Below are 144,179 nucleotides of genomic sequence, written 5' to 3' on the forward strand. Positions count from 1 at the left end.
GGGTCTTAGGAGCGTAAGAGTTCGCTCTAAATCATCGCTAGTCGCGGGCGTCTCTTGACTTCGCCTCCTTGGGTTTAGTTCCCGGCGAATCCTTGCTCTCTTTTTGGGGCGGGAGGAGGAGAAGAAAAGCAAAAGGATGTCTTTGGAAACCTGGCAAGCCGCTGGGGGCTAGATTTAGCTGTACAGATGGCACCTGGCAAGCCACCAAGAGGCTCTCTCCTCTCGCTCATTCTTTGGCGCGTCTGGCGATCGCAATATCCAGGGGCCGCTCGGAGATGGAGAGACCGAGCGTTCACAGCTCGCAGGAGGCCGTCAGGTCCAAGACGTCAGAGCCGCACTACGCACGGCGGAGTCAGCGGCTGTGAGGAAACGAGCTGAATTAATATCCAGAGGAGGGGAGGGGTGGCATTGCAACGCCAAACATCGAACAGCCGGAAGAGCTGCCAGGGTGGAGGGGGGGGGATTATCGCCTCTTGGAGGGAAGGCACGACGGAAAAGGGGGCGAGCGTGGGGCCGGGGAAGGAAGCGAGGCGGGGTGTCTGGTAGGGTGGAGGATTCCGGAGATGACGATGGGAAAATCAGCGATTCCCTTCAACTTTGCTAGTAATGTCCGAAGATGCTGACCCGGCTCTCGCGGCCGCGCTGCTCGAGAGGGCAGAGCTCCTTTGTGCTCGGGTTTCAAAGATTTTCCTTTGTTTTTGTGCGCCTGTTCGGGCGGACCCAGCGGGAAGGTGTGTATTCGTTCGTCCGTTCGTCCGTCCGTTCCACGGTCATCGTCTCGGGGCCGAAAGGTGTGTGGACCGTTTTGCAGTGCGATCTTAGGACGGTTTGGATGACAAAAGGTCAATTTGTCTGTGTCTGTGTGTGTGTGTGTCCGTGGGGTTGTGTGACTCCAGTACCGAGCTCTTTTGAAGGAAGTTGAGTGCCTTTGTATTATCCTCCGTGGGTTTGGAATCTTTTCAGTTGCTGTTTAAAGTATGCCTTGAGACGGAGACGCCCCCCCCCGCTTTAGGGGAACCCCAGAAGAGTCCCTTTTAAGGGAAAGATTAACTTTGCAGCGATGAGTCCGATAGCTTGAAAGTAAAAGCCGAAAAGGATAATACAGAAGACCAAATTGCAAGGGATTTTTCCCGGTCTTTTGGGCGTTGAGCGGGGGGACTCCTCAGCTTTCATCCGGTGATCGGTCCCTTGAGCCGTCAGGCATGTCAGAAGGAGCGAGCGGGTGGTTGGGGCAACTCGGCGCGGTCACGCTTTGACCCTTATTGTTCAGCTGAGGAACGGCCAGCAAAACAAAGCCCGTCTTGGAACGCATTTAAAATTGGCGCATGAAGTTGACACTCTCCAAAAGGGTCCTCTTTTCCAAACGGGGGTTAACGGCTCTTATCGACAGAGTGAGATTTCAAATGGGCAGAGAAAACTGCTAACTAATTTGGAAGTGGACATTAACACTGTACACATTTTGGCTAATCTGCTCCATTCTCTCTCCCCCCCCCCACTCTCCCTCTCTCTGTCCTTCAACTCTGGGGCATTTGTGGTCAAGGAAGGCTTTGAGCGGGACAGTCTGTGGGAACTCACAGCTGTTTTTCAGAAGGGCATGGGTTCTCCGCCCTTTTCTGTTGGGTGGCCTTGGGCAAGTCACTTAACTTCCCTGTGCCTCAGTTCCCTCATCTGTAAAATGGGGATTAAGACTGTAGAGCCCCTTGTAGGCCATGGACTGTGTCCAACCTAATTTGATCGTATCCACTCCAACACTAAGTTCGTTGTCTGGCATATAGTAAGTGCTTAATAAATATCATTATTATTATTATTATTACTGTTTTAAGTACGTACATTTTAAACCATTGAATTTGTTCGAGGTGAGATCCTCACCTGAAGTTAGCAGAAAAATGTGTCCGCTTATTGTTATATGGTCCTCTCCCAAGCACTTAAAACAGTGCTTTGCACACAGTAAGCACTCAATAAATACAATGGAATGAATGAACGAATAGGAAATTATCCCCCCACAACCTTCCCTGGCAGAATCTTGATGGTTCATCGCAATATGGTAAGAAAGCATTTGCATATCCTCAGCATGCCTCACTCACTGACCAAATTTGAGCCTCAATCTAATCCTGTTAATTTTCTTGCTCCTCAACTGTAAATGAAAACAGCTGAAGCTCAACTCACACCTTTCTGCCTGTTATCTCTTCTCATTTCATTCAGCACCTCACTCTACTTCTGTTTAAGCGAAGGATGGAGAGCCCAGGTTTTGGACTAGTTGGGGTCACTTAAATCTGTCCAAAACCCTTGCCAGTGTGGTTTTTGAATTTTTATTTGGTTTGTAGACCGAAAGAAACAGAGAGCCTGTGATTTTTTTTTTTCTCGTCTTTTCTAGCCCTCAGAGTTCATTTGCATGGTTTTATGCAATGGCCCAGCAGCAGTATAAGGAAAGAAATAAAGCCAAATATGGACACGATTGTAATGTAGCGCAAGGGTTGGAATCGGAAATGGTGGTTTTTGGTTAATCACATATATTGTGAGAGAGAAAATCAACGGTCGATTTCTTTTTTTCTTCAGAAACCTGCATCACACTTTTGGCCATCATTTCAGGTACAGATTCAGGCTATTCAATTTTTCCCTTGATTAGTTAACTACCCAACAAGAGCACATTTCCTCTGACCCTCGTGAAGGGAGGATCTAATCATTTCACAAGGGACCGGGGAATCAAGTTGATTGGATTTGCCTTTTTTATCTGCAAAAATCAGCCCTTTGGGACCGACTCTTTGCCTGGCGTAAGATTGATCATGAGAGGTTTTGGAATGAAAAGTCAGCAGATGATCAAATGCAGCAGTGTTGTCTGAGCCTGCCAATCAAATAGATTTACTCCACCGCCCTCTCTTTATTTTGGGTTCTTATTGTGTAACTTTTCGTTCAACAACAGGTTTTTGCCAGTAGTACGCCTTGAGTGCTTCTGACTTGCGAGTCTAAAGTAAAGCACAGTCTCCCTGGGAATAAGTGGGAAGGAGATGGATTCTCTAAGCAGTCACCTCAGCTGGCAGGGAAATGGGAGCCTCCAGGTCCTTTACTAAAGCGTTATAAGGAGCGCGGCTGGTGGGAAGACTCTGGCCTGGGAAGCGGAAGACCTGGGTTCTAATCCCAGCTCTGCCTCCCATCTGCTCTGTGACCTCGGGCAGGCTGCTTCACTTCTGTGCCTCAGTTACCTCACCTGTAAAATGGGGATGAAGACTAGGAGCCCCATTTGACACATGGGTCTAATCTGATTAGTCGGGACAACTTGATCACCTTGTATCCCCCCTCCAGCGCTTAGAACAGTGCTCTGCACATAGCGCTGAACAAATGCTATTATTATTATTATCATTATTATCCCAGTGCCTTGCACAGTATGTGGCACATAGTAAGCATTTAACAGATACCTAAAAAAAAAAAATCTCGCCTCCAGAGCAGGACTGTGGCTGTAAGAGAGCCCTGCTTTTCCTGGTTCCAACTTGTGTTGATTCCAGCCGGCATTACCCCTTCCCGTTTTTGAGCAGGGAATTTGCTTAAATCCCGGGCATTTTTCGAAGTGCACGTGAAAGTGACAGAACACCCCGCAGGGTCATTGTGCCTGAGCGCTGAATTCGGTTTCCGTTCCGTATGCACGTCGAGAAGTTCGTTTCCGCCGTCGGGGAACAGATGGGAATTCTGCAGTGAGTGGCATCGTCTTGGGGTTTCTGCTTTTTACCCTTTGGTCACCCGGCTGGAAGGAGAGAGCCATGCTCTGAGGTGGTTTTAGAAAAAAATTGATCCCTGTCCACCTCGATTCTTTGGTTAAACTGGCGAGGGGGCGGAGGGGTGCCCGGAAGGATGTGGAAAAGCCCAACTGGAAGAAAGAGAGTCCTGGGAAATCGAATTGCTTTCAGCGTACTGGGAATTTTGAAGTACAGAATGTGTCAGACTGTTCAAGTGAGGATGCACCAGTTTGTCAGAAGCACTAAACAGCCCCCCCCCTCCACAAGTCTGCATATTAAATTGCAAAATCATTGCTAATAAGGCACTTAAAGGATAGACAAGATCATTTATATTAGGAGCAGACAAGGAGAGTGTCTCATGTTAATGAAGAATTTAATATTTAAACTGTAGTAAAGGAAATGACCCAATCTCTCTCTCTCTTTCTCCTTTTTTTTTTTTAAGATGACTAGGCGTTGATAATTTTCCTTTCACATGTTAGGGCTAATTCAAATAGGAAGATCTGACCAAAGGAACAGTTTATCCCATCTGCCCCTAAAAAAGACCAGTAATTACTAGTCTTACTATGTAATAGAAATGGCCGGCAGAGAACGGAGCAGGAAGAAAGCGGGTCATTTTCATCAGGACCGGTGAGAGGAAACTTGCCTTTGTGATGAGTTAAGATTTAGCTTCTCCAATCAATCAGTGGTATTTATTGATCGCTTGCCGCGTGCAGAGCACTGTCCTAAATGCTTAGGAGAGTAATAATAATAATTGTGGTACTTTTTAAGCGCTTACTATGTGCCTAGCACCGTTCTCTACACTGGGGGAGATACAAGAAAATTGGGTTGGACAGAGTCCCTGCATGGGGCTCCCAGCCTTAATCCCCAATTTACAGAGGAGGTAACTGAGGCCCAGAGAAGTGAAGTGACATGCGCAAGGTCACACACAGCAGACAAGTGGCAGAGTCGGGATGAGAATCCAGGTCTTTCTGACTCCCAAGCCCGGGCTCTGTCTGCTAGGTCACACTGTTTCTCCAGAGTACAACAAAACAGAGTTGGTAGACACGACCAGTGCCCCCCAACCCCCCGAGCCGGGTGAATGGGCCTTGCATATCGTTCAGTATACGTGCCGTCTGAACCTAGCGTGGCATGCTGACTTGGAAAAACCCCAGTGCCAATACAGGTGAAACAATAGTACAATCCACTGAGGACCGATTCGAGCCGTACTGGGGGCAGCTGGAAGATGTGAAGGCCTCAGGGGTCAGTGAGGGGCAGGGGGCCAGCTGCCCTGGCCTTTTCCCCCAAACTGGGGGCAAATTCCCGTAGCCAAAGGCAGCCAAGAGAAGGTGGGCCCAAAATGACGACTGATTTTTGGAAAGCAGGGGCAGCTGGCAAGTTTGACCACTTAGCACAATGCTCTGCACACAGTAAGCGCTCAGTAAATACGATTGAATGAATAAATGTGTAGCGGTCTCTTGAAATCCCAAAGTCATTTGTACTGCCTGTGCTCTGATGGGAACTTCTGATCTCATCAAGCCAGCCCTACTCTTTTCCAGAATGTTAAGCTGCCAAATCATAGCTGGAATTCCTGCAGTTTGTTGTTCCTCCCCTCCTCTGCACCCCCCCACAAAAAATCTTAAAAATGGAAATGGCAAGAGAGTAAAGAACTTAAAGGATATCCTTTTGGCTGATTTCTTGTCAGTCCAGGTATGGCTAACAGTGTTTCCAAAGCGTTAGTGCTCCGATTGCATCACCTGAATAATTAGTTTCTGGCCTAAGCTTTGCAGCGGATTTAAGAATTCTTAGATCATGTGATGGGTACTGAATTAAATTGGAAACTTTAGGCTTGTTCTCCCCCAAACTTTAGTTCCCAGAGCACGCAATAGTCATTTTTGGTACTTTGGGTATTTTTAAAAAAGGGTAAAAATGGTACTGACATTGTATTGGGTGGGAACTATTTCTCCATTGGCTCTCAGCCCCCCAAAGTGGGGCAGAGTCTTGGCATTAGCATGTTTTTTTTTTTCTTTCTTTCCCCGCTTTGTCAGGCTTAGCCCATGGGGAGGAAGATTGAGGGGGAGACATTCAATTGATCATTCTATTCAGTCAATCATTCATTCAATCGTATTTGAATGCTTACTGTGTGCAGAGAACTGTACTAAGCACTTGTTAGAGCACGATATAACAGTAAAGACACATTCCGTGCCCATTCATTCAGTCGTATTTATTGAGCGCTTACTGTGTGCAGAGCACTATACAGTGAGCTTACAGCCCCAGCGGGGGAGAGAGACATTTTCTCGTCCCAACCTTGGCTCGTAAAAACTGAATTGGCTCTGGGAAGCAGCGTAGCCTAGTGGATAGAGCTCGGGTCTGGGAGTGGAAGGACCTGAGTTCTAATCCCAGCTCCACCACTTGGCCTGCTGTGTAACCTTGGGGAAGGAGCAGATTTTGGCCTTTGCTTCCCCCCCACCCCGGCTCCTGGTTTGTAGAGTACCTTTGTCACTGCTTGCCCCCCTTGCCTTCTCCAGGGTCATCATGTCGTTGTCCCCCGGGCCCCGTTCGGCGGAGCCCAGATAGACCAGGGACGGGAGTTAAGGGAGGAGCAGAGCCCTTAGGGATTCGAGCCCAAGATCCGGGGGCTGGGAAGGGGACAGGCACAGTAGCCCGGCCTGCCCCTTACTCCCTCCTGTCCCCGGTACTTGCATTCCAGGGCCACCGGTTATCCTATTAAGGAGAAGTGTGGTGTTTAACATGGGAGACCTTTGTCCCTAGGCTTCTGCAAGGAAATCATTCATTTCGTTCAATCGTATTTATCGAGCGCTTACTGTGTGCAGAGCACTGTACTAAGCGCTTGGGAAATACAAGTCGGCAACATATAGAGACGGTCCCTACCCAACAACGGGCTCACGGTCTAGAATGGGGAGACGGACAACAAAACAAAGCAAGTGGACAGGTGAATAATGGAATAATGGGAATGAAGTGCTCCTCAGCCTTTCAGAAGGTTTCATTTCCCAAACATGGGTTCCTTATCTATTGTTCAGTTCCATCTAGCCCCATAAAACGCTAATGCATCACCTGCTGTGAATCATTTTTATCCATCTTTAATTGAGTCCTGAATTTCCGGGATGACTCTTTAGTTTGTTTCCCACAGTCTTGGTAGCCTCTTTTTTTTTTTTTTAAGTGATTTCTCAAAGGCTCTGCCAACAATCAGAGTTATGGTCAACCAAAAATCCAGTTTTCTTTCAATCATATTTGAGCGCTTACTGTGTGCAGGGCACTGTACCAAGAGCACAGTATAACAATTAACAGACACGTTCCCTGCCCACAGCAAGCTTACAGTCTAGAGGGGGAGACAGACGTTTTCTCTTTCAACATTAGCTGTGACAACTTAATTGTCACTGGGAAGCAGCATGGCCCAGTGGATACAGCCCGGGCCTGGGAGTTGGAAGGACCAGAGTTCTAATCCCAGCTCCACCAGTTGCCCGCTTTGCAACCTTGGGGATGTCACTTTACTTCTGTGTCTGTTACCTCATCTCTAAAAAAGGAAATAATACTGAGCCCCATGCGGGACGTGGACTGCGATGGGCTTTTATCTACCCCAGTTCCTGGTCCATAGTAAGGGCTTAACAAATACCATTAAAAAAATAAAGCAGAAAAACTGGGCTTGTGTGAATGAACTCCCAACGGGGGAAAGCTTCACTGTTCACATGGAGGCGATCTCTGGACCTTTGGGGCCTGTGACCCTTTTTGCTGTTGCCACAGTAGACAGTAAGTTACTTGGGAGAGGGGGCTTCCTTCAGACCCAGGAGCCCACCGCTTCAGGCTGAGCTGGGACTGAATTGCCTCGGGGTTGACCTAACCACCCCCACTCCCGGACTGTCCTCTGTGTTGTAGGGCGGCATTCCCAACTGCACCACTACCAGCCGTGGTAAGGGCAGGGTGGAGAAATTACACCGCCTTGGGCGGTGCCGATGTCACAGGGAACGTGGGCCGCCTGTATCCCTCCTATATCGGTATGTCTGGTCTCCCCAAACCTCCAACTTTTGAGTAATAATAATAATACTAATGGTGTTAAGTCCTTACTGTGTGTCAAGCACTGTTCTAAGGTCTGGGGTAGGTACAAGATCATCAGCTTGGACAGTCCCTGTCCCACCTGGGGCTCACAGTCTTCATCCCCATTTTCCAGACGAGGTGACTAAGGCACAGAGAAGCTGAGTGACTTGCCCAGGGTCACACAGCAGACAGGTGGCGGAGCCGGGATTAGGACCCAGGTCCTTCTGACTCTGAGGCCTGGGCTCTCCTCGCTAGGCCATGTTGTTTCCCTAATGGATCGCCCTCCCATCGCCGCCCTCAGCCACACATCGAGCTGTGCCGGCCTCCGTGCCCTGCCCTCATTCAGAATTAATTTAATAATAATAATAATAATAATAATGGCATTTGTTAAGTGCTTGCTATGTGCAAAACACTGTTCTAAGCATTGGGGGGTTACAGGGTGATCAGGTTGCCCCACGTGGGGCTCACGGTCTTCATCCCCGTTTTACAGATGAGGTCATTGAGGCTCAGAGAAGTTAAGTGACTTGCCCAAGGTCACACAGCAGACGTGGTGGAGCCGGGATTAGAACCCATGGCTTCTGACTCCCAAGCCCGTGCTCTTTCCACTAAGCCACGCTGCTTCTCTTAGAGGGATTAGTCACCTTCAAGATGTCCCCAGGCCCAACTCTCTCCTTCCCTCTTACCCCTCCAGTCAGGGGCATAGCAAAATCATTGTACTTCCCAAGCGCTTAGTCCAGTGCTCTGCACACAGTAAGCGCTCAATAAATACGATTGAATGAATGAATGAATATCAAACAGAGAAGTGGTGTGGCCCGGTGGGTAAAACACAGGCCCAGGAGTCAGAAGGACCTGGGTTCTAATCCTGGCTGTGCTGCTTGTCAGCGGTGTGACCTTGGGCAAGTCACTTCACTTCTCTGGGCGTCAGTTGCCCCATCCACGAAATGGGGATGAAGACAGTGAGTCCACCAGCTCTTTTGGAATCCGTTCAAGTTTTAGCCTTCTGGCTGTCCGGAATCTGAGCCCTGTGTCCAGCTGCCTTCTCCACTTCAGCCTTTGTGTGTCCCCCTCGTCCAGGCCTCTCAGAGCACACTTGATGAGCAACCATTTGTCCGTGGTGTGGCCTTGGGCAAGTCACTTCACTTCTCTGGGCCTCAGTTACCTCATATGGAAAATGGGGATGGAGATTGTGAGCCCTACATGGGACAGGGACTGTGTCCAACCCAATTTGCTTATATATACCCCAGTGCTTGGTACAGTATCTGGCACAAAGTAAGCATTTAATAGATACCACAATTATTATCATTATTACTTGAGGACAACAGTTAAGTCCACCTCAGGCTGCTCTTCTCCAAGTTAAAAACCCCACGTTGCTTTGCTTGTTTTTTGGGACCTTATTTCCAGCCATTAAATGATTCTTGTAGCTCTTCTCTTGGTCCATTTGAGTGCCACGTACATCTTTTTGAAAGTACCATGATCAGAACCAGACCCATTAAATGAGGACCTGACCAAAACAGTGTGTAGTGAAGCTATCACTTCCTAATACTTGCCTAAGTCTTCAGTTATTTTCTTAGTACTGTGTTGATTTTTTTAAATTGCTTTATTACTGAGCCGTCTTGTGACCGTCTATGAGTTCCAGGTCTTTTATTAAACCCAGTTTGTGCTCAATCAGTGTTTCCCCATCCTGTATTTGTGATGTCAGAGCTTGTTTTGTCCCTAGATGTTTTGTGTGGCACTTGACCTCTATGGAACCTCTTCCTCTGGCCTTGAACACCCTCCCTCTTCAGATCCGACAGACGATCACGCTCCCCACCTTCAAAGCCTTATGAAGGCACATCTCCTCCCATCGACCTTCCCCGACAGTGCGCTCATTTCCTCTTCTCTCACTCCCTTCCGTCTCACCCTTACATTCGGATTTGCACGCTTTATTCACTCCTCCCTTAGCTCCGCAGCAATTAGGTACAGATCCGTAATTTCTTCATTCATTCATTCAGCCGTATTTATTGAGCGCTTACTGTGCGCAGAGCACTATCCTAAGCGCGTGGGAAGTACAAGTCGGCAACATATAGAGACGGTCCCTACCCAGTAACAGGATCACAGTCTAGAAGGGGGAGACAGACAACAAAACAAAACACGTGGACAGGTGTCAAAATCGTCAGAACAAATAGAACTCAAGCTATATGCACATCATTAACAAAATAAATAGAATAGTAAATATGTACAAGTAAAACAGAGTAATAAATCTGTACAAATATATACAAGTGCTGTGGGGAGGGGAAGGAGGTAGGGCGGTGGGGATGGGAAGGAGGAGAGGAAAAAAGGGGCTCAGTCTGGGAAGGCCTCCTGGAGGAGGTGAGCTCTCAGTAGGGCTTTGAAGGGAGGAAGAGAGCTAGCTCGGCGCATGTGCGGAGGGAGGGCATCCCGGGCCGGGGGAGGACGTGGGCCGGGGGTCGATGGTGGGACAGGCGAGAACGAGGCACAGTGAGGAGGTGAGCGGCAGAGGAGCGGAGGGTGCGGGCTGGGCTGGAGAAGGAGAGAAGGGAGGTGAGGTAGGAGGGGGCGAGGTGATGGACAGCCTTGAAGCTGAGGGTGAGGAGTTTTTGCTTGATGCGTAGGTTGACAGGCAGCCACTGGAGATTTATATTAATGGCCCTGTCCCCATCTAAATTGTAAGCTCATTGTGGGCAGGGAACGTGTCTACCAACTCTGTTTCACCATAGTCCCCCAGGCACTTAATTCAGCACTCCACCCACAGTAAACGCTCAATAAATGCAATTGATTGAATTTATTGAGCGCCCTGCTGTGGGCAGAGCACTTAACCAAGCACTTGGAAGAGTGCACTAACTGGGCGTAGAATGATTTATAAACAGTGGGAGCAGGATGGAAGAAAAGAATATAGCAGTGAGTCACAGGAACCTGTCAGGATGAGGTGGCTGAATAAGAATAAGTCCACGTAAGTGCTGAAGATGGCTAAAAACGCAAAAGAGATTTTGAAGAGCCATTTTTCCCCAGTTCATTTTGATATCTGTCTTCCAGAATCTTAGCCATCCTGCGAGGCTTTGAAGGGGAAGGGTATTGGGGATGGGGACGAAGTGGGGGGAGGGTGGAGGGGGGAAGAGAGAGAGAAGATAATATAAATAAGGAAAGGGTAGTTGCCGTGGTTCCCTTTGGCCCGTGGCAGAGGCTGTAGCTCAGTGCGGGTGGGCGGTCCTGGGGAGGAGGAGTGGAGGAGGGCAAACTGAGGCAACCCGGGCCTTTGGCAGGCACAGGGGCTGGGCAGATGTGGGCCTCCCGGGGGAGGAGGAGCAGTGGTCAGTGCGCTGAAGCTGTCTGAGTGTCGCTGGGCCGGGCCGGGCTGGGGTGGGCAGCCCATGGGAGAAGGAGCCGAGGACGACACGCCTCGGGCTGAAGAGCAGCAGTTTCCCTGCCCACCGCTGCAGATTCCCACTGGGAGGAGCCCCCCTTTCCGCCCCTCGGGGGACCCCCTCCCAGCAGTGCGGCACAACAGAGGCTTTCGTCAAGAGTCTCCCCTTCCCCTCTGCCCCCTTCCCCGGGTGCGGGACCTTCCCCAGCCCGTGAGCCAGGCAGACAGGCGACTGCCGTTGCTGAGATGTAGAAAAGTGGCAGCATCTTCTGCTTCCTCCTCCTCCTCCCCCAGGTAAGAGTCCCTTCCCCTTCTCGGGGGGTCCTGGGCTCAACTAGCCCGCCTTGCCAGCGCTACTATCTGGTGGCCGAGGGCTGAGGGAATGGAAACCCTGCCCCCGGGAGAGCCGTGAGGGGGACGGCTCACTTCCAGCATCCCCTGGGCCCGAATGTGGGGAGTAGTGGCGTCATCTTGGCACCTCTGGCGCCTTCCCCACCTGAGGGGCAGGAGGGGCTAGCCCGAGGCACAGGCATCAACCCCTCCGTGCCGGGTCCGATGGGGCGTGACCCCTACGGAGCGGGCCGTTCCCGGCAATCCGGCGGTGGTATTTACGGAGCACGTGCGTTAGCAGAGCACTGTGCTAAGAACTTGCAACCGCAGGGGCCCAGGACAGTGCAGCGAGGCTTTAAAGCAGTTTCTTTGGCTGCACGGATTTTGACCAGGAAAGCAGCCGTGGCTGAATTGGGATTGGGACTCCTAATAATAATAATAATAATAATAAATCATCCAGCTGTGTGACTTTGGGCAAGTCACTTCACTTCTCTGGGCCTCAGTTCCCCCATCTGTAAAATGGGGATGAAGACTGTGAGCCCCCCATGGGACAACCTGATCACTTTGTAACCTCCCCAGTGCTTAGAACAGTGCTTTGCACATAGTAAGCGCTTAATAAATGCCATTATTATTATTATTATCCTCCCTCCATCCTCATCCTCCTTCCATCCTCACCCTCCCTTCCTCATCATGGTATTTGTCAAGCATTCATTATGTGCCAAGCCCTGTCCTAAGCACTGGGGTAGTTACCCGATAATCAGGAGAATGGCCCATACTGTGCCTGTCCACCCTCACCGGTTCCTGCCACTTTCCCAACAACCTCCTTCTCTGACTGATGCCCATCTCCAATGTGAAGAAAGCGATCCCCGTGAGCGTTTATGGAAAGCGGGGAAGAAGCTTGGCCTGGTGGAAAGAACTCGGGCCTGGGAGTTAGCGGGACTTGGCTCCTAATCCCGGCTGTGCCACTTGACTGCTGTGCGTGACCTTGGGCGAGAAACTCCACTTCTCTGGCCCTCACTCTCCTCATCTGTGAAGTGGGGATTAAGACTTGGGAACCCCACATTACATGGACTGTGTCCAATCTGATTAACTCGTATCTACTCGGGAGCTTAGTAGAGAGCCCGGTACGTAGTAAGCACTTAACAAATAGCCTAAAAATAAAGTGGGGCACCTTGTGACCCTACACTCTGCAAGTGCCCCAGAAATTACCGTGAGTTCTTCAGGCCACCGTAACAAGCCCTTGAAATGGAGGTCTAAAAGAACACCACCTTTGAAGCCGTAAAACCACCCATTTTTGAAGGTCGTTTCTGAGGGTAGGGAGAGTTTAGGTGATGCTGCAGCGGATTAGGACATCGCTGTATCGGTTTACAGATATAAGCATTTCCGAGATCCGGCCCCTTGACGGGCCTGAGACCCAGACGATTTCATAGTCGGTTTCCAGAGTCAGTTGAGCTTAGAACGCCGTCGTCTGAGAACACCGTCCTCCTTAATGAGAGTCTGCTTGGCCCGGGTTCAAATCGAACGTTTGCCTTACCCGCGCCAGTCCTTGCCGTCTTACCCTCGCCCGGTACATTTCCAGCCAGCCTTGCATCCGGAGAGTGTAGGCTTGCCTATTACGGGGCCAGAAGGAACTTGGCAGCGGGAGGTATTGCAGCAGTAACTTCCCCTGCATCAAAGGTTCGCTCCGCTTGGCGTACTCCCTTCCTTGGCCTAGTTCTCTAAGGCCTGGGATGCAGGGAAATGGTTGATGGGAAGGAGATGCCCACCTTGATACGGGAAAAAAAACCCAAAGAGGATGTCGAGTTTCAGAATTTTCTCCCGTCCCCTAAACGGCCCCAAATCTCTCTCTCTCTCTCTCTGCATCGGCCGTTGTCAGTGGTGCAGCTGGGTGGGTCCCCGGAGTGAAGCATGCGGGCTGTCAGGCGTCCAGGCCTCCAGGGAGGCGTCCTTGAATAGCTGCAGTCACTGAATCGGGCCCGGCTGAGATGCCCTCTGGAAAGGGAACCACCTCACAAAGAGCGTGAGGGTCAAAAAGGCCGCCACCCCGGGCCAAAACGGAGAGGTTACCGAGCCCTTCGGGAGCAGTCAAGCGAAAAAGAGTGTCCCGTCCCGTGTCGTCTCCCCCACCCCCAGGCGATGCAGTGTTGGGGTGCAGGGCCTTTTCCAGAGCCCTCCTGACTTGGCACAGGGTAGACTTGGTTACCTGAAGACAAATGTCTGCACTCACGTGGCTCCCTCCCCCTGCCTTTCGGCAGCCCCGGGGCCACCAGCCTCCAGTCGATTAGCCCCCGAGCCTGGACACGTCTGCCGGGGTCGGACCGAGAGTCATCTTGGGGGAGCGAGAGATGGGAAGAGATGGTGTTTATTAAGTGCTCACTCTCCTAAGCCTAAATCAGACCAGACACAGTTCTTGCTCTCTAAGGGACTTTCCATAAAGAATCAGGAGCCAGGCCCAGAGGGGTGAAGCGACTTGGCCGAGGTCACACAGCAGGCTGATGACAGAGCTGGGTGTAACACTTGGCTCTCTGGACTCTGCAACTGGCCACTGCGGCTCCTGGGCCAGTGCTGTTGTATTTTCCGAGTGCTTAATACAGTTCTCGATAGATACGATTGAGATGAATGAATGAATGAATGGAGGAAACGACTAAACAGAAGAGGATAGGCGTTCCCCCCCCAACCCCTTTTTATGGTAATTGTTAAACAGTCTTACTCCTCATTTTACAGATGAGGTAACTGAGTCCCAGAGAAGTGAAGTGACTTGCCCAAAGTCACTCAGCTGACAAGTGGTGGAGATTAGAACCTGGTTTCTGAGTTCCAGGCCCGTGCACTGTCCACCAGGCCATGTTTCTTCCCTTAAGGTGGGCCTAGAGAGAAAAGAAGGAACCCTAAAATCTAATCTGGGCAAGGAATGTGTCTCTTTATTGTTGGATGGTACTCTTCCAAGTGCTTAGTACAGTAACCGCCCAGTAAATATGATCTGGTGAATGAATTATCTGGCAGTGTTCTGGAGGCCCCATGATAGTCACAGCAGAGTTTTGAGGGTGGGTGTAGTTAGGCTGGGAAAATGGCGCTTTCCCACTCTTTGGCTCTCCGAGATGAACTTAAGTCGATGCGGAGGTCCACTCACCCTCCTAGTTCAGAGAAGCAGAAAATCTCTAGGGATGCAGCCAAGAAGGGTTGTTTCTTCCACGTCTTTAGAGGGTGAAAGGGTGAATCAGGCAGTCCCGAGGCAGTAGCTTATCGTGGGCGAGAATGTACCCGTCATTTCTGTCATCTTTGCGCATTTGATCCTCAAATCCGCCAAACTAGCACATTTCCCCCGTCGAAGCCCTTCTGAAAACTCACCTCCTCCAGGAGGCCTTCCAGATTGATTCCACCTTCCCCTCCCCATTGCCCCAACTTGCTCCCTTTGATCTACCCCATCTCACCCCATAGCACTTGTGTATATATATGTGTATTTGTAATTATAATTCTGTTTATTTGTATTAATGATGTGTCTATGTCTATAATTCTGTTTACTTATAATGATGCTACTGATGCCTGTTCACTTGTTTTGACGTCTGTCTCCCCACTTCTAGACTGTGAGCCCTTTGTGGGCGGGGATTGTCTCTGTTGCTGAAAATTGTACTTAGTGCAGTGCTCTGCCCATAGTAAGCGCTCAGTAAATACGATTGAATGAATGAATGAATGTACTTCCCAAGTGCTTAGTACAGTGCTCTGCACACAGTAAGTGCTCCATAAATACGATTGAATGAATAATTATTCTCCCCAACCCCATGGCACATTATTTACATATCTTTAAATGGCGTATTCTCAATTGTTAATATTAATGTCTGCCTCCCCTTTAGACTGTAGGCTTGTTACGGGCATGGAACATGTCCGCAAATTCTGTTTAACTCCCCCAAGGTGACAGTACAGTGGTCTGTACACAGTAAGCATTCAGTAAACACCATTGATTATATTGTCTTCTCCTGAGCATTTAGTACAGTGCTCTGCACACAGTAGGCACTCAATAAATACAATTGGTAGATCAGCCAGGGAACTGGACCTTAAAGGTGGTATGCCTTGGTTGCCGAGAGCATTGTAAGCATCCTCATTTTTGGAAAGCCCTAGTCTTTTTTCATTGACGGTACAAATGACCCGTATCCTAATCAGTCAATCAATCAATCGTATTTATTGAGCGCTTACTATGTGCAGAGCACTGTACTAAGCACTTGGGAAGTACAAATTGGCAACATAGAGACAGTCCCTACCCAACAGTGGGCTCACAGTCTAAAAGGGGGAAACTAAAAGGGGGAAAGGGGGACAGTCAGTCAGTCATAGTTACTGAGCGCTTACTGTGTGCGGAGCACTGTACTGAGAGCTTGGGAGAGTACAGTATAACGAAAAGCAGGCACATTGATTCATTCAGTCATTTATGGAGGGTTTACTACTGTGTGCCAAACACTGTGCTTAGCTCTCGGGAGAGTACACTATAAAAGACATTGATTCATTCAGCTGTATTTATTGAGCGCGTACTGTGTGCGGAGCAATGTACTGAGAACTTGGAAAAGTAGAGTTTAACGGTAAGCAGGCACATTCATTCGGTCATACTGAGTGTTCACCGTGTGAAGAGCACTGTACTCAGCTCTCAGGAGACTACAATATAGAAGTCGTTCATTCAGTCGTATTTACGGAGTGCTTACTGTGTGCGGAGCACTGTACTAAGCGCTTGGGAGAGGACCGTACAACAGTAAACGGTCGTATTCCGTGCCCACGGCGAGCTTACAGTCTCAAGGGGGAACGCGGATGTCACTGTTGGTTTTTGTTCGGTTTTCTTCTGTTCAGCACGCCATCCCGCGGGGCCAAGGGAGGGACAGAGCACATCAAAATGAGCATCCCCGGGGCGAGCGGTGGCCCGGAGAGATCCCGGGACCGGCGGAGGTCCAGCGACCGGTCCCGGGACTCGTCCCACGAGAGAGCCGAGTCCCAGCTAACGCCCTGCATCAGGAACGTGACCTCGCCCACCAGGCAACACCACCACCACCACCACCACCACCACCACGTCGGTACGTTCCCTCGGTCGGACTTATTGAGCGCTTATTGCGTGCCAGGCACTGAACGGAGCGCTTGAGAAAGGACAGTGGCATGGCACGGCCGACGGTCGATGGTGTTTATTGAGCGCTTGCTGCGTGCAAAGCACTGTACTAAGAGCCTGGAAGAGGACAAGATAATCAAGATAATGGTACAGCCAGCGTGGCTCAGTGGAAAGCGCACGGGCTTTGGAGTCAGAGGTCATGGGTTCAAGTCCCGGCTCCGCCAATTGTCAGCTGTGTGACTTTGGGCAAGTCACTTTCATTCATTCATTCATTCAATCGTATTTATTGAGCGCTTACTGTGTGCAGAGCACTGTACTAAGCGCTTGGGAAGTACAAGCTGGCAACATATAGAGACGGTCCCTACCCAACAGTGCGCTCACAGTCTAGAAGGGGGAGACAGAGAACAAAACAAATCATATTAACAAAATAAAATAAGTAGAATAAATATGTACAAGTAAAATAAATAAATAGAGTAATAAATACGTACAAACATATATACATATATGCAGGTGTTGTGGGGAAGGGAAGGAGGTAAGGCTGGGGGGATGGAGGGGGCAGCAGGGGAAGAGGAAGGAAGGGGCTCAGTCTGGGAAGGCCTCCAGGCCTTCTCTGGGCCTCAGTTCCCTCATCTGTAAAATGGGGATTAAGACTGTGAGCCCCCGCGGGACAACCTGATCACCTAGTAACCTCCCCAGCGCTTAGAACAGTGCTTTGCACATAGTAAGCGCTTAATAAATGCCATCATTATTATTATCCAATGCCTTCCGAGAAAGTCAGTTGTATTTATCGAACGCTTACTGTGTGCAGAGCACTGTACTAAGCGCGTGGGAGAGGACCATGCAACAACAAGCGGACACATCCCCTTTCTGCATCGGGCTTACAGTCTATACACAGGCAGTAATGATGGTTGTGGCATTTCATTCAGCGCTTACTATGTGCCCAACACTGAACTGAATGCTGGGGAAGGAACAAGGTTATCAGGTCCCACGTAGGAGGGAGAACAGGTAGTGACCCTCCCTCCCCCCCCCCCCCCCCATTTTGCAGATGAGGGAACTGAGGCACCGAGACGTGAAGTGACTTTCCCAGGGTCACACAGTGATGGCAAGTGGCGGAGCTCAGATTAGAACCGGGTTCCTTGTGACTCCCAGCCCTGAGTTCTTTCCACCAGGCCAAGCTGCTTCCTCTTCCCAGAGTAGGGCTTTTCATTTTAACTGCCGCCAATAGCGTGTGGCCCGCTGAATTTTCACAGCGTCTAGCTTTGTAGAGTGAAATCCTGATTCACTCCCGGGGTCCTCAGTATCAGTTTGGGCTTGGCTTGCTGCTTCTTGCTGGCAAAGAACAGCTTAGAAGGCACCCAGAGCGGGCTCTTTCGGCCTCTACTGGAGTCTGAAGCTGGCTTTAAAAGAGATTAGTCTGCCTTACCTTTCAAGGCAGAAGAGAAAGATTATTTTATTCCCAGATACTGAACACTACTTTGTAAAAAAAAAACCCAAAAAACTCAAAACACATAATGGAATGTGTTTTGGAGTGCAACTCAACAGCACAGCTGAGTAGATAGCAGCCTGGCTGAGTGGAAGGATCCCGGGCCTGGGACTCAGAAAGACCTGGGTTCTAACCCTGGTTCCTCCCCTTGTCCGCTGTGTGACCTCGGGCAAGTCACTTCACTTCTCCGGTCCTCGGTTCCCTCCTCTTTAAAATGAGGATTAAAGCTGTGAGCCCCATGTAGGACCTGGTCTGGTCCCACCTGATGAGCTGGTATCTTCCCCCAGCGCTTAGCACAAGCGTGTTTTTTGAGTACTTCGTGCAGAGCATTTACCAAGCACTTGGAAGAATACAGTGCGATGTAACATCCACAGTCCCTGTCCACAGCCTGTGGACGGGCCTGTAGCTCATAGTATGCGCTTCACAAGTACCATAATGATGATTATTGTGCGTCAGCAGAGACAAGGCTGTGTGGAAGGGCTGGCCATTCGAAGGAGAGATCCCAAACTCCACCAAATGGAGCCAGCCTGAGGTTCCCTGTCCAGATGTAACGTAAAGTCTGGATGTCCTCCATCCCTCCGGGGCCAACATTCATTCCTTCATTCAGATCTTGGGTAGGGATTGTCTCTATCTGTTGCCAAATTGTACTTTCCAAGCGCTTAGTACAGTGCTCTGCCCACGACCAGCGCTCAATAAATATGATTGAATGAATGAATGGATTGAGCGCTTACCATGTGCAGAGCACTGTACAAAGCGCTCGGGAGAGTACAGTACAACAATAAACAGATAGATTCCCTGCCCACAATGAGTTTACAGTGTAGAGGGGAAGACAGACATTCATTTACATTGGCTCAGATCTGTCAGTCAGTCAGTTGTATTTATTGAGTGCTTACAGTGTGCAGAGCACTGTACTATTATTATTATTATTATTGCATTAAGCACTTACTATGTGCAAAGCACTGTTCTAAGCGCTGGGGAGGTTCCAAGGTGATCAGATTGTCCCACGTAGGGCTCACAGTCTTCATCCCCATTTTACACATGAGGGAACTGAGGCACAGAGAAGTTAAGTGACTTGCCCCAAGTCACACAGCTGACAATCGACGGAGCCGGGATTTGAACCCATGACCTCTGACTCCAGAGCCCGGGCTGTTTTCCACTGAGCCACGCTGCTTCTTTAGTGTTAAAAAAAAAAAGTTTACTTCATCCCGCATCACAGTCGATATTGTTTGAGGACATAGAACATTCTCGTAAGAATTTAAGCGGAGTACAATAGAACAATCAATCAATCGTATTTATTGAGTGCTTACTGTGTGCAGAGCACTGTACTAAACGCTTGGGAAGTACAAGTTGGCAACATATAGAGACGGTCCCTACCCAACAGTGGGCTCACAGTCTAGAAGTGGGGGGACAGAGAACAAAACAGAACATATTAACAAAATAAAATGAATAGATATGTACAAGTAAAACAAATAAATAGAGTAATAAATATGTACAAATATATATACATATATACAGGTGCTGTGGGGAAACACATTCCCTGCCCACAAAGAGAACAAAACAAAACATATTAACAAAATAAATAGAATAGATACGTACAAGTAAAACAAATAGAGTAATAAATATGTACGAATATATATACATATATACAGGTGCTGTGGGGAAACACATTCCCTGCCCACAAAGAAGGAACAGGAACAAAGGTCCCCTCTGAGCTCGTAGAATGAGATGAATGAATCTGGGTAACCTCAAAGTTGGGTCATGGGGGGTGGGATCCAACGGGGACCCTGCTCTATTTAAGCAGCTCCGAAATTCACGCCGAACAGAGCATCCTTCCTAGTTTGTCCTCAGCCAAAATTGACAGATCCTGCTAAAAGTAGGAAACCGTGAAGAAGAATGGTACTTGTTAAGCGCTTTGTGCCAAGCCCTGTTCTAAGCACTGGGGTAGATACAAGCTAATCAGGCTGGGCACAGTCCCTGTTCTACCCGGGGCTTGCGTTCTTAATTCCCCTTTTTCAGATGAGGTAATTGAGTCCCAGAGAAGTGAAGTGACTTGCCCAGGGTCCCGCAGCAGACGAGTGGTGGAGTCGGGATTAGAACCCAGATCCTTCTGACACCCAAGCCCACGTTCTATCCAAAAAGCCCTGCCGCTTCTCGGGTCCCCCTTAGAATGTGCCATTTTTGTCCGAGAAGGTCTCCCGTCATTAGGCATCTTGCCACCCCCGCGTCCAGTCCCTTTAAAACATCCAAATTATCGAACCGAAAATTTTTCAACTCGGCTGACTCTTCTAGCTTCCGAAACAGCAAGCTGCAGCACGCGAATCGCTCCCCTCCCTCTTCCCAAGCCCCCCCTTTTTTGTTATGTTTTCCACGCACATGCTCTCCGTTAGTGTGGCGAATCAGGAGTGGACTCTGGATCAAAGTCCGCATGCCCAGGTGCCTGGAATTTGCCGGGGTGGAAATCCGGTTGAAAACACCAGCGGGATGTGATCGGAAACCCTTATGAGGTGGCCAGATTCCCGGACTCCAGACCCCTCCCGGTTTCAATCGATCAGTGGTATTTATTAAGCGCTTCCCGTTTGCAAAGCCCTGTACTAAGCACTTTGGAGAGTATAGTACAGTGAAGTGGATAGCCTGGGTCAGAAGGACCCGAGTTCTAATCCTGCCTCCGCCACTTCAGTCTATCGTATTTATTGAGCGCTGTGCACAGAGCACTGTACTAAATGCCTGGGAGAGTGCAACATAGCAGACGCATTCGCTGCCCACAACGAGCTGACAGTTTAGAGGGGGAGACAGACATAGTAAGCGCTTAGTATTAATGGCTGTCTCCCTCTGTAGACTGTGAGCTCGTTGTGGGCAGGAAATGTCTGTTAAAATTGTTAATATTAATGTCCGTCTCCCCCTGCCACTTGCCTGCTGTTCGACCTCGGGCAGCATGGCACAGTGGAAAGAGCCCGGGCTTTGGAGTCAGAGGTCACGGGTTCAAATCCTGGCTCCGCCAGTGGGGCAAGTCACTTCACTTCTCTGTGCCTCAGTTACCTCATCTGTAAAATGGGGGTTAAGACTGTGAGCCCCATGTGGGACAACCTGATCACCTTGTAACCTCCCCAGCACTTAGAACAGTGCCTTGCGCAGAGTAAGCGCTTAATGAATGCTATTAAAAAAAAAAGTCACTTCTCTGTGCCTCAGTTACCTCATCTGGAAAATGGGGATTAAGACCGCCATGGACTGGACTGTCTACCCTAGTGCTTAGAACAGTGCCTGGCACTTAGTAAGCACATAACAAACACCACTGAAAAAAGAAAGTACAACCGAATGAGCGGCCACATTTCCTGCCCGCAGCCAGCTTGCAGTCTGGAGGGGGGGGATGTCGCCGACATTTGTTACGGTTCAGCGAGCGTGGTGCGTCTTTCTGCGGCAGAGCGGGAGAAGGATCACAGCTCGTCCCGGCCCAGCAGCCCTCGGCCTCAGAAGGCGTCCCCGAGCGGTTCCAGTAGCAGCGCGGGGCTCAGCAGCCGCAACAGCAGCCAGTCGAGTTCGGACGGGGGCTGCAAGACGGCCGGGGAGCTGGTGTTCGTCTACGAGAACGCCAAGGAGGGGCCGCGCAGCGTCCGGACCTCCGAGCGCGTCACGCTCATCGTGGACAACACCAGATTCGTCGTCGACCCGTCCATCTTCACCGCGCAGCCGAACACCATGTTGGGCAGGTAGGGAAGCTTCCGGACTCCCCCGCGGGCCTGGGCCGGCCTCGGTGGGGGGCAGCGAGGCCTAGTGGATAGAGCACGGTCCGGCCCGGGAGTCAGGGGGACGTCGGCTCTAATCCCGGCTCCGCCACTTGGCTGCTGTGTGAAGCCAGTAATGATAACGGTACTTGTTTGGTTCTTCCTCCCTTCAAGGCCCTGCTGAGAGCTCACCTCCTCCAGGAGGCCTTCCCAGACTGAGCCCCTTCCTTCCTCTCCCCCTCGTCCCCCTCTCCATTCCCCCATCTTACCTCCTTCCCTTCCCCACAGCACCTATTATCACTCTATTTATTTATTTATTTATTTTACTTGTACGTATCTATTCTATTTATTTTATTTTGTTAGTATGTTTGGTTTTGTTCTCTGTCTCCCCCTTTTAGACTGTGAGCCCACTGTTGGGTAGGGACTGTCTCTAGATGTTGCCAGTTTGTACTTCCCAAGCGCTTAGTACAGTGCTCTGCACATAGTAAGCGCTCAATAAATACGATTGATTGATTGATTTGGATTTTAGATTTAGATGATGGCATTTGTTAAGCGCTTACTATGTGCAAAGCTCTGTTCTAAGAGCTGGGGAGTTTACAAGGTGATCAGGTTGTCCCATGGGGGGCTCACAGTCTTAATCCCCATTTTACAGATGAGGGAACTGAGGCCCAGAGAAGTGGAGTGACTTGCCCAGAGTCACACAGCTGACGTGTGGCGGAGCCCAGACTGAGCCCCCTCCTTCCTCTTCCCCTCCTCCCCCTTCCCATCCCCCCAGCCTTACCTCCTTCCCCTCCCCACAGCACCTGTATATAAGTATATATTCATTCATTCATTCATTCAGTCGTATTTATTGAGGGCTTAGTGTGTGCAGAGCACTGTACTAAGCGCTTGGGAAGTACAAGTGGGCAACATATAGAGACGGTCCCTACCCAACAATGGGCTCACAGTCTAGAAGAATAATGATGGTACTTGTTAAGCACTTACTATGTGCCAAGGACTGTTCTAAGCACTAGGGGAGATACTGGGTCATCAGGTTGTCCCATGTGGGGCTCACACATTTCGTCCCCATTTTCCAGTTGAGTATATATGTTTGTGCATATTTATTACTCTATTTTATTTGTACATATTTATCCTATTCATTTTATTTTGTTAAGATGTTTTGTTTTCTTGTCTTTGTTACTATGTTTTGTTGTCTGTCTCCCCCTTCTAGACTGTGAGCCCGCTGTTGGGTAGGGACCGTCTCTATATGTTGCCAACTTGGACTTCCCAAGCGCTTAGTACAGTGCTCTGCACACAGTAAGCGCTCAATAAATACGATTGAATGAATGAATGAATAAACCCTTGACATCTGACTCTCAAGCCCGTGTTCTTTCCAGTGAACCATGCTGCTTCTCCAGCATGTTTTTAAGCACTTTATGTGCCAAGCACTGGGGTAGATCCAAGTTAATCAGGTTGAACGTAGTTCCTGTCCCTCAGGGACTCAGACTCTTAATGTCCATTTTACCGGCGAGATCACTGAGGCCCAGAGAAGTGAAGTGACTCGGCCAAGGTCACACAGCTGACAGGCAGAGCCGAGATTAGAGCCGTGGCCCTTCTGACGCACAGGCCCGTGCTCTATCCACTAAGCCACGCTGCTTCTCTGAGCCTCAGTTCCCTGGTCTGGAAAATGGGGCTTAAGACTGTGAGCCCTGTGTGGGACATGGACTGTGTCCAATCCGATTAGCTTGTATCTACCCCAGCGCTTAGTATAGTGCCTAGCATATAGTCAGCACTTAACAAATGCCATTTCAAAAAATAAAAAAGGGAATCCAAACTCATCATTGGTTTTAACCTTTTGGAACTAGTCTAGAATTGGCTGGAGTTGTGGAACTGTAATTGTAGAATTATTGTGGAAGTACAGCTTCCTTGTCCTGGCAATGTTTCCTATGCCACTTCCGTTTTGGAAGCTCTGTTCATCCTCTCTGTCATCTTTAATGAAGCAAAGGTATTTATTGAGTGCTTACTCTGTGCAGAGCGCTGTACTAAACGCCTGGGAGAGTACAATACAGCAGAGCTAGCAGATACGTTCCTTGCCTATATCAAGCTCACAGACTTGTAAGGTGTTCGTTCCTGGAGCTGGGTCTCCCAACTCGGTTATAGTGTACTCTCCCAAGTGCTTAGTCCAGTGTTTTGCACACAGTAAGCGCTCAACTAACACCCGTTGAGCGATGGCTTGATCAATCCGTTCCCCGTTAGAAGGCGGCCCTTCTTCGCACCTGTATGGCGGTTTCTCTCACGGGGTGGTGGTGATGGTGGTGACTCAGGATGACTGATCACTAGAGAGGCTAGGCTGACTGGATCCCAAATATATTTAAAACCCCCCCTCAGGTATGCTGTAAAACCAGCATCTCTAACCTCACTTCCCCAGATGAAGAGGGTGGAGAATTGAGCTGAAAGGACTGTGATAGAGCCCGGGGGGATGGTGCGTGTCTGTGGATTTCCCCGGAGCGGAAACCAGCTGGGTAAGGTCGTTGCTATCGAAATCCGTCCCGGAAGGCAGGCAGTCATTAGATTTGAGAAACGTCTAGCGGAGCGATGAGTTTTGTGCTTCCTCTCCCCCTCCCTCCAACCGTTTTGCATTGAATTGGAAGCATCTGCCAACTTTTTCCTAATGGGGTAATTTTCGCATAGCTGCGGGTCTGCCCTTACCGTAGGAAAGTGGAGATGGAATAATTTCAGACCTCACATTCTGCCCCATGGCGGGGTGAGCTGTGATAGTTACCCTTTCCTCTATGCAGAAGCAGCATAGCCTACTGGAAAGAGCACGGACCTGGGATTCAGAGGATCTGGATTCTAATGCTGGCTCTGCCAATTGCTTGTTGGCATGTGACAAGTCACTTAACTTCTCTGTGCCTCAGTTTCCTCAACTGTAAGGTGGAGATTAAATACCTGTTCTCCCTCCTTCTTAGACTGTGAGCCCCTTGTGGGACAGGGATTGAGTCCAACCTGATTGCTTGTATCTGCCCCAGAACTTGATCCATAACTAACTAATGGCACGTAACTACCATTAAAAAAAAGTAAAATTGGACCCTAAAGAAAAATTCTGCAAATATTCAGTCTGGGCTTCAAAATTGATCCAAATCCCCACACTGTTTCAAGTCTAGTGGCTTGTCCTAATGTCACTGATTCACGAATTAGAAAGGAATTGCAGAGGACTTATCTCTCCACAAGCCCCCCCCCCCCCCCCCCGCTTTTTTTTTTCAAAAAAAGATAGCAAGTTACAATTGTCCCAGGAACCGTCAAAGGACTCGGGTGGGTTTTGGAAACTGTTGAGTAAGAGCCCTTTTTTTGAGTTAATCACGGGGTTACAGTACAAGAAGAAAGCCTCTTTTCATATGTGGGGGGCAATGTGTCCGCTGAGCTCCCCCAGTATTCAACTTCCAGTAGTAGAGGAGGGTTCCAATTTGGTAGAGGGGGAACACATCTTTTCCTGTTTTCATTTCCATGAAAACTTGGCCAGTTGCTTCCTGTCCCAAAATAAGGGGAGGGATCTCAGCTGGAGGAAAGGCAACGGGCAAAAATGCAATCGTTTGTGGCGTTTCTGGGGATGAAGTCGAAGCTGGACCATTCCAGTTTTGGTAGCAGAGTTCTCCAGGCCTCAGTTGGCCCCTACTAACTCCTTGGGGCGAGGTTGGAGGCTCAGCCGGCCGGTGAGGATGTGGCTACGCACATTTCCGAATGATTGTGGCTGTGAAAAAGACCTCATTTGGGCTTCCGGAAAATGTCCCGCTTAGTGATCCTCCTTCTCCAGAACAGATACGTTTCCTTGAGACGAGCCGGGGGTGGGCGGGGGTCGCTGCGAGGTAACTTCTCGGGGCCTCAGTTCCCTCGTCTGTAAAATGGGGATGAAGACTGTGAACCCCATGTGGGATATGGACTGTGTCTGACCTGATTAGCTCGTGTGTATCCCCGCCCTCAGTACAGTGCAGACTGTAATCTTGTTGTGGACAGGGAATGTGTCTGTTTATTGTTGGACTGTACACTCCCGAGACAGTACAGTGCTCTGCACACAGTAAGCACTCAGTACATACAATCGACTGACGTAGTAAGCGCTTAGCAGATACCACAGTAGGATTCGGCTGTTCTTTTTTTTCCATTTGCCGCATATGTCTGACTTGAAATACCCCCCACCTGGCAACCGGAAGAGGCGTTCGTTCATTCATTCAGTCCTATTTATTGAGCGCTTACTGTGTGCAGAGCACTGTACTAAGCACTTGGGAAGTACAAGTTGGCAACGTTGTCCGCCGGCAATGAAGATGGGATTCGTCAATTTCGAAATTGGGAAATGATTGTGCTGCTGAGAACAGACTAGGAAAATAGCTGAAACCTGGAAACACTTCAGAGGGAATCCAGTTGTTGGGGTCCGGCACCCTCCCCCAACCCTGTTCGAACCCTCGTGCTTTTTCTGCTTTTCGTCTCTAGCTTTTTCTCTCCCGTTTGTGGCTGAAACTCTTTGGATTCTGCCAGCAGAGGGGTTGGGAAGAGGATCTGTTTCTTGGCTGGTTCCCTCCTACCAGAGTCTTCTTTCTTGACTTTTCCAGATTCTTTCCCCCTCCCTCCCTAATCCAGTGTTTCTGGAAGCCCCCTGCCTGTGTTTAATGTTTTGCTCATTCATTCGGCGGTATTTATTGAGCACTTACCATGTACAGTGCTTGGGAGAGTACGCTAAAACAATAAACACATTCACTTGTCTGCTGAGTGACTTTGGGGAAGTCATTTAACTTCTCTGTGCCTGTTACCTCGTCTGTAAAATAGGGATTGAGACTGTGAGCCCACAGGGGCAAGGGACTTTGTCCAACCTGTTTTGCTTGTATCTGCTGTAGCGCTTAGGACAGTGCCTGGCTCATAGTAAGTGGTTAGCAAATATCATAATTATTATTACTGGCCAGAATGAGTGGTGGTAAAGAAATATACTGCCAATTCAGTGTGGCCATGTCAGCTTGTTACACTTGAGCCACAACGATTTTCTCTTAATTTGTAAATCGAAAACTAATTTCCCTGATAGAGATGGAAGCGTCTTTGTCATTTTATTTTTTTGGCGGAGGTGGTTAATATTTATTTATTTGTTTGTTCCTCCTCTCCCGACCCCTTCCAGGATGTTTGGATCTGGCCGGGAACACAACTTCACGCGTCCCAACGAGAAGGGGGAGTTTGAGGTGGCCGAGGGGATCAGCTCCACGGTTTTTCGGGCCATTCTGGTGAGTGGCCGCGGAAACACCCCCTGACCCCCGTCCCCATCCCCAGTGACACTCTGTTAATTCAGGACGTGGGAAGAAAGGAGATCGAGGCGAAGCCTCCGGGAGCTTCTTCTGGCAGCCTTTGCTTTCATATTGGAGACTCAAGTGGGAAAGAGTAGAAGATCCATCGACCAAGTAAGAGTATGGGCCTATCAGTCAGGAGGACCCAGGTTCTAATCCCGCCTCCGCCACTTTTCTGCTTGTGGGACCTTGGGCAAGTCACTTTGCTTCTCTGGGCCTCATCTGTAAAATGGGGATAAGACCTGTGAGCTGCACGTGGGACAGGGACTGTGTCCTACCCGATTATCTTGTATCTACCCCAGCGCTTAGTACAGTGCCTGGCAATTAGCATTCAGCAAATACTATTTAAAAAAAGAAAAATCCTGACTCACGAAGGCTGTCAAGCTACTGCTTTAGTCTTCCGTCTCATTTACCGGAAGAGCAGTTGTAAGGTTACGAGGGCCAACTCCTCTCCCCAGCAGAGGTGAAGTTCGATTTTAAGGACGTGTCCCGGACACCGTCCTCTCCCAGCCCTGCGGGAGAGCCGGCAAGCACACCCTGGGAAAATAGGGGAAATAGGCCGCGATCGAGGCAGGGAAAGATTTTAGTTGGCAGAAGCTTCACCGTCAGGATGAGGCTACTCTGCGAGGCCACGAAGTTTCACCCCTGATCATCTGCGAGGACGAGGGAAAAATGAGCCAAGACCTCCCTGCTCGGGAGGGAACGATCTCCCGCCAGTCCCGTTTGGAAAGGGCGGTTAGCCCGGCCCCCACGGGCACTCGACCTGCCGGGACAAGGTGAGCCTGGCCAGGAGCGGAGCATGGCTGAGCCCGGGTGGGGGGCTGACATGTCCGCCCCTCCCCGGCCTCCTCCGATCGTCCCCCACTTCCCTTCCCCCACGGCCCCTACTAGGCCCGTGAAGACTGAGGGAGGCGGCTGGGACGCAGCCGGGCAGAACCGGGAGGAGGCCTTCGTCCCCGGGCCCTTCTTTATCTGGAGGACGAGCTGCCGCTCGCTCTCGCCGAGGTTTCCGGCGCGACGTGGCACTCCTCTCGGCTCCCCAACCCCCCGTCTCTTGCAGGACTACTACAAGTCTGGAATAATCCGCTGCCCCGATGGGATATCTATTCCGGAGCTGAGAGAGGCGTGCGACTACCTCTGTATCTCCTTTGAATACAGTACCATTAAATGCAGAGATCTCAGTAAGTACGACCCTTTCCGAGAAGGAAAGCCTAGTGGTAATGGGGCTGTGGAGTTTGGTGGAGAGTGGGAGGAAAGTCTTTAAACAACCAAAACCAAACAAAGAACCATGTAAAATATCCTGATTTTTATGTGAAGGGGTCATTTAAAAATTCACGAAACAGTACTGTAGTCTTAGACGGAAGCCCTAGAATCGCCTGCGGTACTAAAAGAGAATTCCTCTGACAATCAGTCGAATTTGAGCACTTCCCGTGTGCAGAGCCCCAAACTAAGCTTTTGGGAGAGTACAACAGAATCAGATAAGTTCCCTGCCCGTGTCGAGCTTCCAGATAATGGCACCTTACCAGTGACTGACTTGGAAAGGCTCGGTTTAGAAAGTCGTTCAACCTCTGGGTTGGCTTAGCCTTTCACAGGTTCCACGTGGGGTTTAAACCTGAACTTCGAATGGAGGCAGATACCTTAAGCAAAACGGGCTTCTAATGACTGAGGCGGTGGGGTCTTTTAAGAGCAAATCGAGTGGGGCGGGCTACAGATCATTGCTAGAGAAAAATCAGCCCCGGGGCATCTTAGCAAGGAGCTTGAACAGGGCAGCCAAGATGGTCGAGGTGAGAGGGAGAGGTTTGTTGGGGGGCCTTCAGTCTGGAAAGAGCAAGACAGAGGGGCGGACGAGCTGCTGCTCCTGACTTTTCCCCGGCGCGTTCCCCAAGGCCCCTGATGGCGTGGGGCCGGCGTAAGGTGGTTGCCGATCAGAGACCGTACTACCGTTCATTCATTCAGTCGTATTTATTGAGCGCTTACTGCATGCAGAGCACTGTACTAAGCGCTTGGGAAGTACAAGTTGGCAACATATAGAGACGGTCCCTGCCCAACAACGGGCTTACAGTCTAGAAGACTGTGAAGGCTGCACTCCCAGCCTACAGGGCACCCACTGAAAGCTCAAGGTGGGGAGTTGAGAGTGGGCAGTCCAGGCATTTGGTCTCTTAGAGGACGGGGTCTTGCAGCGTATTGAGTCCAGCTCCCTGCTGGGAGTGTGCGGGTGGAGAAGCGCAGGAAAGTCTAAAAAGGTAGTAATAATGATGGTATTTGTTAAGCGCTTATTATGTGCCAAGCACTGTTTAAGCTCTGGGGTAGGTACAAGGTAATCAGGTTGTCCCACATGGGGCTCACAGTCTTAATCCCCATTTTACAGATGAGGTAACTGAGGTCCAGAGAAGTTAAGTGGCTTGCCCAAGGTCACACAGCAGACAGGTGGCTGAGCCGGGGTCAGAACCTACGTCCTCTAACACCCAAGCTCGTGAGCCACGGTGGTTAGGATCCATTCCTGGACCAGAGGGGAAAAGTCAACACTGTTGGCTCGTCCGTCCCCCGGCACCCTCCCGGGGTCCATCCTGGGGCAGATCCGGGTGGCGGTGTTTATAGGGGTCTTCCTCGCTCGATTCTTGTCCAGACCACCGTAAGGTGAAGCTTTATGGGCTCCTCTTTTTGGTGCCGCTTTGGTTTCTTTGTCCTAAACCGGCGTGGTCCTGCTGGATTTTGAGGCCCTCGCCCGGGCCCCGGTGAAATCCCCTTTTCCTAGTAAACTCTGTGGCAGGTGGGCCGTCCGCGTGGGCAGAGGTGCAGAGTGACTGAGGGAGTGTGGGGGTGTCTCTGGGGGTGGCTGGATGTGTAGATGTGTCTGAGTGTGTAGCGGGGGGCCGGCGGTGGGGGACCCTCTAGTCCCGGGATGGGTGTTGGCCATTGTCAGGGCGGTCCAGTTCTCTCCCCGGGGCTTCCTGCGGGAATCTCCCAGGAGTCTAAAGTTCAGGTGCACTCCCTTCCCGGCAGTGTGCACTTCCTGCCCCGGGAGCCGCCCCTGCCGTTCGGACGTGGGCGGGCTCGGGTGCGGCGGGGGCAGGGGGGCTTCCCGAGGTGGCTGCGGGCGCCCAGGGAGGGGGGCTCATCCTGGGCCGGTGGCCCCCCAGTGCCCTCCACCCAACCGTGGGCGCGGTCCGCGTTTCAGGCGCCCTGATGCATGAGCTGTCCAACGACGGGGCTCGCCGGCAGTTCGAGTTCTACCTGGAGGAGATGATTCTCCCCCTGATGGTGGCCAGCGCCCAGAGCGGCGAGAGGGAGTGCCACATCGTGGTGCTGACCGACGACGACGTGGTCGACTGGGACGAGGAATACCCCCCGCAGATGGGCGAGGAGTACTCACAGAGTAAGTACATCTCGTGGCTTCTGGGATCATGATTTGAAGTGGTTGCATTGGGAGCTTAGTGAACTCCCACAGAGTCTGCTCTAGCCCTTTGATGAGCTCCGTACATAACTGAAAGATGTCCCACTTTTACATCACCTAGAGCAATCAATTATATTTACTGAGCACTTACTATGTGCAGAGTGGTATATTACGCACTTGGGAGAGTACATTACAACGGAGTTGGTAGATATGTTCTCTGCCCACAGCCAGCTTACAGGCTACCAACTCATTTATTTATTTATTTATTTATTTTACTTGTACATAGCTATTCTATTTATTTTATTTTGTTAGTATGTTTGGTTTTGTTCTCTGTCTCCCCCTTTTAGACTGTGAGCCCACTGTTGGGTAGGGACTGTCTCTATATGTTGCCAATTTGTACTTCCCAAGCGCTTAGTACAGTGCTCTGCACATAGTAAGCGCTCAATAAATACGATTGATGATGATCTCTTTTAGACTGTGAGCCCACTGTTGGGCAGGGACTGTCTCTATATGTTGCCAATTTGTACCTCCCAAGCGCTTAGTACAGTGCTCTGCACACAGTAAGCGCTCAATAAATACGATTGATGATCTCCACCCCGCCCAGGGGCTCACTCTCTGTCTCCCTCTGCTCCTGTGGGCACACGCACGTGCGTGTCAGACTTTCCCATCTCTGCGTCTCTCTATTTCTGTGTCTGTCTATGACTGTTTCTCTGTGTGTCTCTCTGGTCTCTCTCTCTGTGTTTTTGTCTCTGTCTCTGTCTCTCTATGTCTTTGTGTCTGTCTCTGTGTCTGTTTCTCTATGTCTCCGCCTTGGTACCCAATATGCCTCTCACTAATGCTGTTAATTGTGTTTCTTGATCCCCCGGGATGCCACTTTCTGCTCGGGTCTAGTCCTCTGACAAAATACGGGTCACTTCTGGCCACCCCACCTCCCACCGCTTGCCTCACCGAGGAGCCGGGAAGGGGATTTTTGGAAAGCTCGCGAGGGAACGAGCGGCTCATTCTCGACTGGGCTTCAGGTTTTCCTCTTTTTCAAAAAGACACAGTGGGACTTCCCAAGGTCCAAAAGCAGACAGAGTGGCCTGGCTTGGAAGAGAGCTTGGCGGTCTGTCTGGCCGAGAGGTTTGCGCTTCGCTTTCCAAGGGGTCGGTCCGCCCAGGGAGGAAGAGGAGCAGGAGGGTGTATGTGCGGGAGAGTGGTCTGCCTCTCTCCTTCCACGCAGCCCCTAGCCCAGGGGAAAGCTGACCATTGTTGGCAGTGGGCTGGGTGACCAGCGCGACAGGATGGGCTCTAATTTACTTAAACTTTGTGGGAAATGAGGCTGAGGCCTCAAACCCCACCCACCCATGCCCAAGTCAGCCCCCCTAGAGGCCCCTCGCCCCTAAAGACTCCCTGCTGGCAATGGGGCGGGATGCGCTGTGTGCTGGCCCGTTCCGAAGGCGAACAGGGTCAGGTTCATCCCGGCAATCTGTCATGTTCCCAAGGAGCGGCATGATCCTCTGAAGGGCAGGGCCGCCCCCCTGCCCCAGATAGACAAACGCCCGCTCGCTCGCCCCGGCTGTTCTCGTGGCATCGGTCGGTCGCCCATCCCCTCGGCTCTGCCGGCGGGGGCGGAGGGATGGGTGGAGGGGGGATCCTGCTGGAGAAACCAGCTGGTCCATTCTCTTCCCTCTTCCCCAGTTATCTACAGCACCAAGCTCTACAGGTTCTTCAAGTACATCGAAAATCGGGATGTGGCCAAGTCTGTCCTGAAGGAGCGCGGCCTTAAGAAGATCCGGCTGGGGATAGAAGGTAAGGAGCACACGAACAAGCGTCCGGTTGAACGTAGTGGACCGCTGGCCTCCGGTGGGACCCTGTGGCCAGCCACAGCGGCCGAGGCTCGGGGCCGCCACCGGCTCCGACACCTCCTGCCCCCCAACCACCCCCGCGTGGAGAAGGTCGCGGGCTGAGCCCAGTTTAGAGAAGCAGGATGGCACAGTGGATAGAGTACGGGAGTCAGAAGATCACGGGTTCTAATCCCAGCTCCGCCACTTGTCTGCCGTGTGACGTTGGCACGGCTCTTCACTTCTCGGCCTCGGTTCCGTCATCTGGAAAAGGGGGATTGAGACCGTGAGCCCCATGTGGGGCAGGGACTGTGTCCAACCCGATTGGCTTGTGTCCATCGCAGTGCGTAGTACGGTGCCTGACACTTAACAAATACCATCATCATCATCAATCGTATTTATTGAGCGCTTACTATGTGCAGAGCACTGTATTAAGCGCTTGGGAAGTACAAATTGGCAACATCTAGAGACAGTCCCTACCCAACAGTGGGCTCACAGTCTAAAAGGGGGAGACAGAGAACAAAACCAAAGATACTAACAAAATAAAATAAATAGAATAGATATGTACAAATAAATTAAATAAATAAATATAGTAAAAAAATGTACAAACATATATACATATATACATTATATATATATACATTATATATATACATTATATATATTATATATATATTATATAATATATATATTATATATACATATATACATATACCATTATTAGTTATTATCAGTATTAGTGTTAAGCACTTACTACTTGCGCTGTACCGACTTTATTGGGATGGACACAGTCGCCGTCCCTCATGGGGCTCTCAGTCTAATCCCCATTTTCCAGTTGAGGTCACTGAGGCCCAGGGAAGTGAAGTGACTGACCCCAGGTCGCAAAGCGGACAAGTGGCGGAGCTCTGAGCCTCAGAATGGGCGAGGGGGTGGCCGGAAACCCGGACCGACGGCTCTGTCTTTGCCCCGGTGCCCTCTTGGGGTGGCATTTCCTCTCGCTGCGCCTCCGGCTTGGGTTTCACCACCCACACGTCAGGTCAGCGACTGGCGACCCCTCTAATGGACATAGGCGCCCCCCGACCGGCCGGCCCGGGGGCGGGACGGGCCCCGCCTGACGATGCCCGCTCCTCCCGGCCTCCGCAGGCTACCCGACCTACAAAGAGAAGGTGAAGAAGCGGCCGGGGGGGCCGTCCGGAGGTGATCTACAACTACGTGCAGCGCCCCTTCATCCGCATGTCCTGGGAGAAGGAGGAGGGCAAGAGCCGCCACGTGGACTTCCAGTGCGTCAAGAGCAAGTCCATCACCAACCTGGCGGCCGCCGCGGCCGACATTCCCCAGGATCAGCTGGTGGCCCTGCACCCCGCGCCCCAGGTGGACGAGCTGGACAGCCTCCCCCCGCACCCCGCGGGCGGCCACGATGGGGAGCCCGACGGCCCGGGGCCCGCGCTCTGACCGGCCGGCCCGCCCGGCGGAAACCCCGTCTGCTGCTCGGCTCGGAGGGGGTAGCGACGGGGGAGGGTGCGGCCGTGTGGCTGGGGGCTTGGCGCCGGCTCCGTAAACGTGTCTGTCTACCGTAGGTTTGTGAAACCGGTCCCTCGTTTGCCCGGCTGTCCTCCCCGTCACACAGCCGGCTCCCTCCGGACACGGCGGGGGGCCCGGCAGCCGGCCAGCCTCCGTCCCTCGCAATCCCCGGGGGGATGGCCTCCTCCCTCTCGTAGAAAACGCCGTCACCAAGTGGCTTGGACGCGGGCCGGCGCTTTCCCCGCGGGGACGCGGCCGGTTCCGGGAGACGGTTAAAGCCATCTCTCGGAGTCGCGAGGTCCAAGGCGACGTGGGCGTCTGCGGGAGCCTCCTTCGGCTCACGTGCAAAACCGGGTTGGCGCCGGTCCGATCGGCTCCAGGCCCTTTAAGGATTTCCCGCCCCTTCCCTCCACCCTCCTCCATCCCGCCCCATCCCCACCCCTCGCCGATGAGCACAAAATGAGCATTTCCCCGTGGGCTCGCCGAACAACTACAGTTGGGTTGCGGCCTCCTCCCGCCGTCCGGGTGTCCGAGGCGAGCGCGGCGTTTGTCGGGAAACGCGGAACGGGCCGGGGCCCCTCCGCGGCATTTGAGGGGTGGGAGTGGGGAGGGTCAAACCCCGCCCTACGCTGGGGTCTGTTCAGTTATTTATTGACTCATTTTTCATAAGTGTCGCAGGCTAGGAAAATGAAGTGTTTGCTCTCCGTTTACTAAATGAATGTCAACTCGAGTTTTTCATTGAAATAAAATTCCATTATTTTAAGGTGTGCGGTCAGCTTCCTGCCCTCTTCTGCCGCCCCGTCTTTTTCCGGGGGGGGGTGGGGGTGCCGGAGGCGTCTGTGGGGCCCGCTTAGGTGGTGGGTTGTGTCCCTGTCAGATCTCTGCGTGTATCAGCATGGATAGAGTGGATAGAGTACGGAGCTGGGAGTCAGGAGGTCGTGGGTCCTAATCCAGAATCCTCCGCTTGTCTGCTGTGTGGCCTTGGGCAAGTCGTTTCACTTTTCTGTGCCTCAGTCCCCTCATCTCTAAAATGGGGATTGAGACTGTGAGCCTCGTGTGGGACCAGGGACTGTGTCCAACCCTTTTTGCTTGTTTCCACCCCAGTGCTTCGTACAGTGTCTGGCGTTTCACATATAGTACAATTGTTGCTATTATGAGAGTACACAGAACGTGTGGCAGAAGGCTTGTGCCCAGAGCAGTTTGCTCCTCTACTAATGACTCTTTTTCTTTTCTTTTTTCTTCTCTCCTCTCCTCTCCTCTCCCCTCCCTTCCCTTTTTTCTTTTCCTTTCCTTTCCTTTCCTTTCTTTCCTTTCCTTTCCTTTCCTTTCCTTTCCTTTCCTTTCCTTTCCTTTCCTTTCCTTTCCTTTCCTCCTTTCTTTTCTCCTTTCTTTTCTTTTTTTTTTCTTTCTTCCTACTGTGTGCAGAGCACGATACTAAGCACTTGGGAAAGAACAATTCAGCAATAGAGACAATCGCTGCCCACGATGAGCTCACAGCCTGGGTAGGGGGAGACAGGCAATACAAATAAAGATATATATGTAAGTGCTGTGGGGCTGGAAGACGGGGGGTGGGGAGAGCAAAGGGAGCAAGTCAGGGGGACGCAGAAGGGATTGGGAGATGAGGAAAAGTGGGACGTAGCCTGGGAAGGCCTCGAAGTGGGGGAGAACAATTGTCTGACGGATTTGAGGTGGGAGGGCGTTCCAGGCCAGAGGCAGGACGTGGGCCGGGGTCGGCGGCGAGACAGGCGAGATGAAGGCACAGCGAGAAGTTTAGCAACAGAGGAGTGAAGTGTGCGGGCTTCATTGTAGGAGGGGGCAAGGTGGTGGACTGCTTTAAAGCCAATGGTGAGGAGATTTTGTTGGATACGGAGGTGGATGGGCAATCATTGGAGATTTTTGAGGAGGTGGGGGTGATGTGTCCTGAACGTTTTTGTAGAAAGATGATCCGGACAGCAGCGTGAGGTATCGAATAGAGTAGAGAGAGACAGGAGGCTGGGAGGTCAGCAAGGAGGCTAATGCAGTAATCCAGGTGGGATAGGATGAGTGTATTAACACGGTAGCAGTTTGGATGGAGAGGAAAGAGCGGATTTTAGCGCTGTTGTGAAGGTGGGACTGACAGGATTTGGTGTATGGATTAAGTATGTGGGTTGAGTGAGAGAGAGGAGTCAAGGATAACACCAAGGTAATGGGCTTGTGAGACGGGAAGGATGGTGGTGCCGTCTATGGTGATGGGAAAGTCAGGGAGCGGACAGGGTTTGCACAAGAAGATAAGGAGCTCTGTTCTGGACATGTTAGGTTTGAGGTGACGGGGGGGGCATCCAAGTAGAGATGTCTTGAAGGCAGGAGGAGATGCTAGCCCGGAGATCAGGGGAGATGGAAATTTGGATAGCAGCTGCATAGAGATGGTAGTTGAAGCCCTGGGAGCAAATGAATTCTCCAAGGGAATGAGTGTAGACGGAGAATAGAAAGGGACCAAGAACTGAACCTTGAGGGATCCCCACAGTTAGGGGTTGGGAGGCAGAGGAAAAGCCCGCGAGGGAGACAGAATGAATGGCCAGAGAGATGAGGAGAACCAGGAGAGAAAAGTTAGGGAAGGCAAGGTTGGATAACGTTTCCAGGAGAAGGGGGTGGTCTACAGTGTCGAAGGCAGCTGAGAAGTCGAGGAGGATTAGGATGGAGTAGAAGCTCTTGGATTTGGCAAGAAGGAGATCACTGCTGATCTATTACTCTATTTTATTTGTACATATTTATTCTAATTATTTTATTTTGTTTATGTGTTTGGTTTGGTTTTGTTCTCTGTCTACCCCTTCTAGACTATGAGCCCCCTGTTGGGTAGGGACTGTCTCTATATGTTGCCAACTTGTACTGCCCAAGTGCTTAGTACAGTGCTCTGCACACAGTAAGTGCTCAATAAATACGATTGAATGAATGAATGAATGCATGAACGCTGACCTTTGAGAGGGCGGTTTCAATGAAGTGAAGGGCCCGGAAGCCCGATTGGAAGGGTCCAGGAGAGAATTGGCCCAGAGGAATTTGAGACAGCGGGTGTAGACGACTCGTTCAAGGAGTTTGAAGAGGAATGGTAGGAGAGAGATGGGGCGATAACTGGAGGGAGTCAGGGGAGAGTTTTTTTAGGATGGAGAGATGGGGCTATGCTTGAAGGCAGTGAGGAAGAAGCCACTGGAGAGTGAACAGTTGAAGATGGCTGTTAGGGAGGGAAGGAGAGAAGAGCAAGACTAGTTATAAGGTGCGAAGGAATGGAAGGGGTGGCATTTGGGCGGAGGCAGGCCGCCTCCTCTAGAGATACTTTCTGTGGCCAAGGCAGGTGGCAGTGGCTCTCCCCTCTCCCCCGGCCATAGTAAGTACCCGGCAGAGGAAAGCGTTTTCATTTTGGACTCCACCCCTAGCCAGAAGCGGGACCGTGACGGGAGAGCCTCGAGGCAGCAATGTGGCCTAGTGGATAAACCACGGGCTTGGGAGACAGAAGGACCTGGGTTCTAATGCCAGCTCCGCCTCGTGTCTGCAGTGTGACCTTGGACGAGTCACTTCTGAGCCTGTTACCTCATCTGTAAAATGGGAATTAAGACTGCCAGCCCCACGTGGGACAGGGACTGGGTCCAAACTGATTACCTCGTATCACAACAGTGCTCAGCACAGAGTAAGCACTTAACCAGTACCGTTATTATTACCGTGCCTCAAACGGGTTGGTGCAGGTTGTCCTCGACCCACCCTTCATCGGGAGGCCCCCTTGGGAAGAAGGGTCCTTTGGGAGCGGGAGACAAGGGGGGCCCTTGGGGTTCGGTGAGGTCCCTGCTGGTGGAGTCCGGCACCCAGCCTGTCGCAGGGCTTCGTTTGGGGGCCCGGGACTCGGGAGACGTGCCTGCAGGGTGACCCTTGGCAAATCGAAGACCCCACCCTGGCTCTCCATTTCTCCACCTTTAAAATGGAGGGAGCGACACCCGATTTTTTAGCAGTGGTCCGGTGGAAGGCGATGGGCCCGAGACACCTGCAGAATAGCCGCCGCGAGGTGCCCGCACCGAGCCCACGTAAGTCCAGGTCATCTCTGGAATCGCTCACGCGGAAGATTCCCGCGGCCCGACGTGGACACCGGGACTTCTCGAGGTAAGGGTTTCCACGTCCCCTCTTCGAAAGGCGGAGGGCGGGCTGGCGTCGAAACGTGGGGGGCTCGGCCTTAGAAGAACTTCCTTGGAGAAAGTGTTCCCGCAAACGGATCCTCTGAAGAAGGGGAGGAATCTGCTCATTTTGCAGGACTCTGGTGGACCCCCAACTACAGGGAGGAGTCTGGGAAGTGCTTGGGAATTTGGATTTCTGTGGGGCAGGCAGCATGGCCTAGTGGATAGAGCCTGGGCCCAAGAGTCAGAAGGCCCCGGGTTCTAATCCCGCTCCGCTGCCTGTCTGCTGTGGGACCCTGGGCAAGTCACCTCACTTCAATCCTCCTTAGTTCCCTCATCTGTAAAATGGGGTTGAAGCCTGTGAGCCCCCTGTGGGACATCATCATCATCATCAATCGTATTTATTGAGCGCTTACTATGTGCAGAGCACTGTACTAAGCGCTTGGGAAGTACAAACTGGCAACAGATAGAGACAGTCCCTACCAAACCGTGGGCTCACAGTCTAAAAGGGGGAGACAGAGAACAAAACCAAACGTACTAACAAAATAAAATAGACATGGCCTGTGTCCCACCTGATTAGCTTGTATCTATCCCAGCTCTCAAACAGTGCCCAGCCTATAATGAGCACATAATAAATACTCTCCTCAGTACTTGGTACAGTGCTCTGCACAAAGTAAATTGTCGATAAACACAAAGGGAATCCACAGGGAGAATCTGGTGTGGAGTGCGGGGTCCTTCATTCATATTTATCAAGCACTTACTGTGTGCAGAGCACTACTAAACGCTTGAGAGAGTACGATACAACAACAGACACATTCCCTGCCCATAGCGAGCTCACAGTCTGTCCCCTCTCTCCTGTGAGGACACTTTGGCTAGAGGCAAAGCCTCCCCCCGCCCCCAGTAACCCCCCAGCTCACCAGCCCCTCTGACAAAAGAGGCCAGGCCTGCTGCTGCTGCGTTTATACAACAAGGGCGACGTTTATTTTAAAAATATTCAACTGTCTAATACATTACACTTTTACCATATTTATAGGAAAGGGCTCTTACCGGAAAGAATAGATCGCTTTATGATACAGTCGGTAAAAGAAATAGCCATCCACCCGGGGACCTCTGTAGTGTAAAAACACCGGACGTCGGAAATGACCGCTGGCATAGAAAGGCGACCGTCGCCGGGGCGCGGACGGCCGAGCTCCCCGCGGACGGGATCCCTAAGGTCCAGAGGGTGGCCGCCCCTGGCCCCGCAGGACTCGGGCGGGCCGGCCCGGGGGGCCGTGGCTTCGAGATATGGCTTTTATGACGTGGGAACATAAAAGCGGTTCGCTCGCGATCCACTAAAAGCTTCACGGATGGGAAAAGTCCACCCACCGCTGAGGCGCTCGTGGCCGGCGGTGGCCGGGGTGGGGGCCGCTCACAGGGGCCAAGGGAGGTCACTGAAGTCCACGGGGCCCCCGAGGCCGGCGTCGGCCTCCAGGAGGCTCATGATGACGGCCATGGCCGCCTCGTCGTTGCTGGGGCTGCTGGAGCCCTGCTCGTGGTCGATCATGTCTAGGCCTATGTGGTTCTCACCTGGGCCGGGTGACAGAGCGGGGCCGTCAGGGAGAGCCTGCCCCTTCCCACCTCTCCATCCCTCTCCACCCCATCCTTCCCCCTCTGCGGGCTGGGGCGGACTTGGGGGCAGTCGCGTGACCTCTCCTCCCGGGGCGGCCGGAAGGCCTTTCGGCCATCTCCCCATCCCTGGATCCACGCCAAGCGGGCTCCGAGAGCCGGCAATTCCCACCCCACCTCGATCCCGCCGGGACGTGCCCCCTTCGTGGCTCACCGAGAATGGAAGAGCTGTCCGAGTAGGGGTAGCCGGAGTTGTCTGGGACCTGGCCGGCCAGGAGCCCGGCCGGGGGGATGTCCGGGGTGCCGCCGTTGAGAATCTGGAAGCGCAAGGGGCAGGCGTGATGGCTGATCTGTTCCCTGGAGCGGTGGTTTCCCCCTTCTCCCCCACAGTGCCGCCTCAGGGAGGAGGCTACCACTGGTGGCCTGTCTGCTGGACCCCTCTTCTCCTCCCAGTCCCCCGCTCCCCTTCCGCTCGGGGTCGCCGGCCCCGTACCCGCTCCCCTAGCCGGGTCTGAGGCTGCCGTGGCACCCCCGCCTCCACTGCGGTGTGGGCCCTTATCACGCTCCCCGGGGGCTCCCCCAGTTGCCCCCACTCCCGGGGCCCCCACCTCCAGACCCCTAGTCCCAGCTGCTGGCTCCAAGCTGCGGATGAGGGTTTATGGACCAGTCTGACGGTGGAGTCGATGGGGAGAGGGGTGTGAATCCCCCCCCTCCAGCCTGGCTCCAAGAAATCTGTCCTTCCTTTACTCCCTCCTCTCTCTCCCCTTCCTCATCTTTCTTTCTCCTCTCTCCCTCCATCCCCAGCTCTCCTCAACCTTCCCAATCTCTCCCCCACCCCTTCCCCACCTCTCCCTCTCTCTCTCTTTCCCCATTTCTCTCTCTCGGTCCCACCTCGCCCCAACCCGAGCATTTTCTTCTGCCCTAACCCTTGCTTTAGTTCCCTGTGAGCAGTCGGAAGCAACCCTGGCCCGAAAGCAGAGCCGGGAGCGGCCCCGGCCGTCCTACCTTCTTGGCTCCGGGAGAAGCGGCGTCGGGGGGCGGGGTGCTAGTGATGTTCAGCGGGCTGGACCCGCAGCTGGACGGCGAGGGCCCTCTTATCCTGCCCGTGGCGACACACGGCCGTTAGAGGGGCGAGGGGGAGGGATCCCGCCGGCCCTCTCGTTTCCCTCCACCCCAACCCGTTGGAGGGCCTGGCCCCCCAGGCCGCTCTGGAGAGCCCAGTGCCTTGGGTGAGCATTTCTGGAGCTCCATCCTGCTGTGCCCCACCCCAAGAGAGGCCCCGTGGGAGGGATGGAGGGATGGAGGGGAAAGGAAGTTGGCCGCTTAGGGTGGCAGCAGCCCGGCCCGGAGCAAATGCCTGCTTCCCGGCTCCTGCGCCGGCTGTTGAGCCGGAGGGCACAGAAGGGCCGGTTTTCACACGGTCCATTCCGGTGTCCCCGGCCAGCCCCGAGCAGGGCAGCGGATGGGGTAACGAGTGCCACCCGCGCCTCGGCGGCCTGGGAGGGACGGGTCAGCCGGGGCTGGCACTCAGAGGGCGGGGCCGGGCCCAGGGTGGGGGGCCGCCACTCACCGGTGAATCTCCATGACCTCCTCGGCTATCATCCGGCCGATCTTGCCCGCCCCGGCTCGCGTCCCGCCGGGGATGCCGGGGACCGTGGGGTGGGGCCTCTTGGGGCCACCTGGGAAGAAAGAGCGGCGTGTTTTTGGGGTAGGGGGGGACCAGAGTGCGTGTGACAGGGAGCGGAATGCCCAACCAGCCCGAGGCGCACGCATGTTTAACTTTTTGGAGGGAGCACCCCGCCACCAAGAAACTCCTGCCCACTGGCTGTAAGTCACTCCAGCGGTTCTCGCCCTCTTCGTTCATGGTATTTATTCATTCATTCAATCGTATTTATTGAGCGCTTACTGTGTGCAGAGCACTGTACTAAGCGCTTGGGAAGTACCAGTTGGCAACAACTTGTTGTTTTTATTTATTGAGCACTCACTGTGCAGAGCACTATACTAAGTGCTCGGGGCAGTATGATAGAGTTGGCAGACACGTTCCCTGCCCACAATGAGACCCTCTTCCTCAGCGGCTCTCCTCTCCCACCCCATCCCAGCTCACGCTCTCCATCCCGCTCGACGTAACTTTCTCCCTACCTCATTCCCAACTGGGGTCTTCAGCACGTCCTTCCTCCCGCTCAGAGCCCCTCCCACTTCCCATCCACCAGCCCACAGCTCTCCCCTTCTTCCAAGCCCCCCGTGTAATCCCACCAGTTTTCTTAAATCACACCCTCCCAACTTCCACCTCAGTGCTTGAGCATTTTAGCACGTTTGTACGGCATGGCAGAGTGGAGAGAACACAGGCCTTCAAGTCAGAAGGTCATGGGTGCTAATTCCGGCTCCACCATTTGTCTGCTGTGTGACCTTGGACAGGTCACTTCACTTCCCTCATCTGTAAAATGGGGATGGAGACTGTGAGCCCCACGTGGGACAGGGACGCTGTGTCCAACCCGATTTGCTTGTATCCACCCCGTGCTTAGTACAGTGCCCGGCCTATAGTTAGCGCATAACCAATGCCATAATTATTATTATCGCTACCACACGGGCACTTATTTTTTCCCTGATCCATCCCTTCATCTCCTTTTGCCTCCTCTCTGGAAACGAGTTTGTGTCTGTCTTCCCTGTTACACTAGAAGCTCCCTGAGGGCAAGGATAATGTCTACTAACTCAGCTGTGCTCTCCCAAACGCCCTCTAGACTGTAAGTTTGCGGTGGACAGGGAATGTGTCCACCAACTCTTTTATTTTGTACTCTCCCAAGTGTTTTGTACAGTGCTCCGCACACAGTAAGCGCTTGATTAAAAGCGACTGATTGATTGACAGCGCTCTCCCTCACAGCCCAATAGCTAGAGAAGCAGCACGGCCTAGTGGATAGAGCACGGGCCTGGGAAGTCCGCCGAACCTGGGTTCTAATCTTGTCTGCTGTGTGATCTTGGGTAAGTCATTTCACTTCTCTGTGCCTCATTGACCTCATCTGTATAATGGGGATGGAGACCGTGAGCCCCACCTGGGACAGGGACCGTGTCCAACTTGATTTTAGACTGTGAGCCCACTATTGGGTAGGGACTGTCTCTATATGTTGCCAACTTGTACTTCCCAAGCGCTTAGTACAGTGCTCTGCACACAGTAAGCGCTCAATAAATACGATTGATGATGATGATGATGATTTGCTTGTATCCACCCTAGTGCTTAGTAGGGCGCCTGGCACGTAGTAAGTGCTTCACAAATAGCACAATGATTACGATTGATTGGGGCCCACCCCAGAGGCTGTGACAGACGGCGTCCTCGGCTCCAAGGGGTCGGAGGGCTAACCTTGAGCCCTCGCCCGCTTCCCCAGAGGAAGGCAGAGAGAGGTGGAGGTGCCAATGCCAGTCTCCTCGGCCTGGCCCACAGGACCATCACGTCTGCAACCCACAGGGTCCACCAGAGCCACCGGGGACTCAAGACCCGCAAGCGTATTCGTCAGAGCGAGAGGAGAGATGACCGGCCGGGCCACCTGCCTCCGGGAGGCCTTGGAGAAAAAGGGTGGCCCGGCCCGGCGGGCACTTACCTTCCCCAGCTGGCAGCGCGTTGTCCATGCTGTGAGGGGAGGCGGCGTGCTGGGCGAAGGCCGGGTCTCCGCTCTCGGCGACGGTGGCCCTGCCGACGACAGGGAAAGGAGAATCGGGACTGTGCCTCGGGCGGGCAGCGTGGGGAGCGGAAGGGACCCGGGCCGGGCCGGGAGCTGGAGGGTTGGGTGGGATCGGGCCATCCCTGCCCATGAGCTCTGCCAGCGGTGGTCACCCCCCATCATTAAGGGGCACTGACCTCGGTGACCGCAGACAACAAGGAAAGATAGCCCAGGCCCAGCCCGGCCAAGGCCAACCACCACAAGGCCCAGACCCTAAAGGGTGGTCCATCCGCCATCCCCAACCTAACCCTAACTGCGGCCCTGAGCCCACCCAGACTACCTTCCTCGCCGCGGCCACGGTGCCGCAACTCCCGCCCCAGAACCACAACGAGGGCAACGCTGGGGACTAGCAGTCAGAGGATCTGGGTTCTATCGGGTGACCGTGGGCAAGTCACTTCTCTGGGCCTCAGTTCCCTCATCTATAAAATGGAGACTAGGACCGTGAGCCCCATGTGGGACGTGGACCGTGTCCAACGTGACTTATTTGTATCCACCCTACTGTTTAGTACAGTGCCTGGCACATAACGAATTCCACGGTTCTTCTTCTTATTACTTAGCAGCTGCACACCCCTGGGCAAGTCACTTCACTTCTCTGGGTCTCAGTTCCCTCATCTGTAAACCAGAGATTAGGAGCCCTATGTGGGATGGGGACTGTGTCCAAACTGATGATCTGGTATCTACCCCAGCGCTTAGTAGAGTGCCTGACACATAGTAAGCACTTAACAGGTATCTTTTTAAACAAAAAAAAGCCGGGTGCCTCACACTCACCGGTCCACCTCACGGAAACCGAGCCGCTCCCTGTCGTTCTACCCGCTGTGGTGGAGCGATGCCTAACTCCCTTCCCCAGCCGGTCACTGGGATTCCCAGAAGAATTCCAGAGTCGGGAGGGGAAGCTGGATCCATGCCCCAGGGCCCCCCCTCCACCCGGGCACCCGAAATTCCAAGAGCACGGAGCCGGCGGGGGACACTTACGACACCACCGTGTTGGTGGAGACGATGTATTCCACGTCTTTGGTCCAGGGGTTCATGAAACTGAACCAGCGACTCCGCAGGGTGATGAAAGAACCGTCTTTGACTTTAAACTTGTAGCAGTCGGTCGTGATTTTTTCCCTCGTCTGGAGAACTGGACGAGCAAAAGGGACAGTGAGCGCGGACGGTTCTCTCGGCCCCGCGGGGCGGCTTGCGGCGGAACGGGTACGGGAGAGGGGACCCCGGCAGGCGGCTTAAATGACCCATTTTAACCTTATTTGAGGTCTACACTGTGCAAGTGGACGCTGGGAGTTAGGGGACCTGAGTTCTAACGGTGGCTCCGCCGCTGGTCCGCTGTAGGACCCTGGGCAAGTCACTTCACTTCTCTGAGCCTCAGTTCCCTCGCCTGTAAAATGGGGATTAAGACTGTGAGCCTCGTGGCACAGGGACTGTGTCCAACCTGATCCGCCTGCTTCGACCCCAGCGCTCAGTACAGTGCCTGGCACAGAGTACGCACTTAACAAATACCAAGAAAAAAAAACAGTCACAACCTGTCCCTCTCTCCCTTAAGACTGTGAGCCTCGAGTGGGACAGGGACCGTGTCCAACCTGATTATCTTGTATTTGTCTACCCCAGCTCTTAGCACACAGTTGGGCGCAAAGTCCGTGCTTAACAAATACCACAATTATTGCGATGATTATATACACTTTGGGAGCAGAACTCAAAGTCAGACATTTAGATAAAACAGCATAAGGCTACAGAAAACTGAACACTACCAAGACTTCCAAATAAGAGAAACTGTTTTCAAAGTGTCCATAGTCCCCTGCTCCACTTCTAAACCTATGGGCCCAAAGACTCACAATAAGCCCATACACGTGGTTGGCCTAGTGGAAAGAGCCCGGGCCTGGGAGTTGGGGCATCTGGTCCAGCTCTAACGCTTGCCCGCTGTGTGACCTTGGACAAGCCACTTAACATCTCTGGGCCTCAGCTTCCCCATCTGTTCCCCCCCTTGGACTGAGAGCCCCATGTGGGACAGGGACTTTGTCGATCGGATTATCTCGTATCCGTCTGCCACTCTCGTCCTCTGGATTGTGAAGTTGGCCCGGAATGCATCTGCCCCATTTGTTATATTATTAAAAAAAATAATAATAAAATAATAATGGCATTTATTAAGCGCTTACTATGTGCAGAGCACTGTTCTAAGCACTGGGGAAGTTACAAGGTGATTAGGTTGTCCCACGGGGGCTCACAGTCTTAATCCCCATTTTACAGACGAGGTAACTGAGGCCCAGAGACGTTAAGTGCCTTGCCCAGAGTCACACAGCTGAAAATTGGTGGAGCTGGGATTTGAACCCATGACCTCTGACTCCAAAGCCCGGGCTCTTTACCACTGAGCCACGCTGCTTCTTCTCAGCGCTTAGTACAGTGCTCTGCGCACAGTAAGCGCTCGATAAATGCCAGTGATTGATTGCCTTAGTTGTTGGCTACCTGTCCGACCCTGGAGAAGCATTTCCATCAGAGAGCACGCCACAGGTCCAGTGGGGCAATGGGGGAGGAAGTCGGGGATGTTGGGTAGGGACTGTCTCTATATGTTGCCAATTTGTACTTCCCAAGCGCTTAGTACAGTGCTCTGCACATAGTAAGCGCTCAATAAATATGATTGATGATGATGATGATGATACTGGCTAGGCAGGGCGGAGCTGGTGGCCTAGCCGGTTGTCTAGTTCGTGGCACAGCTGGTGGCCTAGCTAGTGGCTTAGCTAGCCTGTGTCCTAGCTGGAGTCCTATCTCGTGTCCTAGCTGGTGGTCTCGCTCATAGCCGGTGGCTAGCTGGTGGCCTAGCTGGTGGCCTGGCCGACGGCCTCCGCAGCGCAGATTTGACTCAGGTTGGGCCAACATCCCACAGTCCCAGGCCAGAGGCCCTGATCTTTATGCTCAACAGGGCACTAGACTCTGGCCCATGATGGGGTCAAAGGGATCAGCCTGTAATCAATCATATTTATTGAGCGCTTACTGTGTGCAGAGCACTGTACTAAGCGCTTGGGAAGTACAAGTTGGCAACATATAGAGACGGTTCCTACCCAACAATGGGCTCACAGTCCACCTCCTGGCTGGCCTCCCAGCCTCCTTTCCATACTTCACTCTGCTGCCCCGATGATTTTTCTACAGAAATGTTCAGGTCATGTTCCCCCACTCCTCAAGAACTTCCAGTGGTTGTTCATCCACTTCCACATCGAACAAACACTCGTCATTGGCTTTAAAGCAGTCAATCGCCCTGCCCACTCCTTCCTCACCTTGCTACTCTCCTCTTATAACCCTTCTCTCCTCTAATGCCAACCTTCTCACTGTACCTTGAGCTCATCTCACCCCCAACCTCTCGCCCACATCCTGGAACGCCCTCCCTCCACATATCCGATAGGCAATTACTCTCCCCACCTTCAGAGCTTTACTGAAGGCCCATCTCCTCCAAGAGGCCTTCCCTGATTAGGCCCTCATTTCTTCTTCTCACACGTGGATTTGCACCCTTTATTCACCCCCTTCCTCAGCATATCCATATTAATCTACGTTCACATCTGTCTGTCTGCCCTTCTAGACTGTAAGCCCGTTGCCAGTAAGGAATGTGTCTACCAACTCCGTTGTATGGTACTCTCCCCGGCGCTTAGTACAGTGCTCTGCACGCAGTAAGCACTCAATAAATACCACTGATCGATTGACTGACCGATAGGACAGTCCCACGGCACCAGATCATTGCCGGGATTTCAGTAATCCCGGACCAGATCTCCAGACCCTTCACCCAGGGTCCTTAGCTGTCGACAGGGGCTGGGCTTGTTTTGAAATTATCGGCCGTGATCTCCCTAAAATCTCCCCTACTCCTCTCCAACCCCTTCCCACTCCTGCTCCCTCTTCTACTCTCCCATCTTTCCCACCAGTATCCCAACAGATCTCCTGCCTTCTCTCAAAATCCAGCCCACATTGCCCATCCATCTCCTCCTCAAACAGAAACTTTTTTACCGTCGGCTTTAAGGCAATCACCTTGCCCACTCTTCCCTCACCTCACTCCTCACTCACTACAATCCCGCCCGAGCAATTCACTCCTCTAATGCCACTGGATTGGGGAGGGACAGGAGGCAGGGAGGTCAGCAAGGAGGCTGATACAGTAATCAGGGTGGGATAGGGGAGACACGAGCGTGTTTGAAAGCAATGGGGAAGAAGCCTTTGAAGAGTGAACAGTTGAGGATCGCAGTCAGGGAGGAAAGAAGGGAGAGGGAAAGAGTTCTGATAAGGTGACGAGATGGGGTCGGATGAGAAGTTGGAGGGGGTGGTCCTCTAATGCCAACCTACTCACTGTACCTCAGTCTCCTCTATCTTGCCACCGACCCCTCGCCCACCTCCAGCCTCTGGCCTTGAACGCCCTCCCTCTTTCTAATCCTACAGATGATCGCTCTCTCCCCCTTCAAAGCCTTATTGAAGGCACATCTCCTCCAAGAGGCCTTCCCTGAATAAGCCCTCCTCTCCTCTTCTCCCATTCCCTTCTGCTCTTGCGCTTGGATTTGCCCCCTTTATTCACTCCTCCCTCAGCCCCCCGGCACTCATTCATTCATTCATTCATTCAATCGCATTTATTGAGCGCTTACTGTGTGCAGAGCACTGTACTAAGCGCTTGGGAAGTACAAGTTGGCAACATAGAGAGACGGTCCCTACCCAACAGTGGGCTCACAGTCTAGAAGGGGGAGACAGAGAACAAAACAAAACATATTAACAAAATAAAGTAGACTAAATATGTACAAATAGAGTAATAAACATGTACAAACATATATACATATATACAGGTGCTGTGGGGAGGGGAAGGAGGTAAGGCGGGGGGGTGGTGTCCGTATCTGTAATTTGTTCATTTAAATTAATGTCCATCTCCCCTTCTAGGCTGTATGCTTATTGTGGGCAGGAAATGTGTCTAAGAACTCTCATATACTGTACTCTGCGAAGCACTTAGTACAGTGCTCCGCACACAGTAGGCGCTCAATAAATATGACCGATGGGTCGATTTCAATCGTGATGGTCAAGGAACGTGGCTGCTGATTCTGTTGTAGTATACTCTCCCAAGCGCTCAGTAAAGTGCTCTGCACATAGTTGATGGATTGATGCCATCTTACCTTGCCTGTGGCATTCTGCAAGGTGGCTTATGTCATCCTGGTGAAAATATTCATAACACGAAGTGCCTAGGAGCTCTTGGGGTAAATACGCCAGGATGGCCGTTGCCCTAGAAGGAGAACGTTTTCAAAAGACAAAAGGACAGACAGGTTACGGGATTAAACCTCCCTCCCCACTGCAGAGCGGACGGCCCTAGGGTAAACGAAGTTACCCCAGGTAACCGGTGGTGCGTCTTCTCAGACGGCTCGGCGTGAGGCATCTGGAGTTTGAAATCGCGATTTTTTAACTTTATGGTATTTGCTAAGTGCTTATTGTGTTCCAGGCAGGGGTAGAGACAAGCTAATCAGGTGGGACACAGTCTGTGTCCCACAGAGGGCTCACAGTCTTAATCCTCGTTTTTCAGGTGAGGAAACTGAGGCACGGAGAAGTGAAGCGACTCGCCCAGGGTCAGAACCCAGGTCCTTATGAATCCCAGGCCCCTGCTCTATCCACTAGGCCATGCTGCTTCTCAGGATGGTCAGTGGGGAAGCGGTGTTTTAGCAGAGGCTGAGGCCCGGCTCGGGTCCTTCCACTGCACCGCCGCCTCCCCTCAAAGGTCCGGCCCGATCCTGGGGGGCGGTCACTGATGGCGCGGGTTCCCCCCGCCTCACCTCTGATCTACGAACACGAACTTCCCGTCGATGGCGTGGCGGGACACGTACTCCGTGGGCTTGACCCTGATGTCCCCGTTGGCGGGCTGAGGGACGACGTGGGGGTGGAGCCGTCCGATGGCCACCAGGCAGCTCAGGTTGCAGCCTTCGTTGTCTGGCTCGTTGTCCTCGTCCAGCCCCATCTTGGTGGGCGGCCAGCTCTTCAGGTAGCCCGTGCTGTGGATTGTGCAGAAGCTCTTGCGGTCCGCTGGGGAGGGGAGGGAGCCACGGGTCAGAGGTCGGGGCCGCCGAAGGGCGGGGGGCACGCTCGGGACGGGTGGGGGACAGCGGGGGCGGCGGATTGGGTCCGAAGCCCCCCTCCCTCGGTCCCGGCCTGTCCCAGCAGCCAAACGAGGGTCCAGCTGAGGGAAATGACGCCGGAGACAGCAAGCTTCTCTCCTAATAATAACAACAATAATTACGGTACCTATTAAACGCTTACTATACGCCAGAAGCTGTACTGAGCGCTAGGGTGGATACGAGCAAATCGGGTTGGACAGTCTCGGGCCCCATTTTCCAGACAAGGTAACCGAGACCCAGAGAAGAGAAGTGTGACCTGTCCAGGGTCAAAGAGCAGACAAGCGGCGGAGCCGGGGTTCACTCATTCAATCGTATCTATTGAGTGTGCAGAGCACTGTACTAAGCGCTTGGGAAGTCCAAGTTGGCAACATAGCGAGACGGTCCCTACCCAACAGTGGGCTCACAGCCTAGAAGGGGGAGACAGAGAACAAAACGTATTAACAGAATAAAATAAATAGAATAAATATGTAGAAGAAAAATAAATAAATCAAACCCACGTCCCTTTGACTCCGAGGTTCGTGCTCTATCCGCTCTGCCAGGCTGAGGATGGCCCGAGCCCGTTTAAAGGGGGGCAGAAAAGAGGCCTTGCGTGTCCAGGCCGAGTTTTCTTCCCCGAGTAAACCCGGAGAAACTCGTCCCCTGAAACTAGCGGCTTTCGGGGGGAAAGGGGTCCCCCGGGACCACCCCAGGGCAGCAGCGGCGGGCAAACAGTTACCTTTTTTCTTTGAACATGTGGAGGGGAAGTCTTTGTCTTCCACCTTGACGGCGGGGCGATTGCACTTCATCCTGCAGAAGAAGGACCGCCTCGCCCCGGAACATAACCGCGAGGGCCCGGGAGTGATGTCTGTCTTGACGGGGAGTCCAGCTGCACGCAAACACATGCAAATTCGTAAGCCAAAGTCGGGCAATCTAGGGGAAAGAGTGCAGGAGTCAGAGACCCTGGAATCCCCATTCCAGGTAAGGTCACCTGGTGACCTTGGGTTGGTCATTTCACCCTGGGGCTGGGGGAAGGGGCCTTCGTTTTCTCATATAATAATAATAATAATTGTAGCACGTGCTTACTATGTGTCCGGCACTGTACTAAGCCCTGAGGTAGACACAAGCAAATCAGAATGGACATGGTCCCTGTCCCACATGGGGCTCACTGTCTCGATCCCCATTTTCCAGGTGAGGTAACTGAGGCCCAGAGAAGTGAAGCGATTTGCCCAAGATCACACAGCAGACAAGGGGCGGAGTTGGGATTAGAACCCGGCTCCTCTGTCTCCCAGGCCCCTGCTCTATCCTCTAGGCCACGCTGCTTCCTATACCATTATTAAATTGTTTAATTATTACATACAAATAATAATAATAATGATAATAACGATGGCATTTGTTAAGCGCTTACTATGTGCAAAGCACTGTTCTAAGCGATGGGGAGGATACAAGGTGATCAGCTTGTCCCACGGGGGGCTCACAGTCTTCATCCCCATTTTACAGATGGGGTAACTGAGGCACAGAGAAGTTAGGTGACTTGCCCAAGGTCACACAGCTGACAATCGGCGAAGCCGGAATTTGAACCCGTGACCTCTGACTCCCAAGCCCGGGCTCTTTCCATTGAGCCACGCTGCTTGTCATCATTGCCATTATAGTATTAAATAGCATCGACACTCACTTTTTGCGTCGATGAGTCTCTCCCGTGGAGCGGTGTCAGACGAGGAGAGCTGTTCCTTCACTTTGGCGATATCCTTGGGATGCAGATAGTCGAAGAGACTCTGGCCGATTAGATCGTTCTGGGCATGGGAAGGCAAAAGGGAACAGAGCGGGAATCTTCTCCATCGTCGTCAAACAGATCGCCCGCGCTATACAGTGGCTCTGGCTGGCAGTCCCCGGAGACAGCCCGGCTGTCCGGCTTTCTGTGGCCACCCCTTTGGGCCGCAGCGTCAATCAATCAATCAATCAATCGTATTTATTGAGCGCTTCCTGTGTGCAGAGCACTGTACTAAGCGCTTGGGAAGTACAAGTTGGCAACATATAGAGACGATCCCTACCCAACAGTGGGCTCCTCTCTGCCTCCTGGCCTCCGGCTCCTCGGCCAGGTGGGTGGCTCCCATCAATCAGTCGTATTTATTGAGTGCTTACTGTGTGCAGAGCACTGTACTAAGCGCTTGGGAAGTACAAGTTGGCAACATCTAGAGATGGCCCCTACCCAACAGTGGGCTCACAGTCTAGAAGGGGGAGACAGACAACAAAACCGAACATATTAACAAAATAAAATAGATAGAATAGATACGTACAAGTAAAATAAATAGAGTAATAAATCCGTACAAACATATATACGTCTATACAGGTGCTGTGGGGAAGGGAAGGAGGTAAGGCGGGAGGGATGGAGAGGGGAAGGAGAGGGGAGAGGAAAGAGGGGGCTCAGTTTGGGAAGGCCTCCTGGAGGAGGTGAGCTCTCAGTAGGGCCTTGAATCAATCAATCAATCGTATTTATTGAGCGCTTACTGTGTGCAGAGCACTGTACTAAGCGCTTGGGAAGTACAAGTTGGCAACATATAGAGACAGTCCCTACCCAACAGTGGGCTCACAGTCTAAAAGGGGGAGACAGAGAACAAGACCAAACATACTAACAAAATAAAATAAATAGAATAGATATGTACAAGTAAAATAAATAAATAAATAAATAAATAGAGTAATAAATATGTACAAACATATATACATATATACAGGTGCTGTGGGGAAGGGAAGGAGGTAAGATGGGGGGGATGGAGAGGGGGACGAGGGGGAGAGGAGGGAAGGGGCTCAGTCTGGGAAGGCCTCCTGGAGGAGGTGAGCTCCCAGTAGGGCCTTGAAGGGAGGAAGAGAGCTAGCTTGGCGGATGGGCAGAGGGAGGGCATTCCAGGCCCGGGGGATGACGTGGGCCGGGGGTCGATGGCGGGACAGGTGAGAACGAGGTACGGTGAGGAGATTAGCGGCAGAGGAGCAGAGGGTGCGGGCTGGGCTTTAGTCTTGAAGTCCTGGCTCCGTCGCTGCTGGTAGCTCCGGGCTGGGAGGTAGCACGGGGGGGTAGGAGGAGGGCACTGGGGCTTCAAAGGGCTGCCCAGGCCTGGCACTGTGGGTCTGGAGTCATTCCCCTTTCCCGCAGCCTCGTGGCATCCTCCAGCGCTCTTCCTTGCCGGGCCTCCGGCCAGACCCGGTGAGGCTGACCACATCCCGCTGGGCCCGGCCATTTAGCTCAACGTCCAGTTCCTCTCCTCCCCAAGGGGCACAGTGGGCTTGCCACGGCCACGGGAAAACCCTACCCTACCCACAAGAGTGGTGGGGGCGGGGAGGTGAAGCCACCCGTCTTGACCCCTCGGTGCCAACCACATCATGGGAGAAAGCCCTGCCCCCTCAGGGTCCCGTTTCCCCTTCCCCAGCACGGACGTGAGCCGACACTATGGAGGGAAATGAAATTCAACGGTCTTGGGTGGAAAAAGTGTAAGCAGCATTTTGCACCGTTTCCAAAAATGTAACATTTATGATCTCGAACATGACCCCCCCCGCCCCCCCAAAAAAAATAGAGAAGGAGAGACAGACGTGTTTTGTGTGACACTATTCATTCATTCATTCAATCGTATTTATTGAGCGCTTACTGTGTGCAAAGCACTGTACTAAGCGCTTGGGAAGTACAAGTCGGCAACATACAGAGACGGTCCCTACCCGACAACGGGCTCACAGTCTAGAAGTGGGAGACGGACAACAAAACAAAACGCGGAGACATGAGGGACAGACCTCGACCTTTGCCCGGCGGAATCGTCCTCTGAATAAAAACTGTGGTATTTGTAAAGTGCTCTTACTATGTGCCAAACGCTGTGCTATACACTGGGGTAGAGATGATACACTCAGAACAGAGACAGTCCCAGTCCCACATAAGGCTCACAGTCTAAGGGAGAGGGGAAATGGGAGAATTTGATCCCTTGATCCCCATTTTACAGCTGAGAAAGCTGAGGTGCTGAGAAGCGAACACTAAGAACACTAAGAATCGGTAGCGGCCAAAGGTGGCCGAAGGTTATTGGGCAAATCCTTCTGGCCGGGGACAAAAATGCTGCCGAACGGGGCCGTGAGACTGAGCCCCCTTTTTCCTCTCCTCCTCCCCATCCCCCCCACCCTACCTCCTTCCCCTCCCCACAGCACTTGTATATAAATTTGTACAGATTTATTACTCTATTTTACTTGTACATATTTACTATTCTATTTAGTTTGTTAATGATGTACATATAGCTTTAATTCTATTTGTTCTGACGATTCTGACACCTGTCTACATGTTTTGCTTTGTTGTCTGTCTCCCCCTTCTAGACTGCGAGCCCGTTATTGGGTAGGGACCGTCTCTCTATGTTGCCGACTTGTACTTCCCAAGCGCTTAGTCCAGTGCTCTGCACACAGTAAGCACTCAATAAATACGATCGAATGAACGAGTGAATGAATGAAAGCACAAGACTTACCTGGCTGTAGTTGAGGATTTTGAAGACCGATTCCGAAACGAACAGTATCTTCCCTCTGTCGCATCCTACGACAAACAGGAACCCATCTGCCGCCTAATTAGGAAAACGGATCATCTTATTACCATTTCTCATCCATTCAGGGAGGTGGAGAAAGGAGTCGGTTAATGGGTCGAAGATTCCTAGCCTCACCACCCTCCATAGGGACCCCTGGGCCTGAGGGTGGATGTTTCCGACCTGGAAACATCAAACCCCATATCCCCCAGATGGGATTTTTTCCAGACACGTTATTATTATCCAGGAACAAAGATCTCCAGTATAACTTGCAAGTTCGGCCGTTATTCCTCAATTCTGCGGCTTTTCGTCTGTAATACGCCGGGACGCCATGCCCCCAGAGCGGGCCGTCTTCAGAACAGCCGGGTGGTAAGAATAAGGCCTCAGAAAGAGCCCGGGGTCCGGGGAGACCTACCAGACAGTGAGGACGGGGCACAATTCAGGCCGCTGAGGAGATCTCTCGAGGTGTGGGAGAAGGGGCCCATGTTCTCAGCCCAAATTCCCAACTTACAGCGTTCCGCCCTACTGTGCCAATCTGCACCGCGAAGACCGACATACGCTCCCGCTCGCCCCGGTCCTGGGCACATCAGCCTCGCCCGTCAGCCCCAGGGGCACCGGGAGGCCCGTCTGGGCTCTGCCAGCCTCGTCATCGGCGCCTGGCACCCTGCCCCTCCCTCATGATGTTCTCCGGGATGGATACGGCCTCACGGAGTCGTCGCGGGTAAGGAGGAGATCTCTCGCCGCGAGGCCGTGACACCCACGTACCCTGAGAATGAGATGCTTGAGTTCGTCGTCCGACAGGAAGGCGGGCTTGTAATTGGCTTCTGTGTAAGGGTTGGTGGCGCCTTGGGGAGAAAAACAATTTAGACGCTTTAAATCGCGGGGGAGTAAACACTCTTCCAAGCGCCTAGTACAGTGCGCCGCACACAGTAAGCGCTCAACGTATACAATCGACTGACATTCAGAAAAGCTCTTCATTAGAGGCTCGGCCCCCAAACACTAAAGTCTCGTCGATCCTTGTGGATTCCCTAAATTCTCCTCCAGTCAGGTTCTAAACCCAAGGACCTTCGACATTAACTGGGACCAAATTTGGCTTGGAAAGACATCCCTGAATGAAATGATTTTGATTTGAGTTGCTTATGGTATCTGTTAAGCGCTTACTCTGTGTCAGACACCCTTCTGGGGGATGGGGAAGGTACAAGTTAATCAGGTCGGACACAGTCCCTGCCCTGTGTGGGGCTCACAGTCCGAACAGGAGGAAGAACCGGTAACCCCATTTTACAGTTAAGGAAACCGAGGCCTAGAGAAGTGAAGTGGCTCGTCCAAGGTCACACAGCAAGCAATGGGCAGAGCCGGGATTAGAACCCAGGTCCTTCCGACTCCCGGGCCCGGGCTCTCTCCACTAGGTCACGCCGCTTCTCGCAGATCTGGTATCTTCTGGGAAATCTCGCACAAAACTGCTCTTTTCACGAAGGGCAAATTTAAGCCCCAAGTACGACATGTTGGGCGTTTTCCATGTTTAAGTCATTAATTCATTTAATTCCAGAAGCAAGAATTGTCGGCTTTAAAGTCTGCTGACAGAGGGCATCTCGGTGGCCTAGATAGAAGGATCGATTCGTCTCTGATTCCATCAAAAAGCTTCTCCAGTGGGCAGTGCCACCTTTGCTGGCCAAGTCACCCGACTGCTCTGGGCCGAACAGGCCGGGAGGCAGATAACCCCTCTCACCCATCTCTGGGACCAAAAGGGCAGAAGGGTAGAGGCCTAGGATAATACAATGCTCCTATCTGGGCTGTGGGCCCTTTGATTTCCAGATTCGTTCATTCAATTATTCATTCAATCGTATTTATTGAGCGCTTACTGTGTGCAGAGCACTGTACTAAGCACTTGGGCAGTACAAGTTGGCAACATAAGCTGGCATCTTAGTACATTTAAGGGAGAAAAACGCCAGCAGCGGACAGACTGGTATCAGGGCCCCGGAAAGCGAAATCAATATAGGAAACAAGAAAAAGTTAGCCATTCCCAAGCCCTAAAGGGAAGGCGATAAACGGAATTCAGTTCATGGCTCGTGTATCGATTCCTGCAGAACATAATAGTGATCCGAGTCTTGGCGGTTCAAAGTAATATGACGTTTTCCCACCTCAATACAGTTCCCATTCCATTTACTCGAAATTCATCCCAAATCAGTCCTCCCGCATCTTTTCTGATTATACCCTCGGCCTGCCGTCCCTTTTAAAGTCCGCTCTTTTAAGTACGCGGTGTGGGGTGTGTTATTTCTGTTTTGCTGACTACGGGAGGCGGTGAACACGTATTTGTTCCCGATGGCTAATCTCTGGCTGCGTGGTGATACCCAGCTTCCACCTGTTCCCAGGTGGACGTCTGCTCTCTGATGCTGCCCCCTCCTCTCCCCTCCCGCCCGACCCCAGTTGCGTCAGAGAACCAGCATCTGTCCAATTTTTCCATAACTACCCTCATACTCACACCCGCCCAGGCAGTCCAGGGCTGACTCTCCTGGGGTCTGGAGGTCACTCCCGTCTCTCTGCCTTTCTTCTCCTTCGTCCGCCTCACGGTTAGTCGACAGAGGAACGCCCCCGTGCCCCTCCTTCTCCCTATCCCCCCTCCGTGACATCCGGGAAAGGGGACTCGGGTGGAAAATTCCCGAAATATGAAAAGCCATCAAGTGCTCCCGGTTGATGTGAAAATTCAGCACGCCCAGGAGGATGACTCACTCTCTTTCAAGGCTCACGATGAAATTTCCTCCTAAAAATGGAAGCTGGCTCTAGTGAGGGTGGAGTCACCACATCCGCAAGACTCGTTCAGTGGGTGCTCACGGACAGATCCCGTAATCCCATCTCTGGGACACGTTGGCAAAGGCCCCCTCTTACTAAAGGCCACGCTATCCACGCACCCTTGATTTTGGAGGTGCCTATTTGCTCTGAAAGAAACTGATTCAATATCAGCACATACTGGCTGATCAGGCAGATGGTTATCCCACAGACAGATTTACATTGTACAGGTTTATTACTCTATTTATTTTACTTGTACATATTTACTATTCTATTTATTTTGTTAATGATGTGCCTTTAGCTTTAATTCTATTTGTTCTGACAACCTGACACCTGTCCACATGTTTTGTTGTCTGTCTCCCCCTTCTAGACTGTGAGCCCGTTGTTGGGTAGGGACCAGTCTCTATATGTTGCCAACTTGTACTTCCCAAGCGCTTAGTACGGTGCTCTGCACACAGTAAGTGCTCAATAAATACGATTGAATGAATAGACAATGACTCTCCCCACTCTCAAAGGCTTATTGAAAGCACATTTCCTCCAAAAGGCCTTCCCTGACTACGCCCTTCTTTCCTCTTCTCCCATTACTCCCTTCTGCATCCCTCTGACTTGCCCCCTTTATTCACTCCCTCCCCGGCCCCACAGCGCTTATGTCCAGATCTGTCATTTATAAGTCAGTCTCCCCATCTTGACCGTAAGCTCGCTGTAGGTAGGGAACGTCTCCATTATATTGTTCTATTATCCTCTCCCCACCGCTTAGTACAGTGCCCTGCACATAAGCACTCCATCAAGTGCCTAGTACAGTGCTCTGCACAGAGTAAGCACTCAATAAACACGACTGAATGAACGAATGAATGAATAAATACGATCGACAAAGACCGATATGTGGGATGGCGGTTACCGAAAGTTACGACCCAACGGCCCTGCCGGGAAGCTGACCCCAGCGATCACATTCGTCCAGTCCTTTTCTTCGGCGGGGTGGACGTTCTCGCAAAATCCCATCCGCAGGCTGGGAGCAGGCCAACTGCTCCCATGCCGTCGGATGAGCATCCCCAAATACGACTGAACGAATCTCCTAGCCAAAATGCCATCCACACCCCGGAAGAACTGGGTGAGATTCCTGCCCCTCCCTGGGAACGGCTAGGAGGCGAACGGGCAGCAAACCCCACCCGGCCTTGGAGTGGCAGATACTCACCCCTCAATGTCTTCATGTGCTGCACAGCCATCCGTAACACCGTGAGCTTATCCAACTTCCTGGACATGGCATTGCAGGTGGGCACCAGGGACGCTAATTCGTCGATGAAGCTGTTCATCTTATCCCGTCGCCTTTTCTCGATCTGACTGTGAGCCTCCCTGAAGGACCACAGGACAAAGATTACAACGGCCTGCCGCAGTGGGCTCCCACAATCTCACGTCTGGGGTGCTCTGGCGGTGGAAAATTCCAGATTGGATTCAGGACTGTATTTATTAGCGTTAGAATTCCGGCTCCGGCCACTGGGAGATTCTAGCTCGGTGCCATTTTCGGGAGACGGCTACTAAAAAACTACCTCTGATGTCGCTCCCTTGCCCTAGCGAGACTATATGCCCCAAATTTCCTTTCCCCATTGTACCTCATTTTTTCAATACCTGTCTCACTCCCTTTTCACAGTCAACAGAAGCTCTCTGGTCCCAAATCCCCAAGAGAACCAAGCCAAGGGACTGGTCCAGTTTGAAGGCACTCTTTTAGGGCTAAAAGGCTGCTTGCAAGATGGTGAGAAAGGGAAGAGAGAGAGGAGAGAAAGAGAGGAAAGAAAAGGAGAAAGAGAAGAGGGGAGAGAAAGAGGAGAGAGGAGAAAGAGGAGAGAAAGAGAGGAAAGAGGAGAGAGATGAAAGAGAGAGAATGGAGAGAGGATGAAGAGAGGAAAGGAGAGAGAGAAGAGAGGAGACAGAGGAGAAAGAGAAAAGAGAGAAGAGAAAGAGGAAAGAGGAGAGATGACAGAGAGAGAAAGGAGGAGAAGGGTGAGAGAGAGGAGAGACAAAGAAGAAAGAGGAGAGAGAGAGACAGGAGAAAGAGGTTGGGAGAGAGGAAGAGGAGATGAGAGAAAGAGAGAAAGAGGACAGAAGAAGGACTGTAAGCCCACTGTTCTAGACTGTGAGCCTGTTGTTGGGTTAGGGACCGGCTATGTTGCCAATTTGTACTTCCCAAGCACTTAGTACAGTGCCCTGCACTCATTAAGCGCTCAGTAAATATGACTGAATGAAAGAGGAGAGAAAGAGAAAGAGGAGGGGGAGAGAGAGAGAGAGAGAGAGAGAGAGAGAGAGAGAGAGAGAGAGAGAGAGAGAGAGAGAGAGAAATAGGGAGAAATAGGGAGAAATAGGACAGAGTTTTCTGGACAGGGCCAGCATAAGAGAGCTACTATTTTCATTCATTCATTCAATCGTATTTATTGAGCGCTTACTGTGTGCAGAGCACTGTACTAAGCGCTTGGGAAGTACAAGTTGGCAACATATAGAGACGGTCCCTACCCAACAACGGGCTCGCAGTCTATAAGGGGAGGACAGACAACAAAAGAAAATATAGTAACAAAATGAAATAAATAGAATAGTAAATATGTACAAGTAAAATAGAGTAATAAATCTGTACAAACATATATAAAGGTGCTGTGGGGAGGGGAAGGAGGGGACTCAGTCTGGGAAGGCCTCCTGGAGGAGGTGAGCTCTCAGTAGGGCTTTGAAGGGAGGAAGAGAGCTAGCTTGGCGGATGGGCAGAGGGAGGGCATTCCAGGCCAGGGGAGGACATGGGCCGGGGGTTGATGGCGGGACAGGCGAGAACGAGGCACAGTGAGGAGGTGAGGAGGATGCAGGTTGGGCTGTAGAATGAGAGAAGGGAGGTGAGGTAGGAGGGGGCGAGGTGATGGACAGAATTGAGCCTAGAGTGAGGAGTTTTTGCCCGATGCATAGGTTGACTGGCAGCCACTGGAGATTTTTGAGGAGGGGAGTAACATGCCCAGAGCGTTTCTGCACAAAGATGATCTGGGCAGCGGCGTGAAGTATAGATTGAAGTGGGGAGAGACAGGAGGATGGGAGATCAGAGAGGAGGCTGATGCAGTAATCCAGTCGGGATAGGATGAGAGATTGAACCAGCAGGGTAGCGGTTTGGATGGAGAGGAAAGGGCGGATCTTGGCGATGTTGCAGAGGTGAGACAGGCAGGTTTTGGTGACGGATTGGATGTGTGGGGTGAATGAGAGAGCGGAGTCGAGGACGACACCAAGGTTGCGGGCTTGTGAGACGGGAAGGATGGTAGTGCCGTCAACAGTGATGGGAAAGTCAGGGAGAGGGCAGGGTTTGGGAGGGAAGATAAGGAGTTCAGTCTTGGACATATTGAGTTTTACATGGCGGGCAGACATCCAGATGGAGATGTCTTGAAATGTACTATTTCCATTTCACCCTCCCACGCGCCCCCAGGAATCATCCCAGTGTCTTTGAAGTGTACAAAAGTCAAATGCTTCTGCCCCAAGGTGAACACTGACAAAGTTACCATCCTTCCTTTCGGGGGGGCTGCCCGGTGACCCCTCCAGGCCCACCGGAGAGCCAAATGGGGGACAGCCAAGGCTTCCCTGGAGTTGCCCAGGAAGAGATGCCACCTTCACCGTTAAAGAGTCTCTTTGCCCCGGGAGGTTCGGGGTCCTCGTTTGCCAGACTTTTTTCCACAAAGCCAACACTGAATGCTTGGCTTTTCTCAAGAAATATATCCGGTAGGACAGCGGTGAGCAGGGCGCCGTTTGCCCCCCGGCCTGCAAGAGGGTTGCTTCAAGAAAGGGGAGGGAGGGGGCAAGAGCCCGCCCGGGGGTGCCCAGAAGTGCTAAGCTCTGAATCGGCTGCTACTGTAGTTGACAGGAGCCGGCCAACTCCTTTCTCCCCAAATCCACAGCAGGATTTTTTTTCCTTGCTATTGGGGAAATGGCAGTTTCCCTGACCGAGCGGCGGCCGGGAATGTGTCTGTTATATTGTTCTACTGTACTCCCCCAAGCACTCAGTACAGTACTCTGCACACAGTAAGCTCTCGATAACTATGATCGACTGACCGGCCTTCTCCGATAAGAGAAGCAAAGACTTTACCTTGCATTTTTGATTCGGCCTTGCTGGTCTGTGTATTCCAACCTGGAAGGGGAAAGCAGTCAGTCTTGAGAGGCATTTCCTTTGTATTTTATCACTCAACAACAATAAATAGGAGAAGAGAAGCAACGTGGCCTAGTGGATAGACCCCGGGCCCGGGAGTCAGAAGGACCAGGGTTCTAATCCTGGCCCTGCCACTTATCTGCTGTGGGACCTCGGGCAAGTCACTTTACCTCTCTGGGCCTCAGTTCCCTCATCTGTAAAATGGGGATTAAGACTGTGAGCCCCTTGTGGGACAGGGATGTGTCCAACCTGATCAGTTTGCATCTACCCCTGCATTTAGTATAGTGCCTGGCACATGGTAAGCGCTTAACAAATAGCATCTGGGAGGACCTTTTCCTGCTATGCTGTTCCTCAATCCCAAATAATTTTCCAGAGTGGACAACAGCTGGCTGTACAGTCCCAGGTCACCGGAGCCTCTCAGTTTCTGTCAACCATCACACTTCAAGCCCTGTGCTGGCTGCTTCGACTCCAAGCTGCTGTCCGATCTGCCAGCAGCCCTTAATTCCTGGTTTGCTACCTGTTAAGTCACTGGCATCTTTGCTGCATCTGTAGTTTCCTGCTGTGCGGAATTCATTCTTATTGCTGAATGCATCTGTCTTCCCCTTCTGAGCCTCTTGTGTTTCACGGCCTGTGGGTTTTATTTTTATAGTATCTGTTAAGCACTCACTATCCTCTAGACCGTAAGCTCTTTCTGGGCAGCTCGTTGTGGGTAGGAGATGGGTCTGTTTATTGTTATTTTGTACAATCCCAAGCGCTCGGTACTGAGCTTTGCACACAGTAAGCGCTCAATAAAGACTGAATAAATGAATGTGCGTTTAGTGTTGCATTGTACTCTTCTAAGCGCTTAGTACAGTATTTTGCACACAGTAAGAGCTCAATAAATATGACTGAATGAATGGTTCTGTTTATTGTTGTACTGCAATCTCCCAAGTGCTTAGTACAGTGATCTGCACAGAGTAAATGCTCAATAAATATGACAAAGAATGAATGTGCCAGGTACTGTTCTAAGCCCTGGAGTAGAGAGAAGATTATCAGGTTGGACAGGGTCCATGTCCCACATGGGGCTCCCAGTCTTCATCCCCATTTTACAGATGTGGGAACTGAGGCCCAGAGAAATGAAGTGACTTGCCCAAGGACATACAGCAGACAAGTGGCAGAGCCGGGATTAGAACCTGTGTCTGATCTGATTCTCTTATATGGACTGACCTCCAGTGCTTAGCGTGGAGAAAAGCCTCAACAAATAACATTACTGGGGTTTTCTCCTACAAGGCATCAAGACAGCTTTGCCTAGTGGATACAGCCTGGGCGTCACAGGACCTAGGTTCTAATCCCGGCTCCATGGCTTGGCCACTGTGTGACCTTGGTCAAGTCACTTGGCTTCTCTGAGCCTCAGTTATGTCAAGTCACTTCGCTTCTCTGAGCCTCAGTTACCTCAAGTGGTGATAAGAGTGTGAGCCCCATGTGGGACAGGGACTGTATCCAACCTGATTATCTCGTATCTATTCCAGAGCTTAGTACAGTGCCCGGCACATTGTAAGCGCTCAACATACACAGTAAAAAAAGGTGTTAAATTGGCAGAAGGAATTGCAGTGCTGAGGATAAAGCTGCTTTTTGAAGTTATTTGTGAGGCCTGGATGACAACTCCAAAGGATGGGGGAAGGTTGGTCAAACCAAGAAAGAGCGTCTGCATTTTCATTCATTTAACCCTATTTTTTTAACGCTTACTCCATGCAAACTCCTGTACTAAGTGCTTGGGAGAGTTAGATATAACAATAAGCAGACACCTCCGCTGCCCACAACGAGCTTACAGCCTGAAAAGTGGTCAATAGCATTCATCAGCTATTTTGGCACCCGCTATCACTACTACTACTAATTGTGGCATGAGCCTGGAAATCAGAGAACCTGGGTTCTAATCCCGGCTCCCTCACTTGTCTGCTGTGTGACTCTGGGCAGATCACTTAATCTCTCTGCGCCTCAGTTACCTCATCCGTAAAAGGAGGATTAAATACCATGATACATGTCCTTGCCCACAAGGAGCTTACACTCTGGAAAGTCACTCTGGTAAGTGATACCAATCAATCAATCAATTAATGGTATTTACTGAGTGCTTCCAGTGTGCAGAGTACTGTACTAAGCGCTTGGGAGAGAAAAACACAACAGGACTGGTAGACACGTTCTTTACTCACCTCCCATGCTGGTCATCTTTGTCAGTATCCATACTTTCCCTTTGCAAAAACAAGACAAAGTATTTAAATGAACATCTTGTTTACGAAGAACTTTTTGAGACCTGTCGGACACAAACAATAATATCTGAAAAAGGACCAAGGAGGAAATGGGTTTTCTTCTGAGAGAAAGAGCAGCCCCATAAAGGGAAGCCCTGAATGGAAAGAACGTGGCCCTGGGTTCTAAATCTCCGTTCTGCCACTTGTCCACTGTGTGGGCGAGTCACTTCACTTCTCTGTGCCTCAGTTTCCTCACCTGTAAAAAGAGGATTAAATCCTCCTCCAAGTTCAACTGTGAGCCCCATGTGCGACAGGGAATGTGTCCAATCTAATGATCTTGTATCTACCCCTGCGCTTAGTACAGTGTCTGGTACATAGTAAGCGCTTACCAAGAACCATAAAACAATGAAACAGACACTGCAGGGAGTCCTTGCTGTAGTCAGAGGCACTGCTATGCCATTTTGCAGCTTTTACCACCCGTTTCCACAGGCCCATCTGCAACAACTGCCCCCATTTCAATATATAATTATAATAATTATTAATTATAATAATAATAAACGCGGTCTTTGTTGAGTGTTTACGGTGTATCAGGCACTGTACTAAGGGCTGGGGGTGGATGCAAGCATAGCGGGTAGGACACAGTCCCTGTCCCATGTGGGGCTCACACTTTTAATCCCCGTTTTCCAGATGAGGTAACTGAGGCCCGGAGAAGTAAGGTGACTTGCCCAAGGTCACACAGCAGACAAGTGGGGGGAGCCGGGATTAGAACCCAGGTCCTTTCGACTCCCTGGTTGGTGCTCTATCCACTGGGCCAGGCTTCTATCCACAGCCAGCTCCCGTTCCTCTGGGTTCGTCCCTGGAAACCCTCCTCCGGGCTAGGAGGATTTCACCCACTTCCTCGGAGCAGAGAATGGGGGCCGGAATTGGCTCCCGTGTGCCCGGGAACCGCCAGACAGGGAAAGCCGGGCCAGGCTTACTCTCTCTCTCTCTCTCCTAAAAGCCTAGGTCTAACCTCCCCCTGGGCTGTGTATTCTTTCCCAGCGCTTAACGCGGTGCTCCGCACACAGTAGGCACTCAATAAATACTACCACTTCAGGCCCTGGGAGGGAAAGATTAGAGACGTCAGAGGCCGGGTCTCCACAGCCCCTAGAGCACCGAGCTTGAAGATCTTGGGGAGGTGCAGTCGTGGCCCTCTGACTCTCCCCAGCCTCTCCTTGGTCACTTCCCTCTTCCAGTCAGCAAGTTATCCTGTTTTAGCCACAATTCCGGAGCAGGTGACATGCTTTAATAATAATAATAATAATAATAATAATAATGATGTTGGTATTTGTTAAGCGCTTACTATGTGCAAAGCACTGTTCTAAGCGATGGGGTAGATACAAGGTAATCAGGTTGTCCCACGAGGAGCTCACAGTCTTCACCCCCATTTTACAGATGAGGGAACCGAGGCCCAGAGAAGTGAAGTGACTTGCCCAACGTGTCACAGCTGACAAGTGGCGGAGCTGGGATTTGAACCCACAACCTCTGACTCCAAAGCCCGGGCTCTTTCCACTGAGCCACGCTGCTTCCCACTAAATGGCTTTAGTGGCCACTTCCCCCCACCCTCCCTTTGCAAGAGGCGTTAAACTAATCATTTTTTTTAATGGTATTTATTAAGCGCTTACTATACACCAGGAACTGTACTAAGCAATGGAGTTGATACAAGCTAATCAGGTCGGACACAGTCCACGTCCCCCACGGGGCTCACCATCTTAATCCCCATTTCACAGATGAGGCAACTGAATAATAATAATAATGATGGTATTTGTTAAGCGCTTACTGTGTGCCAGGCACTGTACTAAGCGCTGGAGTGGATACAAGCAAATCCGGTTGGACGCAGTCCCTGTCCCACCTGGGGCTCACTGTCTCGATCCCCGTTTTCCAGATGAGGTGACCGAGGCCCAGAGAAGTGAGGTGACTTGCCCAAGGTCACACAGCAGGCAAGCGGTGGAGCCGGGATTAGAACCCGGGTCCTTCTGGCTCCCAGGTCTGTGCTCTACCCATTAGGCTGCACAAAAGCGGTTTCCCCACTGCAAGCCCACCAATACAGCCAGTAATTTCAGCATCACCTATCTCCGGCTCCTGGCTTCCCTGAGCTCATATGCGGCTCTGGGAGGTCTGAGTGGTCACAAAAAGTGTGAATGAGTTTACTTACTCAAAAGAAAAGCCGTCCAGCCTGAAAAGAAAGCAAAACAGTATTACCCCAGCGTACCGATGCAATCCGGAGTCTTTTGAGGCCAGGATGAGTGACATTTCTAGAGCTTTATTGAGGAAGGATGTGAGGGGCATCATTAATGCCCTCAGGGGAAGTACAGTAAGTAGTGCCACGCTGATTTGGATAGAGATTGGGACAAGAATATCAACTGGGAAGAACAAAAATGCTTTTTCCCTGCAAGCTCGTTACGGGCAGGGAACGTGTCTGCTAATTCTGTTGTATTGTACCCTCCCAAGCTCTCAGTACAGTGATCTGCATACGGCAGGCGCTCAATAAATACCATTGATTGATTCGGCAAAGAGGCACCCGAGGCCAAAAAAATCCTTCCAGGCTGCTGGGATGGGCCCGAGGGCCAAGAACTAGTCGTATTCCTCGGTTCTACCTATTTCTCCCTCGGGACGGGGTCCCAACAGATTGAAGAGAAAAACTGATCCGACTCTTCGGAATCGCTTTCCGGCGTGCAGGGGAAGGGTGGAGTCCATAAGCGTCAGCTAGGCCTCGGGGACCCAAATCGGCTGCCCTCGCTAATAATAATAATTGCGGCATTCGTTAAACGCTGAGATAGGTACAAGGGAATCAGGTCGGATACAACCCTGTCCCACACGGGGCTCACAGCCTTAACTCCCATTTTACAGATGAGGTGACTGAGGACCAGAGACGTGAAGTGAGTCGCCCAAGGTCCCACAGCAGACAGGTGGCAGAGCCGGGATTAGAGACGAGTCCTTCAGACTCCCGGGCTCTATCCACCGGGGCCACGCTGCTTCTCTCCCTCGCTCCCTCAATCCTTTCGGAAGAGGAGAAGCAGCCGATATTCAACGAGCGAGAGAAAGCGGGGCCCTGGGAACCACCCACGGGGTCACTTCAGGCCAGATGGTAAGGCGAGGGAGGGCCTATGGACTCCCCTGGCATGGCGGATAGAGCTCGGGCCTGAGTCCTGAGTTCGAATCCCAGCTCTGCCACTGCATGCCCTCGGGAAAGTCACGTCTCTACTCTGTGCCTCACTGACTTCATCTGTCAATGATGAGACTGTGAGCCCCACCTGGGACAGGGACTGTGTCCAACCCGATTTGCTTGTAGCCACAGCCCGGTGCTCACAGTACGCGCTTGACAAATACCACAACTATTACTATTATTATCATTCCAGGGTCTGTGTCCAATCCAATTTGCTTGTATCCAGCCCAGTGTTTAAAACAGTCCTGGCCCATAGTACGTACTTAACAGATACCGTAATTATTATTATTATTATTACTGCCAGGCCGGGAGTTGAGAGGCCACAGAAAGGCCAGATCCGCCAACGCTTACTGATAGTCCGTCGAGCTGCCTTTCCGTTTCCGACTGCAGTCCATCCCTGTCGCGCTGAGGGAGCTGGAGATGAGGTCGGTGGGCCCGGGGGACATGAAGTCGCTTATTGTAGACGAAATGTCCATCCTCTGGTCGGCCATTGGATCGTCCGAAACTGCCAAGAAGAGGAGGGGGGATTGATCGGCCAAAACGTTCCCGTCTTAAGGAGAACTGCCAGAGAGCGTCTATATACACAGAGGAGTCTAGTGACAACTGACCACTCTGCTCATTCAGATCATTCTAGGCCTCCCTTCATCATCATCATCATCAATCGTATTTATTGAGCGCTTACTGTGTGCAGAGCACTGTACTAAGCGCTTGGGAAGTACAAATTGGCAACATATAGAGACAGTCCCTACCCAACTGTGGGCTCACAGTCTAAAAGGGGGAGACAAAACCAAACATACTAACAAAATAAAATAACTTCAAGGCCCTACTGAGAGCTCACCTCCTCCAGGAGGCCTTCCCAGACTGAGCCCCCTCCTTCCTCTCCCCTTCGTCCCCCTCTTACCTGCTTCCCTTCCCCACAGCACCTGTATATATGTATATATATTTGTACATATTTATTACTCTATTTATTTTACTTGTACATATCTATTCTATTTATTTTATTTTGTTAATGTGTTTGGTTTTGTTCTCTGTCTCCCCCTTCTAGACTGTGAGCCCACTGTTGGGTAGGGACTGTCTCTATATGTTGCCAACTTGTACTTCCCAAGCGCTTAGTACAGTGCTCTGCACACAGTAAGTGCTCAATAAATACGATTGATTGATTGATTGAGAAGCGAAGTCCATGGAAAAATCCCCAGTGCTTTATCCACCGATTTCCAAGCTTTCGAGAGTTGCTGTTAATTATAAAAATAGCTGTCTGAGCTGTTTTGTTTTGTTCTCTGTCTCCCCCTTCTAGACTGTGAGCCCACTGTTGGGTAGGGACCGTCCCAATATGTTGCCAACTTGTACTTCCCAAGCGCTTAGTACAGTGATCTGCACACAGTAAGCACTCAATAAATACGATTGAATGAATGAATGAATTTTGCCTCAGTCAATCTATCAATAGTATTTATTGCATAATTACAGTGTGCAGGGCACTGTATCAATCAATCAATCAATCGCATTTATTGAGCGCTTACTGTGTGCAGAGCACTGTACTAAGCGCTTGGGAAGTACAAGTTGGCAACATATAGAGACAGTCCCTACCCGACAGTGGGCTCACAGTCTAAAAGGGGGAGACAGGGAACAAAACCAAACATACTAACAAAATAAAATAAATAGCATAGATATGTACAAGTAAAATAAGCTCTTGGGAGACAGCGATACTGTTAAGTTCCCTGCCCATAACGAGCTTACGATCTAGTGACCTTGGGGAGGGAATGTGTCTATTTATTGTTATACTATACTCTCACAAGTGCTTAGTACAGTGCTCTGCACACAGTAAGGGCTCAATAAATATGATTGAACGAATGAATGAACAGAGACCTACTGCAAGCTTGTTGTGGGCACGGAAAGTGTCCCGTTTTATTGTTCTATTGTACTCTCCCACGGGCTTAGTATAGTGCTCCACACGCAGTAAGCGCTCAAAAAATACAACTGAATGATTGAACGACTAACTGTCTTCCTCTGTGTCCCGCTCGCTTCAGCCCCCCGCCACTGGCCAGTAGCAGAATGGCCAACCGGCCTGCTAAGTCCACAGTGGCCACCCTGTCTCTCTCTAACCAGCCACCCCAACTGGAGACCAGAGTATCCCCCTACCCTGGTATCCCCCAGAAGCCCCAGTCCCAAAATCAGCTCAATAAATACACTGCCAACCTACACTCCTCCCCCAGTTCCCCGGGCCCTCCCACACAGACGTCACAGAGCTGGAGATGAAGTCTAGGGATGTCAACCTCTCCTGCAGACAGCAGCAACCCCCAAAAAAACCCCCAAAAAACATCCCAAAGGGAAGCGGTGTAGCCTAGCGGAAAGAGCACGCGACTGGGAGTCTCAGAGGACCTGGGTTCTAATCCCGGCTCTGCCACATACCTGCCGAGTGACTTCACTTCTCTGTGCCTCAGTTCCCTCATCTGCAAAATGGGGTTTCCAAGCTTTTCTCCCTCCTATGAGCCCCATGTGGAATCTGCCTCAGTGTTTAGTCCAGTGCTTGGCAGACAGTATGCACTTAATGAACACCACAGTTATTATTTAGCGTTTTCTGTGTACAGAGCAGCGTATTAACGTGCTGGCACTGTACTTTTTAAAATATTATTATTTTTAAAGAAACAGCGTGCCCTAGTGGAAAAAGCACAGGCCTGGGAATCAGTGGGCCTGGGTTCTAATCCCAGGCTCCGCCACTTGTCTGCCGGGCGAGTCGCTTCACTTCTCTGGGCCTCAGTTGCTTTGTCTATTAAACGGGGATGAAAACAGTGAGTGGGAGAGGGACTGTCCAACCTGATTAGCTCACATCTACCCCAGCACTTAGAACGGTGCTTGACGCATAGTAAGCATTTCACAGACACCATTATTACATATTTGGTTCCTCTAGTGTCACACCTTTGTATGCAAAAACTCAGGGTCTCTAACCGGCTTAAAAGAGGGATGGGGGAGAGAGAAGAGGCAGGGTGAAGAGAGGAGAAGGTTAACTTGAAGGACGGTTTGAAGGGAGTTTTCTATCTTGGGATCGGAAGTGTGTGCATAGCTGTAGTCCACGAAATAGTGGGCAACGTTTAGGAGGCCCCATTGAAGTCACTCTGTCAATCAATCGATCGGTGGTATTTAGTGAGCGCTTACTGTGTTCACAACACTGTACTAAGCTGCAATACAACAGAGTTGATAGATGCGATCCCTGTCCTTAACGAGCTGGTAGTCTACAGGAGAGACGGATGGATGTTAAAACGGGTTAGGGACAGGGCAAATGGACTACCGCCTAAGGGACCGCAGATCCCGTGAGCAAAATCTTTCTAGATTTTGTGAAACCCTGGAGACGGAGCCGAGGAGGGCGGCCGCCGCTTCCCCATTTCTGCCACACACCTCCTCCAAGAGGCCCTCCCTGACTGAGCCCCCCTTTCCTCTTCTCCCACTCCCTTCCGCGTCGCCCTGACTTGCTCCCTTTATTCACGCCTCCTCCCAGCCCCACAGCACTGATGTACAGACCTGTACTTTATTTATAGTCATGTCTGTTTCCCCCTGTAGACTGTCAGCTCATTGCGGGAAGGGACTGTGTCCATTTATCGTTCTGTTGTACTCCCCCAAGAGCTTAGCACGGTGTTCTGCACACAGTAAGCGCTCAATAAATACAATCGAGTGAACTGAATGAATGAATAAATGAGTGACACCAACAACCCACCCATGACACCAAACGCCACAAGGCCTAAAATAGGTCTTACCCGAAGGCGGATACGCAGGCACACGGAAATCCGATCAAAGACGAGAGGGGCTCAGATTTCTCCCCAGAGCCAAGCCAGGAGTGGCGGTTCACTTCCCAACCTGTATCATGCCCTGCCGTCTCCCGCCGGTCACTGTCCACCTGGAAGGGGGGGAAACGGGAACAAGAAGAAGGGGAAAAAAAGGAAAAGAAAAGAGTTCAAACCACTGGCAGCTCACGGTTGTCCATTTATATCTGGGCGCGGAGCAGAGAGAGGCAGAAGCTAATTTCATCTCCCCGTTTCAGAGCGGGATTTCTGGGTGGTCCCTAAACATGATCTCACTGGTGGGAGGACGTCCCTGGCAGAGGGAAGCCGGGGTTTGTCTCAGAAGCCCAGCCGTCTGACCGAAGGCCACGGCTACGGAGGATCGCTGTGTCGGCAAGGGCCTCTAGCCCCTGGGGAGCGGGAAGAAGCCAGGGATTGGGATGCCCGGGAAAAAAGCATCTTGGAATAAACTCTTCCACAGCCGGGGGTGGATTTTGCAGGTTTCTGATTCTTGCAGGCTGAACTGCGAGACGTCAGAAGGTTCGCATGATAATAACGCTGGTATTTGTTAAGTACTTACTGGGTGCCAAGTACTGTACTACACACTGGAGTGGCTACAAGCAAATCGGGTTGGCCTCTGTCCCACGTGGGGCTCACAGTCTCGATCCCCATTTTACAGATGAGGTCACTGAGGCGCAGAGAGAAGTGAAGTGACTGACCCAAGGTCACAAAGCAGACAAGTGGCAGGACTAGAACCCAGGTCCTCCGATTCCCAGGCCCATGATCTTCCTACTAGGCTGTGCTGCTTTTCACAATTACTTAGAACAGCGCTTAGAACAGTGCTTTGCACATAGCGCTTAATAAATACCATTTAAAAAAAAATTACTATTACTGCTGTTCCCAGACAGGCATCAGAGGCCCAGAGTTTCAGTGAATTGTTTATGGTATTTGTTAAGGGCTTAACATGTGCCAGGCACTGTACTAAGCGCTGGGGTAGATACAAAGTTGGACACAGTTCCTGTCCCACATTAGACTTACAATCTCAATCCCCATTTTCCAGCTGAGGTCACTTGAGGCCCAGAGCCGTGAAATGACTTGCCCAGGTCACACGCTGGACAAGAGGCGGAGCCAGGATTAGAACCCAGAGCCTTCTGACTCCCAGGCGCTATCCATTAGGCCACGTTGCTCCGGAGGTACGTATATTGTACATATTTATTACTCTATTTATTTATTTATTTATGTATTTTACTTGTACATATCTATTCTATTTATTTTATTTTGTTAGTATGTTTGGTTTTGTTCTCTGTCTCCCCCTTTTAGACTGTGAGCCCACTGTTGGGTAGGGACTGTCTCTATATGTTGCCAACTTGTACTTCCCAAGCGCTTAGTACAGTGCTCTGCACACAGTAAGCACTCAAGAAATACGATTGATTGATTGATTGATTGATTGCATATTTCTGCTAAAATGGGGACCACAATCTGGCGGGGGAGACTGTCATTAAAATAAATATCAGGTAACGGTAGCAGCGGGGTATAAAACCATGTATCTGAGTGTCATTGGACTGGGGGTGGGTTGAGCAATAATAATAATAATAATGACGATGATGGTATTTGTTAAGCACTTATTATGTGTCAAGCACTGTTCCAAGTGCTGGGGTACATACAAGCTAATCAGGTTGGACACAGCCCCGCCCACGTGGGGTTCACGGTCCCCGTTTTACAGATGAGGTAACTGAGGCACAGAGAAATTAAATGACTCGACCGAGGTCACACAGCAGGCAGGTGGCCGATCTGCTCCTAAGCGCTTCCAGGTGGTACCGATTACAGGGATGGGGCCGCCAGGAGGGGAAATAGGGTGAGGGCATGAGTTTCTAAAACTCCCGGGAAGAGATATGAGCTCAGTAAGGGCTCTTAAAATATGGAGAGTGTCTGATCTGTCGGATCTGTATTCTCTCAAGCGTTCAGTACAGTGCTCTGGACACAGTGAGCGCTCAACAAATACCATTGATGGATCGATCGAGAGTTTTGAATCCGTCGGTGTGGAGCTTCCGCATGATGCGGAGGTGGACGGGCAACCGTTGGAAGCACTTGAAGACGTGGGGGAGGTGGGTAGAATGATTTTTCTTTTTTTAAGGAAAATGATCCAGGCAGCAGAATGAAGAGGGGACAGACTGGAGGCCGGGAGGTCAGCGAGGAGGCCAGTTCAGTCATCGTCGAGACCTTTTTAATGCCTATCCCAACTTGCGTCCTGCCCTGATAAGTTCGAAGCCTTCTTCCCTCATCACCATCATCGCCGATGGTATTTATTAAGCACTCAGCGTATGCAGAGCACTGTACTAAGTGCTTGGGAGAGCACGACACAGCAGAGTTGGTAGACACATTTCCTGCCCACAAGGAGCTTACGGTCTTACTGTGATTATGAAGTACGTGAGACCCACTGCTCTTTCTGCTCAGTACCTTGCCCCATCCGGCCCCCCAGAGTCCCCCCTAGCCAGGCCCTGATCCCAGCCCTGCTTACCCATCAATCAGTAGTATTTACTGAGCGCTTACTATGTGTTGAGTACTTACTAGGCACTTGGGAGAGTACATTATCACAGAATTTGCAGACACATTCCTTTCCCGCAATGAGCTTACTCTCCTAATAATAATAATGGTATTTATTAAATGCTTACTATATGCTAAACACTGTTCTGAGCGCTGGGGTGGACACAGGCAAATCAGGTTGGACACAGTCCCTGTCCCACATGGGGTTCACAATCTTAATCCCCATTTCATAGATGAGGTAACTGAGGCCCAGAGAAGTGAAGTGACTTGCCCTGGGTCACACAGGAGACACTTAGGGAGCTGGAGTTAATAATAATAATGATGGCATTTGTTAAGCGTTTACTATGTGCAAAGCACTGCTCTAAGTGCTGGGGAGGATACAAGGTGATCAGGTTGTCCCACGTGGGGCTCACAGTCTTAATCCCCATTTTACAGATGAGGGAACTGAGGCACAGAGAATGATGATGGCATTTGTTAAGCACTTACTAAGTGCAAAGCACTGTTCTAAGTGCTGGGGAGGTTACAAGGTTGATCAGGTTGTCCCACGGGGAGCTCACAGTTTTAATCATCATCATCATCACCATCAATCGTATTTATTGAGCACTTACTGTGTGCAGAGCACTGTACTAAGCGCTTGGGAAGTACAAGTTGGCAACACATGGAGACAGTCCCTACCCATTTTAATCCCCATTTTACAGATGAGGTAACTGAGGCACAGCTAAGTGACTTGCCCAAAGTCACACAGCTGACAGTTGGCAGAGCCGGTATTTGAACCCATGACCTCTGACTCCAAAGCCCGGGCTCTTTCCACAGAGAAGTTAAGTGACTTGCCCAAAGTCACACAGCTGACAAATGGGGGAGCCGGGATTTGAACTCATGACCTCTGACTCCCAAGCCGGGCTCTTTCCATTGAGCCGTGCTGCTTCTCTGGATTAGAACCCAGATCCTTCTGCCTCCCAGACACGGCTCTAACAATTAGGTCACACTGATTCACACTGTCCCCCTTCCCCCTATGCCCCACCACAGCAGGCCCCCAGAGTTCAATCAGCCAGCAATCAGTCAATGGTATTTGCTGAGCGCTTACTGTGTGCAGAGCACTGTACTGAGCACTTGGGAGAGTACGATACAACAATGTAACAGACACATTCCCCGTCCACGACGAGCTTACAGTCTAGCAGGGGGAGACAGACATTCATATAAATAAATACCAGTGCCCGGTGACCCCGCTGGAATAGGGGGAGGGAGAAGTCTCTCCCCTTGCCCAGGTGATAGGGCCCGGGGTCCGGCAGATCAATCAATCAATCAATTGTATTTATTGAGCATTTACTGTGTGCAGAGCACTGTACTAAGCGCTTGGGAAGTACAAGTTGGCAACATATAGAGACAGTCCCTACCCAACAGTGGGCTCACAGTCTAAAAGGGGGAGACAGAGAACAAAACCAAACATACCAACAAAATATAATAAATAGATATGTACAAGTAAAATAAATATAGTAATAAATATGTACAAACATATATACTTATATACAGGTGCTGTGGGGAAGGGAAGGAGGTAAGATGAGGGGGATGGAGAGGGGGACGAGGGGGAGAGGAAGGAAGGGGCTCAGTCTGGGAAGGCCTCCTGGAGGAGGTGAGCTCTCAGTAGGGCCTTGAAGGGAGGAAGCTTGGCGGATGGGCAGAGGGAGGGCATTCCAGGCCCGGGGGATAACGGGATGGACAGCAAGATGGGTGAGCGCCCACCCTATTTATTTGGGCAAAGAACCAGGCCCGCCTGAGCCCGCTACCCACACAAAGGAAGCTCAGATTTCGGGGGGACTCAGCCTCTGGCTGATGAATGAAGGAACGAGTCGGCGAGCGACCGAGCAGTTGATTTACCAAGCCCCTAAAAACTGGCTTTCGAATAGACCTCGCCAACCCCGTGATTACTGGTGGCGAGCTCTGCCATCAATCCATTCTGTACTGTCTTTTAATAACTCTGCTCTCATTCGGGAGCTTTTAAAAAAGAATCCAGCAAGAGGAGAGGGGGGAAAAAAAATAAAAAGATTGAGTGACTTTTCAGCCTCCAGCTGATTTCTGCTCGAAATAGCCTATAAATAAAAGGAACAGTGGTCTAGAACGCACTGTAAACACCCACGGTCAAACCAAGCCAAATCCTTCCAATTATGACCCTCAGCCTGTTGCCAAGATACTTCTGAAGGACCTACTTGAAAGTTTGCCATCTAGACCATTTCCTGATTAAGCTTCCCTGAAGCAAAGAACCAAAGCAGACTGCCTTTCCACAATACCTCCCCTCCAACCCCGTCTTTCATCTTCCTGCAACAGGATCTCTCCTCTGCATTTTAGTTCTGCAGACCGTGAGCTCGCTGTGGGCAGGGGACATGTCTGTTTATTGTTCTATTGTACTCTCCCAAGCGTACAACGCTTTGCACACAGTAAGCGCTCAATAAATATGATTGAATGAATGAAGAAATGGATTACAAGGAAAAAGAAACTCTTTTTTTGGTATTTGTTAAGCGCTTACTATGCTCCAAATACTGTGTGAAGCGCTGGGGTGGACATAGTCCCTGTCCCACGTGGGGCTCACAGTCATAATCCCCGTTTTACAGAGAAGTGAAGTGACTTACCTAAGGTCACAAGGCAGGGAGACCGCGTCTTCCCGCCCCCCCAGGCCCTCTCTATCCACTAGGCACAGAGAAGCAGCGTGGCTCAGTGGAAAGAGCCTGGGCTTTGGAGTCAGAGGTCACGGGTTCGAATCCCGGCTCTGCCTATTGTCAGCTGTGTGACTTTGGGCAAGTCGCTTAGCTTCTCTGGGCCTCAGTTACCTCATCTGTCAAATGGGGATTAAGACGGTGAGCCCCCGGTGGGAAAACCTGATCACCTTGTAACCTCCCCAGCGCTTAGAACAGTGCTCTGCACAGAGTAAGCACTTAATAAATGCCATTACATTACACAGGCATACGTTGCTTCTCTGAAACTCTTGAAAATGGAATGCTTTGAGAGGGTCGGCTGTCGTGTGATCGGTTTAATTGCACAACAAAGCTGATCAGGAGACTACCAATGTTCCCCCAAACAAAAGGGGATCAACTGACTCTGCTTAAATATATATGAAAAATCAAGATCTTCCAAGCACTGACAACTTTCACACCATTGTGGCAGCGCTGGGATTAGAACCCCAAGCCCTCTGATTCCCAAACCCATGCTCTGCCCACCAGGCCACACTGCTTCACTAATGAAATCAAAATGGTCTTTTTTTTTATGGTTCTTGTTAAGTGCTTACTATGCACCAGGCACTGTACTAAGCATCGTTGCACTAAGTCTTCCCCAGCCTAAGTAATAAACCATGGTGAATTTTCCACTTTTCAAACACTATCACAAATACCCTCACAGGTAATTCTCGAAATTCAAATTTACCAACAGAAGAAGAGCGCTGAACTGACTGCCTAAAAATTCCAATGGAATTGCGAAAGACGCAAAAAAATCCTACCTTGGTCTAACGATTTCAACTCAAGTAGGGAAGTGGATTTCCTGGAGATCTTCAAAATGCCAAAATACTCCAAACCTAGCTGGTGTTTTGTAAATCCCAATGAAGACTCCCTTGGGATTTAAAGGACATCAGATGCCTTAGAGGGTCCGGTTTTTTTCTACCTTTAGCTTAACTTCCAATCCTTTCGATACATCACTTAGCCTTTGACGACAGCAAGGAAATGAACAGCGAATAAACATGACAGGAGGACGGCTGATGTCACGAGAACTCATCCAACGTGTGTGCGGTGAAGGACAATTCATATCTGGCAATGACTTTCGATTCCCTAATGAGATTAGTTGGTCTAAATCACCTCGATGAACTGAGCAGTGGCCTCGGGGTGGGGGGAAGTTGGTCAGCACTGCGTTGGTCAACTTTGGGAGGATAAGAGTGACAGGGCATCACTGCGGCCAGCCTCGGCAAAAAAGCCCGGATCTGGGAATCAGGAGACCTGGGTCCTAGACCCGATTCTGCCCGTCGCCGGCTACCGTGGGTGAGGACCACGTGGGCACCTCGTTTGGGTTTCAGGGGGCAGCGCATAGCACACGTCCCAGGAGGAACAGGATCGGCAGGAACCAGGCAAGCTCACGGCCTTGGACAAACCACCAGCACTAGAATCAATTTCTCCATACGGGATTATATCTCTCTGCAGTGACTGATAGGGAGAACGGAGGCTCAGCATTACCACATAAGCCACGAGCACTAAAATCAATTCCTCCACCCAAATTTAAATCTCCCTGTGGTGATTAGCAGAGAAAAGGGAGGGCGAGTAGCACCGCGCAAACCACTAATAGAATCAATTCCTCCACACACATTCTCGGTCCTGAAGGCTCAGGGCTGAGGTTCAGTAGTGTCTGTCTTCCCATCTAGATTGTAAGCGACTCTAGAGAAGCATTCCACCACCTTGCCCCCTCCTACCTTACCTCACCGTTCTCCTACACCCGATCCTCACACTTTACACAGGGAATGTGTCTGTTATATTGTGATACTGTACTCTCCAGTGCTTAGTACAATGCTCTGCACACAATCAGTGCTCAATAAACGACTGACCAAATGACTGGCCTCTAATGCCTACCTACTCACTGCATCTCGATCTCGTTTATCTCGCCGCTGACCCCTCACCCACGACCTGCCTCTGGCCTGGAAGCCCCCCAACCCCTCTCCTTCATATCTGACAGCTGATCGCTTGACCATCTTCGAAGCCTTATTAAAAGCACATCTCCTCAAGAGGCCTTCCCTGACGGAGCCCTCATTTCCTCTTTTCCCACTTCCTCCTGCATCCTCCTTGCACTTGGATTTGCACCCTTTATTCACCCCTCGCACGGCACTTATCAGGCTTGGGAGTCAGAGGTCGTGAGATCTAATCCCGGCTCTGCCACTTGTCAGCTGCGTGACTATGGGCAACTCTCTGTGCCTCAATTACCTCACCTGTAAAATGGGGATTACGACTGTGAGCCCCAAGAGGGACAACCTGGTAACCTTGTATCTATCCCAGCGCTTAGAACAGTGCTTGGCACATAGTAAGCGCCTAACAAATACCATCATTACTATTATTACTTATGTACATATCCATAATGCATTCATTCATTCATTCATTCATTCAATCGTATTTATTGAGCACTGTATTTATGTTAATGTCAGTCTCCCCCTCTAGACTGTAAGCTCCTTGTGGGAAGGAAATACGTCTACCAACTCTGTTATATTGTGCTCTTTCAGGTGCTTAGTATAGTGCCTTGCACACAGTAAGTGCTCAATCAATCAATCAATAGTATTTATTGAGTGCTTACTGTGTGCAGAGCACTGTACTAAGTGCTTGGGAAGTACAAGTTGGCAACATATAGAGACAGTCCCTACCCAACAGTGGCCTCACAGTCTATTAATCGATTAAATTTCTTGAGGGCTTGAATCTTGTCTTCTAACTTCTGAACTCCACCAACCACTGAGTACAAAGCTCATTTGAAGGGAGGGAATGTGATTATGGCTGTACTGTACTCTTCCAAGCTCTGCACACTGTAAGCGCTCAATAAATATGAATGACTGACCGACTCCGCACAGAGTAGGTGCTCAATAAATGCTAATGATTGCCCAGATAGGTTGCTCTACCCAACTGGATTCTCCGAGCGGAGGCAGAGGCTAAACAGAGTAAAATGGCATTCGTCAATCAATCAGTGGTATTTATTGGGCACTTATTATTCATTCAATCGTATTTACTGAGCACTTGCTGTGTGCAGAGCACTGTACTAAATGCTTATGTGCAGAGCACTATACTAAGCACTTGGGAGAGCACAATACAACAGAATTTTCTCTACCCACGCTCATTAATTTTATGTTTCAAAGGGCAGCACATCTGCTTGCTCCGGAAGTAATACTACAGTGCCAGACCCTGGAGCGGTTGTATTTTCAGGTTGACATGATCCCCCACACCCTTCCATCAGCTACATGTCACGAGGGGTAACTTTACCAGGCAGCTTTCCCCAATACCGCAGACCCTGAAAGACAACACCTTAGAAGACTGTTCTGAACGCTCTACCTCGGTTTGCTGATGCAAGGCAGCTACTTCTATGGCACTCGAAGTAGCTGGCCTCTCCCAAGCGCTTAGTACAGTGCTCAATAAATACCACTGACTGAATGATCGATTCTCCTGAGATGAGCAACCGGTGATGAGTCAATCTATCCCTGGTATTTAGTCAGTAAACTATCTGGTTTCAATCACCTTGCCCCCACCTACCTCACTTCGCTACTCTCCTACTCCAACCCACTCCTCCGATGCCAACTTTTGTTCCCGTACCTCAGTCTTATCTATCTCGCCACCCACGTCCTGCCTCTGGCCTGAAACACCCTCCCTCTTCATTGCCAACGGACAATTACTCTCCCCACCTTCAAGGCTTTATTGAAGGCACATCTCCTCCAGGAGGCCTTCCCTAAGCCCTCCCTTCCTCTTCTCCCATTCCCTTCTGCCTCACTCTGACTTGCTCCCTTTATTCATCTCCCCTCCCAGCCCCACAGCATTTATGTACATATCTGTCATTTTATTTATTTATATTCATGTCTGACTCCCCGTCTAGCCCATAATTTCGATTTGGGAAGGGAATGTGCCTGTTTTATTGTGCTTTCCCAAGTGCTTAGTACAGTGCTCTGCACACAGTAAGTGCTCAACAAATACAATTCACTGACTTACCGGTTTGCAAGCTCTTCGTGGGAGGGGATCATGTCTACCTCTTCTACTCAATCAATGGTATTTATTGAGGACTTATTGTGTGCAGAGCACGTTCCCTGCCCACTGCAAGCTTCCACTCTAGTGGGGGCAAAAGGACATTAATCAATCAATTCATTCAATTGTGTTTACTGAGTGCTTCCTGCGTGCCGAGCACTGTACTCAGCACTTGGGAGAGTCCAACACAACAGAAGTGGTGGACACATTCCCTGAAAACTGAAGAGGTGGCCAGTTTACCACTGATTTCTAATCACGGAGGTGGTCACTCAAAGCACTGACCAAAAACCCGGGGCACTCAAACATCTAAGCGCTTAGAACAGCGCTCTTAAATACCATCAGCGGCAGCAGCATGGCTTAGTGGATAGAGCCCAGGCCTGGGGGTCAGAAGGACCTGGGTTCTAATTCCGGCTTCGCCACGTCTGCTGTGTGAGCTGGGGCAGGTCACTTCATTTCTCTGGGCTCCAGTTACCTCATCTGGAAAACGGGGATTAAGAGTGGAAGCCCCATGTGGGACAGGGACTGTCTAACCTGATTAACTCGGATCGACCCCAGAGCTTAGAAAAGTGCTTGGCAAAGAGTAAGCACTTAACAAGTATTATTATCATTATTACCTGAAGACAAGGTGAGCTCCCCGCCCAACAGAGGGGCGGTCGGCATTGACCCTTTTGCTCCGGGATTGGTTGGCAATGCCTGGGTGAGCTCATGGAGGCCAAGTTTGTGGGCCACATATTGCACCATCCTGCGGGCTCCTCGACCACGTGTGGCTGGCTGCCGAGGCCGGTTCGGATGGCCTTGACACCCCCACCCCCGACCGGACCACCCGGATGGTGCTCTGACACTCTCTACATCTTGTAATCCCATGGCCACCCGGAGCATCACGTGCGGGCCGGCAGCAAGGGACACACCAAGGCCATTCTGACTCCTGAGATCTATCCATTCATTCATTCAATCATATTTATTGAGCGCTCACTGTGTGCAGAGCACTGCACTAAGTGCTTGGGAGAGTACATTACAACAATAAACAGACGCTGCCCATAATGAGCTTACGGTCTAGCAGGAAGGCAGACATTATTAATTTCATTAAATAAATGAAATGACAGATATGGACATAAGTGCTGTGGGGCTGGGAAGGGGGAGGGAATAAAGGAAGCAAGTCAGGGTGATGCAGAAGGGAGTGGGAGAAGAGGAAAGGAGGGCTTAGTCTCTATGCGGATGATCCCCAAATCTACATCTCCAGCCCTGATCTCTCTTCCTCTCTGCAGTCTCGCATTTCCTCTTGCCTTCAAGACATCTCTACTTAGATGTCCTCCAGTCACCTCAAGTTTAACATGACCAAAACAGAGCTCCTTATCTTCCCACCCAAACCCTCTCCTCTCCACGACTTTTGCATCACTGTAGACGGCACCACCGTTCTACCTGTCTCACAAGTCCGTAATCTTGGCATTATCCCTGACTCCTCTCTCATTCAACCCACATATTCAATCCGTCACTAAATCCTGTCAGTCCGACCTTCACAACATCACTAAAGTCCACCCTTTCCTCTCCATCCACACTACTACCACGTAGTAAGCGCTCAGTAAATACAATGGAATGAATGAACAACCACCCACTCGCCCCTCCAGCCCCACGACCCTCCAGCCACCTCCCCCCAAAAAACTCCCCCACCTCCCTCCGACCCAGTCACCGGGAGTCCCGAAGTGTAGAACTGACTATTCAATTCAGAGATGTGGGCTTTGCTCTGACTCATGAGATAGAAATAACCTCAGGAAAAAGCTCTCTCAATAACTGCCAGCTTGATTTCCTGTTCCGGATCATCTCCCATATTTCTGAGCAACGGTGAAGCCCAGAATTCAGGAGATAAAAGGTAATAATAATAATAATGGTATTTGTGAAGTGTTTACTAAGTGCCAGGTACAACCAAATCATGTTGGACACAGCCTCTGTCCCCCATGGGGCTCACAGTCTCAATCCCCATTTTCCAGATGAGGTAACTGAGGCCCAGAGAAGTGAAGTGATTTGCCCAAGATCAAACCGCAGACAAGTGGCAGAGCCGGGATTAGAACCCATGACCTTCTGACTCCAAGGCTTGTGCTCTATCTATTATGCCAAGTCTTGGGATGCGGCTCAGAGGCTGCAGTGTCAATGTCAGACTGTGCAACCTGGGAAGAAAAAAAGAAAGCAAATCCAGGATCCCTGTTCCTATCCCGACGGAAGCCAATATACACACAGCCCGGCTCCGCCCAATAGAGTAGGGAAAACAGCTAAGCCAAGTCTGCAGCCAAGATAAAAACCCTTCTTTATTCTTCCAGATGAATTTTTTTTATAGTATCTAAGTGCTTTCTTTTTTATGGTCTTTAAGCGCTTACTATGTATCATACACTGTTCTAAGCGTGGGGTAGGTACAAATTTATTAGGTCAGACACAGTCCCTGTCCTGCATGGGACTAACAGACCAAGTAGGAGGGGGAACAGATATTGAATCCCCATTTTACAGTTGAGGAAACTGAGAAGTGCCTTGCCCAAGGTCACACAGCAGACAAGTGGTGGAGCCGGGATTAGAACCCAGGTCCTTCTGATTCCCAAGCCTGTGCGCTTTCCATCAGGCCATGCGGCTTCGCTGTGTACTCTTTGAATCTACTTGTTAATATCCGTCTCCCCCTCTAGACTGTAAGCTTGTTATGGGCAGGGAATGTGCCTGCTAATTCTATTTATTGTACTCTCTCTAGTGCTTAGCAGTGCTCCACACACAGTAAGCGTCCAAAAAATCCCACTGATTGATTGATACTCGTTCTTAACCCTAAGAAGGCTGAAGACACTGATCACCTAAGTTGATCGGATCCTCTACACTGTAAGTTTTGTTGTGGGCAGCGAACGTCTCTGTCCCAAGTGCTTGGTACAGTGCTCTGCAAATAGTAAGCGCTCAATAAATACTACTGATTGATTGATCCAAACTTCTCTGGAACCAGCCACACGAGCATTGCAGAAATCCCAGAAGCCTTCGCTCTAGCTAACATACCAAAACTCACAAAAATCATGACGATCCCCAAAGCCTGAAAATGCTTGTTTGCCTGAATTCACCAGATTTTAGGACTAAAGAAAATAACAGGCTGCCTAAAACATGGAAACAATTGAGGCCAGAGAGGCCTTGGAGTTAGGTTGGCATCTTCCAGGGGAACAACTTTACTCTCAGGGTTTTAGAGACAAAGAAGAAAGAAGCCAGAGAACTTCAGCTCCGGAGGGACGTTAGCATCACCCAGGAGAACGACTGCACTCTCGGGGTTTTAGAGACGAAAGAGAAAGCAGCCCAAGAACCTCGGTTCACATTTGGACAATCTATGCAGATTGAATTTTTTCAATCGACAGGCTGTGTCATGCCTCCTGGACCATATATGGAACAGATTCTATTGGGCAAGTCAGGACAGCCATCAAGCCACGCCTTTGAAAACAGAACCAGGAACAAAACCCAGTGTGCGTAGACACCCATCCTCAACCGGGAACCAAAAGAAAATTACGCTGTTACCACAAGTCTGGTCTCGCTGGGAGCTGAAGAAGAATTCACAGCAAGCCGCAGATAGCTACAACTGAGGTACTTCCAAAAATCAGCGTTACAAAAGAAACCGATGTGTATTTAAAATCAATCAAATTTATTGAGTGCTTACTACGTGCACAGCACTGTCCTAAGCGATTGGGGGAGTACACTATAACAGAGTGGGTAGACACATTAATAACAATAATAACGTTTTTAAGTGCTTCTATTTGCCAAACACTAAGCGCTGGGGTAGATACAAGGTAATCAGGTTGGCCACAGTCCCTGTCCCAAATGGGGCTCAAAGTTTCAATCCCCATTATACAGATGAGGGAACTGAGGCCCAGAGAAGTGATGTGACTTGCCCAAGGTCACCCAGCAGACAAGTGGAGGAGCCAGGATAAGAACCCACAACCTTCTGATTCCCAGACTCCTGCTCTATCCGCTACACCAGGCTGCTTCTCATTCCCTGCTCGTGACAAGCTTAAGGTCTAGAGGAGATTTTCTTACAACAACTTTATTGAATCTGGCATACTATCCTAATGAATTGAAATGGTATAAATCATCAATTGTCTTTAATGATAATACTACAGATGAAGTTCTTGGAAAATGGGATTGCATCTTAGGATACCTTTTCCATGGAACTGTTTGAGAATCTTGGTAAAATAACGGCTGTGAGCTCCTTTGTGGGTAGAGATTGTGTTTACCAACTGTCTTGCACTCTCCCAAGCGCTTACTATAGTGCTCTGCACACAGTAAGCACTCAATTAATATCATCGATTGATAGAAGCTATTGTGTTTGGCTTCACTAAACTATTGTTTCATTTCAAAGTCAAATTCACTTGAGGTATTTATTAAACATTTAGTATGTGCCAAGCACTGAACTAAGCCCTGGGGGTGAATACCCCAAAAGTAGATCAGACACAGTCCCTGTCCTACACAGGATTCACAGTCTAAAGGGTATTGAACTCCCCCGTCCCCTGCCCCTTTGTAAAGATAAGAAAACTGAGGCACAGAGAAATTAAGTGACTTGTCCCACCTAATTCACTTGTCTCTACCTCAGCGCTTAGAACAGTGTTTGGCCCATAGTAAGTGCTGAACAAATACCATTTAAAAAAAGTAGCAGAGCCAGGATTTGGAACCCAGATCCGGACTATTTCCACTAGGCCACCCTGCTTCAAACTTCAACTAAATGAGTCGTGGTGTCTTTATGGGTCTCAGAAGGAGGATGAATTAGTAGAAGCGTGTGCTGATTGTGGCAGTGACTTTCTGACTTCAGTGAATATTTTCTTCTCCCAACACACTTGGAATAAAAAGAACTGTCTTCTGGTCTTCAGAGAGAGCCTTGTGGTTGCCGAAGGCTTATCGTTAATTAATCGATCGATCGTATTTATTGAGGGCTTACTTTGGGCAGAGTACTGTATTAAGCGCTTGGGAGAGTATTCATTCATTCATTCAATCGTATTTACTGAGCGCTTTACTGTATGCAGAGCACTGTACTAAGTGCTTGAGAAGTACAAGTTGGCAACACATAGAGACGGTCCCTACCCAACAGCGGGCTCACAGTCTAGAAGGGGGAGACAGACAACAAAACAAAACATATTAACAAAATAAAATAAATAGAATAAATATGCACAAATAAAATAAATAGAGTAATAAATACATACAAACATATATTCATATATACAGGTGGTGTGGGGAGGGGAATGAGGTAAGACAGGGGGGATGGGGAGGAGGAGAGGAAGAGTACAATATAACAGAGTTGGTAGATATGTTCCCTGCCCATAAGGAGCTCAAGTCTAGACGGGAAGAGAGACATTAATAAAAATAATTTAGCTACTGAGCTTCTGCCCTGGGCCACCATTCTGAAGGAGTTTCTAGGCGCCTCACTTAGGAGATCGTTCTGGCCACCTCCACAGATCTTCTCTCTTCTCCACTATCTCAACCCCTACTTCCCTCTGCTGCAAATGTTTGCAGTCCCTCTATTGATCAATCAATGGTATATAATGAGCGCTCACTGTGTGCAGAGCACCGTACTAAGCGCTTGGGAGAATACGCTACACCAAAGTCGGTAGACACGTTCCCTGCCCACAATGAGCTTACAATCTAGAGGAAGAGACAGACGTTAATAAAAATAAATAAGTTATGGGTACGGACATCAGCGCTGTGAACAGAGAAGTTGGGAGAGATAGAAAACAATCCCTAGCCATGAGGAGTTTACACTGCACTGAATGAAATCCACCTTATGTAATATTTTAAACTTTCTCTCCCTCCAAATCATCATGGATTTTGAGCTTTCCATTCTCTGCCTTTCCCCTGCCTGTGTTTGTGGGAAGGGCTTTCCAGACTGAGCCCCCTCCTCCCCCTCCTCATCCCTGCCACCTTACCTCCTTCCCCTCCCCACAGCACCTGTATATACGTATATATGTTTGTACATATTTATTACTCTATTTATTTATTTATTTTATTTGCACATATTTATTCTATTTATTTTATTTTGTTAATATGTTTTGTTTTGTTGTCCATCTCCCCCTTCTAGACTGTGAGCCCGCTGTTGGGTAGGACCGCCTCTAGATGTTGCCTACTTGGACTTCCCAAGCGCTTAGTACAGTGCTCTGCACACAGTAAGTGCTCAATAAATACGATTGAATGAATGAATGAATGAATGAATGAATGAATGAAAGGGCTAATTAATGCTCTCGCCGAATTTCCCGCAAGTCCGAGGAACCGATGTTGGCTCCCACCTGCCTCCAACAGAATCGAGGCAGGGGAAGAGAGAGGTCGTGTCTGCTAATTCTGTGGTATTGGACTCTCCCAAGCGCTTGGCACAGTGCTTAATAAATAGTGAAGCAGCATGGCCTAGTGGGTAGAGGACAGGCTTGGGGTCAGAAGGATCTGGGTTCTAATCCCGGCTCTGCCATTAGTCTGCTGTGATCAATGGTCCCAAACGGCGAGCAGGAGGGGCGGTAGAGGAGAGAGGAAGCACCTGAGCTGAGGTGGACAGGCAGGCCGACAGGTGACCTGAGGCTGGTGGATACGTGGACCAGCCAGGGGGACTGAGGTCAAAGCCGCGTGGATGCCCCAGTGCTGGTGTGCCAGGCTGAATGGTTTGCGGTACCAAGGAGCGTGGCCTAAGGGATAGAGCACAGCCCGGGGCACCTGGGTTCTATTCCCAGCTCCGTCGCTTGTCTGCTGTGTGACTTTGGGCAGATGGCTTCGCTTCTCCGGGCCTAGTTCCCTCATCCGTATAATGGGGATTAAAACTGTGAGCCCCAAGTGGGACTGTGAGCCCATTGTGGGCAGGGATTGTAGTTCCCAGGCGCTTGGTACGGTGCTCTGCACACAGTAAGCGCTCAATAAATACGATTGAATGAATGAGTGAATGGGAAAAGCCCGGGCTTTGGAGTCAGAGGTCATGGGTTCAAACCCCGGCTCCACCGATTGTCAACTGTGTGACTGTGGGCAAGTCACTTCACTTCTCTGGGCCTCAGTTCCCTCATCTGTGAAATGGGGATGAAGACTGTGAGCCCCCCGAGGGACAACCTGATCACCTTGTAACCTCCCCAGCGCTTAGAACAGTGCTTTGCACATAGTAAGCACTTAATAATTGCCATTATTATTATTATTATTGTCTCTATTTGTTCCTGAATTGTACTTCCCAAGCACTTAGCACAGAGCCCTGCACGCAGTAAGCGCTCAATAAATACCACTGAATGGATGAATAAATGGGACAGGGACTGTGTCCAACCCGATTTGCCTGCATCTACCCCAGCACTTAGTACAGTGCCTGGCACATAGTAAGAGCTTCACAAATGCCACGCTTATCATTACTATTATTAAGGGTAGCTGGCACCTGTGTTCCCCAGTGCTGAAGATCAGACCGCTTCTGAAACTTCTAGACTGTGAGCCCATTGTTGGGTAGGGACCGTCTCTATATGTTGCCAACTTGTATTTCCCAAGCGCTTAGTACAGTGCTCTGCACACAGTAAGCGCTCAATAAATATGACTGACTGATTGATTGAAACAGAATGAACTGTCTCTTTTCCCTGGTCAATCTCTCGTGACCCTTCGGGGATTGGGCAAGCCAGCACCGCATGATAAACCACTACTACAAATGACTGAAATGTAAACTGTAAATGGAGATGTAAAATGTAAAATCCTAATCCCAGCTCCACCGCCCTTCTGCTGTGTGACCATGGGGAGGTCACGTCCCTTCTCTGGGCCTTACTTCCCTCATCTGGAAAGAGGAGATTAAGACTGGGAGCCCCATGTGGGACATGGACTGGATTCAACCCGATCAGCTTGTATCCACCCCAGTGTTTAGAACAATGCCTGCCACATAGTAAGCACTTAAACACTTAAATACCATAAAAGAAAATGTGGGTTCCTATTCAGACTCAGGCATTGGATGGAATGCCTATAGAAACTCAGAAACAATGACAACCGTTGTGCTTTTTTATGCAAACACGACAACACTCAGTCATTGTCTGGCTTGTCTAGGTGTGCTACAACACGCTTTTACTTCCTATGTGGTCTGCGACAAACATTCCCACGGTTGACGCACCTACACTTAATAATAATAATAATAATAATAATAATAATGGCATTTATTAAGTGCTTACTATGTGCAAAGCACTGTTCTAAGCACTGGGGAGGTTACAAGGTGATCATGTTGTGTCAAGGGGGGCTCACAGTCTTAATCCCCATTTTACAGATGAGGTCACTGAGGCCCAGAGAAGTTAAGTGACTTGCCCGAAGTCACACAGCTGACAACTGGCAGAGCCAGGATTTGAACCCATGACCTCTGACTCCAAAGCCCGTGCTCTTTCCCACTGAGCCACGCTGCTTCTCAACTTCAGTTGAGAAGTTCAGTTGCTTCTCAACTTCTACACTTCAGTCAGTCAATCCGTCGTATCTATTGAGCGCTTACTGTGTGCAGAGCACTGTACTAAGCACTTGGGAGGGCATGATATAACAATAAACATTTCCTGCCCACAACAGTCTAGAAGGGGAGACAGACATTAATAATACAACTTGACCCAGAAAGTTAGAAAACACCTAGCACAGGTTCCTTAGAAGGATGAATCAACTGTATTGATTGCACACTCCCTTTGCCCAGAGAATTGTATTTAAGCGCTTGAGAAAATTCAGTATAACACAGTTGGTAGATGTGATATCTGACCACGAGGAGTTTATAGGCACTAAGATAAAATGAATAATTTGAAAATAGTGGCAACTGCTCTCAAGATGATGTTGATGTAGTTTATACTGCCGGAACTAATGGCTGAACTTAGAATGCAGTATAACTTAAAAAAAAAAACCCCACAGAGCAACTTAAAACAGAAAACCCTGGTGATCATCATTGGTACTAAGAGAAAATCAAAACTGGGAGACATTGCTGGTGGATTTTGATAGCCCAAAGGATTAAAGGTTGGTCAGAGTCTATCAAGCAATCCTTTTTTTTTTTATGGTGCCAGTTAAACAGTTACTATGTGGCAGGCGCTGTACTAAGCACTAGGGTAGATACCAGCTATTCAGGTTGGATCCAATCCCAGTCCCATATGATGCTCACGGTCTTAATCTCCATTTTACAGATGAGGGGACGGAGGTACAGAGAAGGTAAGCAGCTTGCCCAAGGTCACACAGCAGAGAAGGGGCAGAGCCAGAATTAGAACCCAAGACCTTCAGACTCCCAGACCTGCTTCTTTCAGCGACACTGAGTGCTTATTGGGTGCAGAACACTGTACTAAGCACATGGGAGCGTACAATACAGAGTTTGTAGATATGTTCCCTAGCCACAGCAGTCTGCGGGGGGGAATAGACATTAATATAAATAAATTCTGGATATGTACGTAAATGCTGCGGGGCTGGGAATGGGATGAATATCAAGTGCTTAAAGGGAACAGACCCAACTGCTTAGGTGACGCAGAGGGAGAAGGGGAAAAAGGGGCTTAATTGGGGAAGGCCTCCCGGAGGAGATGTGCTTTTACTAAGGCTTTGAAGGGAGGGGAGAGCGGAGGTCTGTTGGATATGAAGACGGAGGGTGTTCCAGGCCAGAGGCAGGATGTGGATGAGGGGTTGGCGGCGAGCAGACAAGATGGAAGTACAACGAGGAGGCTGGCATTAGCGGAGCCAAGTCAGTCAGTCAATCGTATTTATTGAGCACTTACTGTGTGCAGAGCACTGCGCTTAGCACTTGGAAGAGCACAATATAACAACAGAACGGACACATTCCCTGCCCACAGCGAGCTTACAGTCTAGAGGGGGAGACAGCGCGCCGGCCGGGTTGTGGAAGAAAATCAGGGAGAAACGGTGAGTGTCGTAAGTTGTAAAACAGAGGCCCGAGGAATATCTGTGGGGAGGGAAAGAGCTAAGGCGATCCTGTGACATTAAATGTATACCGAGGGGAAAATGATTTAAGTTGAATACTCTTCTGGGAAGAACGGTGTGAAATCCAGACCTCAAGAATGGAGAAGTGCAGTAGAGTTCCGCTACAGTCCCTCAGGGATTCACACCGGCTTGGTTTCAGCGTGAGAGCTCGCGCTCGTTTTACCTCCGTCTGGACATCTGGTGGAAAGTTTCAATATCATCCAGAACGTCAGGAATTCATTAGGACTGAGCGCCGGAGGAAGCGATGTTTGCCAGCAGAGAGGAGGTGAGGGACGGCAGGCTGACGAGCGGAGGGCCAGTGGCTGGCTCCTGGTTGGGTTGGCTCAAAGTGTCCGTCATCCCCAAATGCCCACTTGCTTCTCCACTCTCCCCACCTGGGTCACCGCATCCTGCCACTGGCCGGGAATTCCCTCCCTCTTCATTTCCGACACAGGATCGCTCTCCCCACCTTCACAGGCTTATTGGAGGCGCATCTCCTCCATGGGACCTTCCCTGATTAAGCCCCTCCTGTCCCCTTCTCCCTTCTAATAATGATAATATTAATAATTATGGCATCTGTTAAGCGCCTATATGTGCCAGCCACTGTATTGAGCACTGGGATGGATACAAGAAAATCAGGTTGGACACAGTCCCCGTCCCATGTGGAACTCACAGTCCTGATCCCCATCTTCCGGATGAGGTAACTGAGGCACAGAGAAGTTAGGTGATTTGCCCAAGGTCACACAGCAGACAAATGTTGGGGCCAGGATTAGAACCCATGACCTACCGATTCCCAGGCCCGTGCTCTATCCACTGTGCCAAGCTGCTTCTCTATTCTCCTCCTTCAACGCCTATGCATTTGAATCTGTATTTATTCAATCATATTTATTGAGCACTTACTGTGTGTAAAGCACTGTACTAAGTGCTTGGGAGAGTACAACAACAGGCAGATCCATTCCCTGCCCACGAGTTTACAGACATTAATATGAATAAATGAAATTACAGCGATGCATAAAAGTGCTGTGGGGCTGGGAAGGGGGGATGAATAAAGGGAGCAAGTCAGGGCAACACAGAAGGGAGTGGGAGAAGAGGAAAGGAGGGCTTAGTCAGGGAAGGCCTCTTGGAGGAGATGTGTCTTCAATAAGGCTTTGAAGGTGGGGAGAGTGATCTTCTGTCAGATAACAATAATGATGGCATTTGTTAAGCGCTTACTATGAGCAAAGCACTGCTCTAAACGCTGGGGAGGATACAAGCAAGGTGATCACGTTGTCCCACGTGGGGTTCACAGTCTTCATCCCCATTTTACAGATGAGGGAACTGAGGCACAGAGAAGTGAAGTGACTTGCCCAAAGTCACACAGCTGACAAATGGCGGAGCTGGGATTTGAACCCGTGACCTCTGACTCCCAAGCCCGGGCTCTTTCCACTGAGCCATGTTGCTTCTCTAATACCCTTGAAGCACTTCTTAAGTTTAGGAAGCAGCGTGGTATAGTGGATACAGCAGGGGCCTGGGAGTTATAAGGTCGTGGGTTCTAATCCCAGTTCCGCCACTTGTCTGCTGTGTCTCCTTGGGCAAGTCACTTCACGTAATCTGTGACTGTTACCTCATTTTAAAATGGAGATTGAGACTGTGAGCCCCACATGGGACAGGGACTGTGTCCAACCCAATTTGCTGTATCCACCCCAGGGCTTAGTACAGTGCCTAGCACATTCATTCACTCATTCAATCGTAGTTATTAAGCGCTTACTGTGTGCAGAGCACTGTACTATGCTCTCGCTTAACGAATACCATTAAACAAATCTATTGAGTACTTACCGTATGGAGAGTGCAGAGCATTGTACAAAGTGCTTGGGAGAATACAAGTGGCTCCCCAAATCCCTGCCCTTGGGGCATCTTCCATCTAGCAAGTTTTTCCTTTAGGCACCACAGCTAACCTTCCTCACATCCAGCCCGCTAGTCATCCCACCTGGGCCGCAAATTGGCCACAAATTGGCCATGGGTGCCTGTGGGTAATAATAATAATGATGGTATTTGTTAAGTGCTTACTATGTGTCAAGCACTGTTTGAAGCTCTGGGGTAGATACAAGGTTATCGGGTTGTCAGTGCTGTATCCACTATGCCAAACTGCTTCTCTATTCTCCTCCTTCAACACCTATGCATTTGAATCTGTATTCATTCATTCAATCATATTTATTGAGCGCTTACTGTGTGTAAAGCACTGTACTAAGTGCTTGGGAGAGTACAACAGCAGGCAGACCCATTCCCTGCCCGCAACGAGTTTTACAGACATTAATATGAATAAATGAAATTACAGCTATGCATAAAAGTGCTGTATCACTTATCAGCTGTATGACTTTGGGCAAGTCACTTCAATTCTCTGTGCCTCAGTGACATCATCTGTAAAATGGGGATTAAGACTGTGAGCCCCACTTGGGGACAACCTGATCACCTTGTATCTACCCCAGTGGTTAGAACAGTGCTTGGCACCTAGTAAGCGCTTAACAATACCATTATTTTCTCCCCCTTCCAGACTGTGAGCCCGTTGTTGGGTAGGGACCATCTCTATATATTGCCTATTTGTACTTCCCAAGAGCTTAATACAGTGCTCTGCACATAGTAAGCACTCAATAAATACGATTGAATGAATGGGTGAATATCTCTCTCTCTCTCTCTCTCTCTCTTGCTAGCTCTCTTCCTCCCTTCAAGGCCCTGCTGAGAGCTCACCTCCTCCAGGAGGCCTTCCCAGACTGAGCCCCTTCTTTCCTCTCCCCCTCGTCCCCCTCTCCATCCCCCCGTCTTACCTCCTTCCCTTCCCCACAGCACCTGTATATATGTATATATGGTTGTACATATTTATTACTCTATTTATTTATTTATTTATTTATTTATTTTACTTGTACATTTCTATCCTATTTATTTTATTTTGTTGGTATGTTTGGTTCTGTTCTCTGTCTCCCCCTTTTAGACTGTGAGCCCACTGTTGGGTAGGGACTGTCTCTATGTGTTGCCAATTTGTACTTCCCAAGCGCTTAGTACAGTGCTCTGCACATAGTAAGCGCTCAATAAATACGATTGATTGATTGATTGATTGATATCTATAATTTTGCTTACTGATATTGATGCCTGTTTACTTGTATTGATGTCTGTCCCCCCACTTCTAGACTCTAAGCCTGTTGTGGGCAGGGATGGTCTCTCTTTATTGCTGTATTGTACTTTCCAAGTGCTTAGTACAGTGCTTTACACATGGTAGGCTCTCAATAAATACAACTGACTGAATGAATGAATGAACTCTGTTGGATTTTTTTAATGATATTTGTTGAGCAATACTGTAAGCTCACTGTGGACAGGTAGGTGTCTGTTACATTGTTAGACTGTACTCTTCTCCCAAAGCGCTTAGTACAGCACTAAATATGCCTGACTGATTTGTGGGCAGGGAACATGTCTTCCAATTCTGTTGCTTCTTTTTTTTTTTACTGATATTTGTTAAGTGTTTAGTGGGCAATGAACATGACTATCAACTCTATTTTTTTAATGATATTTGTTAAGCATTTACTATGTGACAAGCACTGCTCTAGATGCTGGGCTAGATGCAAGTTAATCAGGTTGGACACAGTCCCTGCCCCACATGGGGCTCACAGTCTAAGTAGGAAGGAGAAGAGGTATTGAATCCACCCTTTTAGAGTTGAGGAAGTAAAGTGACTTGCCCAAGATCACCCAGCAGGAATTAGAATCCAAGTCTTCTGATTGCAGGCCCATGCTATTTCTAGTAGGTCAAGGTGCTACCCGTATCGTATTATACTCTCTCAGGCACTTAGTACAGTGTTTTGTGCACAGAAGCACTCAATAAATACCACTGATTGATATAATCAACAAGTTGGGGGAGGTGTTTCTTTATTAATTTTAGGTGAAGGGTCTCTCAACTGAAGTTAATCCAGGTTTGCACATTCCACTACGAAAAAGAATGCTTCAAATCTTCATAGATAAACCACAGTCACAATGACTGAAAATGCAAGGTGGAGGAAAATGCCAATTTTAGAGTTGAGGAAGTGAAGTGACTTGCCCAAGATCACTCAGTAGGAATTAGAATCCAAGTCTTCTGATTCCAGGCCCATGCTATTTCTAGTAGGTCAAGTTGCTACCCGTATCATATTATACTCTCCCAGGAACTTAGTACAGTGTTCTGCGCACAGAAGCACTCAAATACCACTGATTGATCTAATCAACAAGTTGGGGGGGGGGTTGTTTTTTAATTTAAGGTGAAGGTTCTCTCAACTGAAGTTAATCCACGTTTGCACATTCCACTACGAAAAAGAATACTTCAAATCTTCATAGATAAACCACAGTCACAATGACTGAAAATGCAAGGTGGAGGAAAATGCCAATTTTACATGTGTACCACAAGGAAAAACCACAGTGTTTCAACCTTTTTTTAGAAACTGCAGGAATGTCAAATGAGTCAAGTAAATCACAAGATGGATGACACGAAACAGCTCTTCTTTAAACTGGGATATGAGGGGGAAATTCTGACACCTGGATCACCTCAATCAATCTAGAGAATTACACATTTTAAACACTATATGTGTATATATAAATATATGTATATATTTGAATACATATATTCAACAACCCATTCTTCCCAGATAGTTTTCACCCCCATAAATCCTGAAATATTCAAAGCCTCTGACTAGCTAAAACATGAACACTTTGTAGTGAGAAATTCAAGTGACTATAAGGCTACCAATCAATGGTATCGATTGAGTGCTTACTGTCATCTAGATTGTAAGCTTGTTGTGGGCAGGGAATGTGTTTGTTATATTGTACTCTTCGAAGCGCTTAGTACAGTGCTCTGCACACAGTAAGTGTCCAATAAATATGATTGAATGAAAGTATACAGAGCATTTTACAACATAACAGTTGGTAGACCCTATCTCTGCCTATAACAAAGTGTACAGTCTACAGAGGGAGACTGAAGTTAAAATAGACCTTCACCCCATAAAGGTGATGTGCAAAAAGAGTGGGATTTTCCTTTCAATTTGAGATTTTTAGATCACCTAATCTGCATGATCAAATAGTCTGCTAGGCCACTTGCTTCTGCGCTAAATTTCTTCCCAAAGCCAATTTTTAACAGCTTTGCCATACTGACTAATTCAATGAGTGATCCAGATGCTTGTTTTCCTCAAGTTTTCCTTTTCCACACACACACACAAAATCTCCTACAGTAGTATCCAATAATGGTGTTTTGTTTCCTTCCTTTCCAAGACTGCTTCCTGCTTAATTAAGGCCCAGCATGTTTACAGACCCTAGAACGACCACATTTGAATGAAAAATCGCTGCATTTAAATGCCTTTGTACTCAGAAACATTTTGTATCCTTAATTACATCCCCTCAGCTTCACTTCTGCCAATTCCCACACACCTCATGGACAAAATTCCAAGAAGAATTCAGTCGATTTTCTCCTGGTTTTAGAGGTGGCTAATTAACCTCAAGAACTCTACTGCACAGACTCAAACCTTCCCTCTTCCCGCCACCACGATTTAGATAACCCATCATGCTTGGAGACCTTTACAGGAAAAGTGTACCCAAAAAGAAAAAACAAAAAATCAATCGTATTTATTGAGCGCTTACTGTGTGGGTGCAGAGCACTGTACTAAGCACTTGGGAGAATACTATATCACAGAGTTGGTAGGCACGTTCTCTGCCTAAAACAAGCTTATAGTCCAGAGGGCAGCAAAAAGGCAGTGGCTAGTGAAAGCACATGATTTATTTTTTTTTTCCAAATGAAAAGCAGGCCTTCAGATCCTTTCGTCCAAAGAACGCAAGCAAGGGCACCTAGACTATCTCGTTGATCTTTCATGACATCTTCACGGATCCGTGAGCAGAATTTCCGACCCCAATTTAAAGACAGAACAGGGACGTGGAGACCTTGGAATCAAAAGTCCACCACTAAACCATGTTTCATTTCTCTTCCACTCGGTTTTCCCATTATCGCACAGAACTATGCTGGGTCTCAAAGAGGCGGCCAATCACCAGGGCAACCCACTAAATGAAAATCATAAAGCTCATACGTTGTAATCCCCATGGGTTTGCAAAGAAAGGTGAATAAGAAACCATGCCTTGAAATGCACACAGAACCTGAAGGGCAAACAAATGCCTGAGGTTATTTTCTTTCCCCAAAGAGGAAAAGTACATAAATGCAAAATACAGTTGGGTAAGCCTGTGATATGGATGGCTGATTCCCAAGTTAGGCAGTGTGGCCTAGTGGATAATTACTCTGGGATCCGGAGAACCTGAGTTCTAATCCCTGCTCCACCACTTACTTGTTGTGTGACCTTGGACAAGTCACTTATCTTCTCGGTGGCCCAAAACCCTCGACTGCAAAATGGGGATTAAATAACTCTTCTCCCCCCTACTTAAATTGTGAGCCCCATGTGGGGCAGGGACTGTGTTCAGCCTGATTAACTTGTATCTACCCCAGCGCTTAGTACAGCACGTAGTAAGCGCCTAACAAATGCCATTGGAAAAAAAGTGAAATATAAGTATAGTCATATCCCAAGCCACAGCCACTCCACAGATACAACCTGAATTGTTTAAGGTTCTATCCTATTCATACTGTCCAATCTGTCCGTAGGTTCCCGCTGACGTACATGGATGTAAATCTCTCAATCGATGGTGTTTATTGAGTGCTTAACTGTGTGCAGAGCACTGTACTAAGCGCTTGGGAGAGTACAATATAACTGAGCTGTAGACACATTCCCTGCCCATGAGATTACAGTCCAGGGCCTCCTTGCTGATCTCCCTGCCTCCTGTCTCTCCCGTCTTCAGTCCAAACTTCGCTCTGCCAGCTGCATCGTTTTTGTACAAAACGTACAGGCCACATTTCCCCACTCCTCAGGAACTTCCAGTGGTTGCCCCTCCACCTCAGCAAGAAACAGAAAGAAACTCCTCACCACTGGCTTCAAAGCACTCAATCCCCTTGCCCCCTCCGACCTCACCTCCTCCAGCCCAGCCCGTATCCTTCACTACCCTAATGCCAACCTTTCCGCTGTGTCTTGAAGCTCTGCCACTTGTCAGCTGTGTGACTTTGGGCAAGTCACTTCACTTCTCTGGGCCTCAGTTACCTCATCTGTAAAATGGGGATTAAGACTGTGAGCCCCCCGTGGGACAACCTGATCACCTTGTAACCTCCCCAGCGCTTAGAACAGTGATTTGCACATAGTAAGCGCTAAATAAATGCCATCATTATTATTATTATTATTATTATTATCTATCTCACCAACGCCAATCCCTCGCCCACGTCCTGCCTCTGTCCTGGAATGCCCTCCAGCCTCACATCATCATCATCAATCGTATTTATTGAGCGCTTACTGTGTGCAGAGCACTGTACTAAGCGCTTGGGAAGTACAAATTGGCATCAATTTGACAATTAATTTGACATCAATTTGGCATCAAATCTCACATCTGACAGACAACTACTCTCCCCACCTTCAAAGCCTTATTGAAGGCCCATCTCCTCCAAAAGGCCTTCCCTGACTACACTCTTTTCCTATTCTTCCACTCCCTTCTTAGTTGCCCTTTATTCACCCACCCCCAGCCCCACAGCACATACGTACATATCTGTAATTTATATATATATATATATTATATAAATAACTGCCTCCCCCCCAGACTGTAATCTCGCTGTGGCCATGGAATGTGTCTGTTATACTGTTCTCTCCCAAGCACTTAGTACGGTGCTTTGCACACAGTAAGTGCCTAATAAATCCGAATGAGTGACAAGTTTACAGTCTAGAGGGATACCGTCACCACAGAGAGGGATTAACCCAGAAGCAGCACGGCCTAGAGGAAAGAGCACAGGCTTGTGAGTCAGAGGACCTGGGTTCTAATCCCAACTCCATTACGTGCCTGCTGGGTGACCTGGGCATGTCACTTCACTTCTCTGTACCTTGGTTACCTCATCTGTACAATGGGGATCCAATACTCTGTACCTCAGTTACCTCATCCGCAAAATGGGGATCCAATACCCATTCTCCTTCCTTCCTACTTAGATTGTGAACCCGGTGGGTCAGACAGGGATTGTGTCTGATGATGATTTTGTACCTTCCTCGGCCCTTAGAACGGTGGACAGGGAATGTGTCTGCTTATCGTTGTACCGTGCTCTCCCAAGCACCGAATACAGTGCTCTGCACACAGGAAGCGCTCAATAAATCCGACTGAATGAAAAAATGAATTGAATGAACAGTTTGACACAGAGTAAGCGCTTAACAAATTCCACAATTATTATTATTCTTACTATTAGTCCTTCAACAAACACTATGGATCTCAGAGGGAGCTCTGTCCTCAGAAGATGTCAGATTATCAAGGCGCCGAAGAGACCCCGGAGCAGATAAGCGCCGGCAAACGTCATTTAGCAATGGATGTGGCAGAGGTATCTTTGACTGGTTCTCATTCAGTCTTCGGAGCTCACTGCACTTCAAAGTTGCAATGTATTATTATAAGATGCTCAGAAGGGTGAAGAAGCAGTTAGGGTCTCAACGCCACTGGCGGGAAAAATCTGGGAATTAAAGAGTCTTGCTTCTATTTTCAAGAAAGCGGTGCAATTTCTCACAATGACTAAGGAGTCCTTAACAGAGTGCCAGGGTGGTGCAGGTACGTTATGAAGACGGCTACTGTTTAATCTGTTCTTCGCTACAGCTCAGAACAGCGTTAGAGAAGCAGTTTGGCCTAGTGGTAGAGCACAGATTCTAATCCCGGCTCGGCCACTTGTCTTCTGTGTGCCCTTGGATTAGTCACTTCACTTCTCTGGGCCTCAGTTACCTTGTCTGTGAAATGGGGATTAAGACTGTGAGGCCCACGTGGGTCATGGGCTGCGTCCAAACTGATGAGCTTGTATCTACCCCAGTGCTTAATACAGCGCCTGGCACTGCCTGTTGTTGGGTAGGGACTGTCTCTGTTGCCGAACTGTACTTTCCAAGCGCTTAGTACAGTGCTCTGCACACAGCAAGCTCTCAATAAATACCACTGAATGAATATTAAGTGCTTCACAAATATTTCAAAAAGTGAAACAATGGAAAAAATAAGAAAACCATTACCGCAGTCTGTAGAACAAAATTCTACTTTTGCAGCCTCCTCATCGCAACTCCTCATTCAATAATGTGATGTTATGCTTTGAATCACTTTAATGGTGCTATTCTAGTATTTGGCATGGGAAGCAATTTCATGTTCCTTTTCCAAAAGGCCTGGGATAGGTCCTAATCTATAACAGACAAGTCAATGGGGAGAACACTTTGGAGGCGCATAACTGAGTTGTGTCGTGGAAGGGTGCCTGATTCTGAAATCTACAAAAGAAACTCTGAACAGACACTTAAAACATTCCCTTCCCATATTCGCTTTGCCTCATTCCTGCCCATTATCATTGTGGGCAGGAATATTCATTCAGTCGTATTTATTGAGCACTTACTGTGTGCAGAGCACTGTACTAAGCACTTGGGCAGCGTGTCTTGGTGGAAAGAGCACGTGCTTGGGAGTCACAGGCCATGGGTTCTAATCCAAGCTCTGCCACTTATCAGCTGTGTGACTTTGGGCAAGTCACTTAACTTCTCTGCACCTCAGTTACTTCATCTGTAAAATGGGGATTAAGACTGTGAGTCCCACATGGGACCACCTGATTACCTTGTATCTACCCCAATATTTAGAACAGTGCTTGGCACATAGTAAGCGTTTAACAAATACCATCACCATAATTCAGCAACAAATATGTCTCTTTGTTGTTATACTATACTCTCCAAAGCACTTAGTACAGTGCTTTGCACACAGTAAGCACTCAACAGATACGACTGAATGAATGAAGAATTCTCTTCTACAATAATTCCCAGGCAAGCTCCTTCCACGACCACTGTGGATCAGGTCTTCTTCACCTCCTGGTGGAAATCAATCAATGGCATTTACTGAACGCTTACAGTACATAGAGCACTGTATATAATAAAAATAATAATGATGGCATTTGCTAAGTGCTTACTATGTGCAAAGCACTGTTCTAAGCGCTGGGGGGGGGAAACAAGGTGATCAGGTTGTTCCACGTGGGCTCACGTCTTCATCCCCATTTTACAGATGAGGGAGCTGAGGCTCAGAGAGTTAAGTGAATTGCCCATGGTCACACAGCAGACATGTGGCGGAGCCGGGATTAGAACCCATGACCTCTGACTCCCAAGCCTGTGCTCTTTCCACTGAGCCACGCTGCTTCTCTACTGTACTGAGCACTTGGGAGAGCACAACAAGAGCCCATTGTTGGGAAGGGACCGTCTCTATATGTTGCCAACTTGTACTGCACTTAGTACCGTGCTCTGCACACTGTAAGCGCTCAATAAATACAATTGAATGAATGAATAAATGGTAGTCACGTTCCTTGTCCAAAAGGACTTTACAGTCTGGAGGGTGAGACAGACATAAATATCAATATATAAAGATATGTATATAAGCGCTTTGGGGCAGAGGCTGGGGTGAATACAGAACACCTAAAGGGCCCAAATGCACAGATGGACTGTAAACTCGTTGTGGTTAGGGAACGTCTACTCTGTAACAGTGTACATCCCCAAGCACTTAGTACAGTGTTCTGCACATAGTAAGTACTCAATAAATTCGATCGACTGATTGACAGAGAAGGGAGAGGGAGCTGGGGAAAAGAGAGCTAAATAGGGGAAGGCTTCTTGGAGGAGATGTGCCCTTAATAACGCTTCGAAGGAGGGGAGAGTGGTGGTCTGGTGTATATGGACGGGGAGGGGGTTCCAGGCCAGAGGGAAGATGTTGGGAAAAGCGTTGGCGGAGAGATAGAAGAGGTCAAGAGACAGTTTGCAAGCTGATCTTGGAGGAGTGAAGTGTGTGGGGTGGGCAGCAATAGGAGGTCAATGAGGTGAGGTGGGAGAGGGTGAGCTCACAGTACTTTAAATATGATGGTAATAATAATAATAACAATAATAATGATTGATGGAATTTATTAAGCGCTTACTATGTGCAAAGCACTGTTCTAAGAGCTGGGGAGGATACAAGGCGATCGGGTTGTCCCACGGGGGGCTCACAGTTTTTTAATCCCCATTTTACAGATGAGGTAACTGAGGCACAGAGAAGTTAAGTGCCTAAAGTCACCCAGCTGACGAGTGGCGGAGTCGGGATTTGAACCCATGACCTCTGACTCCAAAGCCCGCGCTCTTTCCACCGAGCCACGCTGTTTGATGCAGAAGTGGATGGGCCACCCCTAGAGGTCTTTGAGTAGTCGGGAGGTGTGACCAGAACGTTATTTATGAAAAATGATCTGGGCAGCAGGGTGAAATCTGGACTGGAGTGGGGAGAGGCAGGAGGGTGGGAGGTCAGCAAGGAGGCTGATGCGGGAATCAAGGCTGGATAGGATAAATGCTTGGCTTGGGACGGGAGCTGCTTGGAGGGAGAGGAAAGGGTGGATTTTAGTGATGTCGTGACGGTAGAACCAACAAGATTTGGTGACAGACGGAATACGGGGGTTGGATGAGAAAGATGATTCGAGGACAACGCTAAGGTTACCGGCTTGTGAGATAGGGAGAACAGCGGATTTGCCTACAGAGATGGGAAAGATGGGGAAGGCAGGCTTGGGTGGGAAGATAAGGAGCATCATTTTGGACATGTTTGGTTCAAGGTGTCAGTGGGACATCCAGGGAGAGAAGTGCACACACCATTACTCTATTGGAGAATTTGTTAGAATGCACAGATTGCTCACACACACACACACACACCCCACACTTAAGCCTAATTAACTTTACTCTCAGGCCTCTGGAGAGAAATGAGCTCATTCAATCAATCAACGGCATTTGCCGAGCTCTTACTGTGTGCAGCGCATTGTACTAAGCGCTTGGGAGAGTGTGATTTAACAGAGTTGGCAGACGCGTACCCAGCCCATCCGAACAGGATGCCCAAAAGAGTCACGGAAACAGAAACAGAAACTGCGACGGGAAGCAAGTGATGATTTATACGGGCAATTATCTCTTTTTAAAAAACGGGATCGGTGAAGACTATTAAAGTGGATGTGACTCAACATGAATCGTCATCTCTTGGATTACACGGGACACAATTAAAGGCGATCAGCTAAAGAACACAGGGCCTGGTTCTCATCACCAACAAAATATCTCTCCCCAGACAGACCTGTGGAGTAACAAAGAATGAATTCACTAAGTCTTTCTGTAAGCAGTGGCCTGAATTCAATCTAGCTAATCCCGATGACAAATTATTAGTGGACAAGAAACACGGTTCCTCATCCAAAAAAACAGAGGCATGGCCCAGTGGATAGAGCGCGGACCTAGGAATCAGAGGGACCTGGGTTCTAATTCTGGCTCCGCCACTTGTCCACTGTGCGACCTCGACCGAGTCACTTCACTTTTCCGGGCCTCAATTACCTCATCTGTAAAAATGGGGATTAATTACGCTGCGAGCCCCATGTGGGACCCGGTTCACATCCAACCCGATCATCCTTTATCTACTCCAGGGTTTAGCTTGGCACATAGACAGCGCTTAAGTACCATTTTCAAAAAACATAATAGAAACAGCAATCTAAGGGTGGACAACAGACCGGAACTTTTATTCATTCACTTAATTGTACTTCTTGAGAGTTTACTGTGTGCAGAGCACCATACTAAGCACTTGGGACAGTACAACAGAACCCTCCCTCCCCACATCCACCAAACTGGCACACTTCTCCCCTTCAAAGCCCTACTAAAGCTCACCTCCTCCAGGAGGCCTTCCCAGACTAAGCCTCCCCTTTTCCTCTGCTCCTCCTCCCCATCGCCCTGACTCCCTCCCTGCCCTGCCCCCCTCTCCGCTCCATAGCACTTGTGTATATATGTACATATTTATTATTCTATTTATTTTATTAATGATGTGTATATATCTATAATTCTGTTCATTTATATCGATGCTCATTTACTTGTTTTGATGCCTGTCTCCCCCCTTCTAGACTGTGAGCCCGTTGTTGGGTAGGGATTGTCTCTATTTGTTGTTGAACTGTATTTTCCAAGTGTTTAGTACAGTGATCTGCACACAATAAGTGCTCAATAAATACGACAATGAATAAATGAAGAACAAACAATAACTGCAGAGGATTTAAAACTTCAGCTCCAACTTGAAAGCCAAAGAGTCGGGAAGTCTACATAAGACATCTAATTGGAATGGAACGTGCCATTCACAGCTAGTCTCCTTTGAGCGAAGTTACCGGCACAGGTCCAAGTGGCCCATTTCATTCCCCGATGAGATGCTGGCCTCTTTCTGACTACAGTTACCCCACACGTTGCTGAGGGCTCACCTCCTCCAGGAGGCCTTCCCAGACTGAGCCCCCTATTTCCTCTCCTCCTCCCCATCACCCCCGCCCTACCTACTTCCCCTCCCACAGCACCTGTATATATGTTTGCACAGATTTATTTTACTTGTACATATTTACTATTCTATTTATTTTGTTAATGATGTACATTTAGCTTTAATTCTATTTGTTCTGAAGACTTGACACCTGTCCAGGTTTTGTTTTGTTGTCTGTCTCCCCGTTTTAGACTGTGAGCCCGTTTTTGGGTAGGGACCATCTCTATATGTTGTCATCTTGTACTTCCCAAGTGCTTAGTACAGTGCTCTGCACACAGTAAGCGCTCAATACGATTGAATGAATGTATTTATTACTCTATTTGTTTATTTATTTTATTTGTACATATTTATTCTATTTATTTTATTTTGTTAATATGTTTTGTGTTGTTCTCTGTCTCCCCCTTCTAGACTGTGAGCCCACTGTTGGGTAGGGACTGTCTCTATATGTTGCCAACTTGTACTTCCCAAGCGCTTAGTACAGTGCTCTGCACACAGTAAGCGCTCAATAAATACGAATGAATAAATGAATGAATGAATGAATGAATGAATGAATGAATGAATGAATGAATGACCCAGAACTGCCAATTGTCAGACCACTGGGAACTGGCTCGGAATCATTTCTGTCTCTGGCTTCCTCTAATTCCAAATCGGTCAAATGGGAATGTAGTTGTGGAATTTATGTGCTTATTATGTGTCAAGCACTGTACTAAGCACTGGGAAAGGTACAAGATAATCAGGCTGGGCACAGTTCCCATCCCCCCTGGGTCTCCCAGCTTCAGTCCATACTTCACTCTGCCGCCCTGGATCATTTTTCTACAAAACCCTTCAGGCTGTTTCCCTGTTTCCTCAAGAACCTCCAGGGGTTGCCCATCCACCTCCTCATCAAACAGAAACTCCTTACCATCGGCTTTAAAGAACTCAAACACCTCACGCCTTCCTACCTCACTTCCCTGATTTCCCACTACAATCCAGGCTGCACACTTTGCTTCTAGAATGGCAACCTACTCTGTGTATCTCGATCTCATCTCGCTGCAGCCTTCTCTCCCCCTTCATATCCGACAGATGATCACTCTCACCTTCAAAACCTTATTAAAACCACATCTCCTCCAAGAGACCTTCACCAACTAAGTCCGCATTTCCTCTCTCAGTGATATTTACTGAGCACTTACTATGCGCAGAGGACTGTACTAAGCGCTTGGGAGAGTACAACTGAATTAGCAGGCACATTCCCTGCCCATAATGAGCTAGCTCTCCTCTCACTCCCTCTTGCGTGGGCCTTCCACCTTCATTCAATCGTATTTATTGAGCATTTACTGTGTGCAAAGCACCTTACAAAGTCTTAGGGAGAGTACAATTTAAGATTGTGAGCTCCCTGTGGGACAACCTGATCACCCTGTAACCTCCCCAGCACTTAGAACAGTGCTTTGCACATAGTAAGTGCTTTATAAATGCCATCATTATATAACAACAGACACGTTCCTGCCCATAATGAGCTCACAGTCTAGAGGGGGAGACATATTAATGTAAATGAATAGATAGATAAATAAATGAATTACAGATAAATACATCCGTGATGTGGGGTTGGGAGGGAGGATGAATGAAGGAGCAAGTAACAGCGATGAAGGAGGGAATGGGAGAAGAGGAAAGGAGGGCTTAGGCAGGGATTGGTACTTGGATTTACACCCTTTATTCACTCCTCTCTCAGCCCCACATCACTGATAATAATAATAATGATGGTATTTGTTAAGCATGTACTATGTGCGAAGCACTGTTTTATGTACATAGCTGTAATTTGTTTATTTATATTGACACCTGTATCCCCCCCATACTGTAAGCTCATTGCGGGCATGGAACAGGTCCACCAACTCTGTTGTACTGTACTCTCCCTAGCTCTGAGTATAGTGCTCTGCCTGTAGTAAGTGCTCAATAAATAACAATTGATTGATAGGAATGAGGAGCAGGTGTTAAATCCCCGTTAACAGATGAGAAATTGAGGCCCAGAGAAGTGAAGTGACTTGCCCAAGATCACACAGCAGGTATGCGATGAAGCCAGGATTAAAACCCAGGTCTTCCGAAGCTCAGGCCCATGTTCTTCCCACCAGGCCATGCTTCTTCTCCAAAAGAAAAAAAAAAGTTTGGAAGGGTTGTCTGCTCACCAAGCTGGCAATAAATATTCGGAGGGTAATGGCTCGAGTCATGGCTTAATGTGTTGGAGAACTTAAAGAAGGACTGTTTTTCCTGGAAGAAGGAGGCCCTATTTAAAGCTCTCCTGGGAGGTTTACCTATGCCAAAAGTTCAAGACTTAAAAGTTCTCCCAGCTCGTTGAGGAGCACGGCAGATTGGACACGCAGTTCACATTCGATGGCCCGTTCCTGCCAATGCTGAAGCAGTCCACGCATGATTGGACACAGATTCGTATTTCAGGATTCCGGTCGACCCTAACAGCCAAGTGATGCTTAATCTTCTTCCTCCAGAGTGTATAGTACTGACTTAATCCTTAAACAACTGAGTTGGGATGAGAAGGGGTAATATTTTGCGGATCTGTACATCAACTGATGAAATACGTGTTTCTCTTTGGGGAGTGAAAGGACGGAAGGAAGAGGATGGTCTAGTGGAAAGAGTACGGGCTTGGGAGCCAGAGGAACTGGGTTCTAATCCCAGCTACGCCGCTTGTCTGCTGTGTGAACTTGGGCAAGCCACTGCACTTCTCTGGGCCTCAGTTCCCTCATCCGGAAAATGGGGATTAAGACTGTGAGCGCCATGTGGAACAGGGACTGTGTCCCACCTGATTATCTCATATCTACCTCGCTGCTTGGTATAGTGCCTGGAACAAAGTGTGTAATAAACATAAAAAAAAAATAACGAAAAAAATAGCAGGTAGTATCAGTATCCTTCTAGACTGTGAGCCCACTGCTGGGTAGGGACCGTCTCTCTATGTTGCCAACTTGTACTTCCCAAGTGCTTAGTACAGTACTCTGCACACAGTAAGCGCTCAATAAATACGATTGATTGATTGATCCAGTCAGCACCTACACCTCTGCAACTCAATGGTTGTCCCAATGTTAATGTGTGATTCTTTATTTGAACAGAGCATCTGACGTGTTTTAGCTTCACTTCTTTCTTGTGCCCAAATAGGAAGCAGTCGGTATCAATTAGTCAGTCAAAGGTATATATTGAGGGCTTACTATGTGCAGAGAGCTGTACTAAGCGTTTGGTAGGGTATTCATTCAACCATATTAAACACTTACTGTGTGCACAGCACTGTACTAAGCGTTTCGGAGAGTTCGATGCAACAATCAACAGACGCATTCTCTGCCCACAACCAGCTTACAGTATTGGGGGTGGGGGTGGGGGAACAAACATTCATTCGATCGTATTTATTGAGTGCTTACTGTGTGCAGAGCACTGTACTAAGTGCTTGGGAAGTACAAGTTGGCAACATATCAAGTTGATGTACAAACATCAGTACAAATAAATCACAGATTCATACATAAATGCTGTGGGGCTTGGAGGGAGCAAAAGGAGAAAGTCAAGAGGACGCAGGAGGGAGTGGGAGATGAAGAAAGGAGGGGATTAGTCAGGGAAGGCCTCTTGGAGGAGATGTGCCTTCAATTAGGCTTTGAAGGTGGGAAGAGTAGTTACCTGTCGGATTTGAGGAGGGAGGGCGTTCCAGGCCAGAGGCAGGACGTGGGCCAGGGGTCGGCGGTGAGATAGGCGAGATGGAGTCTTCTAGACTGTGAGCCCGCTGTTGGGTAGGGACCGTCTCTCTATGTTGCCGACTTGTACTTCCCAAGCGCTTAATACAGTGCTCTGCACACAGTAAGCACTCAATAAATACGATTGGATGAATGAGAATGAGACTATGAGCCCCACATAGGACAGGGACCATGTCCAACCCGATTTGCTTGTATCCACCCCAGCGCTTAGTGCAGTGCCTGGCACACAGTAAACGCTTAACAAGTATCATCATTATTATCATTACAACGCAAACACAGATGGTGGACATGATCCCTGCCCACCAGGGGACACAGATGTGAAAAACCAATGCAGATAGGTGAGGGATGGCCCTGGATGGGGCGGGAATCTCCTACTTCTTCCGAGGCCCAGCAAGGGCCTCCAGAGAACGGGCAGCAGCCAGGGCTGGACGGCGATTCGGCCCGGATCACGGTGCGGGTACTGATGGGTTTGCTGGTTGAAGCAGACGCCGGGTCTCCCTGCCACGTTTACATGGGCAAGGAATCAATCAATCAATCATATTTATTGAGCGCTTACTGTGTGCAGAGCACTGTACTAAGCGCTTGGGAAGTACAAGTTGGCAACATATAGAGACAGTCCCTACCCAACAGTGGGTTCACAGTCTAAAAGGGGGAGACAGAGAACAAAACCAAACATATTAACAAAATAAAATAAATAGAATAGATATGTACAAGTAAAATAAATAGAGTAATAAATATGTACAAACATATATACATATATACAGGTGCTGTGGGGAAGGGAAGGAGGTAAGATGGGGGGGATGGAGAGGGGAATGACGGGGAGAGGGGAAGGAAGGGGCTCAGTGCGGGAAGGCCTCCTGGAGGAGGTGAGCTCTCAGTAGGGCCTTGAAGGGAGGAAGAGAGCTAGCTTGGCGGATGGGCAGAGGGAGGGCATTCCAGGCCCGGGGGATGACGTGGGCCGGGGGTCGACGGCGGGACAGGCGAGAACGAGGCACAGTGAGGAGATTAGCGGCAGAGGAGCGGAGAGTGTGGGCTGGAGAAGGAGAGAAGGGAGGTGAGGTAGGAGGGGGCGAGGTGATGGACAGCCTTGAAGTCGAGGGTGAGGAGTTTCTGTGTCCGTTACACAGGTCATGTGTTCTAAACCCGGTTGCACTGCTTTTTTTTTTTTAATAATGGCATTTATTAAGCACTTACTATGTGCAAAGCACTGTTCTAAGCGCTGGAGAGGTTACAAAGTGATCCGCTTGTCCCACAGGGGGCTCACAGTCTTAATCCCCATTTTACAGACGAGGTAACTGAGGCCCAGAGAAGTTAAGTGACTTGCCCAAAGTCACACAGCTGACAATTGGCAGAGGCGGGATTTGAACCCATGACCTCTGACTCCAAAGCCCAGGCTCTTTCCACTGAGCCACACTGCTTCTCTTGCTTGCCTGCTGTGTGACCCTGGGCAAGTCACTTCACTTCTCTGGGCCTTAGTGACCTCATCTGGAAAATGAGGATCGTGACTGTGAGCTCATGGGACTTATACATATTTTGCTTGTACATATTTACTATTCTATTTTGTTAATGACGTCCATACAGCTTTAATTCTATTTGTTCTGACGACTGTGAGACCTGTCTACATGTTTTGCTTTGTTGTCTGTCTCCCCCTTCTAGACTGTGAGCCCGCTGTTGGGTAGGGGCCGTCTCTATATGTTGCCGACTTGTACTTCCCAAGCGCTTAGTACAGTGCTCTGCACACCGTAAGCGCTCAATAAATACGATTGAGTGAATGAATGAACAGGTACTGCATCCAACTCGGTTTGCTTGTATCCACCCCAGTGCTTAGTACAGTGCCTGACACATAGTAAATGGTTAACAAATACCATCATCATCATTATTATTATTATTATTATTGTCCTCTCCCAGGAGCTTAGTAGAGGACCAAAAAAATACAATTGACCGACCAGACTGAACGGTCCACAACCCCAAGCTTGTCCTCCCTCTGTCTCTGCTACCGCTTTTTTTTTTTATGGTATTTGTTAAGCACCTACTATGTGCCAGACACGGTACTAAGCTCCTGATAAGACACAAGCTAATCAGGTTGGACACAGTCCGTGTCCCACATGGGGCTTACTGGGCGCTTCCCGATTTTACAGATGAGGGAACTGAGGTGCATGGAAGTGAAGTGTCTTGCCTGAGATCCCACAGACAAGTGGCGGAGCCGGAATTCGAACCCAGGTCCTTCTCCCTCCTCACCCCCTTTAGCCGGATTTCCATCACAGCATATGATTTGGCTCTAACCTTTGTTGTACAAATTTATACTGAACACGGGGTGAAGATCACCCTTCGCTAGTCTGCTAGAACTAATATTTTTTCGATTTTTGCAGGCCATTCCGCTCACAACGTTACGTATTGTCCCAGAATTTGTTACTATTATTATTATAGTTCCTGTTAAGCCCTTACTATGTATTGAGCACTATTTTAAGCACTGGGGTAGGGACGAGTTAAGCAGGTTGGACACAGTCCCTGGCCCACATGGGGCTCACAGTTTAAGAAGGAAGGGGAAGGACTGAATCCCCATTTTACAGTTGAGGAGGCTACAAGCGAGCTCTCTATGTTTGTACGTATTTATTACTCTATTTATGTATTTTACTTGCACATATCTATTCTATTTATTTTATTTTGTTAATACGTTTTGTTCTCTGTCTCCCCCTTCTAGACTGTGAGCCCACTGTTGGGTAGGGACCGTCTCTATATGTTGCCAACTTGTACTTCCCAAGTGCTTAGTACAGTGCTCTGCGCACAGTAAGCGCTCAATAAATACGATTGATTGATAGAGGAAGTGAAATGACTTGCCCAAGGTCACACAGCAAGCAATTGGCAGAGCTGGGATTAGAACCCAGGTCCAGGCCCGGCCTCTTTCCGCTAGGCCACGCTGCTTCTCATGAATTAACCAAGCCGAAAGATTTTCCTGTCCAGAAATTTAGCATCCACTGTTCAAAAAGAAATCTGAAATTCTGCTGGCTCACGTTTAACCTCCAGCTCCACTCAGGTTGGTCCGGACTTCAATCTGAGGCATAACCAATATTAATATGAAAATAAAAGCGTGGGACATTTTACTGGCCATTTGACACCAATGCCCCCGTTTAATTTTTAAATCTCGCTCCCCAAAATTGTGCTTTTAGGGAGCTATTTGCTAAACACGCCTGTTTTGGGAAAAAGACAAATGTAGGTCATTAAACCTTGCTCCCTTTGACTTCAGATTAACTGCGAATACTGTTTGGAGAACAAGAGGGGGGAACTTATGTAAATGTTAGCTATTTTAGGTTTGATTTTTAATCATTTTTCCAGATATTCACTTCTTTCCAAAACAGGAGAACCACTTATCCTTACACTGAACCTGCTTGAAAAGATAATAAAGCCTTGACTAAAGACAAAAAGTATTTTTTTCAAATATGAATTAGATGAACAGTAGAGCAGAGTCAGCAATAAACGTATAAAATCTAAATTAAGATAGAAATGGTTTAAAGTTCATTCATTCATTCATTCAATCGTATTTATTGAGCGCTTACTGTGTGCAGAGCACTGTACTAAGCGCTTGGGAAGTACAAGTTGGCAACATATATATGTGTTCCTTTTGGGAACACATGTACTTCCCAAGCGCTTAGTACAGTGCTCTGCACACAGTAAGTGCTTAATAAATACGACTGATTGATTGATTCTCCTCCCACCCCCTCCACTACCCCCACCCTTGACCCCAATAAATCGATCTAATTTATGAATCTCAACAGGTGAGGAATAAAAAAATATAAAAAAAAAAACATTATAGTGTTCCTGAATTCTGAAGTGATTGGGAAAGCAAAGAACCTGAGCTCTCAAGCTCATGGTGGGAGGCAATGTGCCTGCTAACTCTGTTGTATTTTATTAACCAGCGCTTAGTACAGTGCTTTGCACATAGTAAGCGCTTAACAAATGCCATCATCATTATTATTATTATTATTATTACAGTGCTCTGCACATAGTAAATGCTCAATACATACGACTGCTTGATTGATTGATAATCTCAGCTCTGGCACTTGTCTGCTGTGTGACCCTGGGTAAGTCACTTCACTTCTCTGGGCCTCAGTTACTTCATCTGTAAAATGGGGACTGAAACTGTGAGCCCTACAAGAGAGAGGGGCTGTGTCCAACCCGATTTGCTTGTATCCACCCCCAGGGCTTAGTATAGTGCCTGGCATATAATAATAATAATAATAATGATGATGATGGTATTTGTTAAGCGCTTACTATGTGACAGGCACTGTACAAAGCGCTGGGGTGGATAAAGGCACATCGAGTTGGACACTGTCTGTAGTAAGCACTTAATAATAATAATGATGGCATTTATTAAGCGCTTACTATCTGCAAAGCACTGTTCTAAGCGCTGGGGGGATACAAGGTGATCAGGTTGTCTCACGGGGGACTCAGTCAATCCCCATTTTACAGATGAGGTAACTGAGGCCCAGAGAAATGAAGTGCCTTGCCCAAAGTCACACAGCTGACAATTGGCAGAGCCGGGATTTGAGCCCATGACCACTGACTCCAAAGTTCGTGCTCTTTCCACTGAACCACGGTGCTTTTCTAACAAATACTATTATTATTATTAATAAATACCATTATTTTTTAAAAAAGCAAAATCCTGGAATCCCATGAACCTGTTCTTATGGGATCTATGTATATATGTTTGTACATATTTATTACCCTATTTATTTATTTATTTATTTTACTTGTACATATCTATTCTATTGATTTTATTTTGTTAGTATGTTTGGTTTTGTTCTCTGTCTTCCCCTTTTAGACTGTGAGCCCACTGTTGGGTAGGGACTGTCTCTATATGTTGCCAACTTGTACTTCCCAAGCGCTTAGTACAGTGCTCTGCACACAGTAAGCGCTCAATAAATACGATTGATTGATTGATTGATTTCACAGTTTCAGTACCGGTGACACCAGTGAGATCAAGTGAGACGGAACATGATGCCCTGACAGGCCTTCCCAGACTGAGCCCCTTCCTTCCTCCCCCCTTCATCCCCCTCTCCATCCCCCCATCTTACCTCCTTCCCTTCCCCACAGCACCTGTATATATGTATATATGTTTGTACATATTTTTTACTCTATTTATTTATTTATTTATTATATTTGTACATATCTATTCTATTTATTTTATTTTGTTAGTATGTTTGGTTTTGTTCTCTGTCTCCCCCTTTTAGACTGTGAGCCCACTGTTGGGTAGGGACTGTCTCTATATGTTGCCAACTTGGACTTCCCAAGCGCTTAGTACAGTGCTCTGCACACAGTAAGCGCTCAATAAATACGATTGATTGATTGATTGATTTCACAGTTTCAGTACCGGTGACACCAGTGAGATCAAGTGAGACGGAACATGATGCCCTGACAGATAAACGTGCCATGTCAGGATCAGTTAATCAATGACATTTATTGAGCGCTTAGTCTGCGTAGAGCACTGTACTAAGCACTTAGCAGAATACGATACTATTCCCTGCCCATAAAGAGCTTGCAGGTCGGTTGGCTGGGGGCAAAGAAAACTAGAGGTGCCTCTCAAAATCTTCCCGAAAAGGCACCAAACGGGAAGCTTCTCGGGATCAGCTTTTAGCTAGAGTTCATAAAGGGAGGCAAAAACCGTAGAAAGACGTGAATCGGGGGCTCAGTGGAAAGAGCACGGGTTTGGGAGTCAGCGGTCATGGGTTCAAATCCCGGCTCCACCGCTTGTCAGCTGTGCGACTTTGGGCAAGTCACTTAACTTCTCTGCTCCTCAGTTCCCTCATCTGTAAAATGGGGATTAAGCCTGTGAGCCCCCCGTGGGCCAACCCGATCACCTTGTATCCTCCCCAGTGCTTAGAACAGTGCTTTGCACATAGGAAGCGCTTAACACATGCCATCATGTGCTTAACAGGAGAAGCAGCGTGGCTCAGTGGAAAGAGCGCGGGCTCTGGAGTCAGAGGTCATGGGTTCGAATTCCGGCTCCACCACAAGTCTGCTGTGTGACCTTGGGCAAGTCACTTAACTTCTTTGAGCCTCAGTTACCTCATCTGTAAAAATGGGGATTAAGACTGTGAGCTCCACGTGGGACAATTGTATCCCCCCCCAGAGCTTAGAACAGTGCTTTGCACATAGTAAGTGCTTAACAAATGCCATTATTATTATTATTATTATCATTATTATTATTATTTGTCGAGAAATGAGTTTCTCGAAGAATGAGTATGTAGTGCTGACGGGGTCGGGGGGCGAAGGGGAGCAGAGGACCAAGGGAAGAGACCAGTCCCCTGTCCATGCTCTTGCCTTTAAAAAGAAAGAAAAAAAATGAACTAAGTGCTAGGGTAGACACAGGTTAATCAGGTTGGGCACAGTCCCTGCCCCACATGGGGCTCACAGTCTCAATCCCCATTTTCCAGATGAAGTAACTGAGGCCCGGAGAAGTGAAGTGACTTGCCCAAGGTCACCCAGCAGACAAATGGAGGAGCCAGGATAAGAAACCACAACCTTCTGATTCCCAGACCCCTGCTCTATCCGCTACTACCATGCTGCTTCTCATTCCAGCGTGGCTCAGTGGAAAGAGCCCGGGCTTTGGGGTCAGGGGTCATGGGTTCGAATCCCGGCTCTGCCAATTGTCAGCTGGGTGACTTTGGGCAAGACACTTTACTTCTCAGTGCCTCATCTGTAAAATGGGGATTAAAACCGTGAGCCCCCTGTGGGACAACCTGATCACCTTGTTACCTCCCCAGTGCTTAGAACAGTGCTTGGCACACAGTAAGCCCTTAACAAATACCATCATTATTATTATGATTATTCTCTGGGCCTCAGTTCCCTCATCTGTAAAATGGGGATGAAGACTGTGAGCCCCCCGTGGGACAACCTGATCTCCTTGTAACCTCCCCAGCACTTAGAACAGTGCTTGGCATATAGTAAGCACTTAACAAATACCATCATTATTATTATTATTATTATTATTATTCTCTGGGCCTCAGTTCCCTCATCTGTAAAATGGGGATGAAGACTGTGAGCCCCCCGTGGGACAACCTGATCTCCTTGTAACCTCCCCAGCGCTTAGAACAGTGCCTGGCACATAGTAAAAACTTAACAAATACCATCATTGTTATTATTATTCTCTGGGTCTCAGTTCCCTCATCTGTAAAAGGGGGATGAAGGCTGTGAGCCCCTGTGGGACAACCTGATCTCCTTGTAACCTCCCCAGCGCTTAGAACAGTGCTTGGCACATAGTGAGTGCTTAACAAATACCATCATTATTATTATTCTTCTCTGGGCCTCAGTTCCCTCATCTGTAAAATGGGGATGAAGACTGTGAGCCCCCCATGGGACAACCTGATCTCGCTGTAACCTCCCCAGTGCTTAGAACAGTGCTTTGCACATAGTAAGTGCTTAATAAATACCATTATTATTATTATTATTATTATTATTATTATTATTATTCCCTGCTCATGACAGGCCAGGATTAGAACCAGTCTTTCCGATTCCCAGGCCTAGGCTCTATTCACTAAGCCACGCTATTCCTGCCCGTACCCTGGCTCTGCCACTGCTTGGGGGGAGGAGGGTGAGAGGGAAGGGGCGGGCCTACGAAGCCAATCTGAGGTCAGGTCAGGTCGGTCATCACATCCTGAGAAGCAGGACAGAGAAGCAGCGTGGCTCAGTGGAAAAGAACAAGGGCTCTGGAGTCAGAGGTCATGGGTTCAAATCCCGGCTCCGCCAATTGCCAGCTGTGTGACTTTGGGCAAGTCGCTTAACTTCTCTGGGCCTCAGTTATCTCATCTGTAAAATGGGGATTAAGACTGTGAGCCCCCTATGGGACAACCTGATCACCTTGTAACCTTCCCAGAGCTTAGAACAGTGCTTTGCACATAGTAAGTGCTTAATAAATGCCATTATTATTATTATTATTATTATTATTATTATTATTATTATTATTATCCTGAGCGTCTAAAGGGGCAGAGATGTCCACAATCCCAACGAGAGCATCCATCCATCCATCTCTCTCATCTCTCCCTTTCCCTTGGCCGACTCCATTCACCGGGAGGAAGGCTGCCTGTACCACGAGCACCAAGGTAGACTGTGAGCCCACTGTTGGGTAGGGACCGTCTCTATATGTTGCCAACTTGTACTTCCCAAGCGCTTAGTACAGTGCTCTGCACACAGTAAGTGCTCAATAAATACAATTGATTGATTGATTGAAAGCCAGTCCCATGTTGGTGTCTTCCCAATCCCCGCCGTCCACGACTGCCACCAAGACCCTTCTCCCCGGTGACACCTGTCCAACCCAGGTTCGGCCTCCTCTTGGCGGGGTGGGATTGGGGAAGGCGGGGAGCTGGGGGAGAGATCCCGGCGTCCAGGGGTCTTTTCATACCCGCCGGCCGTTTCAGCAGGCAAAACTCGGTGCAATCTTTTCGAGGGCAGACGAAATGAACAGACAGAAGCAGGCGGAGACAGGAGAGAAAATGAAAAATGCAAGCATGCCTTCTTCCTAAAACCCAGATGGGAGCTCTCAGCCCCCACCGCCGGGCTGTCCCTCTGCAGACCCGCAATTCCCGGGAAGACCCCCATCTTCTGCCCCCAGGCCTGCAGGGGACTGGGGTAGTCATTCAATCGTATTTATGGAGCGCATACTGTGTGCAGAGCACTGTACTAAGCGCTTGGGAAGTACAAGTCGGCAACATATAGAAACAGTCCCTACCCAACAATGGGCTCACAGTCTAGAATGGGGAGACAGCCAACAAAACAAAACACGTAGACAAGTCTCAAATTACATCCCCACCGAAGGGGTCTGTGGGTTCTTTGAGATATCGGGGGGAGGGCAGCAGAATGGGATGCTGTGCCTTTAATAATAATAATAACAATGATGGCATTTGTTAGGCGCTTACTATGTGCAGAGCACTGTTCTAAGCACTGGGGGGGAATACAAGGTGATCTAGTTGCCCCACGTGGGGCTCACAATCTTAATCCCCATTTTACAGATGAGGGAACTGAGGCTCAGAGAGGCAGTAGCCTGTGTCCCCCCGAAACATCTGCAGAACGCCTGTTGACTCCAGGGGCTTCCCCACCCCTCAAATCATCCCCACCACACAAAGGGGACTTTGGGCTTTTATATTCACCCCAGTACTTAGTACAGTGCCTGTTACATAGTAAGCGCTTAATACCGCAAGTATTATTATTATTATTATTAAATGGGTGGGGGCAGAGGAGGCAGCAGAATGAGATGCTGTGCCTGTATAGGCACACTATCCTCTGTGTCCCACCCCTGTGGGACCCCTGAAGTCTCCAGGCCCGCCCCCCCCAAATCATATACCCATCAAAGGGGCTTTTGGGCTCTTTGAGATTTGGGGGTTGGGGGGTGGGGAGGCAGTAGAGCGAGATGCTGTGCCTTTATGGGACACCGCCCCTCGTATCCCCCCGTCCCCAACACCCCTGCAAGCTCCAGGGGCTGCCCATCCCCTAAATCATAGGCACTAAAAGGGGCATTGGACTCTTTGAGATGTGGGAGTGGGGGGAGAGGAGGCAGTAGAGCAAGATGCTGGGCCTTCCAGGGACACTATCCCGGGTGCCCCCCATCCCCAACCTCTGCAGGGCCCCTGCAGGCTCCAGGAGCTGCCCACCCTGCAAATCGTCCCCCAACAAGGAGTGTTTGGGATCTTTGAGATTTGGGAATGGCGGGGGGGGGGGGGGGGGGGTAGGGGACGAGGAGGAAGAAAACGAGATGCTGTGCCTTCCAGAGACAGTATCCCAAGGATAACCCCCTTCCCCAACATCTGCAGGACCCCTGCAAGCTCCAGGACCTGCCCACCCCCCAAATCATGGCCCTCAAAAAGGGGCACTGGGCTCTTTGAGCTGTGGGAGTTGGGGGAGAGGAGGCAGTAGAGCAAGATGCTGGGCCTTCCAGGGACACTATCCCGGGTATCCCCCCTCCCCAACCTCTGCAGGGCCCCTGCAGGCTCCAGGGGCTGCCCACCCCCCAAATCATGGCCCCCAAAAAGGGCACTAGGCTCTTTAAGCTGTGGGATTCAGGGGAGAGGAGGCAGTAGAGCCAGATGCTGGGCCTTCCAGGGACACTATCCCGGGTGTCTCCCCTCCCCAACCTCTGCAGGACCCCTGCATTCATTAAGTCGTATTTACTGAGTGCTTACTGTGTGCAGAGCAGTGTACTAAGCTCTTGGAAAGTACAATACAGCCAAAAAGAGAGACAATCCCTGCCCACAACGGGCTAAGTTGCGTGTCCCCCCCCCCGCGCAACTTCCCCAACCTCTGCAGGACTCCTGCAGGCTTCAGGGGCTGCCCATCCCTCAAATCATGGTCCCTAAAAGGGGCGTTTGGGCTCTTAGAGATGTGGGGGTGGTAGAGAGAGATACTGGGCCTTCCAGGGACACTATCCCGAGGGTCCCCCCTCCCCAACCTCTGCAGGGCCCCTGCAAGCTCCAGGAGCTGCCCACCTCCCAAATCATGGCCCCCCAAAAGGGGCGTTTGGGCCCCCAAATCATAGCCCCTAAAAGGGGCACTGGGCTCTTTGAGCTGTGGGAGTGGGGGAAGAGGAGGCAGTAGAGTAAGATGCTGGGCCTTCCAGGGACACTATCCCGGGTATCCCCCCACCTCCCCATCCTCTGCAGGGCCCCTGCAAGCTCCAAGAGCTGCCCACCCCCCAAATCATGGGGCGTTAGGGCCACCAAATCATAGCTCCTAAAAGGGGCACTGGGCTCTTTGAGCTGTGGGATTGGGGGGAGAGGAGGTAATAGAGAAAGATGCTGGGACTTCCAGGGACACTATCCCGAGTATCTCCCCTCCCCAACCTCTGCAGGGCCCCTGCAAGCACCAGGAGCTGTCCAACCCCCAAATCACAGCCTCCAAAAAGGGGTGGTTTGGGCCGCCAAATCATGGCCCCCCAAAGGGGCGTTTGGGCCACCAAATCATGGACCCCCCCCAAAGGGGCATTGAGCTCTTTGAGCTGTGGGAGTGGGGGGAGAGGAGGTAATAGAGAAAGATGCTGGGACTTCCAGGGACACTATCCCGGGTATCTCCCCTCCCCAACCTCTGCAGGGCCCCTGCAAGCACCAGGAGCTGTCCACCCCCCAAATCACGGCCCCCCCCCCAAAAGGGGAGGTTTGGGCCCCCAAATCATGGCCCCTGAAAGGGGCATTGGGCTCTTTGAGCTGTGGAAATGGGGGGAGAAGAGGCAGTAGAGCAAGATACTGGGCCTTCCAAGGACACTATCCCGGGTGTTCCCCCTCCCCAACCTCTGCAGGGCCCCTGCAGGCTCCAGAAGCTGCCCACCCCCCAAATAATGGCCCCCAAAAGGGGCACTGGGCTCTCTGAGCTGTGGGAGTAGGGGGAGAGGAGGCAGTAGAACAAGATCCCGGGTGTCCCCCCTCCCCAACCTCTGCAGGGCCCCTGCAGGCTCCAGGAGCTGCCCACTCCCCCAAATCATGGCCCCCAAAAGGGGGAGTTTGGGCCCCCAAATCATGGCCCCTAAAAGGGGCGTTTGGGCTCCCAAATCATGCCCCCCCCCCCAAAGGGGCGTTAGGGCTCTCAAATCATGCCCCCCCTCCCAAAGGGGCGTTTGGGCTCTCAAATCATGGCCCCCCAAAGGGGCGTTTGGACCCCCAAATCATGGCCCCCCAAAGGGGCGTTTGAACCCCCAAATCATGGCCTCTAAAAGGGGGATTTGGACCCCCAAATCACGGCCCCTAAGAGGGGCGTTTGGGTCCCCAAATCGTGGCCCCCCAAAGGGGCGTTTGGGTCCCCAAGTCATGGCCCCCCAAAGGGGCGTTTGGACCCCAAATCATGGCCCCCCAAAGGGGCGTTTGGACCCCCAAATCATGGCCCCCCAAAGGGGCGTTTGAACCCCCAAATCATGGCCTCTAAAAGGGGGATTTGGACCCCCAAATCACGGCCCCTAAGAGGGGCGTTTGGGTCCCCAAATCGTGGCCCCCCAAAGGGGCGTTTGGGTCCCCAAGTCATGGCCCCCCAAAGGGGCGTTTGGACCCCAAATCATGGCCCCCCAAAGGGGCGTTTGGACCCCCAAATCATGGCCCCCCAAAAAGGGGGGTTTGGGCCCCCAAATCATGGCCCCCCAAAGGGGAGTTTGGACCCCAAAATCATGGCCCCCCAAAGGGGCGTTTGGACCCCCAAATCATGGCCCCCCAAAGGGGCGTTTGGGCCCTCAAATCATAGCCCCTAAAAGGGGCGTTTGGACCCCCAAATCATGGCCCCTATAAGAGGCGTTTGGACCCCCAAATCATGGCTCCTAAAAGGGGGGTTTGGGCCCCCAAATCATGGCCCCTAAAAGGGGCATTTGGACCCCCAAATCATGGCCCCAAAAAGGGGCGTTTGGGCCCCCAAATCATGACCCCTTAAAGGGGCGTTTGGACCCCCAAATCATGACCCCCCCAAAGATGCGTTTGGGCCCTTTGAGATGGGGGGCAAGAGGAGGGGAGGCGGAGCAAGATGCTGTGGCTTGCAGGACACTGACCCATTTTACCCCCCCAACACAGGCGTTTAGTACAGTGCTCTGCACATAGTAGGCGCTTAATAAGTACAACCGGCTTTCTCTCTCACACACACACACCTATACACACACACCTCATCCTGGAGCTAACAGGTGGGGGATGGACGGGGGGTGCCTGCGCCTTTAAGAGCGGAGGGGGGGCGCTGTCCCTTTAAGGCAGGCAGCGCGAGCCGTCCAGCCGGGCGGGCTGGCGCAGGACCCGGAGCGGCCGCCCGGGGGCGCTGCTCCGCCCCTCCCCTCCGGGCCCGGTTCGGGTCGGTTCGGTTCGGTTCGGCTCTGCCGGACCGCGGCGAGGACTCACCGCTTTGGGGTCCGGTCCGTCCCGGCGGCTCCTCCGGCGGCGGCGGCGGACGTAAACAGGCCCCTCCGTCCCTGACCTACTTTCTGCCTTCCCTAAATGTCGCACCACTAACCTACTTTCCGACCAATCCGCTCCCCGCCGGCGCGGGCCCGGCCCCCCCGCCCGCCAATAGCCGCGCCCCTCCCCGCACCGCCACCCGCCCGCCAATGGGAGCGCCGGGGAGCCCGGATACCTGCCGCTCCCCGACGGCCAATCAGGAGGCCCGCGGGCGCCCCGGGCCGCTGGCCAATCGGAGCGCCGCGCCCGGCGCCGGACGGCCAATGGGCGCGCGCCCGGGGAGCCGCTCCGGCCAATAGCGAGGCTCCGGGGGCCGCGCTACCTGCCGCTTCGCCGCCGCCAATCAGGGAGGAGGAATTGGCGCACGCCCTGGAAATCCACCAATGAGAAGGCGGATGCCCAGCCCCACACCTCCGCCCCCAACCAATCGCACCTGCTTTCCACTTGCCTTCCCACCCTGGATTTGGGTTTTTTTTTTTAATTCACTCATTCATTCAATTGTTATTTATTGAGCGCTTACTGTGTGCGGAGCACTGTGCTAAGCGCTTGGGAAGTACAAGTTGGCAACATATAGAGACAGTCCCTACCCAATAACGGGCATGGTAATGGTCCAGCGCTTAGATTCATTCATTCATTCAATCATTCATTCATTCAATCAATCCCTACAGTGCTTGGCATTCATTCATTCATTCAATCATTCATTCATTCAATCATTCATTCATTCAATCAATCCCTACAGTGTTTGGCATTCATTCATTCATTCATTCAATCGTATTTATTGAGCGCTTACTGTGTGCAGAGCACTGGACTAAGCGCTTGGGAAGTACAAGTTGGCAACAGACAGAGATGGTCCCTACCCAATAACGGGCATGGTAATGGTCCAGCGCTTAGATTCATTCATTCATTCAATCATTCATTCATTCAATCATTCATTCATTCAATCAATCCCTACAGTGCTTGGCATTCATTCATTCATTCATTCAATCGTATTTATTGAGCGCTTACTGTGTGCAGAGCACTGTACTAAGCGCTTGGGAAGTACAAGTTGGCAACAGACAGAGATGGTCCCTACCCAATAACGGGCATGGTAATGGTCCAGCGCTTAGATTCATTCATTCATTCATTCATTCATTCATTCATTCATTCATTCAATCAATCCCTACAGTGCTTGGCATTCATTCATTCATTCATTCAATCGTATTTATTGAGCGCTTACTGTGTGCAGAGCACTGTACTAAGCGCTTGGGAAGTACAAGTCGGCAACAGAAAGAGACGGTCCCTACCCAATAACGGGCATGGTAATGGTCCAGCGCTTAGAACAGTGCTTGGCACTCATTCATTCATTCATTCAATCGTATTTATTGAGTGCTTACTGTGTGCAGAGCACTGTACTAAGCGCTTGGGAAGTACAAGTCGGCAACAGAAAGAGACGGTTCCTGCCCAATAACAGGCATGGTGATGGTCCAGCGCTTAGAACAGAGCTTGGCATTCATTCATTCATTCAATTGTATTTATTGAGCGCTTACTGTGTGCAGAGCACTGTACTAAGCGATTGGGAAGTACAAGTTGGCAACATATACAGACGGTCCCTACCCAATAACGGACATTTATTCATTCAATCCTATTTATTGAGCGCTTACTGTGTGCGGAGCACTGTACTAAGCGCTTGGGAAGTACAAGCCGGCAACAGAAAGAGACGGTCCCTACCCAATAACGGGCATGGTAATGGTCCAGCCCTTAGAACAGTGCTTGGCATTCATTCATTCATTCAATTGTATTTATTGAGCGCCTACTGTGTGCAGAGTACTGTACTAAGCGCTTGGGAAGTACAAGTCGGCAACAGATAGAGACGGTCCCTATCCAATAACGTGCATGGTAATGGTCCAGCGCTTAGAACAGTGCTTGGCATTCATTCATTCATTCATTCAATCGTATTTATTGAGCGCTTACTGTGTGCAGAGCACTGGACTAAGCGCTTAGGAAGTACAAGTCGGCAACAGATAGAGACGGTCCCTACCCAACAACGGGCTCACAGCCTAGAAGGGGGAGACAGACAACAGAACAAAACGTGGACAGGTGTCAAGTCATCAGAATAAATAGAAATAAAGCTCGATGCACATCACTAACAAAATAAATAGACTAGTAAATATGTACAAGTAAAATAAATAGAGTTATAAATCTGTACAAAGAGATTTGTTTGTACAATTGTCAGCTGTGCGACTTTGGGCAAGTCACTTAACTTCTCTGTGCCTCAGTTCCCTCATCTGTAAAATGGGGATTAAGACCTTGAGCCCCCCATGGGACAACCTGGTCTCCTTGGGACCTCCCCAGTGCTTAGAGCAGTGCTTTGCACATAGTAAGCGCTTAATAAATGCCATTATTATTATTATTATTATTATATATACAGGTGCTGTGGGGAGGGGAAGGAGATAGGGCGGGGTGGAATCGTTCAATTCATGCAATCGTATTTATTGAGCGCTTACTGTGTGCAGAGCACTGAACTAAGCGCTTGGGAGGTACAAGTCGGCAACATAGACGGTCACTACCCAACAACGGGCTTATAGTTCAGGCCTCCTCTGGGGACATAGTAAGCGCCTAACAAATACCATTAATAATAATAATGGTGGCATTTGTTAAGCGCCTACTATGTGCTAAGCATTATTCTAAGCACTGTGGGGGATACAAGATGATCAGGTTGTCCTGCCTGGGGCTCACAGTCTTAAATCTCCATTTTACAGATGAGGAAACTGAGGCCCAGAGATGTGAAGTGACTTGCCCAACGTTGCCCAGCTGACAATAATAATAATAGTATTTGTTAAGTGCTTACTATGTGCCAAGCACTGTTCTAAGTACTAGGGTGTATACAAGGTAATCGGGTTGTCCCATGCGGGGCTTACAGTTTTAAATCCCTATTTTACAGATGAGGAAACCGAGGCCCAGAGATGTGAAGTGACTTGCCCAACGTTGCCCAGCTGACAATAATAATAATAGTATTTGTTAAGCGCTTACTATGTGCCAAGCACTGTTCTAAGTACTGGGGTATATACAAGGTAATCAGGTTGTCCCATGTGGGGCTTACAGTTTTAAATCCCCATTTTACAGATGAGGAAACTGAGGCCCAGAGACGTGACGTGACTTGCCCAAAGTCACCCAGCTGACAAGTGGCGGAGTCAGGATTAGAACCCATGACCTCTGACTCCCAAACCCGGGCTCTTTCCACTAAGCCACGCTGCTTCTCTCATTCTCTCTAATTCTCTCTTCTCTAATTCTTTTCTCATTATTATTATTATTATTATTATTATTATTAATGGAAGCAGATAAGCCCTTACTATGTGCCTGGCGCTGTACTGAGCACTAGCATATGTACAAGCTGGTCAAATTGGATCCAATCCCTGTTCCGCGTGGGGCTCACTGCCTTCGTCCCCATTTTACAGATTGAGGGAACTGAGTCACAGAGAAGTCAGGTGACTTGCCCAAGGTCACACAGGAGACACGTGACAGAACCGGGATTAGAATCCACCACCTTCCGACTTCCAGGCCTGTGCTCTACATACCAGCGCTTAGAACAGTGCTTTGCACATAGTAAGCGCTTAATAAATGCCATTATTATTATTATTATTATTATTATTATTATTATTACTAGGCCCCATGCCGAGACGGACTCGCATCCGACCCGTTGCGCTGACTGTCCGCCCTCACGCAGGGATGCAATTGTCTCCGAGCCAAATCATCATCATCATCATCATCATCAATGACATGTATTGAGTGCAGAGCACCGCAATAATAATAATAATAATAATGATAATAATAATAATGGCATTTATTAAGCGCTTACTATGTGAAAATAAATGCTACATTTATACATTGATATTTATAAATACTACTACAATTATTACTGTCAGCTGGGTAACGTTGGGCAAGTCACTTCACATCTCTGGGCCTCAGTTTCCTCATCTGTAAAAACGGGGATTTAAGACTGTGAGCCCCAGGCGGGACAACCTGATCATCTCGTATCCCCCGCAGTGCTTAGAACAATGCTTAGCAATCAATCGTATTTATTGAGCGCTTACTGTGTGCAGAGCACTGTACTAAGCGCTTGGGAAGTACAAGTTGGCAACATCATCATCATCGATCGTATTTATTGAGCGCTTACTATGTGCAGAGCACTGTACTAAGCGCTTGGGAAGTACAAATTGGCAACATATAGAGACAGTCCCTACCCAACAGTGGGCTCACAGGCGCTTAACAAATGCCATCATTATTATTATTATTAATGGTATTTGTTAGGCGCTTACTACGTCCCCAGAGGAGGTCTGAACTGTGAGCCTGTTGTGGGGTAGGGACCGTCTCTATCTGTTGCCAACTTGGACTTCCCAAGTGCTTAGTTCAGTGCTCTGCACACAGTAAGCGCTCAGTAAATACGATTAGCATGAATTGCACGATTCCGCCCCGCCCTACCTCCTCCTAAGCGCTGGAGAGGTTACAAGGTGATCAGGTTGTCCCACGGGGGGCTCCCAGTCTTCATCCCCATTTTACAGATGAGGGAACTGAGGCCCAGAGAAGTGACTTGTCCAAAGTCACCCAGCTGACAATTGGCGGAGCCGGGATTTGAACCCATGACCTCGGACTCCAAAGCCCGGGCTCTTTCCACTGCACCCCGCCACTTCTCTGCAGTAAGCCCTCGGGAGAGTACGACGCGACAATATCACAGACTTCATCAGCTTTGGCATGAATGCAGCATGGCTCGGTGGATAGAGCTCAGGAGGACTTGGGTTGTGATCCTGGCTCCGCCTCTTACCTGCTGTGTGACCTTGAGCAAGTCATTTCACCTCTCTGTGCCTTATCTGTAAAATGGGATTAATAATAATAATAATAATGATAGCATTTATTAAGCGCTTACTACGTGCAAAGCACCGTTCTAAGCGCTGGGGCGGTTACACGGTGATCAGGTTGTCCCACGGGGGTCTTACAGATGAGGTAACAGAGGCTCAGAGAAGTGAAGTGACTTGCCCAAAGTCGCACAGCTAAGTGGTGGAGCCGGGATTTGAACCCATGACCTCTGACTCCAAAGCCCGGTTAAGCCTGTGAACCCTACTGTGGTACAGGGACTGTGTACAACCTGATTTTCTTCTTATTAGTAGTAGTATCTTGATCATCATCATCAATCGTATTTATTGAGTGCTTACTGAGTGCAGAGCACTGTACTAAGCGCTTGATCTCAGTCAATCAAATGTATTTATTTATTGAGTGCTTACTGGGTGCAGAGCACTGTAGTAAGCGCTTGGGAGCGTACAACAGAGATATTTCTGCTACTGCTGCTCCAGTCCCCTGCTGTCCCACTCCTCTATTACCCCAGGGCCTACTGCTTCAGCCTCTACTGCCTCCCTATTTAAGAATGAATGAATGAATTAATTAATTAATTAATTAATTAATTAATCAATCCCGGCTCCACCAATTGTCAGCTGTGTGACTTTGGGCAAGTCACTTAACTTCTCTGGGCCTCAGTTACCTCATCTGTAAAAAAAAATGGGGATGAAGACTGTGACTCCCCCCGTGGGACAACCTGATCACTTTGTAACCTCCCCAGTGCTTAGAACAGTGCTTTGCACATAGTAAGCGCTTAATAAATGCCATTATTATTATTATTATTAATGATGGTATTTGTTAAGCGCTTACTATGTGCAAAGCACTGTTCTCCATCGTCCAGCACCTCCTCAGGAGGTGGGTCCTCCCTGCTATGAGGGCCTCATGGGGCAACTCCTAGGACCTGTATATATGTTCATACATATTTATTACTCTATTTATTTTATTTGTACATATTCATTCTATTTATTTTATTTTGTTAGTATGTTTTGTTTTGTTCTCTGCCTCCCCCTTCTAGACTGTGAGCCCGCTGTTGGGTAGGGACCGTCTCTATCTGTTCCCAACTTGTACTTCCCAAGCGCTTAGTGCAGTGCTCTGCACACAGTAAGCGCTCAATAAATACGATTGAATGAGTGAATGAATGAATGTACTTCCCAAGTGCCTAGTGCAGTGCTCTGCACACAGTAAGCGCTCAGTAAATACGATTGAATGAATGAATGAATGAATGTACTTCCCAAGTGCTTAGTGCAGTGCTCCGCACACAGTAAGCGCTCAAAAAATACGATTGAATGAATGAATGAATGTACTTCCCAAGTGCTTAGTGCAGTGCTCTGCACGCAGTAAGTGCTCAAAAAATACGATTGAATGAATGAATGAATGAATGTACTTCCCAAGTGCTTAGTGCAGTGCTCTGCACACAGTAAACGCTCAATAAATATGATTGAATGAATGAATGAATGAATGTACTTCCCAAGTGCTTAGTGCAATGCTCTGCATACAGTAAGCGCTCAATAAATACGATTGAATGAATGAATGAATGTACTTCCCAAGTGCTTAGTGCAGTGCTCTGCACACAGTAAGCGCTCAATAAATACGATTGAATGAATGAATGAATGAATGTGCTTCCCAAGTGCTTAGTGCAGTGCTCTGCACACAGTAAGCGTTCAAAAAATACGATTGAATGAATGAATGAATGAATGTACTTCCCAAGTGCTTAGTGCAGTGCTCCACATACAGTAAGCACTCAAAAAATACGATCGATTGAATGAATGAACGTACTTCCCAAGTGCTTAGTGCAGTGCTCTGCACACAGTAAGCGCTCAATAAATACGATTGAATGAATGAATGAATGAATGTACTTCCCAAGTGCTTAGTGCAGTGCTCCGCATACAGTAAGCACTCAAAAAATACGATCGATTGAATGAATGAACGTATTTCCCAAGTGCTTAGTGCAGTGCTCTGCACACAGTAAGCGCTCAATGAATACGATTGAATGAATGAATGAATGAATGTACTTCCCAAGTGCTTAATGCAGTGCTCTGCACACAGTAAGTGCTCAAAAAATGATTGAATGAATGAATGAATGTACTTCCCAAGTGCTTAGTGCAGTGCTTCGCACACAGTAAGCGCTCAATAAATACGATTGAATGAATGAATAGGACACCAGGACAATACTCCCAGGATAATACCCCGCCAGAAAATAACCCCCAAACTCCAGTTCAGCCAAAACCCAGGTCTTCTGAGCTTCCCCCAGCCTGTCCATCTGTTCAGTTTGACACCGGGCAGTCCAGTTTTCAACTGGCCTCTTCCCCGCCCAGTGCAAATACGGAACCAACCCTTGTTGATTTTCAGCGCCCGGACTCCTTCTCCTTTGGCTCCTGTTGCATTATTTCCCCCTTCTCTTCATTCATTCATTCAATCGTATTTATTGAGCACCTACTGTGTGCAGAGCACTGGACTAAGCGCTTGGAAAGTCCAAGTCGGCAACATCTAGAGACGGTGCCTACCCGACAGCGGGCTCACAGTTTAGGAGGGGGAGACAGGCAACAAAACAAAACATATTAATAATATAAAATGAATAGAATAAATAGGTACAAATAAAATAAATAGAGTAATAAATACATACAAACATATATACATATATACAGCTGCTGTGGGGAGGGGAAGGAGATAAGGTGGGGGATGGGGAGGGGGAGGAGGGGGCTCAGTCTGGGAAGGCCTCCTGGAGGAGGCCTTATAATATATATAATATTATAATGTTATTATATATAATAACATATAATATAATATTGTAATATAATATATATAATTGTATTTGTTAAGCGCTTACTATGTGCAAAGCACTGTTCTAAGCGCTGTAGGGCTTTGAAGGGAAAGACTGTGAGCCCATTGTTGTGCCCGCTGTTGGGTAGGGACCGTCTCTAGATGTTGCCAACTTGTACTTCCCAAGCGCTTAGTACAGTGCTCTGCACACAGTAAGCGCTCAATAAATACGATTGAATGAATGAATGGATATTTCCGCAGCTCAGAATTGGCACCGGAGTCACACTGACGTGGGAGGAGGTTGCAAAGCCTCTGGAGCAGGCGGAGTTTGAGGGTCTTCTTTTTCGTGGTGTTTGTTAAGCACTTACCTTGTCCAAGCAATGGGGTAGATCCAACTTGTACTTCCCAAGCGCTTAGTACAGTGCTCTGCACACAGTAAGCGCTCAATAAATACGATTGATTGATTGATTGATTCAACATAAACCAGTTAAGGCACAGTCCCTGTCCCAAATGGGGCTTATGGTTTAAGTGGGACGAAGAACTGATGTTTTGTTTGTTTTTTAAATTGCATTCGTTAAGCACTTACTATGTGTCATTCATTCGATCGTATTTATTGAGCGCTTACTGTGTGCGGAGCACTGTGCTAAGCTCCGGGGCCATCAGATCATCAAGATCATCAGACTGGACACAGTCCGTGCCCCCCATGAGGCTCACAGTCTTAATCCCCATTTTACAGATGAGGTGACTTGAGGCCCAGAGAAGTGAAGCGACTTGCCCAACATCACACAGCGGACAAGTGGACGAACCGGGATTAACACTTGCTTCCCTGTAGGAGAGGAAACTGAGGTAGAGAAGAATGAAATGACTTGCCCAAGGTCACACAGCAGGGAGGTGGCAGACCCGGGATTAGACTCCCAGATTTCCTGGCCCATGCGCTATTCACTAGGGCATACTGCTTCTCTAGACTGTAAACTCGTGTGGGCAGGGAATGTGTCTACCAACTCTTATATCGTTCTCTCCCAAGTGCGTAGTACAGTGCTCTGCACACAGTAAGCACTCAATAAATACACTGATTGATCGATCGATTGATCAATCAATTGCTCCCTCCAGTTATCGCCGCATCTCCCTCCTACACTTCCTCTCCTAACGCCTTACGCAAGTTTTCTACACTAACTCTCTCTCTCCAGTTCTCTCCTTGACCCCTCCAATCGGACTTCCATCCCCTTTACTCCTCAGAAACCACCCTCTCAAAAGTCACCGATGATCTCCTTCTTCCCAAGTCCGACAGCCTCTACTCCACCCTAATCCTCCTCAACCTCTCGGCTGCCTCTGACACTTGTCAACCCCCCTCTTCTGCTGGAGACATGATTCAACCTCAGCTTCCCAGACAATGTCCTCTCCTGGTTCTCCTCCTACCTCCCCGGCTGCTCATTCTCAGACTCAAGGGTCAGTTCTGGATCCTCCTCTCTCCTCCATCTACACCCACTGCCTTGGAGAACTCATTCGCTCCCATGGCTTCAACTTCCACCTCTAGGCAGATGATACACAAATCTGTATCTCCAGCCTGATCTCTCTCCCTCTCTGCAGTCTCACATTTCTTTCCTCTCGCCTTCAAGACGTCTCTACTTGGATGTCCTCTCATCACCTCAAGCTTAACATGGCCCAAACAGAACTCCTTATCTTCCCACTCAAACTCTGTCCTACCCATGATTTTCCTGTCGCTATAAACAGCACTACCATCCATTCTGTCTCAAAAGCCTGTAACCTTGGCATTATCCTGACTCATCTCTCTCATTCAACCCACAATATTCATCACTAAATCCTGTCGGTTCGACCTTCGCAACATCGCTAAAAATCTGCCCTTTCCTCTCCATCCAGACTGCTACTACGTCAATACAATCCCTTAATCCTATCCCGCCTTGATTATTTTATCAGCGTCCTTGCTGACCTCTTTGTCTGTCCCACTCCAGATCGTACCTTCATTCATTCCTTCAGTCATATTTGAGTGCTTACTATGTGAGGAGCACTGTACTAAGCACTTGGGGGAGTACATTACAGCAATAACAGCAATAAACAGTGACATTCCCTGCCCACGATGAGTATACAGTCTAGAGTGAGGGCGACAGACATCCTACAAATAAATAAAATAAAATTACAGACATATACATGGGTGGGGCTGTGGGGCTGGGAGAGAGGAAGAGGAAAGGGAGCAAGTCAGGATAGCGTTTAAGGGAGTGGGAGATGTGGAAAAGCGGTCTGGGAAGGCCTCTTGTAGGAGATGTGCCTTCAATAACACTTTGAAAAGGAGGAGAGTCATTGTCTGGCAGTTTTGAGGAGGGAGAGCGTTCCAGGGCAGAGGCAGGAATTGGGTTAGGGATCGGCAGTGAGACAGGCTTGATTGAGACATGGTGAGGAGGTTAGCACTAGAGGAGCAAAGTGTGTGGGCTGGGTTGTAGATAGGGAGAAATGAGGTGAGATAGAAGTGGGGAAGGTGATTTAGTGCTTTGACGCCAATGGTGAGGTGTTTTTGTCTGATGTGGAGGTGGATGGGCAACCACTGGAGTTTTCTGAGGAGTGGGGTGATATGTCCTGAACGTTTTTGTAGAAAAATGTTCCAGGAAGCGGCATGAAGTATGGACCCGAGTGGGGAGAGATTGGAGGCTGGGAGGTCAGCAAGGAGACGGATGCAGTAATCCAGGAGGGATAGGATGATAGTAGGGATAATATTAATGCCGTAGCAGTTTGAAGGAAGAGGAAGGGGCAAATTTTAACAATGTTGTGAAGGTGGGATTGACAGGATTTAGTGATGGATTGAATGACAGAGATGAGTTAAGGATAATGAAAAGGTTACAGGCTTGTGTGACAGGAATTGTGGCGGTGCCGTCTACAGCGATGGGAAAGTCAGGGGGAGGACGGAGTTTGGGTGGGAAGATAAGGAGCTCTGTTTTGGACATGTTAAGTTTGAGGCAATGGGAAGACATCCGAGTAGAGATGTCTTGAAGGCAGGAGGAGATGCGAAACTGGAGAGAGTGAGAGAGATCAGGGCTGGAGATGTAGACTGGAGTGTCACCTGCATAGAGGTAGTAGTTGAGGTCATGGGCGTGAATGAGTTCTCCAAGGGAGTGGGTGAAGATGGAGACTAGAAGAGGACCCAGAACTGAGCCTTGGGGACCCCCACAGTTAAGGGGTGGGAGGCAGAGGAGGAGCCCGTCAAGGAGGCTGAGAATGAATGGCCAGAGAGATGAGAAGAATGAGGAGAGGACAGAGTCAGTGAAGCCAGGGTTGGCTAACGTTTCCAGGAGAAGGGGCTTGTCCACAGTGCCAAAGGCAGCTGAGAGGTCGAGGAAGATCAGGACAGAGTAGAGGCTGATGGATTTGGCCAGAAGGAGAATATCGGTGACCTTTGAAAGGGCAGTGTCTGTGGAGCGATGGGGACGGAAGCCCAGTTGGAGGAGATCAGGGAGAGAATTGGAGGAGAGAAATTTGAGACTGCCCTCCCTCTGGACATCCGCCAAGCTAGCTCTATTTCTCCCTTCAAAGCCCTACTGAGAGCTCACCTCCTCCAAGAGGCCTTCCCAGACTGAGCCCCTCCTTCCTCTCCCCTTTCCCATCCCTCCGGCCCTACCTCCTTCCCCTCCGCACAGCACCTGTATATATGTTTGTACAGATTTATTACTCTATTTATTTTACTTGTACATATTTACATATTCTATTTTATTTTGTTAATACGTTTTATTTTGTTGTCTGTCTCCCCCTTCTAGACTGTGAGCCCACTGTGGGGTAGGGACCGTCTCTATATGTTGCCAACTTGGACTTCCCAAGCGCTTAGTACAGTGCTCTGCACACAGTAAGTGCTCAATAAATACAATTGAATGAATGAATGAATGAATGAGACAGCGGGTGTAGATGACTCGCTCAAGGAGTTTGGAGAGGAATAGTAGCCACCCCCTAGCCCACATCCTTCCTCTGGCCTGGAACGCCCTCCCTCTTCATATCCGACAAAGCCTTCCCTGACCAAACCTTCATTTCCTCTTTTCCCACTCCCTTCTGCGTTGCCCTGATTTACTCCTTTTATTCACCACTCCTTCAGCCCCACAGCATTTAGGTACATATCCATAATTTATTCATTTATATTAACATCTGTTTCTCCCTATAACTGGGAACTCATTGTGGGCAGGGGCTGTGTCAGTCAACTCTGTTGTATTGTACTCTCCCAAACATTTAGTACCGTGCTCTGCACACAGTAAGGTCTCGATAAATACGATGGATTGATCGATTGATTCCCTCTCGGGGAAATGCTTTAGGATCCCACAAAGTCAACATAGTTCTGCAAAATGGGGTCACCGCATGCATTTGGTTCTGCGACTTTAGGACATTTGATAGTCACCCCACCCCCAATCTCACAGCACTTACGTATATAACTGGAAATTACATATTCTTAATGACGTTCATATTAATGTCTGTCTCCTCCTCTAGACTGTAAGCTAGTTAGGGGCAGGGAACATGTCCGCTAATTTGTGTTGTATCTTACTCTTCCCAGCACTTAGTCCAGTGCTTTGCACATAGTAAGCGCTCAATAATTACCATTGATTGATTGATAACATACTGATCACCAAGTGTAGTGCATGTCACATGACACGTACCTCCTTTTTCGGTACTCACAAGGGCTGTCAGTGGCCACTCTACCAAGCCTCTACACCCTCCACCTCAAAGCCCTCTCATTCTTCTTTCCCTTTTAGGCCTGGTCTCCTCCCTGCTAATCCTTCCTGCTCTGCCCCCATTTCCCCTCTTCTCTGGCTGTTCCCATCATTCCCCCAAATGGGGGTGACTCTTCTTCCCCAAATGGGTCTCCGCTAAGGAGCTCTGCATCTCTTTTCCTCAGCTCCTGGTGTTTTCCTCCTTTATGTCCTTGACTGGTGGCATAATCATCCTGGGAGTCAGGATGGTTGAGCGGTGTTCACATCCCAGTCTCCTCTGGAAGTGTGGGTTCGAATCCCATTTCTGATACATAGATTTTTTTCCCCCCCTCTGGACTGTTAGCTCGGTGTGGGCAAAGAATGTGTCTGTTTATTGTTGTATGTGCTTAGTTCAATACTCTACACACAGTAAGCTCTCAATAAATACGATTGAATTTTCAGCCTCATGGGTTCTGGAGCTAAAGTTCAGAGTGTAGCAATTTTGCCTTATGTCAGTCAGTCAATCAATCCTATTTACTGAGTGCTTACAGTGTGTAGAGCCCTATACTAAGCACTTGGGAGAGTACAGTACAAAACAGTTGGTAGACATATTTCTTGCCCACAACGAGCTCACAGTCTAGAGGGGGAGACCGACATCAACTTTTCACAAATGGTCACCTTCTTGCCAAATCCAATGGCTGAGAAGCAGCGTGGCTCAGTGGAAAGAGCCCGGGCTTGGGAGTCAGAGGTCATGGGTTCTAATCCCAGCTCTGCCACTTGTCAGCTGTGTGACTTTGGGCAAGTCACTTCACTTCTCTGGGCCTCAGTTACCTCATCTGTAAAATGGGGATAAAGACTGTGAGCCCCATGTGGAACAACCTGATCACCTTGTATCCCCTCTCAGCGCTTAGAACAGTGCTTGGCACATAGCAAGCACTTTACAAATGCCATCATTATTATTATTATAGAAGACAATCAGGTTGGACACAGTCCCCGTCCCACATGGTACTCACAATATTAATCCTCATTTTACAGATAAGGGAACTGAGGCCCAGAGAAGTGAATGATTTGCCCCAGGTTATCCAACAAGTGGCAGAGCTGGGATTAGAACCCAGGTCCTTCTGACTCTCAGGGCTGCGCTCTATCCATTAGGCCACACTGCTTTTCACTAGGCCGTGCTGCTCCTGTGGAACCTTTGCTTTCTAGCAGCATTCTCACAGCCAAGTTTATTCATCTATAGCCTCCCAAACTGCATAAGCTTCTCAATCTATGGAAGCGCTTAATAAATGCCATCATTATTATTATTATTATTATTAATTGAGCACTTGGGACAGTACTGCACTAAGCACTGGGGAGAGTACAGTACAACAGAATTGGCGGACACATTTCCTGCCCATAACGAGCTTCTCTCATGTATCTGTAGGCCTCCGGATGAGGAAGGTGTGTTCCGCCATTCGATAGCATTTATTGAGCACGCAGAGCACTGTACTAAGCACTTGGCAGAGTACAGTATAATAGTGTTGTTGTCAGTCTAAGCATTTAGCTGACAGTACAGTTCAGTTGGCCTGGAATCAGATGCCAAGACACTGATGAGTGTCAACTATGAGCGCTTTGTGGGCAAGCAATGTATGCACAATCAGGTTGGACACAGTCCCTGTCCCACCTTGGGCTTGCAGTCTTAATCCCCATTAGACAGATGAGGTCCCTGAGGCCCACAGAAGTGAAGTGACTTGTCCAAAGTCACCCAGTCGACAAGCAACAGAGCGTAATTAGAACCCAGGTCCTCTGACTCACAGGCCCAAGAGTATTATTAAGATATTTATTAAGCATTTACTATGTTCCAAGCTCTGGGGAAGATCCAATATAATCGGGGCAGAGTCATGATATATTTAAAAATCATGGGGGGTGGCATTCTGGAAGCTCGGTCATTTTTGATGTTTTGGTACTTTGAAACAGATGTTTTAAAATCTGCTCTCATATGGTTCTGAGAAAGGCAACTGCAGTGACCGGGGGAATGCTTCCATCCAAGGAGAAATTGGAAAGATGATGATTCCAGATGGGGAAGGGGACTTAGAAGCAGGGATTTGATTGAGCTGTTCCTGACCGTGAAGGAGTCGGCGGGAAGAACATGGGCTTTTTCGTCCACCTCTACGGAACCAGGATAGGAGGGAGGGGGCATGGGGCAATCTCTGAGCTGTTTAAAGAGAGGTCTTCTCTGACTAAGCCCCCCTTTCTCTTCTCCCATCCCCTTCTGCATCTCCCTGACTTGCTCCCTTTATTCATCCCCCCTCCCAGCCCCACAGCACTTATGTCCATATCTGTCATCCGTTCATATTAACGTCTCTCTTGCCCTCTAAACTGTAAGCTCATTGTGGGCAGGGAATGTGTCTGTTTTTTGTTCTGTCGTACCCTCCCAAGCGCTTAGTATAGGGCTCTGCACTCGGTAAGCATTCAATAACTATTAATGAATGAATGAATGCCTGATGCTTTTTTTTCACCAGACCTGGGCCATTCATCAATCAATCAGTGATATTTATTGAGTGCATACTGTGTGCGGAGCTCTGTATAAGCACTTGGGAGAGTAGAATACGACACAGTTGGTAGACAAGTAACCTGTCCACAATGAGTTTACAATCTAGAGGGGAGAGACAGAGATTAATATCAGTAATTTCGGTGCTGAGCTTTGCCCCGGGCCCACCATTTTGAAGGAGTTCCTTGGCGTCTCAGTTCGGAGACCATTCTACCCATCCCTCCACCTCATCTCCACCCTTCTCTCTGCTGCAGATCTTTATAGTCCCTCTATCAATCAATCTATAATTTATTCATTTATATTAATGACTGTCTCCTCCTCTAGACCGTAAGCCCCTTGTGATCAGGGAATATGTCTGTTTTTTGTTCTATAGTACTCTCCCAAGCACTTAGTACAGTGATCTGTCCACAGGAAGCGCTCAATAAATACGATTGAATGAATGAGCCATCAAAAGAAGATGCTTTTTTTTCACCAGACCTGGGCCATTCACCAATCAAGGGTATTTATTGAGTGCATACAGTGTGCAGAGCACTGTACTAAGCACTTGGGAGAGTAAAATGCAACAGAGCTGGTAGTTACGTTCCCCATCCACAACAGACTCCTCCCAATCCCTTCTGCATCTCTCTGACTTGCTCCCTTGATTTTCCCCCTGCCAACCCCACAGCATTTATGTACTTACCTGTAATTTTATTTATTTGTATTGTTGTCCGTCTCCCCTGCTCTAGACTAAAAGTTCGTTGTAGGCAGGGAACGTCACTGTTTATTGTCGTGTTGTACTTTCCCAAGTGCTTAGTACAGTGCTCAGCACAAAGTAAGCGCTCAATAAATATGACTGAATGAACAAGCTCACAGTTGAGAGGGGGAGATCAATATTAACTTATGTCCTGGGCGGAGGCTCTGTTTCTAGCATTCGGCAGTCAGTCAGGGCATTTCTCTTTCCCAACTGGCTCCACTTTGGTGAATCTGTTCTTCCAACCCGCTTTTTACCCTCATGTCCCTCCTGTCTCCAGAACAATCTAGTTTCAAAGCAGTCAGAAAATTTTATTTGGGTTAGAGATGAAAGCGAAACTGGAGATGACTACAGTTTCCTAAACGCTTTTCAAACCATTAATTCTATGCTTCGTAGTGCAGTGGAGTTATCAAAAACACAGAATTGATGAGCAGTAAAGTCTTCCTGAAAACACGTACTGCACAGTTATCCTTCAGTTGTTTGGCGCTTGATTATCTACTAATAATTCAATCGATCGGGCAATGGTATCTATTGAGCACTTACTGTGTGCCGAGCACCGTACTAAGCGATTGGGGGAGTGCAATACAACAATAAACAGACACATTCTCTGCCCACGACGAGCTTCCAGTTAGAGGGTGTCTCTGCCGCTTACTCTCTCCCTCACTGAATGCTGGACTGAACCACGGCCCCGCCATGGCAGCGGTGCGAAGTAGGGACGAGGCTGTAAATCAGGTGGCTGTGAGGATCCCCAGACCAGACTCAGCGGTGCCAGTCGACAAGATGCCCAACACATTGATTTATTAGCAGGGGGCCAGCCTGAGCTAATATGTTACAAATGCTAAGCTTGAAGTTGGCCCCAGACCGACTCACATTTTTCTATTTAGGAAATTCTCTTCAGTAATCCCACGTCCCGGGCGGACCCATCCTGTGCCGGTTTGACTCCCTGCCTCTGTCACTCCCACTTACAAACTCAAAGCGTACCCTGGGGGAAGTGGGAAATAGCCTGCCTCATAGGGGATCCTTTTTTCTGATTTCATCCGAAGAAATCCTGACAGAGGTTGCAGAGTAAGAGGTGATTACTGGTTGTGGAAGGGATAAAACGATTGTGGTGTAAATCAGCCAGTCTGCAATCCCATCCTCACCCTCCCCAGTGAGGGGCCAACTCAAAGTCATAAAGTTCTCGTTCCTCTTTGAAGAAAGAAAAGACATCGGGGTCCAAAGCTTGATCTATAAGTCCTCCAGTATTCTATGTCCTCTTTTTTATGGTATTTGTTAAGTGCTTATTATATGCCAGACACTGTATAAGACCTGGATTAGATACAAGTTATCACATTGGGCACCATCCATATCCCACATGGGGCTCACAGTCTGAATCCCCATTTTCCAGATGAGGTAACCGAGCTACAGAGAAGAGAAGCAACTTTCCAAAGTCACACAGCGGACAAGTGGCGGAGCTGGGATTAGAATCCAGGTCCTTTCTGATTTCCAGGCCTGTACTCTATCCACTAGGCCACGCTGCTTCTCTGCCATCTGCCATCATCCTTTTGTTCTCTCTGGTTTGCACTTTTACAGAGCCAGTCTGCCTTCATAAATGCAAGGGAGATTTGACCATCACAGTATCAATTCTAGTAGACGGCTTCTTGACCAAATCCCACTAAACTTGCATTGCGTTTTTGTTACGATGGTTCAAATAGGTGGGAGCATCATCAATCCATTAGATAGTTACACATTCACAACAAGAGAAAGAAGGCATACACCCTATCCCAGTCAAATTAAAATTCGTTCTAAAAGCAACACATAAAATTAAGGAGAGAAATCCCAGATTTCGAAGCATCAAATGTGTTCATCTTTCCCAGACCCACAGAGACTGTCAGCTCATTGTGGGCAAGGGACGTGTCCGTTTATTGCTATATTGTGCTCTTCCAAGCGCTTAGGACAGTGCTGTGCACACAGTCAGCACTCAATAAATACGATTGACTGAGGGATGATGATGATACTGAAGATAATAATGGTGGTGGTGATCATTGCTCCACCTAACTTCCCTTGACTACTGAAAAGGAAAAAATTATAATATAGAAAATTAACTTATATATTGGTAGTTATTTATTTATATTAATGTCTGCCTCCCCCTGCAGACTGTGAGCTCAGTGTGGGCGGGGAATGTGTCTGCCAACTCTGCCTCCTGTTCACTTTCAAGTGCTTAGTGCTTAGTAAGTGCTCAATAAATACCACTGATGGATTGATTGACACCCCACCAAGCATCCTTCCCATCTCTCAAGGCTGCGACCTTCGTATTACCCTCCCTCTCTTTCAAAGCCCCGTGACCCAATCCTTTCTGTTTTTGCCTGACAATATTTCTCAGCTTAACCCCTCCCACATCGATCAATCCATCGATGGTATTTACCGAGCGCTTACTGTGTGCAGAGCACTGTACTAAGCACTTAGGAGCGTTCAGTACAACAGAACCTAGTCTCTTGGATGCTAGTACCTCCTCATTCTACTTTGCACCTATGTTTACACTCGATTGCTTACCTCTATCGGTAATTTTTTGAGAGTCTGCGTCCCCCTGCTAACTGGTTGAGGGCAGGGATCATGTCTACCAATTCTCCCATGCTCTCCTATGCACTTTAGGTTTTTGTGGGCAGGGAATGTGTCTGTTATATTGCCGTATTTTACTTTCCCCAGCACTCAGAACAGTGCTCTGCACACAGTAAGCACTCAACAAATGCCATCAACTGACTGACACAGTGCCTTGTACATCAAACACAGTCTGTAAATATTATCGATTAATTGATTCACTTTTGACGATGGAATCTTAACAGGTTCTGAATGCCTATTGTTTAGAACAATGCCCAGCGCTTAGAACAGTTCCTAGCACTTAGAGCAGTGCCCAGTGCTTAGAACAGCGCTTGGCACATAGTGAACTCTTAACAAATACCATCATTATTAACACAGAATGCAGCCCTATGAGTTTTACAATGATTTTTGCAGCACAATTGTAATTTTAAAAAAGAAGCAGAATGATCATCTTTCCGCAGCGTGTTAACGTTTTCGCAAGACGATACTTTCTGTGTCTTGTTTATGCAGGCAGAGATTGTGAGCTCATTCTGGGCAGGGAATGTGTCTACCAACACTGTTTTATTGTACTCTCTCGGGTGCTTAGTACAGTGTTCAGCACAAAGTAAGTGCTCAATAAATACCATGGATTGATTGATGTTGCTTGTTTCCCTCATGCAAGCAGGTGACACAGACATGACAGGGAATCTATTCCCTGGCAATTGAGGTTCTAAAACTTGGTTTGGCTCTAATGGCTCCCTGTTTCCAACTCACACATGCTCCCACAAATTGCTGGCAATAAAATTTTCATTCCAAAGAGAGTAATAATCACCGCAGTTCCAATTCTGTTCCTAGCCAGTATTAGGAAAGAATTCTCTTTTTTTTCATCCCTTGGCTATTTTAGCTTGGTGCCTATGGAGTCATATATATAAAGCCATCTCATTCTGTCCAAAGTGAACATTCCGAGAAAGTTACCAATTCAAATTGGGTATTCTAATGAATTCACGGAAAGGCATTCTTGGAACCCAAAGAGGCTGGCTAACTAACATGTATGATGATGACGGTGTTTGTTAAGCACTTTACTATGTGCCAAGCAGTATCCTAATTGCTGGAGTACATACAAGATCATCAGGCTGGACGCCATCCCTGTCCCCCATGGGGCTCACAGTCTTAATCCTCATTTTACAGAAGAGGGAACTGAGGCCCAGAGAAGTGAAGTGACTTGCCCAAGGTCACACAGCAGACAAGTGGCAGAGCTGGGATTAGAACCCAGGTCCTTCTGATTCCTTCTGACCCTTAGGCCTGGGCTCTACCATGTAGCGTGCTCTAGCTCTAGCAGTACCCATTTGTAGCCAGATTTCCATGTTACTGGCCACCTCTGCTCCTTTCAATCAATCCATCAGTCCCGTGTAGAACCTAGCCTGGAGGCATCCAATTCTTAGGAGAATTGGTAGAGTTATGGGAAAAGGAGAGGAAACACTGCCTTCGGCGATGGAGTGAGAAGGACAAAATCATCACTCGCCTGGAGAAGTGGGGAAGTGTAGAGGAAAAACTCAATTGTGACCTCAACCATCAGCTTCTGACCTCTTCATTCCTCTACAGCTCATTTCGCTCCTCTAATGCTTAACCTTCTCACTGTATCTCGACCTCGTCTATCTCGCCGCCGTCCCCTCGCCCTCATCCTACCTCTGACCTGGAACGCCCTTCCACCTCCTATCAGATACATAATTTCCCTCCCCCACTTCAAAGCCTTTTTGAAAGCACATCTCCTCCAAAAAGGTTTCCCTAACAAAGCCCTCCTCTCCTCTTTTCCCATTCCCTTCTGCATCGCCATGACTTGCTCCCTTTATTCATCCTCCCTCCAATCCCCATAGCACCTATGTCTATATCTGTCATTTATTTATTCATTTATTTATTTTAATGTCGGTCTCCCCCTCCAGACTGTGAACCCATAATGAGCAGGGAATGTGTCTGTTCGTTGTCATACTGTAGTCTCCCAAGCGCTTAGTATAGTGCTTTGCACACAGTAAGCACTCAATAAATACAATTGAATGAATGAATGAAAGCCCCATTCACCATTTTGTGGCACATTTTCTTTGGAGTTGAGCTAAGAGGTAGGAAGGAGGAGAGAAGAAAGGAAGGGGGGGGGGGGGAATGAGAAACAGAGGGACTCAAAAAGGAGTAGAGAAATAAAGAAAAAATGAGGTAGGTAGGGAAGAGTGATGGAGGATCAGAAAAGCAGATTAAAAAAAAAAACTGTGGGCCCCAGATGAGTTCCATGTGGGACAGGGACTGTATCCAACTTGATTGACTTGTATCTATAACCCAATGCTTTGTACAGTGCTTGCCACATAGTATATGTTTAACAAATACAATAATAATAATAATAAACGAAGAGGTCAGCAAAGAGACATGGAGAAGGATAGACACTGTAATAATAATAGTAATAATTGTGATATTTGTTAAGTGCTTACTATGTGCCACACAGTGTACTAAGCACTGGGATGGTTTTTTCAGTGCTTAAAACAGTCAGCACTTAGAACAGTGCTTTGCACATAGTAAGCACTTAACAAATACCATCATTATTATTATCATCATTATAAAAGCAGATCGGGTTCGGACACAAGTCCGTGTGGGTTCGCAGTCTTAATTCCCATTGTACAGAAGAGGGAACTGAGGCACAGAGAAGTGAAATGACTTGCCTAAGGTTACAGAGCAGACAATTGGCAGAGACGGCAACAGAAGCCAGGTCCTTCTGACACCCAGGCCTGTGCGCTATCCACTAGACCATGCTGATTTTCTAAAAATAAAGTAGGCTATGTAAATTCCCATTAAACCACTTTAACATTTCTCATTCCAAAGAGAATTTCAGGCAAAACGCTGGATAGTTCTTCAGCTCAACAAAGACTTTTCTAATTTGGGGAAATTGACAGAATAATCATCATTCTTATATCTCGTGGACATGTTGGTGTTTAAAACAGTTCTTTTCTATAGTAAAATTGTGGGTAAAAAATGGTTGGTCGTGTCTTAGCTTTTATAATTCAAAATCATAGAAAAGAAATGATCCAATAGGCAGGGAACATTTTGACCAACTTTACTGCATTACACTCTCCCAAGAGCTTAGTACAGTGGTCTACACATAATGCTTGATAAGGGCCTTTGATGATGATGATGATGATGATGACGATCCAAATGACTCAAAAATATCTAGAAAATGCAAAACGGGTTTTGGAGAGGAAAGAACCCGCGAGGGGCAGGGTCACCGGGAATTCTCAGAAGGAAGAAGTGATTCAAATCTCTTTCCTCTGGTCTGAATAATAATAATGGCATTTATTAAGTGCTTACTATGTGCAAAGCACTGTTCTTAGCGCTGGCACTGTTCTAAGTCTGAAGGAAGCAATCTTCCTTGGAAGAGCTAGACAAGAGCTAGGTGATGTATTTTATAAGGAGAATCTAATAAGAAAGAAGAGAAGCCAAAATCATAATCTTGGATTTGGGGTATAAATTCCAAATTTAATGCTTGGAATGCCCTTCCTCTTAATATCTGGACGATCACTCTTCCCATCTTCAAAGCCTTATTGAAGGCACATCTCCTCAAAGAGGCCTTTCCTGACAACCTTCATTTCCCCTTTTCCCACTCTCTTCTGGGTCACCCTATACTTGGATTTGCACCCTTTCTTCACCCCACAACACTTAGGTCCGTACCCACAATTTATTTATTGTATCCATGTCTGTCTCTCCCACTGGACTGTCAGCTCCTTGTGGACAGGGAACGGGCCTTCCGATTCTGTTACACTGTAACATCCCAAGCGCTTAGTACCGTGCTCTGCACACAGTAAGTGTTCAATAAACGTGATCGATCAAAATTGCGCTTCCTCCTCTCTAGAGCAATATTAGAATACAATGCAATATGCATCAAGAAGGCGCCATCTCTGAAAAAATTTCTCAGCAAGTTCTAAGAAATGTCCAGACTCAAAATAAACTAGGTGAGCCTGCAGTGAGGATTCTTCTGAATCAATCAATCAACCATATCCATTGAGCGCTTACTACATGCATAGCACTGTGCTAAGTGCTTGAGAGAGTACAATACAACAGAGTTGGTAGTCACGTTCCCTGCCAACAACGAGCTTATAGTCTAGAGGGAATATTAAAAGTGTTCTTCAAATCCAAAATGTGATCACCTTGAGGTAAATTTCGTTTGCCATGCTTAACATAGCTTTCTCTGGGCTTTGAAAATGTATCATAAGGACAACTTGTGTCCTATTTCCTTGGTCTTTTTGAGTCTACTCTAGCACTCTAGCTTCTTTAGACTGTAAGCTCGTTGTAGGTAGGGAATGTGTGTTATATCATTATAATCTCCCAAGCGCTTAGCACAGTGCTCCACACACAGTAAACACTCAGTAAATATGACTGACTGACAGACTTCTTTGACATGTTTCTTTCCTTTCACGCTTTCTTTCCTTTCACAAAAAAAATGGCCCATCATAAAATGACAATGCCTTAAAATTGTATAAAATAGAGATTACCCTAGCCCTTGAACCTGTCCTGGTAAACACCTGAAAACCATTTCCTTGCCCACATTTATACCAGCCTTTTCTCTCCCAGCAGCGTTTTTCTTCCACACCTGACACAAGTTACCATTCATCCTGCAAAAGTAGGCAAATCAAAGGCCATTCCAATAAACGGTCACTGTTGGTTCCTTTTTTTCGAGGAACATAAACTCGAGGATAACCACATAGAATATTTTTCTGGAGGAATGGACTCTGCTCAAATATGTACCAGAGTCGAGGAAAAGCCTTTAAGCCATTGGAAGCTCCCCTGTCGGGATAGAGCAGGGCATGAGGCTGTGGAGAGGAGATTCATGGGACTGTGAATTTAGACCGTTTTAGACTTTCCTTGGAAAACATTGCTCTTTTGGCAGGAGAAAACAAATTTGGTTGGAAATATTACCCCGACATATGGAGGGTGTTTATTCCTGGTGATAGAATATCACTTTGATCAGTGTCAAAATGCTTCTGCGTGAGAGAACAGAGGTAGGCCTTCAGGCCACCCCCATAACCCATTTTTAGGGCTGTGGAATTTGGTCTCTGAATGAAAAGGAACTCGTGCATATTTGTCCATTTATATGTCCTTGTCTTCCCCATTAGATTCTAAACTCTGTGAGATCATGTGCAAACCATACTTTCATGCTTTGCCCATGACAACAACGATAACAACTGTGGTATTTATTAAGCACTTACTACATGCCAGGCACCGTGGTGGGATGGATGCAAGAAAATCAGGTTGGACATAGTCCCTGTCCCCCGTGAGGCTCACAGCTATAATCCCCATTTTACAGATGAGGGAACCGAGACATAGAGAAGTGAAGTGACTTTCCCAAGATTACACGGCAGACAAATGGCAGAGCCGAGATTAGAACCCAGGTCCTTCTGACTTCCAAACCCATGCTCTATCCATTAGGCCATGATAGGACCCAAGTGTCCAGTACAGTAGTCAGAGAAGTTGCTCAACACAAAGCTCTGCAACCAACAGATCACCAGTACGGTTCTTTGTAGGAGAAAAGAGCTCAGTACAGTGCACTGAACACAGGAAGCGTTCAATCAGTACAGCACTGTAGATTGTGACAATGATGAGGAAGAGGATGATGACGATCATGTTTAAGATGAACTTGCCATTGAGGCAGGCACTGGGAATTTTGTGATTTACATTTTTAGGTGACTGACGAGTTTTGATAATAATGTGAACAAATGGACTCTTCTTAGGTAAATGTAATTCAGATGGAACTAGTTTCCCAAATCCATTATTGTAGCAGTGAATATAATAATATTATGTATAATATTGTATATATATGTAACATATATAATAGTAATGTAGAAGCTTCAGTCTCCAAGATGGACTCTGTCAGTCCTAAAGTAATGCCTGCCTACTTTTGGGTGGGAAAACATCCAGGAGGAAGATAAAGCAGAACAAGTTGAAAGAAGACAGTGAAAAGATTTACAGTCAATCAATCAACGGTATTTACTGAGTGATTACTGTGTGCAGAGAGCACTTAATAGTTACATTCCGGCCCACAAAGAGCTTAAACTCCAGACACTACAGTCTACCTACCAAAGTATTTTGGGGGCTATTTATTATTTGGGGTATTTCGTTATTACTTATTATGATTTATTATTTGGGTTATTTTTAGAACACGAATGAAGCCATAGACGTTCTAAATGAAGCAGAAGAGGACAGGTCTTGCTTCTGAAGCCCTGAGCCCTGTTAACTGCTGAAATGGGAAAATTGAATAGCTTCTTCTGCATGTCATTTGTTTTGGGTTTTTTTTTTTTTTTTGTGGGACAGGAAGTCGGATGGGAAGGGTTCCCTCTCGTTCCATGTGAGTTCCAAAGAGATTACTCACCCTTTTTAACCTATGAGTCAGACAGGAGGTTGGAGGGTATTTCCTAAGCAGGAGAACGATTTTGATAAACAAAACAATCGGCATGTGACATACTCCAAAGTCACTCTTAGAACTGGGAAGAATAAAAAGGGATTGGTGTGGGCTTTTGGAGTGGAATAGAAGGAATGAAAATAAAATTTGACGTAAGGGCTGATCTGCCAGACCCTAACCCTTCTCTCTCCCCCGCCCTCTGCCTGAAGGGGAGTTTCTCTGAAATGCTGGGATACTTATTTCATGAACCAATTGCATTGTACTTACTTTGGCACAGAACATGGGAGAATCAGCGTGGCCTAGTGGAAAGAGCAAATCTCAGCTCTGACAATTGTTTGCTTTGTGACCTTGGGTGAGTTGCTTCATTTCTTTGTGCCTCAGTTTCCTCGACTCTAAAAATAGGGATTCGATCCCTGTTCTCCCTCCTACTTAGACTGTGAGCCCCATGTGGGACAGTGACTGTGTCCGACCTGATTTGTACCTAACCTAGAGCTTAGAACGGTGT

The 144,179-nt window shown here is 49.0% G+C and overlaps 2 protein-coding genes across 5 annotated transcripts; one reads left to right on the forward strand and one right to left on the reverse strand.

Annotated features, from left to right (window-relative positions):
• Positions 1–774: 774 nt before the first annotated feature.
• Positions 775–33,786, forward strand: BTBD10 (BTB domain containing 10). Its single transcript, XM_038764771.1, is given in 10 exon segments — positions 775–791; positions 2,557–2,589; positions 16,276–16,496; positions 21,427–21,712; positions 26,862–26,964; positions 28,085–28,205; positions 30,203–30,400; positions 32,099–32,209; positions 33,385–33,422; positions 33,424–33,786. Coding segments are annotated over 8 exon segments (1,305 nt in total). The 5' UTR covers positions 775–791; positions 2,557–2,589; positions 16,276–16,318; the 3' UTR covers positions 33,694–33,786.
• Positions 33,787–38,857: 5,071 nt separating this feature from the next.
• Positions 38,858–119,144, reverse strand: ARNTL (aryl hydrocarbon receptor nuclear translocator like). Of its 4 annotated transcripts, XM_038764145.1 has the most exons (19): positions 119,070–119,144; positions 69,945–70,084; positions 66,550–66,703; positions 65,188–65,208; positions 62,958–62,996; positions 60,712–60,753; positions 57,808–57,965; positions 54,597–54,676; positions 53,781–53,873; positions 50,969–51,086; positions 50,033–50,182; positions 48,979–49,225; positions 48,331–48,437; positions 44,183–44,333; positions 43,091–43,179; positions 41,071–41,179; positions 40,506–40,599; positions 39,715–39,817; positions 38,858–39,461 (listed from the first exon to the last, which is right to left on the reverse strand). In XM_038764145.1, the coding sequence occupies exons 3-19, from the start codon at positions 66,687–66,689 to the stop codon at positions 39,304–39,306; spliced, it is 1,899 nt and encodes a 632-aa protein (XP_038620073.1). In that variant the 5' UTR covers positions 66,690–66,703; positions 69,945–70,084; positions 119,070–119,144; the 3' UTR covers positions 38,858–39,303. The 4 variants fall into 4 exon arrangements, with proteins under 4 accessions (XP_038620073.1, XP_038620074.1, XP_038620075.1 ...); XM_038764146.1 differs by lacking the exon at positions 65,188–65,208; XM_038764147.1 differs by lacking the exons at positions 62,958–62,996; positions 65,188–65,208.
• Between the last annotated feature and the right edge of the window lie 25,035 nt (positions 119,145–144,179).

Source organism: Tachyglossus aculeatus, chromosome 22 (assembly GCF_015852505.1).
Source record: "Tachyglossus aculeatus isolate mTacAcu1 chromosome 22, mTacAcu1.pri, whole genome shotgun sequence".
Taxonomy (NCBI): Eukaryota; Metazoa; Chordata; class Mammalia; order Monotremata; family Tachyglossidae; genus Tachyglossus; species Tachyglossus aculeatus.

Coding starts and splice junctions, on each gene's coding strand:
- ARNTL (XM_038764145.1), bottom strand. CDS start 66,689: ATGGCCGACCAGAGGATGGACATTTCGTCTACAATAAGCGACTTCATG. Junction 62,997..65,187: donor CTGGACGGCTTTTCTTTTGA/GTAAGTAAACTC, acceptor GTTTTTGCAAAG/GGAAAGTATGGATACTGACA. Junction 44,334..48,330: donor TGCAGAATGCCACAGGCAAG/GTAAGATGGCAT, acceptor TTGCTCGTCCAG/TTCTCCAGACGAGGGAAAAA.